This window comes from Salvelinus fontinalis, chromosome 3, assembly GCF_029448725.1.
Source record: "Salvelinus fontinalis isolate EN_2023a chromosome 3, ASM2944872v1, whole genome shotgun sequence".
NCBI lineage: Eukaryota > Metazoa > Chordata > Actinopteri > Salmoniformes > Salmonidae > Salvelinus > Salvelinus fontinalis.
The window spans coordinates 51,862,102-52,006,280 of NC_074667.1; the positions used below are offsets into that span (position 1 = coordinate 51,862,102).

Here is a 144,179-nt window from a genome sequence, read left to right on the forward strand (position 1 = left end):
TATATATGAATGCATATTTTTGTGTGTTGATGTGATGTGTACACCAGCTGATTAAAAAAGATTCCACATGCTCTACATTGACATGGTGCCTCTAGGCTGATGAATCTCTCAGTCCTCCCAATCCTCTGTCAAGCCCACTGAGGCTATCTGTATCCCCACACGTGGCTAACTAACGACACCACCAGTCGTACTGGTCAGCATATGTTCACCTTATGCCTTCATTGTGTCCATGTGGCCACCTACATGGACCAGGGGTGACAGCAGGGTGGCTGCTAGGGCCTGGGGAGTGGGGAGAAGGTCTGGGGAGTCAGCCCAGCCTGGGGAGGGTACAGGCCTGTCGGTATGTCTCCCCTCAGAGAAGGTAAACTGTGAGGGGACATCACAGCCACATGGGCTTCTCATAGCGGTCAGTGGGGGTCCATCTGGGCCGGTCATGGTGTCAGTGTGGTTTGAGTACCCATTGAGTTCAAATGAGTATGAGTCCCTTAGATTCATTGATGTATGTTTAAGGATTTTTGGGGGGTATTTTATTAGGATCCCCATTAGCTGTTGCAAAGGGCGCAGTTACTCTTCCTAGGGTCAACACAGAACATGAAACATGACATAATACAGAACATTAATAGGCAAGAAAGCTAAATGACCAAACTACATGCATTTAAAAATAGCACACATAGCCTACATATCAATACATACACACAAAATATCTAGGTCAAATTGGGGAGAGGTGCTGCTTTATCTGTTTTTTTAAACCAGGTTCTCTGTTCATTTGAGAAATACGAGATGGAAGGGAGTTCCAAGCAATAATGGCTCTATATAATACTGTATGCTTTCTTGAATTTGTTCTGGATTTTGGGACTGTGAAAAGACCCCTGGTGGCATGTCTGGTGGGGTAAGTGTGTGTGTCAGAACTGTGCATATGTTGACTATGCAAACAATTTGGAATTTTCGACACATTATTGTTTCTTATAAAAATAAGAAGTGATGCAGCCAGTCTCTCCACAACTCTTAGCCAAGAGAGATTACCATGCATAATATTCATATTAGCCCTCTGATTACAATGAAGAGCAAAATGTCACTCTGTTCTGGGCCAGCTGCAGCTTAACTAGGTCTTTCTTAGCAGCACTTGGCCACATGGCTGGACAATAATCAAGATAAGACAAAACTAGAACCTGCAGGACTTTGTGGAGTGTGGTGTCAAAAAAGCAGAACATCTCTTTCTCACGGACAGACCTCTCCCAATCTTTACAACCATTGAATCTATATGTTTTTACCATGACAGTTTGCAATCTAAGATAACACCAAGTAATTTAATCTCCTCAACTTGTTCAATTTGCCAATGAAGTAATCATTAAAACAATTTTCAACATCAACTGGTTTTGTGATGAATAAGCCATCTTCTTTGGTTAACGATGGCGTTGAATTTGCCCATAATTTAATTGAAAGTACGCCACAATTCTTCCCCCATCATTCTTTATGTCATTGATCTTGGCTTCATAATACAGTTTATTCTTCTTTTTGTTAAGTTTCGTGACAAAAAATGTCTCAATTTGCAGTAAGTCAGCCAGTCTTATTTGCCACTCCTTTTGCACCATCTCTTTCTACCATACAGTTTTTAATCACTCCATGGAGCCTTAACAGAGAGACTGGGGCGGCAGGTGGTTAGAGTTTAGAGTTTTGGGCCAGTAACCGCAAGGTTGCTAGATCAAATCCCTGAGCTGACAAGGTAAAAATCTGTTGCTCTGCCCCTGAACAAGGCAGTTAACCCACTGTTCCTAGGCTGTCATTGTAAATAAGAATTTGTTCTTAACTGACTTGCCTAGTTAAATAAAGGTAAAGTAATTAACAGTTCTAACAGTCAGTTTCTTAACAGGTGCATGTTTATCAATAATTGGAAGAAGCAATTTCATAAATTCATCAAGAGCTGCGTCTGGATGCTCCTCATTAATCACATCCGACCAACAAATATTAGTTACATCATCCACATAATAGTCACAGCAAAAACCTTTATAGGATCTCTTATACACTATTTTAATCCCAGTTTTTGGAACCTTGGTTATCCTACATATAGCCACTATATTGTGATCACTGCATCCAATTGGTACGGATACAGCTTTAGAACAGAGTTCTACAGTATTAGTAAAAATGTGATCAATACATGTGGATGATCTTGTTCCTGTAGTGTTTGTAAACACCATGGTAGGTTGATTAATAACCTGAACCAGATTACAGGCACTGGTTAGAGTGAAAAGATTCTCAGGACATCGTGCAGACAGGAATAAATCTCTGTCCGGGAAGCATGAGAGCGGAGGGGTGTGTTTCATGATTAACAAGTCATGGTGTAATTCTAGGAACATACAGGAACTCAAGTCATTTTGTTCACCCGACCTAGAATACCTCACAATTAAATGCCAACCATATTATCTCCCAAGAGAATTCTCCTCTGTCATCGCCACAGCTGTTTACATCCCACCTCAAGCTGAGACGACCCTCAAAGAACTTCACTGAACTTTATGAAAACTGAAAACCACATATCCTGAGGCTGGATTTAATGTAGCTGGGGATATTAACAAAGCAAATCTGAGGACTAGGCTGCCAAAGTTTATCAACATCTTGACTGTCCTACGCGCGCTACTAAGACTCTCGTCTATTGCTATTCAAACTTCCGGAACGCTTACAAGGCTATCCCCCGCCCTCCTTTCGGCAAATCTGACCATGACTCCATCTTGCTCCTCCCGTCCTATAGGCAGAAACTCAAACAGAAAGTGTCCGTGCTTCGTACTATTCAACGCTGGTCTGACCAATCGGAATCCACGCTTCAGAATTGTTTTTATCATGTGGACTGGGATAAGTTCAGGGTAGCTTGTGAAAATGTATCTAAACGCATACACGGATACGGTGACTGAGTTCATAAGGAAGTGTATAGGAGATGTAGTACCTACTGTGACTATTAAAACCTACCCTATCCAGAAACTGTGGATAGATGGTAGCATTCACGCAAAAATAAAAGTGCAAACCACCGCATTTAACCATGGCAAGGCGACTGGTAATATGGCAGAATATAAACAGTGTAGTTATTCACTCCCAAAGGCAATCAAACAAGCTAAACATCAGTATAGAGATGAAGTGGAGTCGCAATTCAACGGTGGCAGGCAACGGTGGCAGACATTACAAGCAATCACAGACAACAAAAGTCTTGCTTCCGGACAGGCTAAACACAGTGCCACCGACGCGGCCCGCTACCAAGGACTGTGGGCTTGATGTGAGTAAAACATTGAAACGTGTTTACCCTCGCAAGGCAGCCGCCCCAGACCTAGCCGCATCCTCAGAGCATGCGCAGACCAGCTGGCTGGTGTGTTTCCGAGCATATTCAATCTCTCCCTATCCCAGGCTGCTGTCCCCACATCCTTCAAGATGGCCACCATTGTTACTGTACCCAAGAAGGTAAAGGTAACTGAACTTAATGACTATCGCCCCGTAGCACTCACCTGTCATCATAAAGTGCTTTGAGAGACTAGTCAAGGACCATATCACCTCTACCTTACCTGCCACCCTAGACCCACTTCAATTTGCTTACCGCCCCAATAGATCCACAGACAATGCAATCGCCATCACTCTGCACACTGCCCTATCCCATCTGGACAAGAGGAATGCCTATGTAAGAATGCTGTTTATTGACTATAGCTCAGAATTCAACACTATAGTACCCTCCAAGCTCATCATTAAGCTCGATGCCCTGGGTCTGAACCCTGCCCTGTGCAACTGGGTCCTGGACATCCTGATGGCCCGTCCCCAGGTGAAGGTAGAAAACATCACCTCCACTCCGCTGATCCTCAACACTGGGGCCCCACAAGGGTGCGTGCTCAGCCCCCTCCTGTACTCCCTGTTCACCCACGACTGCGTGGCCAAGCACGCCTCCAACTCAATCATCAAGTTTGCAGACGACACAATAGTAGTAGGCCTGATTAGCAACAATGACGAGACGGCCTACAGGGAGGTGAGGGCTCTGGGGAGTGTGATGCCTGGAAAACAACCTCTCACTCAACATCAACAAAACAATGGAGATGATCGTGGACTTCAGGAAACAGCAGAGGGTGCACCCCCCTATCTACATCGATGGGACCGCAGTGGAGAAGGTGGAAAGCTTCAAGTTCCTTGGCGTACACATCACATCAAACTGGCGTACACATCACATCAAACTGAAATGGACCACCCACACAGACAGTGTGGTGAAGAAAGCACAACAGAGCCTCTTCAACCTCAGGAGGCTAACGAAATTTGGCTTGTCACCTAAAACCCTCACAAATCTTTACAGATGCACAATTGAAAGCATCCTGTCGGGCTGTATCACCGCCTAGTACGGCAACTGCACCGCCCGTAACCGCAAGGCACTCCAGAGGGTGGTGCGGTCTGCCCAACGCATTACCGGGGGCAAACTACCTGCCCTCCAGGACAACTACAGCACCCGATGTCACAGGAAGGTCAAAAAGATCCTCAAGGACATTAACCACTTGATCCACTGCCTGTTCACCCCGCTGTCATCCAGAAGGCAGGGGTCAGTACAGGTGCATCAAAGCTGGGACCAAGAGACTGAAAAACAGCTTCTATCTCAAGGCCATCAGACTGTTAAACAGCCATCACTAGCCCATTAGAGGCTGCTGCCTATAGGCATAGACTAGGAATCACTGGCCACTTTAAGGAATGGAACACTAGTCACTTTAATAATGTTTACATATCTTACATTACTCATCTCATATGTATATACTGTTTTCTATCCTATTCTACTGTATCTTAGTCCGTTCCGCTCTGACATCGCTAGTCCATAAGTATATAGTTTTAATTCATTCCTACTTAGATTTGTGTGTATTGGGTATATGTTGTGTAATTTGTTAGATATTACTTGTTACATATTACTGCACTGTCGGAGCTCGAAGCACAAGCATTTCGCTATCTGCTAAAATGTGATTTGATTTGATCTTGAGCGGACAGCTTGATGAAAACCAGTCAAAATTCAGATCCCCAAGAAAGTAAACCTCTGTTTACATCACATACACCATCAAGCATTTCACACACATTATTTAGATACTGACTGTTGGTGGCCTATAGCAACACCCCAAAAACATAGGCTTTAGATGAGGCAGGTGAACCTGCAGCCACAGTACTTCAATAACACTTGAGATCCTCTCTAAGGAGAGGGATATGGGATATGGCTCTGAATATATATAGCAACACCTTCCCCATAAGCATTCCTGTCTCTTCTATAGATGTTATATACTTGTCTAAACTACTGTATTCTAGGGAATATATGGTTGATATATTACTGAACAATTAATAATCAGACTGGATAAATAACAGTATTTAGGGTTGTTCCACCTAAGCTGTATGTGAAACCACATAACTTAAACTGTTAGAAAAGGAGGTACGGTACTATCTAGAACCAAAAAGGGTTCTTCAGCTGTCCCCATAGGATAACTCTTTTGAAGAACCCTTTTTGGTTCCAGGTAGAACCCTTTCCCCAGAGGGTTCTACCTGGAACCAAAAAGGGTTCTACCTGGAACCAAAAAGGGTTATACCTGGAACCAAAAAGGGTTCTCCTATGGGGACAGTCGAATAACCTTTTTGGAACTCTTTTTTTCTAATTGTGTAGGGGCTGTCTAGTCAAGGCTATGGTATCTGAAAGCATAAATTGCTTCAGTAAACATCTATACAGATAGCATTTAAAATCTAAACTATGCCAATATTACTGGACAAGGGCAGCTGAAAATCCACCACAACGGTGCTTAAGAGCAAGAGAAGCTTTTGGCATGAGCCTGTGGCATTTCACTTTCCTTACACAAGAATGAACAGCTATGATACAATCTCAATCCATCACAATTAGTGGGTGAGTGTGGTTTTGAGAGTCAGACTTGAGGTGATGGAGTTGAAGCCTCTACTCAGGACAAAGTCTCCATCCTGGGGGACCTGAGCATGTCCTGACTGGGTCTCCCTTGGTCCTGGTCCTGGCTCTGCCTGGCTGTGCTGAGTGACAGGGACACACATCGGCTACTTAACACATACTCCACTTCCTGCTAATGCTGGGCACTGCACTGCATCCCTCAGGACCAGCATGTAGGCCAGGGCAGGAGGCCACGCAAAGATAGATAAGGGTTTGTCCTCCTAAGCAGTAACAGTAAAGAGAACATGAATAAAAGTGAAGAAACGTAGTATGAATATGAAGTGGCAAGTATATGCTGTCTCATTGCATTTGGACTCTGTGATCCCTCTCTGTGGACCATACTGTATTCATCTCTATTCTACCCCAGCAGCATTGTTGTGACAGTGGTATCTGATTTACAAACTCAATGCCAGCTAATGAAAAACAAAATTTGAAGACAAAAAAAATGTGTGTGTGTGTGTGGACATCAACCAATAGTTTAATTGCACTGACATTTTCAACCTGGAAAAACATCAGTAGCATAGTCTGCAAAAGCATGAACACCACTATAACCACACAAAAGTATAATTAAATATACTTTTTCAAGTTTTTCAGGCTAGGTGGGAAAACACAACTATGTTCAGTTATCAAACAAAATAACATAATAATATGTTACCCAGTAAAAGGATAGTGACATGTAAAGAGCAGTAGAGAGAGAGAGGGGCTGTATGTGTAATGAGCTTGAAATAACCCAGTTTGTTTCTCTCTCTCACTTTGTGACTGTCCTCCCTTCCTTTTTTCTCCCTCTTTTGGGAGACATGCGTTTTCCAGCTGCACAGCCCCCACAGTGCGAGGCCAGGCCAGGAGCACAGCTGGCCAGACATGGTGGAGCCAGTCGACAGGCGCATGGAGCGCCGCCCGCCCTCTTCCTCCGCAAACATGTCCAGGTGTGGGGCCTCCGAGCTGGGCTTCTGATCTGCACCAAACAGGTTTGTGTGTGGGGGGAGAGAGTGGGGGGAGGAGGGGGGTGTCCGGGTGTGGAGGGAGTGTCCTACTGAAGCTGTGTCAACACTGAGAAAGAGAAAGAGAGAGAGAGAGAGAGAGAGAGAGTGTGTGTGTAAGAGTGTACGAGAAGGTTACCCAGGGGGAGACAGTTGGCAACAACGATTACCACAGCGTTGTAGCTAAATTGTTCACTTCATACCTAGCCTACTTCGAGCCCTGCCAGAGGAGAGAAATACAGATGGGATAAGTGGTTTGCAACGGTTTTGATTTAAAACATATAGGAACACTGGTTATTATATTTTTATGAAAAACAAATGGCCACCTGCAGTACACACACACACATATGCATGAATTTACACAGAAATACACAGCTGCGTATAACTCCCGCCACACAGCCTGCACAAATAAGGTTAGAAAAAAACGATCATAAAATACTGTACACTTGAACGATTTCAAATCAGTTCAGTTTAATGACATTACCTGTGGAGATTTGATTCGCAATTTTATTTCATTACCTCAACTGAAGATGACTTCACCCGGCTCTCATCCAAGTCAAGCATTCCACACACACACACACACACACACACACACACACACACACACACACACACACACACACACACACACACACACACACACACACACACACACACACACACACACACACACACACACACACACACACACACACACACACACACACACACACACACACGCCTTGAACAGATTCATCTCAGGAGAGAGGGAGAGAGAGAGTCCCCCTCCAGCCGTCTCACACGATGAAAGGTTGTTGGGCTGTTTGTTGACAATATTGCTACTAATTAACTGGGCCAGTAAAAGCCCTGAGTGCCTGTATGGCCTCCAGTGTCCCCCCTTGCATGCACACAGACAGAGACAAACAGACACCAACTCATCATCCTGTGGAGTCCCTCAGCGTCAAGTGGTGTATGTGGCCCCCTTGTGGTATAGGCAAGACACTGCAGAAAAACAGGAGGAACCATTTTGTCCCCATTTCTCTTTCTCTCTCAGTATGTTATGAGGCAGATTCATTATGAAGTCAACTTTCACCTGTTCACATGCAAACATGTCCATGTCAGACTGTCACTGACCATGTAATGGGTGCATATATGGCATAGTAGAGCTCCCTCCCACTGTGCATGTTGTCAGCAGGCAGGGTTAAAACCTAGTTAACCTCATAGATGAATGATTCCATAAACCTTCAGCTGTTACTTCTGATGCTACCATGGACCCATGGAGGGACTGGGGCCTGATGTCCAGAGAACTCCCTAACTGTGGCAAAGAAAAACAAAAGCAAGGTGTTTAAACAACCACAGGAGTGTGTGTATATGTGTGTTTGTCTCTGTTTGTATTTGTTGGGAGCAATGCCTGTGGCTTGCTCACCTGTTCACACACAGGGACAAAAGACATTGGGAGGAAACAGACGTCCCTGAGGGAGAACAAGCCTTGTGGTGAACAGCCTCCACTACACTACACCTGTTTGTTTAGAGGACGGCCACACCCTGATCAACTTCAACACAGCCTGCATGTCTACACACTACCTGTTTAAACAGCTGAGTAAGCCTTGACTCTAGAGGCCTCACAATGGCAGAGGATCAGCTGGAAACACATGCTGCTCTTTGGGTGTAAATGTGCATCCATTGCTGCCCTAACCACTACTGTCCAAAAGCAGAGAAGGGGAAAGAAACACATTCTGATGTACGATGAGAAAGTCTGGGTTCAGTGAATGTCTGTGGTGTGCATGGCTTACTATATATGGACTAGAGCTTCAACTAAAACATCTCATCATGTGTTGGAGCTGATGTGGAGATTACACATAAACCAAGAATCTGTAATTCTGTGAATTAATTCTCTGGAGTCGGATTGGATGAGAGTCGAGAGCTGGGCCCAGTTTGGATGTAGTGTGCTATTGAAGGAATGACATGGAACCAGAAAGCGTATATTTAAAATTACTTTCTGTGGTAAGCTAAATGAGGACAACTTCTGTGCCAATTATCACACAAAAGTATATTCTTCTGTACTTTATAGTAATGTGTTGATGATCACATGCACAGCTGTTCACACACACACACACACACACGCGCGCGCGCGCACACACACACACACACACACAAGTATAATTTAACTGCAACCAGAGCCCAGAGGTACTGTACATGGAAAAGGGTGGTAGCATTAGTTGGAACCCTGTGCATCTCAAATACTGTGAGTAGAGGGAAGGTTATTGGCGCCACGTGTTAAGTCAGGCTGGCCGGCCTGTCGCTGGCTTGCACGTTTTGGGGGTCCGGGCGGAGGAGGTTTTGTGGCCGAGGTGCTGCCTCAGCCCTGGCCTGGGTGATTTACAGGCGGAGCGGTGATATTTTCTGGGGATATTCAGAGAGCAGAGCGGGCGTAGCAGGCCAGGCAGAGCCACAAAGCACAGCACGTCTGGAGTCTAGACTCACTGGCTCTCCCTCTCTCATACCCTCTCTCCCTCAGCCACTCGCCTGCCTTCCATGCCTGGGCCACCGTCCTCTCTGTCTTCTGTTTGCATAGCTGCTGGTGTTAACTGAAAATGGAATCCCCCTCACCCCCACACTCACATAGGCACACTCCCCTCTCTCATCTCCAAATTCATATGATGAAGGACAGACTAACTAGGAAAATGACTGTAGTCATAGAGAGCATGTGGAAGACATCATAAATGGATTGTTATTACATTTTTAGTAATTTAGCAGACGCTCTTATCCAGAGCGACTTACAGTAGAGTGCATACATTTTATTACATTTTACATACTGAGACAAGGATATCCCTACCGGCCAAACCCTCCCTAACCCGGACGACACTATGCCAATTGTGCGTCGCCCCACGGACCTCCCGGTCGCGGCCGGCTGCGACAGAGCCTGGGCGCGAACCCAGAGACTCTGGTGGCGCAAAAGCCTGCCCTAGACCACTGCGCCACCCGGGAGACTACTATCCTTACAAAGACACGGAGCATAAGTGTTCAAAGGGACACCTGTCATCTCTCCCTCTCCTGTATATATCTTGTTGTAGGAGTCAGTGCAATAGAATGTTCGCAGGCTGATAAAAGAATGTTGAGACAAGTTGGAATGTTCACATGCTCATACTCAGAGTCACTATTCACGTCATGAACAAGTAGTCCCCTGAACAACGGCCGCTGTGGGGGAGAACAACTGCAGTTTGTCATCTGTGCCCATTCAACTTAGCCTACAGAAAAAGGATCTTGATTTCAGCCAGTTTGCTACAGCAGGAAAACAATCCTTATTATGTGGATTTTTTGGGGGGATTGATACATTTTTTGTTTGGGCAAATCAAGTCTGACATTTCAAAGTGGAAATTACAAACTTTAGAAGCCTTTTTAAACATTGAGTACACCACAAGTTTGTGTTTCCTGCTGTGCAGGACAATTCTCAGCAACAAAAGAGTGATCAACTTAAGATAGTTATATATTCTAAACAAAATACATTTTTGGGGTTCTCATATTCTTACAATGTTGTTTTGAATATTGCTTCAACTGTTGCTAAGATTATATTTGGTTGTGATCTTTGAAAAATGCCTATTTTGGATGCAGCAGTTAGCTAGAATTCTAATGCTCATTGACATAGGCTGTAGCAAAATTTGCCAAAGGGCATTTATTACTGGTTGAAGTTTAAGTGTTTTTCAAGCATAATGCAGTTAATTGGCTACGATGACACAACAAGATGAAAGGTGTGCTCTGTCATTTTTTATTTATTTTTTATTTAACCTTTATTTAACCAGGTTAGCTAGTTGAGAACAAGTTCTCATTTACAACTGCGACCTGGCCAAGATAAAGCAAAGCAGTGCGACACAAACAACAACACAGAGTTACACATGGAATAAACAAGCTTACAGTCAATACACAATAGAAAAAAAAGAAAGTCTATATACAGTGTGTGCAAATGTCGTGAGGAGGTAAGGCAATAAATAGGCCATAGTAGCGAAGTAATTACAATTTAGTAAATTAACACTGGAGTGATAGATGAACAGATGATGATGTGCAAGTAGAAATACTGGTGTGCAAAAGAGCAGAAAAGTAAATTAAAACAATATGAGGATGAGGTAGGTAGATTGGGTGGGCTATTTACAGATGGGCTATGTACAGTTGCAGCGATTGGTAAGCTGCTCAGATAGCTGATGTTTAAAGTTAGTGAGGGAAATATAAGTCTCCAGCTTCAGCGATTTTTGCAATTCGTTCCAGTCATTGCCAGCAGAGAACTGGAAGGAAAGGCGGTCAAAGGAGGTGTTGGCTTTGGGGATGACCAGTGAGATATACCTGCTGGAGCGCGTGCTACGGGTGGGTGTTGTTATCGTGACCAGTGAGCTGAGATAAGTCGGAGCTTTACCTAGCATAGACTTATAGATGACCTCGAGCCAGTGGGTCTGGCGATGAATATGAAGTGAGGGCCAGCCAACGAGAGCATACAGGTCGCAGTGGTGGGTGGTATATGGGGCTTTGGTAACAAAACAGATGGCACTGTGATAGACTGCATCCAGTTTGCTGAGTAGAGTATTGGAAGCTATTTTGTAAATGACATCGCCAAAGTCAAGGATCGGTAGGATAGTCAGTTTTACGAGGGTATGTTAGGCAGCATGAGTGAAGGAGGCTTTGTTGCGAAATAGGAAGCCGATTCTAGATTTAATTTTGGATTGGAGATGTTTAATATGAGTCTGGAAGGAGAGTTAACAGTCTAAACAGACACCTAGGTATTTGTAGTTGTCCACATATTCTAAGTCTTAACCGTCCAGAGTAGTGATGCTAGTCGGGCGGGCGGGTGCGGGTTGCGAACGGTTGAAAAGCATGCATTTGGTTCTACTAGCGTTTAAGAGCAGTTGTATGGCATTAAAGCTCGTTTGGAGGTTAGTTAACACAGTGTCCCATCAAGTTAACACAAAGATTTAGATAAACATAAATCTCTTCTGATCTCTTCAGTCCCTGACCATCTTAAAAAATGACCTTCAACCTTACAGGTTATTTAATGAAATTTGTTACCTAATCATTTTGTAGCCATTAGTTTTGTGGCTGGTTGATAAATGTAATTGAAATTCTGCAATTGGTGATGAGAAAAAATCCAGCCTTTTAACAATTGGACTATTGCTGATGCTGGTCTCAACAACCCTCAGTAGCCACTAACCAATACATATTTTAGTAGGCCCTGTACTTCCCTATTTCTTCCATCATGTAACTAGACACCATTTATAAAAGCTGTAAACCCAAGGCTTTAATACATCAACAGCTATGCAAGTTGATGCCCTCATCATCATGTGGTTTGTTAGAATGTTACAGTTGAAGTCGGAAGTTTACACACATCTTAGCCAAATACATTTAAACTCAGTTTTTCACAATTCCTGACATTTAATCAGAGTAAAAATTCCCTGTCTTAGGTCAGTTAGGATCACCACTTTATTTTAAGAATGTGAAATGTCAGAATAATAGTAAAGATAATTATTTATTTCAGCTTTTATTTCTTTCATCACATTCCCAGTGGGTTAGAAGTTTACATACATTCAATTAGTATTTGGTAGCATTGCCTTTAAATTGTTTAACTTGGGTCAAACGTTTTGGGTAGCCTTCCACAAGCTTCCCACATTAAGTTGGGTGAATTTTGGCCCATTCCTCCTGACAGAGCTGGTGTAACTGAGTCAGGTTTGTAGGCCTCCTTGCTCGCACACGCTTTTTCAGTTCTGCCCACACATTTTTATAGTATTGAGGTCAGGGCTTTGTGATGGCCACTCCAATACCTTGATTTTGTTGTCCTTAAGCCATTTTGTCAAAACTTTGGAATTATGCTTGGGGTCATTGTCCATTTGGAAGACCCATTTGCGACCAAGCTTTACCTTCCTGAATGATCTTGAGATGTTGCTTCAATATATCCACATAATTTTTCTCCCTCATGATGCCATCTATTTTGTGAAGTGCACCAGTCCCTCCTGCAACAAAGCACCCCACAACATGATTCTGCCACCCCCATGCTTCACGGTTGGGATGGTGTTCTTCGGCTTTCACCTCCTTCCTCTTTTTCCTCCAAACATAACAATGGTCATTATGGCCAAAGAGTTCTATTTTTGTTTCATCAGACCAGAGAACATTTCTCCAAAAAGTATGATCTTTGTCCCCATGTGCAGTTGCAAACCATAGTCTGGCTTTTTTATGGTGGTTTTGGAGCAGTGGCTTTTTCCTTGCTGAGCGACCTTTCAGGTTATGTCAATATAGGACTCATTTTACTGTGGATATAGATACAATTTCTAGGAGACAGAACGCGTCTCCTTCCTGAGCGGTATGACGGCTGCGTGGTCCCGTGCTGTTTATACTTGCGTACTATTGTTTGTACAGATGAACGTGGTACCTTCAGGCATTTGGAAATTACTCCCAAGGATGAACCAGACTTGTGGAGGTCTACAATTGTTTTTCTGAGGTCTTGGCAGATTTTTTGGGATTTTCCCATGATGTCAAGTGAAGAGGCACTGAGTTTGAAGGTAGGCCTTGAAATACATCCACAGGTACACCTCCAATTGACTCAAATTACATAATTTTCTGGAATTTTCCAAGCTGTTTAAAGGCACAGTCAACTTAGTGTATGTAAACTTCTGACCCACGGGAATTGTGATACAGTGAATTAAAAGTGAAATAATCTGTCTGTAAATAATTGCTGGAAAAATTACTTGTGTCATGCAGAAAGTAGATGTCCTAACCGACTTGCCAAAACTATAGTTTGTTAACAAGAAATTTGTGGAGTGGAGTGGTTGAAAAACGAGTTTTAATGACTCCAACCTAAGTGTTTGTAAACTTCCGACTTCAACTGTATGTTGGAATGCAGTGTATTAGACAAGATTCAAAACATATATTTTATAGTTAACATTATAGCATAATATTGTATATCATTATAATCACTACAAACCAGTGAAAGATCCCTTCAGGGATTTTATAGATGCATAAAATATAGCGATTAGGGATAAAAATACTGACCAAAACCATATGAATGGTGTTTTTGGAATATGTTTGAAACTATTTTTCTAATATTTTACAAATATCACATATTTTAGCAAAACTGGATTGTGTTATCTGCATAACTGTAATATTTTTTACAATTATCATTAGGCATATTCCACCTGTTGTTGAAAGACTTGCGATGTCAGACCAATTCAATAAAAACCAACAGAGGCTGTTGGCGGATGGACCTTAATGACCAACATCATTAGAAGTTTGCCACAAGTATGGACAAATATGTAACATTTGGCCAGCTGGCCCATGGATTAATGTAACAAATGACCAAGTCATCCAATGCCTGTTTAGTCTAAAGTTGCCATGCTGTATGTGTGTTTCCACAGAAGTTTCTGGTTCTAACTTTATTTCTGGTTCTGTTGTAAACAGCATCCAACCCAGGGTTTCCCCTGGCATAAAAACACAATCACAATAGTGTCCCCCTCTCAAAGGCAGAAAACTAGAAGAGACCTTTGTCAGAGAACCCAGAGAGTTAGGCGTGCTGAGCGGCAACTTGGTTTACTGCAGACAAACAGGGGCCTCCGTTTACCATGTTCCCTGATTTCCTCCCAAGTAATGAACATGGTGTTTTTACGGCCCTGATCGCACTATCGCATTCACACTGTGTCATACACTCTGGGATAAATGGCTGGGTTCAGGTTTCTGGTGTTAAACAGGTCATAAATGGCAGCTACCCAATACCCCAACAAGGCCATAACCTGCATGAGCTGCCTGTCCTCCTCTCTCCAGCTCTCAAATGGAAAAAACCACTGTGGATACTTGGAAACCACAAGGTAATATCCATTAAAAAAGAAAACACAGCCTAGTCACATCTGGATTACACTGTTTATGTTTTCCTTCTCTGGAAGCCATTATCACCTATAGACAAAGTGTGCTTTGCGTGTCTGAATGGCTCTCACTATGAAGTCAATCTCTCACATTTGCACTGCTGAAGCGCTCACACCCATTTGCCACCTGTATCCATTCTGGTTCCCACCCTTGTTTTCTGTGTGATGAAGAGGGAGAGGGAATACTTAGAGGGGGTGATACCAGATACAGGAGAGAGTAAGCACTCCCAGGTGAGTGGGGGCTAGAAGTGACCTTAATTCCTCTGATTACAGGTGCAAACGCCACTGTTGCTGTCACCTGTTGAGGAGGTAGTTTGGGCTGACTATCACACTATATAAAAAAGGCCACAAAGATCGTCTTCCCCTCCTGCATTCTGAAGGTGAGATTTTGAACAGTTCTCACTGACTGATTGTCAAAGCACCAAGCTGACTCCAGCTGACACTAAGAACAGAATATGGAACACTACATTGGCACTCATCACCCAAAGCATATCATTCACATGAGCATCCAGTCATATTGTCATTACAGTATGTGATATAATATTTGCAGAATATTTGGTACAGTAGTTAAAACTATGAAATGCATGTTTCCCCATAAATAGAAAACCACCAAACAAATGAGCCAATACTCTGACAGTAAAACACGCACAGAGGCAGCTGAATAGGATTTCTGTTATTTCCTTTAGAGGCAAAAATAAGTGCTGATTCATAGTGACAATCAGAAACTTATGTTGTGCAATAAAACTTTGGGGAGGTGTGTGTGTGAATATGTGTCAGGGTTTGTATTTACATGTTGCCACAGAACCAAGGCCCTCTGTGTTGGTAATTGGCTTTGCACAATGAATGAGACTTAGCAGTATAGTGCCAACAACAACCTCTCCCTCAACACCAGTAAGACCAAAGAGCTGATCATGGACTATAGGAGAAAGAGGGGAGAGCACGGCCCCATCAACAGGGCTGTTGTGGAGCGAGTCGAGAACTTCCAAGTTCCATGGGGTGCGCATCACTAAGGACCTAACATGGTCCACACACACCCACACAGTTGTGTTGAGGACACGGCAGTGCCTCTTCCCCCTCAGGAGGCTGAAAAGGTTTGTCATGGGCCCTCGGATCCTCAAAAAGATCTACAGCTGCACCATCGAGAGCATCTTGACTGGCTGCATTACTGCTTGGTATAGTACATCCAAAGCGCAAGAGAGGGTGGAGAGGACAGAACAGTACATCACATGGGCTGAGGTCCCTGCCATCCAGGACCTCTATATCAGGCGTTGCAAGAGGAAGGCCCGAAAAATCGTCAAAGAGTCCAGCCCTCCAACCCATAGACTGTTCACTCTGCCCTCGTCTGGCAAACGGTACCGGAGCATCGGCTCTCGGACCAACAGGCTTAAACACAGCTTCTATCCCCAAGCCATAAGACTGCTAAATAGTCAATTAAGGGTACCAAAACTATCTGCACTGACTATCTTGCACTGACCCTACGTACACTCAATAGACTATATATACAAACCATATACACACACACACTCACTCACACACAATACATTGACACTCCCACACAAAATCCACACACATTCACATAATCTACACGCACACACACACACACACACACACAATTTACGAACACTCAACACCCGTTGACTATGACCGGTGTCAGTAAATATCGTCAAAAATAAATCTTATTCTTCCCAGATACAGCAACGAGAGAAAAATCCACACACATTCACATAATCTACACACACACACACACACACACACACACACACACACACACACACACACACACACACACACACACACACACACACACACACACACACACACACACACACACACACACACATGTTTAATAATGCATTTATAGTACATTATTATGGGGAATGGGAATGAGAGGGCTACTTACACCATTTTGGGAAAGGATCACAGCAGTGATTGAATGGGTGTATGAGTCATGAATTGAGGTGTTCAGAGGCTTGACTTCAGTGCAGGACAGGATTTGACTGGGAAGACAAAAACAATAACACAACACACTACATAGTTAGACAAAAGAGCTAAGAATGAGTTAGTACAGCAAGGAGTAAAATCACTGATGTGTAGTCATGTGATTGTGTTTGTGTATGTGGTTGACTCTACATACAGCAACGAGAGAAAATTGCTAAGGGTTCTCACAGTGCCTGGAGAGGAAACATTAAATGTGCCATTGGATGAGAGGGCACATGAGACACGGCTTCAGTTCATGTCAGGAGAGAGTTGACAATGGTAGTGGAGTGGAGTGGTCATCACTTCTTAAATCAGGGAACAGGAGGGAACATAACTGGAAATACAAAATAGCAGATGCATTCGATTACAGCGGCGCCATCATAGGTTTGTACAACAAGTTTGTCCTTGAAGTTAAGCAGACTGAGCATCTCGCTCACTTGAGACATCAAAGTAGCCCAAGAACTGTTCCTGAATAAAGCTCTGATCATCCACATACCTGACGATAACTGACAACGGCAAGCAGACTGATGGCAACCAGAGTTACCGGGCAATTTTTATCCCCTGGGGCCCGGAGTTTTTCCTTATCTGTTAACCTAACCAGGAAAACTCTGGGCCCTATAAGGTCCCTAATCAGGTCACATAGTTTTAAAAAACTGAAACAAACTCCTGGCCCTGGGGGTGGGGGCTGAAAACCCTGTCAAACTGCAGCAAACTTACACTTGTTCACATGAATTATATTGAGACTAGATTAGGAGGGGGATTTCCTCTACCCAGACACAGAGACAACAACTGATACCGAGACCCCTCTTTTACGCTGCTGCTACTCTCTGTTTATAATCTATGTATAGTCACGTTAACTCTACTTACATGTACCTATTACCTCAATTACCTCAACTATTACCTCTTCAGGTTACTGTACCCCTCTTTTGCCACCGGCTCAGACTTTCCAAAAAGCAGGCAAGACCAGCAATAAAGGCGGATCGATGAAAGGCTCCCTGTTAACCAGCTATACTTTTGAAACCAATTGGTATTGAATGCCATAACCTTTTCATCTTTCTTCTGAACATCAATCTCAGGTTCGTTCTCTGATCCTAATCATATGATTGGATGGACAACATGTCAGTTCATACTGAAAAAGCTTTGATTGGTTGGAGGACGTCCTCTGGAAGTGGTCATATGGAAGGGGGGAAGGGGGTGAGGCCTACGAGCCTCCTAGGTTTTGTACTGAAGCCAATAGATCCAGAGGAGGACAGAAGCTAGAAGCTAGTTACTTTAGACCTTCATTGCAAAATAATGTGTTTTAATCAATTATTTGGTGACATATGAATATGTTTAGTATAGTTTATCTGAAAAGCTAAACTTCTTTAGTGTTTTACTATTTTTATTTTTATGAAATGTCATTGAGGAGAAAATGGTTCTCTCCTTCCTCCTCTGAGGAGCCTCCACTGCTCTACACATTGATCTGGTACTGCTACTCACTGTATATAGCTCCATTCTTGTGTATTTCATTTTTTTCCTCTTGTGTTATTATTGTTGGGAATGGTTTGTTAGCAAGCATTTCATTGTAAAGTCTACACCAGTTGTATTCGGCACATGTAACAAATACAATTGAATTTTATTCAATGTGCTGCTTGCTGGCTGGCGGGTTGTGTGTGTTTGGAGCTGACAGGCTGGCAGGACACAGTGTGACACACCAGAGCCACTGGGGCGGCACCACCGTCAACAGAGCACAGAGCAGCTGGACCAGGCCGGGCACCCACAGGGCCTAGGTTAGCCTCTCCCATCAGACCTGCCCACTGAAAGACTAATAGAACCAATGACTTACAAGATAGAAACAGGGGAAAGCAGAGAATCTACTGCATGTTTGAGCACTGGTTGTTGTTGTCCATAAAGCTATGTATGAAAAAATGTAATAGTGTATCTTGAGACGTGTTCCTTATGGACAAAGCCACACAGTGGTATCAGCAAACACCATATTCAATCAAATGAAATCTACCTTCGCAACATAAGAAATAGTAGTGAAAGTCACAGATTTTCTAAAGCACATTCCAATGTTTGGACAGCAGCCATTCCACACAGATCAGAAAACAGTTGCAGAGAACAGGACGGGTATTTCTGAGGGGCTCAGTGGACCATAACAGAGCAACCTAACTCACAGATAATGGGAGTGTTATTCTTTCAGCCAGTTGACTGAAATGTAAAATAGACCCACCAATATGAAAGCATGTCTGTGTATGTCTGTGTATACTGCATCTGTCAAACCAGTCTGTTACATTCAGTGTGTAAAGCATTTTACTACACTCTAACCATAGTTGTAAAATGCTCTAGTCTGGTGTGTTAACCTGGTTTGTAACACACTACATAATGACATAAGTTGGGTTGATATGGCTGGGTTATGGTACCCTTAACAGGCTGCTGCCAGAAAGACATCCCCACACACGTTGTAGTCTACCTTTCTCATCCTGACTGAGAGAGAGAAAGGGATACAGTGTCTCGCCATATACAAGCACATGCACATACACGGAGGCACACACACTTACACGAATACTAATGAACAGGTGCCGTGTCTGTTCATGTTTATAATAACACCAGTGATGTGAGAAAATCTTACAATGACTTGAATTAGTCAGTGTCAGGTAACAAAACCAACAGGATGTGAAGCCTACGATAATAGCAGTAATAACAACACTGGTAATAACAACAATACAGATTGTGAGGTGAAACTCAACTTGTGGTGTGTTGGTTTTGTGCAGCAGAGCATCATGGGAGTTGTATGAGATGATTATGTTCATACAAATGGTTGAACTGATTCCTGTCTCCCGTCTCATCATTATTGAATTTTTATAAAGACGTGGTTATGAAACTCATGAGACATAACACAACTCTAGCCAGCTTTAAGAATGATTATAGCGTCATGTCTGTGAGGGATCGCTCTCTCCATCTTAGAATAAAATGTATTAAAAGAGAGATCAATTTAAATTTTGAAAATGTATGCAAATGGTTGAATTAGAGATGGCTCCTGAAGTGAAAGCCAAACATTAGGGTTAGAAACAGCACCGTGTGGTGTGTCTCCTGTGAAGCTGGAAATAGGTGGTAGTAGGAAGACACTGTGTTCATTAGTAAGGTCATGGGAACCTCACTGGAAGCTCTGCGCCACAAAACAAACAGTGAGCCTTGATGTTTACTCTCAGTGAAGTGTTCCACAGGTTATTATTATGGCGGTGTTCTCTCTGCTTACTGAGCTCCTGATCCAGCTTAGAGGAGATTGATCTCTCTGACATCCAGTAGATGCTCATGCCATGTCTCATTTACACCTATGGAAGAGGGTAGACCACAGGGGTGCACTGTGGACACAACTGGCATTGGAACAAATCCAAATCACATTATAATCTTTTTACCTGGATCTCAATCACCTCCTCAGGAAAATTGTAATCATGTGGAATGTAGGCCTAACAGGTCGACTTGAGGTCTAATATCACAACAGAGAGAGAGAGAGAGAGAGTTAGGTTTACCATTTCATGCATAATATCAAAGTCAACGTTGTCAGCATTGTGGTCAAGAGTTGCTTGTCACAAACTGCAGGGACACAGTCAGGTTTAAGAGATGTGCTCTGAAACTTTGCTTTGAGTTTTGTGATTTGTTTCTTGTTCCTGGAGCAATGTATTGTCACCCCCTTGTGTCTAAAATATGTTACTGCGATTAAAATATATAATTTTTAATATTTTTTTACCTTTATTTTATTTTTTTACCTTTATTTAACTAGGCAAGTCAGTTAAGAACAAATTCTTATTTACAATGACGGCTTACCACAAGGCAAAATACCTCCTGCAGGGGCAGGGGCTGGGATAAAAAAAACATATATATATATATAACATAAATATAGGACAAAACACACATCACAACAAGAGAGACAACACAACACTACATAAAGAGAGACCTAAGACAACAACATAGCAAGGCAGCAATACATCACAAACATTATTGGGCACAGACAACAGCACAAAGGGCAAGAAGGTAGAGAAAACAATACATCACACAAAGCAGCCACAACTGTCTGTAAGAGTGTCCACGATTGAGTCTTTGAATGAAGAGATTGAGATAAAACTGTCCAGTTTGAGTGTTTGTTGCAGCTCGTTCCAGTCGCGAACTGAAAAGACGAGCGACCCAGGGATGTGTGTGCTTTGGGGACCTTTAACAGAATGTGACTGGCAGAACGGGTGTTGTATGTGGAGGATGAGGGCTGCAGTAGAAATCTCAGATAGGGGGGAGTGAGGCCTAAGAGGGTTTTATAAATTAACATCAACCAGTGGGTCTTGCGACGGGTATACAGAGATGACCAGTTTACAGAGGAGTATAGAGTGCAGTGATGTGTCCTATAAGGAGCATTGGTGGCAAATCTGATGGCCGAATGGTAAAGAACATCCATCCGCTCGAGAGCACCCTTACCTGCTGATCTATAAATTATTTATCTGTAATCTAGCATGGGTAGGATAGTCATCTGAATCAGGGTTAGTTTGGCAGAGGGGTGAAAGATGAGCAATTACGATAGAGGAAACCAAGTCTAGATTTAACTTAAGCCTGCAACTTTGATATTTGCTGAGAGAAAGACAGTGTACTGTCTAGCCATGCTCCCAAGTACTTGTATGAGGTGACTACCTCAAGCTCTAAACCCTCAAAGGTAGTAATCACACCTGTGGGGAGATGGGGCATGCTTCTTACCAAAACACATAACCTTTATTTGGAGGTGTTCAGAACAAGGTTAAGGGTAGAGAAAGCTTGTTGGACACTAAGAAGGCTTTGTTGTAGAGCATTTATTACAAAATCCGGGGAGGCAAGTTAGTTAAGAACAAATTCTTAGTGAACAGGGACAATGAGAAATGCTCTTTGATAAGCAACAAATCCTTATCCCTCGTGGCTACAGGATTTCAGATTTTTAAGGAAATATATGTATATATGCCACAAATCAACATACCAGATTCATTTAGAATAGGGAGAACTGTGCAACTTAAAGAGAACAGAGTCTCAACGTCAACAGTGAAGAGGCGTCTCAAGGGATGCTAGCCTTCTAGGCAGAGTTGCTAAGAAAAAGCCATATCTCAGACTGCCCAATAAAAATAAAAGATTAAGATGGGCAAAAGATCACAGACACTGGACAGAGGAACTCTGCCTAGAAGGCCAGCATCCTGGAGTCTCTTCTTCACTGTTGACGTTCAGACTGGTGTTTTGAGGGTACCATTTAATTAAGCTACCAGTTGAGGACTTGTGAGGAGTCTGTTTCTCAAACTAGACACTCTAATGTACTTGTCCTCTTGCTCAGTTGTGCACCGGGGCCTGGTTAGAGCCAGTTTACGCTGTTCTGTGAAGGGAGTAGTACACAGCATTGTACGAGATCTTCAGTTTCTTGGCAATTTCTCGCATGGAATAGCCTTCATTTCTCAGAACAAGAATAGACGGACAAGTTCTTTGTTTCTTTTGAGCCTGTAATCGAACCCACAAATGCTGATGCTCCAGATTCTCAACTAGTCTAAAGATGGCCAGTTTTATTGCTTCTTTAATCAGAACAACAGTTTTCAGCTGTGCTAACATAATTGCAAAATGGTTTTCTAATGATCAATTAGCCTTTTTAAAATGATCAACTTGGATTAGCTAACACAGCATGCCATTGGAACGCAGGAGTGATGGTTGCAGATAATGGGCCTCTGTACACCTATGCTGATATTCCATAAAAAAATCAGTCGTTTCCAGCTACAATAGTCATTTACAACATTAACAATGTCTACACTGTATTTCTGATCAATTTGATGTTATTTTAATGGACACTTTTAAAATGTTCTTTCAAAAACAAGGACATTTCTAAGTGACCCAAACCTTTGAACAGTAGATGACCATAAAACATGTATAGGCTAGAAAAACCACACACACACACACACACGCACACGCACACGCACACGCACACGCACACACACACACACACACACACACACACACACACACACACACACAGCTTACAGTGGTAATGGGGCTTCTCAGTCTCTCTGTGGGGTAGAAATTACTTCATCACAGTTTGCAGCTCAGTTTGCTTGTGAGTACACACACACACACACTGCTGGTCATAACTGCAGCTTACAGTGGTAATGGGGCATCTCAGTCTCTCTGCGGGTCTGCCTATTTCTAAAAAACTTTAAATCAATCAATCAATCAATTTTATTTTATATAGCCCTTCGTACATCAGATAATATCTCGAAGTGCTGTACAGAAACCCAGCCTAAAACCCCAAACAGCTAGAATGCAGGTGTAGAAGCACGGTGGCTAGGAAAAACTCCCTAGAAAGGCCAAAACCTAGGAAGAAACCTAGAGAGGAACCAGGCTATGAGGGGTGGCCAGTCCTCTTCTGGCTGTGCCGGGTGGAGATTATAACAGAACTATGCCAAGATGTTCAAAAATGTTCATAAGTGACAAGCATGGTCAAATAATAATCATGAATAATTTTCAGTTGGCTTTTCATAGCTGATCATTAAGAGTTGAAAAACAACAGGTCTGGGACAGGTGGCGGTTCCATAACCGCAGGCAGAACAGCTGAAACTGGAATAGCAGCAAGGCCAGGCGGACTGGGGACAGCAAGGAGTCACCACGGGCGGCAGTCCCGACGCATGGTCCTAGGGCCCAGGTCCTCCTAAATCAAGGCCCACAGTCTTTTTATGGAATTTATCTAACACTTGCCTCATTTTAGCAGTTTTATTTGGGCCTGACTTACCCAGAGTGTAAGTTCAAGTCTTGAAGTCATTCAACTTCAGTATAAATTCACCTCTCTCAGCAACTTGGTGCATCTATTTTCAATAGTCATAAGCGGCCTCCTCCCCCATGTGTCCTTTCCAATATCTGAAAGAAAATATCCGGTAGGTTTCCACCATACTATTCAACTATTCGGAGTTGTCAGATCAGTGCAAATAAAGAAGGGACTCTGGTAGAGTAATGTATTGAAATGTTCGATGGATGCCTAGAGTCAGCAGAGGCTGGTGGGAGGAGCTATATGAGGCTCGTTGTAATGGCTGGAATAGAATAAATGGAACGGTAGCAAAGACATCAAACACATAGAAACCACATTTGATTCGGTTCCATTCATTATTTTCCAGTCATTACAACGAGGCTGTCCTCCTATAGCTCCTCCCACCAACCTCATAACACATCAGCTTTCTCTGTAGGGGTCTTAGGTGGAAATTAGAATTTTTATTTATTAAGGATCCCCATTAGAGATCCTGGGGTCCAGCAACATTAAGGCAGTTATATACAATATAAAATATTACATGACATTACATTTCATAACACTTTTCACAACACATTAAGTGTGTTCCCTCAGGCCACTACTCTGTGTCTTATCATGTGTATATGTAGGCGTGTGTCTGTGCCTGTGTGTGTCTCTTCACAGTCACAGTCCAGTGCTTGCGTCAGTTACCTGATGTGGAATAGAGGTCCATGTACTGTATTCATGGCTCTGTGTAGTACTGTGTGCCTCCCATAGTCTGTTCTTGACTTGGAGATTGTGAAGAGACCTCTAGTGGCATGTCTTGTGGGATACATGGCTGTCCGAGCTGTCTGCTAATAGTTTAAACAGACACCTCGGTGCATTCATCATGTCAACTCTTCTTACAAAACAAGTAGTGATGAAGTCAATCTCTCCTCCACTTTGAGCCATAAGAGATTTACATGCATATTATTAATGTTAGCTGTCCGTGTACATTAAAGGGCCAGCTGTGCTGCCCTGTTCTGAGCCAGTTGTAATTTTCCAAGGTCCCTCTTTGTGGCACCTGACCACACGACTGAACAGTAGTCCAGGTGCGACAGAACCATGTTGATAGTGTTGTTAAAAAGACAGAGCAGCGCTTTATTATGGACAGACTTTTCCCCATCTTAGCTACTGCTGTATCAACATGCTTTGACCACAACAGTTTACAATCCAGGGTTACTCCAAGCAGTTTAGTTACCTCAACTTGCTCACTTTCCACATTATTTATTACAAGATTTAGTGGAGGTTTCGGGTTTAGTGAATGATTTGTTCCAAATACAACGCTTTTAGATTTTTTTGTTATATTTAGGACTAATTTATTCCTTTCCAGCCATTCTGAAACTAACTGCAGCTCTTTGTTAAGTGTTGCAGGGATTTCACTCGCTGTATTAGCTGGCTTGTATAATGTTGAGTCATCCGAATACATAGACACACTGGCTTTCCTCAAAGCCAGAGGCAAGTCATTAGTAAAGATTGAAAGAATTAAGGGGCCTAGACAGCTGCCCAGGGGAATTCCTGATTCTACCTCAATTATGTTGGAAAGGCTTCCATTAAAGAACAGCCTCTGTGTTCTGTTAGACAGGTAACTATTTTTCCACAATATAGCAAGGGGTGTAAAGCCATAACACATACATTTTTCCAGCAGCAGACTATGATCGATCATGTCAAGTTATCATCCGTTTCTCTCAGCCAATCATCAGTCATTTGTGTAAGTGCCGTGCTTGTTGAATGTCCTTCCCTATAAGCATGCTGAAAGTCTGTTGTCAATTTGTTTACAGTAAAATAGCATTGTATCTGGTCAAACACAATGTTTTCCTAAATTTTAGTAAGGGTTGGTAACAGGCTTAATGGTCAGCTATTTGAGCTAGTAAAGGGGGCTTTACTTTCTAGTAGGCTTAGATTGAAGTTATGACAAATTGGGGTGGCAAAATCGGCCGCTATTATCCTCAGTAATTTTCCATTCTAGGTGTCAGACCCTGGTGGCTTGTCATTGTTGATAGACAACAACAACAAAATTAACCTCTTCCACACTCACTTTATGGATTTCAAAATTACAATGCTTGTCTTTCATAATTTGATCAGTTATACTTGGATGTGTAGTGTTAGCGTTTGTTGCTGGCATGTCATGCCTAAATTTGCTAATCTTGCCAATTAAAAAATAATTAGTGTCACGCCTGCTCCCGCTTTCCCTCTCTGGCACTCGAGGGCGCCAGGCTGCCCTTCATTACGCACACCTGTCACCATTATTACGCGCATCAGAGCTCACTGGACTCACCTGGACTCCTTCACTTTGTTGATTGCCTTCACTATTTCTGTCTGTTCCTCCGTTGGTTCCCTGTGTCAGCATTAATGTCGTTATGTGTTCATGTCCAGATGCTGTCCTGTCCTGTTCCATGTCTGTTGCTGTTAAATGTTCACTCCCTGTCCTTGCTTCTTGTCTACCAGCGTCGATCCTTACAATTAAAGTAATTGGCCATTTCAATGGGTTTTGTGAGGAATTAGCCATCTGATTCAATGAATGATGGAGTTGAGTTTGCCTTTTTGCCCAAAATGTAATTTAAGGTGCTCCAAAGCATTTTACTATCATTCTTTATATAATTGATCTTTGTTTCGTAGTATAGTTTCTTCTTGTTTTTATTCAGTTTAGTCACGTGATTTCTCAATATGCAATATGTTTGTCAATCAGTTGTGCAGCCAGACTTATTTGCCAGTCCTTTTGCCTCAACCATACAATTTTTTAATTCCTCATAAATCCATGGGGATTTAACAGTTTTTATAGTTATTTTCTTAATGGGTGCATGCTTATTAGTAACTGTAATAAGCAATTTCATAAATGTGTCAAGTGCAGCATCTGGTTGCTCCTCATTACACATCACAGACCAGCAAATATTTTTGGGGGCAGCTTGATGAAAGCTAGTCAATATTTAAATCACCCAGAAAATATACCTCTCTGTTGATATCACATACATTTTCAAGCATTTCACACATGCTATCCAGATATTGACTGGTCTACAGCAGCTTCCCACAAGAATGGGCTTTATGTGAGGCAGATTAACCTGTAACCATAATACTTCAACAGTATTTAACATGAGATCCTCTCTAAGCTTTACATGAATTTCTAATCGACCTGGCCCGGGTACCCTGGAAGGATATTGACCTCATCCCGTCAGTTGAGGATGCCTGGTCATTCTTTAAAAGTTACTTCCTCACCATATTAGACAAGCATGCTCCGTTCAAAAAATGCAGAACCAAGAACAGATATAGCCCTTGGTTCACTCCAGACCTGACTGCCCTCGACCAGCACAAAAACATCCTGTGGCGAACTGCAATAGCATCGAAGAGCCCCTGCGATATGCATCTGTTCAGGGAAGTCAGGAACCAATACACGCAGTCAGTCAGGAAAGCAAAGGCCAGCTTTTTCAAGCAGAAATTTGCATCCTGTAGCTCTAACTCCAAAAAGTTCTGGGATACTGTAAAGTCCATGGAAAACAAGAGCACCTCCTCCCAGCTGCCCACTTCACTGAGGCTAGGTAACACGGTCACCACTGATAAGTCCATGATAATCGAAAACTTCAACAAACATTTCTCAATGGCTGGCCATGCCTTCCTCCTGGCGACTCCAACCTTGGCCAACAGCCCCTCCCCCCCGCTGCTACTCGCCCAAGCCTCCCCAGCTTCTCCTTTACCCATATCCAGATAGCAGATGTTCTGAAAGAGCTGGAAAACCTGGACCCATACAAATCAGCTGGGCTTGACAATCTGGACCCCCTATTTCTGAAACTGTCCACCGCCATTGTCGCACCCCCTATCACCAGCCTGTTCAACCTCTCCTTCGTATCATCTGAGATCCCCAAGGATTGGAAAGCTGCTGCGGTCATCCCCCTCTTCAAAGGGGGAGACACCCTGGACCCAAACTGTTACAGACCTATATCCATCCTGCCCTGCCTATCTAAGGTCTTCGAAAGCCAAGTCAACAAACAGATCACTGACCATCTCGAATCCCACCGTACCTTCTCCGCTGTGCAATCCGGTTTCCGAGCCGGTCACGGGTGCACCTCAGCCACGCTCAAGGTACTAAACGATGTCATAACCGCCATCGATAAAAGACATTACTGTGCAGCCGTCTTCATCGACCTGGCCAAGGCTTTCGACTCTGTCAATCACCATATTCTTATCGGCAGACTCAATAGCCTCGGTTTTTCTAATGATTGCCTTGCCTGGTTCACCAACTACTTTGCAGACAGAGTTCAGTGTGTCAAATCGGAGGGCATGTTGTCCGGTCCTCTGGCAGTCTCTATGGGGGTACCACAGGGTTCAATTCTCGGGCCGACTCTTTTCTCTGTATACATCAATGTTGTTGCTCTTGCTGCGGGCGATTCCCTGATCCACCTCTATGCAGACGACACCATTCTGTACACTTCCGACCCTTCCTTGGACACTGTGCTATCTAACCTCCAAACGAGCTTCAATGCCATACAACACTCCTTCCGTGGCCTCCAACTGCTCTTAAACGCTAGTAAAACCAAATGCATGCTTTTCAACCGTTCGCTGCCTGCACCCGCACGCCCGACTAGCATCACCACCCTGGACGGTTCCGACCTAGAATATGTGGACATCTATAAGTACCTAGGTGTCTGGCTAGACTGCAAACTCTCCTTCCAGACTCATATCAAACATCTCCAATCCAAAATCAAATCTAGAGTCGGCTTTCTATTCCGCAACAAAGCCTCCTTCACTCACGCCGCCAAACTTACCCTAGTAAAACTGACTATCCTACCGATCCTCGACTTCGGCGATGTCATCTACAAAATAGCTTCCAATACTCTACTCAGCAAACTGGATGCAGTCTATCACAGTGCCATCCGTTTTGTTACTAAAGCACCTTATACGACCCACCACTGCGACCTGTATGCCCTAGTCGGCTGGCCCTCGCTACATGTTCGTCGTCAGACCCACTGGCTCCAGGTCATCTACAAGGCTATGCTAGGTAAAGTGCCGCCTTATCTCAGTTCACTGGTCACGATGGCTACACCCACCCGTAGCACGCGCTCCAGCAGGTGTATCTCACTGATCATCCCTAAAGCCAAAACCTCATTTGGACGCCTTTCCTTCCAGTTCTCTGCTGCCTGCGACTGGAACGAATTGCAAAAATCTCTGAAGTTGGAGACTTTTATCTCCCTCAACAACTTTAAAAATCTGCTATCCGAGCAGCTAACCGATCGCTGCAGCTGTACATAGTCCATCTGTAAACTACCCACCCAATTTACCTACCTCACTCCCCATACTGCTTTTATTTATTTACTTTTCTGCTCTTTTGCACACCAGTATCTCTTCTTGCACATGATCATCTGATGATTTATCACTCCAGTGTTAATCTACTAAATTGTAATTACTCGATTTATTGCCTACCTCATGCCTTTTGCACACATTGTATATAGATTCTCTTTTTTCTACCATGTTATTGACTTGTTTATTGTTTACTCCATGTGTAACTCTGTGTTGTTGTCTGTTCACACTGCTATGCTTTATCTTGGCCAGGTTGCAGTTGCAAATGAGAACTTGTTCTCAACTAGCCTACCTGGTTAAATAAAGGTGAAATAAATGAAATAAAAAAAAATGAATGTAGTACTGGATATAAACAGCAACATCTCCACCATTGCCATTTCTGTCTTTTCTGTAGATGTTATAACCGTGTAGGGCATCACGATACAGTAAGTCCCTTAGACTTAGGAATGGCAACGTGTGACACACCCTGTGGGGGACAGGGGTATGTACAGTAGAGGAACGAAGGTATCCAAGATTACAATATCCTCTCAAGATTTGTGTAAACAGGTTTTGTCAGAGCAAATTTATTGAAGGCTGAATGGAAAAGCACCTGATTTAAAAAAAAAAAATCACCTTTATTTAACCAGGTAGGCAAATTGAGAACACGTTCTCATTTACAATTGCGACCTGGCCAAGATAAAGCAAAGCAGTTCGGCACATACAACAACACATAGTTACACATGGAGTAAAACAAACATACAGTCAATAATACAGTGAAAAATAAATCTATATACAATATGAGCAAGTGAGGTGAGATAAGGGAGGTGAAGGCAAACAAAATATATATATAAATAAATAAAAATATAAAAAGGCCATGGTGGTGAAGTAAATGCAATATAGCAAGTAAAAAAACACTGGAATGGTTGGTTTGCTGTGGAAGAAGGTGCAAAGTAGAGATAGAAATAATGGGGTGCAAAGGAGCAAAATAAATAAATACAGTAGGTAAAGAGGTAGTTGTTTGGGCTAAATTATAGATGGGCTATGTACAGGTGCAGTAATCTATGAGCTGCTCTGACAGCTGGTGCTTAAAGCTAGTGAGGGAGATAAGTGTTTCCAGTTTCAGAGATTTTTGTAGTTCGTTCCAGTCATTGGCAGCAGAGAACTGGAAGGAGAGGCGGCCAAAGGAAGAATTGGTTTTGGGGGTGACCAGAGAGATATACCTGCTGGAGCGCGTGCTACGGGTGGGCGTTGCTATGGTGACCAGCGAGCTGAGATAAGGGGGGACTTTACCTAGCAGGGTCTTGTAGATGACCTGGAGCCAGTGGGTTTGGTGACGAGTGTGAAGCGAGGGCCAGCCAACGAGAGCGTACAGGTCGCAGTGGTGGGTAGTATATGGGGCTTTGGTGACAAAACGGATGGCACTGTGATAGACTGCATCCAATTTATTGAGTAGGGTTTTGGAGGCTATTTTGTAAATGACATCACCGAAGTCGAGGATTGGTAGGATGGTCAGTTTTACAAGGGTATGTTTGGCAGCATGAGTGAAGGATGCTTTGTTGCGGAATAGGAAGCCGATTCTAGATTTAACTTTGGATTGGAGATGCTTGATGTGAGTCTGGAAGGAGAGTTTACAGTCTAACCAGACACCTAGGTATTTGTAGTTGTCCACATATTCTAAGTCAGAGCCGTCCAAAGTAGTGATGTTGGACAGGCGGGCAGGTGCAGGCAGCGATCGGTTGAAGAGCATGCATTTAGTTTTACTTGTATTTAAGAGCAATTGGAGGCCACGGAAGGAGAGTTGTATGGCATTGAAGCTCGCCTGGAGGGTTGTTAACACAGTGTCAAAAGAAGGGCCAGAAGTATACAGAATAGTGTCGTCTGCGTAGAGGTGGATCAGAGACTCACCAGCAGCAAGAGCGACATCATTGATGTATACAGAGAAGAGAGTCGGTCCAAGAATTGAACCCTGTGGCACCCCCATAGAGACTGCCAGAGGTCCGGACAACAGACCCTCCGATTTGACACACTGAACTCGATCAGAGAAGTAGTTGGTGAACCAGGCGAGGCAATCATTAGAGAAGCCAAGGCTGTCGAGTCTGCCGATGAGGATGTGGTGATTGACAGAGTCAAAAGCCTTGGCCAGGTCAATGAATATGGCTGCACAGTACTGTTTCCTATCGATAGCGGTTAAGATATCGTTTATGACCTTGAGCGTGGCTGAGGTGCACCCATGACCAGCTCTGAAACCAGATTGCATAGCGGAGAAGGTATGGTGGGATTCGAGATGGTCGGTAATCTGTTTGTTGACTTGGCTTTCGAAGACCTTAGAAAGGCAGGGTAGGATAGATATAGGTCTGTAGCTGTTTGGGCCAAGAGTGTCCCCCCCTTTGAAGAGGGGGATAACCGCAGCTGCTTTCCAATCTTTGGGAATCTCAGACGACACAAAAGAGAGGTTGAAAAGGGTGGTAATAGAGGTGGAAACAATTTCAGCAGATAGTTTTAGAAAGAAAGGGTCCAGATTATCTAGCCCGGCTGATTTGTAAGGGTCCAGATTTTGCAGCTCTTTCAGAACATCAGCTGACTGTATTTGGGAGAAAGAGAAATGGGGAAGGCGTGGGCAAGTAGCAGAGGGGAGGCCAGTGCTGTTGACCGGGGTAGGGGTAGCCAGGTGGAAAGCATGGCCAGCCGTAGAAAAATGCTTGTTGAAATTCTCAATTATAGTGGATTTGTCGGTGGTGACAGTGTTTCCTATCTTCAGTGCAGTTGGAAGCTGGGTGGAGGTGTTCTTATTCTCCATGGACTTTACAGTGTCCCAGAACTTTTTTGAGTTTGTGTTGCAGGAAGCAAATTTCTGCTTGAAAAAGCTAGCCTTGGCTTTTCTAACTGGCTGTGTATACTGGTTTCTAGCTTCCCTGAAAAGTTGCATATCACGGGGGCTGTTCGATGCTAATGCAGAACGCCATAGGATGTTTTTCTGTTCGTTAAGGGCAGTCAGGTCAGGAGAGAACCAAGGGCTATATCTGTTCCTGGTTCTAAATTTCTTGAATGGGGCATGCTTATTCAAGATGGTGAGGAAGGCAGTTTTAAAAAATATCCAGGCATCCTCTACTGACGGGATGAGATCAATATCCTTCCAGGATACCTCGGCCAGGTCGATTAGAAAGGCCTGCTCGCTGAAGTGTTTCAGGGAGCGTTTGACAGTGATGAGTGGAGGTCGTTTGATCGCTGACCCATTACGGATACAGGCAATGAGGCAGTGATCGCTGAGATCTTGGTTGAAAACAGCAGAGGTGTATTTGGAGGGCAAATTGGTTAGGATGATGTCTATGAGGGTACCCGTGTTTACGGAATTGGGGTGATACCTGGTAGGTTCATTGATAATTTGTGTGAGATTGAGGGCATCAAGCTTAGATTGTAGGATGGCTGGGGTGTTAAGCATGTTCCAATTTAGGTCGCCTAGCAGCACAAGCTCTGAAGATAGATGGGGGGCAATCAGTTCACATATGGTGTCCAGAGCACAGCTGGGGGCAGAGGGTGGTCTATAGCAGGCGGCAACGGTGAGAGACTTGTTTTTAGAGAGGTGGATTTTTAAAAGTAGAAGTTCAAATTGTTTCGGAACAGACCTGGATAGTAGAACAGAACTCTGCAGGCAATCCTTGCAGTAGATTGCAACACCGCCCCCTTTGGCCGTTCTATCTTGTCTGAAAATCTTGTAGTTAGGGATGAAAATGTCAGAATTTTTGGTGGTCTTCCTAAGCCAGGATTCAGACACGGCTAAAACATCTGGGTTGGCAGAGTGTGCTAAAGCAGTGATCAAAACAAACTTAGGGAGGAGGCTTCTAATGTTAACATGCATGAAACCAAGGCTATTACAGTTACAGAAGTCATCAAAAGAGAGCGCCTGGGGAATAGGAGTGGAGCTAGGTACTGCAGGGCCTGGATTCACCTCTACATCACCAGAGGAACAGAGGAGGAGTAGGATAAGGGTACGGCTAAAAGCTATGAGAATTGGTCGTTTAGAACGTCTAGAACAGAGAGTAAATGGAAGTTTCTGGGGGCGATAAAATAGCTTCAAGGAATAATGTACAGACAAAGGTATGGTAGGATGTGAATACAGTGGAGGTAAACCTAGGTAATGAGTGATGATGAGAGAGATATTGTCTCTAGAAACATCATTGAAACCAGGTGATGTCATCGCATATGTGGGTGGTGGAACTGAGAGGTTGGATATATAGTGAGCAGGGCTAGAGGCTCTACAGTGAAATAAGCCTATAAACACTAACCAGAACAGCAATGGACAAGGCATATTTACATTAAGGAGAGACATGCTTAATCGAGTGATCATAAGGGTCCAGTGAGTAGAGGTTGGTTGGGGTCACGGCGATCCAGACAGCTGGCCGGGTAGCTGGCTATCGGTAGCAAGATAACATAGGATGGAGGTCTGTTTTTTTAATTTTTTTATTATTAATATATTTTTTTTGTCACCTCGTTCGTTTCCGTCGGTAGATTAGTGGGGTTCCGTGTGGTAGAGGGGATCGATCCAATTGTCAAAATAGATATAGTGACCCAAGAAAAAAGAAAAAAATTGTCTGGTATACTTATTTAGATAGCAGCCGATAAGACAGCTAATAATTAGCAGATGGGTATTCAGAAACGTCGCAATGGAAAAGCCTGTTGAAACCACCTCGGACAATTACGTCGGCCGACCAGTCGTGATGGATCGGCGGGGCTCCGTGTCGGCAATAAAGGGTCCAGTCCAATTGGCAAAAGAGGTATTGTAGCCCAAGAATTTGCTGGTAGACCTCTTCGGCTAGCCGGCAGATGGGCCTAGCTCGAGGCTAGCTCAAGGCTAACTGGTGCTTGTTTCGGGACAGAGGTATTAGCCAGTAGTAGCCACTTGGTTGCAGCTAGCTAGCGACGATGATCTGGTGTAATTGTCCAGAGCTTGCGTCAGGAATCCGGTGATGTGGTAGAGAAAAAGCAGTCCTATATGCTCTGGGTTGATATCGCGCCTGCAGACTGGCAGGTATTGGCCCGAGCTGAAGCTGGCTGGTGTCCGAGTTAAGGGTGAAGACCGCAGCAGTGGCTAACTGACTACTAGCTAGTAGCTAGTTATCTGGCTAGCTTCTGATTGGGGTTACGGTTCTAAAGTATAAAAAAATAGCAGATCCGTACCACATTGGGTGAGGCGGGTTGCGGGAATGTATATTCAGTTCCTAGATGGAAAGTGAAATTAAAATATATACGAAATGTATACAAAAAATACGAGGACTATTTACGCGGGACAAGACGGGACAAGACAAACACACGTCCGACTGCTACGCCATCTTGGAAGACTGCTACGCCATCTTAAATGACAATTAGGGGTTCGCTCCCTTTCTCCTTCTAGTTTAAATTCTGATATTGCCATCCCATATCCACTCCCTCAACGACTGCTATCGCCTCATTTTCAAATTAAAATACCGGAGGCTGCAGAGGAGAAACTATGTTTTGAAAAATGAATTCTGAAATGAAATGAAGTGTACGTACCATGCGTGTCATCAGTTGGCTTGGAAACATCGTTATTTAGATCGCTGTGGGAGCAGCCGATCTGATTTGACAGAATCTCATCTGGGTAGTCACCAGTCAGATAGGAAAATTACTCAGCCATATCTGAGTGGAAGGCTGCTGATGAGCAGCATGGTAATTTATTGTGTTGCTGTTCCTCCCATTAGGACAAAGAGACAGCTAATTAAAGTGAGATGTGTACAGTACGTCTCCCTGGCGATAGGAGAGGCCTATTTCTCTGATGGTGTTCTGGGCTCTGTCTGTCTACATCAGCTTTTTTTTGCTTTTGCCTCACCAATCTCTGGATTTTTAATATGAAATGCCGAAGATGATTTTACTCATCACTTAGCTCAGGGGTGATCGTTTTGCACGCTCCTGCCCCCCCGATCTCTGGAGCCTTCCTCACACCCTGCCTAGTACTCGGCCATCTCTGGAGCCTGCCTTACACCTTGTCTAGTACTGGGCCATCTCTGGAGCCTGTCTTACACCTTGTCTAGTACTGGGCCATCTCTGGAGCCTGTCTTACACCTTGTCTAGTACTGGGCCATCTCTGGAGCCTGCCTTACACCCTGTTTAGTACTGGGCCATCTCTGGAGCCTGCCTTACACCCTGTCTAGTCCTGGGCCATCTCTGGAGCCTGCCTTACACCCTGTCTAGTACTGGGCCATCTCTGGAGCCTGTCTTACACCCTGTCTAGTACTGGGCCATCTCTGGAGCCTGCCTCATATGTTGTCTAGTACTGGGCCATCTCTGGAGCCTGCCTCACACCCTGTCTAGTACTGGGACATCTCTGGAGCCTGTCTTGCACCCTACCTAGTACTGGGCCATCTCTGGAGCCTGCCTTACACCCTGTCTAGTACTTGGCCATCTCTGGAGCCTGCCTTACACCCTGCCTAGTACTGGGCCATCTCTGGAGCCTGCCTTACACCCTGCCTAGTACTGGGCCATCTCTGGAGCCTGCCTTACACCCTGCCTAGTACTGGGCCATCTCTGGAGCCTGCCTTACACCCTGTCTAGTACTGGGCCATCTCTGGAGCCTGCCTTACACCCTGCCTAGTACTGGGCCATCTCTGGAGCCTGCCTTACACCCTGCCTAGTACTGGGCCATCTCTGGAGCCTGCCTTACACCATGCCTAGTACTGGGCCATCTCTGAAGCCTGCCTTACACCCTGCCTAGTACTGGGCCATCTCTGGAGCCTGTCTTACACCTTGTCTAGTACTGGGCCATCTCTGGAGCCTGCCTTACACCCTGTCTAGTACTGGGCCATCTCTGGAGCCTGCCTTACACCATGCCTAGTACTGGGCTATCTCTGGAGCCTGCCTTTCACCGTGCCTGGTACTCCTCCTAGCGTGAGGACAGCAAACATGACTGGCTGCTAATCTACATAGCCTTTAAATGCCCAGTGGTTTAAAATTCAGGCCTTTCTCTCCCACTGTGGGGACATTCTGGGCTTCCCTAACCCTGGCCAGACACAACACTGCTATTTCTCTGGAATGGAGGCCACTCCAGAACTCTTCCAGGGCATTCTCTCTTTACCCTGTGTGTGTGTGTGTGTTTGTGTGTGCGTGTGTGTCTGTGTGTGTGAGTGAGTCTGTGCGTGCCTGTGTGCGTGTGTGTTTGTGTGTGTGTCTGTGTGTGTGAGTGAGTCTGTGCGTGCGTGCCTGCGTGCGTGTGTGTTTGTGTACTTAACTGTACAAGGTTTTGGAGCAGGGTTGAGTATAGCCTAAACATGTTTGTGAATGGCTGTATGTACAGGAACTTTCCATTTACAGAACAACTTGACACATTCCGTAATGTACTAGCCTGTTTAAAAACTGATTACATGAGTATTTATATTGAAGAGAATGGGGTTCCTTGTTAGACAAACCTACAGGCACCACCCGCTTAATATGTGTGGCAGATATTACAGAAAATGTGGTATATTATATATGCAAATGGTAAGACGTCAAAGGGGTTTAGTTAATTAGCCAGAGATGTGTGCATGGCTTTCCCCACAGAGGCTTCTTTTACTCTGGAGTGCATGTCTCTGCAGGGGGCCCCACTTTGATCTGTAGATCCCACGGTCTGAAGGAACACTGCTCCTACCAGCAGCACTGACAGACAGATGGGAGTGAGGAGGATACAGGGTACAGGAAGGGTGTGTGTTTGTTCTGATGTATCCTCCTGTACTGATTAATGTGCAGCAGCTTTGTAATGAGAGGATATTGTGTTACGACACTGATTAATAAAATGTGATCCTTCTTCAAGGTAATCTTCCGCTTCTCAGATTTCCAAATCCGACCTCTCACATTGTCATTTTAGGAACTGATGATGATACTGATGTGGACACATGGCCGCCATGCTCCAGACTGCGCTAACACTTCCTCCTGTTGGTATGGAAGTCCAGACATGAGATGGAGGAGGGGACATTGGTGAGGATCTCCCTCTTTCTCTTCTTTTCTGTCTGTCTGTCTATCTCTGTCCCATTGTTTCCTTTCTCCCACATTGAAGATCATGTATATATGGAGAGGTGGGCGCTCATTAATTAATTATTACAGTACTGTGGGGCATAGAGCCAATTGCTTGAAAGAAATGGTTGTTCATAAACTATTTATGGTCATAATGGGAGATTGTGATGTGAGAGGACAAATAAATAAGGTCGAGAATACATTAGACATGTCAAGATGATGAGTGATATTCATCATCACTGACCCTTGGATGTTCGGCTAAATCATTGCCTTGCATTCAGATGGCATCCATGGAAAATGGGTGTACTACCAATATATTGCGTGCCCAACAGCTAAATGTGTCCATTAGCACAAGTCCCCCGTACACACGGGTGAATATGTACCAAATGGTACCCTGGACGCTAGTCCAAGTGGCTGTGTGTTGTGTGTTCAGAATACTGTAGCACTTTCAATAATGGCCACAGGCTGATATAGTGTGATTTATATGCAGGGCCATGAGTCAGACCAGTGGAGTATGGTGATGGGCCAATAGTGGGTTAAAGCCAAATGCCTAAAGATTACTATTGGCTATATGCATACTAGGAGTAGCCTATAAGCTATGTTGAGGGTTCTGCAACTCTGTACTCATCCCCAATGTCATTCAAGCCTCTGTGGCTGAGTCTCCACATTCAGAGCACCTCCATTCACATCCTCTGTGATGGCTCACTCTCTCCCTGAGTAGTCATGGTGATCAAGGGGTGTCTCAATGCTAGGGCGTACTGATGGATAGACACCCGTATTCAGCCATGGGTTTCTCTTTTTGAAGAGGGTGGGAGGAACGGAGGGTTGGGGGAGGACTGGAAGAGGGGCTCAGCTCAGCTTTGAACCAAAAAAACAGAGAGAATAGAAAGAGGAGTGCTTTCAGAGATAGAGAGGGGTCAGTCTCATTTGCACAAAGTCCTCCCGCTTCACAAACACAGCTGACACGGGATATTTTTATCAGTGAGCCGCGCACTGTGCAAAATAACATATTCATTTGTAACTGGGACTGCGAGCCAAGGACAATAGCCCAGCAGGACGCAACATAGATGTCTGTTTGGAGTATTAGAGGAAAGATCATTCTTTCTTATTTATTTGCTGGCCCAACAACCTCACCCAAAGGGGCTAACATGGCTCTCAGCTTGAAGCCCACTGAAGCACAAAATGTAAGGCAAAACAACACGTTTCCCAAGGTTACTGCATCCAGCTAGGGCTCTCTGTGAGTTCAAGGCTGGACTCTTTCCAGCCTATAGCTGCACAGTTTTCTAATGTACTTAGAAACTATGATGTACATAACATATTGTACACTTTTGTAATACAACTAAATCTCTCTATACTGATCCTCTACTCTAGATGAAGAGTTGACCAAATACCACTGAATAAATGTCCACTTATTAATAGTTAATTAGCTTGTTAATAAAACAGCATCATTATCCACAGTGTTAGAGTACATTTAAAAAAAATCTGAATCAGCCGTCATGGTAGATGAGAGAAGAGCACCCATCAGGTCATTAAACCGGCAGGGTTAGACTGACTTTATGACATAACCTTCCACCGTATGTCTGCTACTTATCTAATTCATCTATTGTCAATATAATGTCAGCTGTTTTCAACCCAAACTAATAATTATCTTATAGATCTTCCCAGAAATCTGAGGCAATAGCAGTCTCTAAAATGGATTTTTGTAATAACAAACCAATCTCTCACCTATCAGTCACCATAAAACCTAAACGAGGAACGTAGATGACAAACGGGTAGTAGGATGTCAGAGTGAGGATGAGATTAGGTGGTAATACAGTCAGACGTCAGTGCCACGATGACACAGCTGAAGTGTATGAATAAATCATATCATAAAGTGGTGTCATGGGCTCATGTGTTGGCATGTCATCTCTGCTCAGGAAAAACACTCATCCTAATCCAGCCTCTTTTATGTTCACTGGATCTCTGGAATGTGGTTTATATTAGGAGCTTGATTTGGGTCAGAAATACACTCAGAATTAAGATCATTTTATAACAGTATGTGTTGTTATGAGTCGTGTCAAACTTTACTAAGTCAACCAGACAATAGCTTCAGACTGTTCTTGGGGACAGACAATGTTCAGGAGGATTGTGACAAGACTGACCATTTACCAACAATGTAAAACTCAGTATTTCAAGGTTCTTCTGTGCTGTAAGGAAGGTCATCACATAGAAGTATAATTTAATGTTTTCGAGGCAGCATGGTATTATCTTTGCAGCAAGGGAATATGCTTGCCTGTCAAACTGACAGATAGATTAAATATTGCAGGCGTTGCAATTGAATCGATTGTGAGTGGCTCAAAATTAATTTCCCTCTCTGATTTCCATGAGCAGTATAGAAATGCAGAACTAGATAAGGGAGTTATTGATTGGATGGGTGAGAGGAGAGGAAGAGGGGGGAGTGCGAAAAGGAGGAGAGGGAGAGGAGGGTTTCCATCTGTAATCTGTGGTGCTGCGGATGCATCTAAATAACCTGCAGAAAATAATCAACAGAAGCATTAGTCACCAGGGAGACCAGAAGACAGTGATGGATTCCTCCTCCAGCCCCGTCTCATCTCTTCCTGAGGAGAGATGGGAAGTGACACTGGCACTTATGAGAAATACTTGCTGCTGCATCGAACACATACAAGCAAATGCAGGTTAGTGTTTTTTGTCATGAATCTTTTTCTGGAGGCAGCTCTGCAGAGTGGTCACTAGCTGGCACAGCTATAAAGTAATAAAATCTGATTTTAAACTTAACCTTAACCCTAAACCACACTGCTAACACTAATGACTAACCCGAACCTTAAATGAAGACCAAAAAGCTATTTTCATGATTTGCTGTTTATGTTTTTGTGATTTTTTGGGGGGGACTTTGCAGTTGGTGATTGCTCAGTTCTCCCTCCAGGACAAGACTCATGACAATAAATGTCAACCTGCTATACAAACAGGAAAATGAACGCATTGGCTACATTACAATGGAGATACTGTATTTAGGGATGTGTATGGGAAATTGTGCTCTGTTTTACTCTGACAGTGTGTTTATGCTTATTTGTGGAAGTGTGTGCATGCGTGTGTGTGTGTATGCATTCATGTGTGTATGGTGTGTGGGCATGGTGTTGGGTGGGTGTGCATGCATTTGTACTTGAATGCATATCTCTCTTTTCATGGTGTTGGTGTCTGTTCCTCTAAACGGGCATGGCCATGCCAGCGAGCCTATTAGAGGTGCCAGGCTAATAAATATAGTGTGTATGCCAAACTCTCCCTCTCCCTCTCCCTCTCCCTCTCCCTCTCCCTCTCCCTCTCCTCTCCCGCCCTCCAGCATTAAGATTGATCCCTGGTTCCCTCCCCTTCCTTTCTCTCTCTCCTCTCCCTGGCCCTGCCTTTATGAGTCTGTGAATAGGTAAAGCGCAGAGGCTCCAACAGATGGCTAGATCTGCCCTGATTCACTCACACACACCACAGCCACATGAATGAGAGTCGAGCGAGAGAAAGAGAGAGAAAGAGACAGGGAGAAAATTAGGGTGAAATTGACAAGTAGAAAGAGATATGAAGAAAAGAGTGGGAGAAAAAGAGAAGGGGATAGAGAAAGAGGGGGAGACCGTGAGTACCACGAGGAGAAAGAGAGATAGAGAAACAGAGGGAGTTTCAGTGTGTTGGAGAATAAGAGAGCTAGAGCGTTTCAGGAGTGTGTGTGAGTGAATGTTAAAGAGTGCAAGATAATTATGTGATAGAGAGGGAAAGGGAGACAGAGACGCTGTGAAAAGGGGAGTGAGGAAAAAATGAATTGCAGATTGAGGGACCTTCTCTCCTTCTCCCTCCCTCTTTTATCTATCTCATCTGAAACCACGCCTCCCTCCTTTCACTTGTGTGTGCATCTATAACAGCAGGCTTTCAACGTCGGGCTATGTGGGGGTTAGACTCTCAGACTGCCAGCAGAGCGGATACTAGGGCACAGGACAGGAGTGTGTCCAGGACTGGTCAGAGCAGGTGTGTGTGTGAACTGACGGACGGAGCTTTGTGTGCATCCTACGTGTGTCGCCTCACTCACTCCAACCAGGGACATCGCTACTGAGGAACACAGCTGGGAGGTATAGTAATGTAGCTTTGCTCTACTTTACACTTCACCGCTCTTCTCTATTGGACTCGCCTCCATGAGATTTACTGTCACCACCACGATCATCATCATCATCATCATCATCATCTTCTCTGCTTATTGGAGGAGGACGTAATACTCACATGCAGGTGGCACTGACTCCTTCACAAAGTATCTGACTTTGCATTAGGCTGTTGTGGAATTTGAGCCAGGAGAGATTGACATGCATACTATTATTGTTAGATCTCTGTGTACATTTAATGGGCCAGCCGTGCTGCCCTGTTCTGGGCCAATTGCAATTTTCCCTCTTTGTGGCACCTGACCACACAACTGGACAGTAGTCCAGGTGCAACAGAACTAGGGCCTGTCATGGTCAAAACATATTGATTCAACAGGAGCTAAGATGGGGAGAGGTCTGTTCATAATAAAGCGTTGTTCGGCTTTCTTAGCCACCCTTTGCCTGGATGACAGTTTTGCAAACTCTTGGCATTCTCCCAACCAGCTTCATGAGGTAGTCGCCTGGAATGCATTTCAATTAACAGGTGTACCTTGTTAAAAGTTAATTTGTGGAATTTCTGTCCTTTTTAATGCGTTTGAGTTGTGTTGTGACAAGGTAGGGGTGATATACAGAAGATAGTACTATTTGGTAAAAGACCAAGTCAATATTATGGCAAGAACAACTCAAATAAGAAAAGAGAAACGACAGTCCATCATTACTTTAAGACATGAAGGTCAGTCAATACGGAAAATGTCAAGAACTTTGAAAGTTTCTTCAAGTGCAGTCACAAAAAACATCAAGCACTATGATGAAACTGGCTCTCATGAGGACCACCACAGGAAAGGAAGACCCAGAGTTACCTCTGCTGCAGAGAATAAGTTCATTAGAGTTAGCAGCCTCAAATAAATTCTTCACAGAGTTCAAGTAACAGACACATCTCAACATCAACTGTTCAGAGGAGATTGTGTGAATCAGGCCTTCATGGTCAAATTGCTGCAAAGAAACCATTACTAAAGGACACCAATAAGAAGAAGAAACTTGCTTGGGCCAAGAAACACAAGCAATGGACATTAGACCAGTGGAAATCCGTCCTTTGGTCTGATGAATCCAAATTTGAGATTTTATGTTCCAACCACCGTGTCTTTGTGAGACGCAGAGTAGGTGAACGGATTTATGGTTCCCACCGTGAAGCATGGAGGAGGTGGTGTGATGGTGTGGGAGTGCTTTGCTGGTGACACTGTAGGTGATTTATTTAGAACTCACACTTAACCAGCATGGCTACAGCATTCTGCAGCGATACGCCATCCCACCTGGTTTGCGCTTAGTGGGACTATCATTTGTTTTTCAACAGGACAATGACCCAACACACCTCCAGGCTGCGTAAGGGCTATTTGACCAAGAAGGAGAGTGATGGAGTGCTGGATCAGATGACCTGTTCTACACAATCATCAGACCTCAACCCAATTGAGATGGTTTGTGATGAGTTGGACTGCAGAGTGAAGGATAAGCAGCCAACAAGTGCTCAGTATATGTGGGAACTCTTTCAAGCTGTTTGAGAGAATGCCAAGAGTGTGCAAAGCTGTCATCAAGGCAAAGGGTGGCTACTTTGAAGAATCTCAAATATGAAATATATATTAATTTGATTTAAAAAAAAATTGGTTACAACATGATTCCATATGTGTTTTTTCATAGTTTTGATGTCTTCACTATTATTCTACAATGTAGAAAAAGGTAAAAATAAAGGAAAACTTGAACTTGAATAAGATGTTTCCAAACTTTTGACTGGTACTGTACGTTTTTCCAGCAGCAGATTATTATCGATAATGTCAAAAGCTGCACTTAAGTCTAACAAAACAGCTCTCACAATCTTTGTATTATACATTTCTCAGCCAATCATCAGTCATTTGTGTAAGTGCCTTACACGTTGAATGCTCTTCCCTATAAGCGTGCTGAAAATCTGTTGTTCATTTGTTTACAGTGAAATTGCATTGTATCCGGTCAAACACATTTTTTTATCCAAAAGTTTACTAAGGGTTGGTAACAGGCTTATTGGTTGGCTGTTTGAGCCAGTAACGGGTGCTTTGCTATTCTTGGGTAGCGGAATGACTTTGCTTCCCTCCAGGCCTGAGGACACACACTTTCCTGTACGCTTAGATTGAAGAGATGGCAAATAGGAGTGGCAATATCGTCCGCTATCATCCTCAGTAATTTTCCATCCAAATGTTCAGATTCAGGTAGCTGGTAATTGTTGATAGACAACAATAATTGTTTCACCTCTTCCACACACTCACCACTCACTTTACAGAATTCAAAATGACAATGTTTGTCTTTCATAATTTGGTCAGTTATGCATGGATGTGTTGGTTCAGAATTTGTTGTTGGCATGTCATGCTGTTGGCATGCCTAAGTTTGCTAATCTTGCAAATGAAAACAATTATTAAAGTCGTTTTGTGATGCCATCTGATTCAATGAATGATGGAGCTGTCACGATCGCGCAGCGTGATAATGATACATCTTCTCTTTATAATGAAGACGAAACAAACACTTTTACAAACTAACAAAACAACAAACGACCGTGAAGCTATATAAACAAATAGTGCTGCCACTAAACACTACACAAAGACAATTACCCACAACCTACCTAATGCCTATGGCTGCCTAAATATGGCTCTCAATCAGAGAAAACTAATGGCAGCTGTCTCTAATTGAGAACCAATCCAGGCAACCATAGACATACATAAACACCTACACTGAACACAACCCCATGAAATCTACAAAAAAAAACTATACAATACAAACACCCTATACGAGACAAAAACACACAAACATCCCCCATGTCACACCCTGACCTAAAATAATATAGAAGACAAAGATAACTAAGGCCAGGGTGTGACAGTACCCCCCCCCCCCCCCCCCCCCCCCCCCCCAAAGGTGCGGACTCCGGCCGCAAAACCTGACACAGAAGGGGAGGGTCCGGGTGGGCCTGCTTACGGCGGCGGCTCGGGTGCGGGACGTGGCCCCCACTTCACCATAGTCACTACCCGCTTTGGTGGCGCCTCTGGAGCGGCGAGTCCTGGACTGAATACCATCCTAGAGGGCGCCACTGGACTGATGGGTAGCTCCGGACTGAGGGGCAGCTCCGGACTGAGGGGTAGCTTCGGACTGAGGGGCAGCTCATGACTGGCGGACGGCTCTGGCAGATCCTGGCTGACTGACGGCTCTGGCAGATCCTGGCTGACTGACGGCTCTGGCAGATCCTGGCTGACTGACGGCTCTGGCAGATCCTGGCTGACTGACAGCTCTGGCAGATCCTGGCTGGCGGGCGTCTCTGGCAGATCCTGGCTGGCGGGCGGCTCTGGCAGATCCTGGCTGGCGGGTGGCTCTGGCAGATCCTGGCTGACTGACGGCTCTCGCAGATCCTCACTGGCGGGCGGCTCTGGCTGCTCCTGGCTGGCGGGCGGCTCTGGCTGCCCTGACTGGCGGGCGGCTCTGGCTGCTCCTGACTGGCGGGCGGCTCTAGCGGCTCCTGACTGACGGATGGCTCTAGCGGCTCCTGACTGACAGACGGCTCTGAAGGCTCAGGACAGACGGGCGGCTTTGAAGGCTCAGGACAGACGGGCGGCTTTGACGGCTCAGGACAGACGGGCAGCTCAGACGGTGCTCGGCAGATGGGCAGCACAGGCGGCGCTTGGCAGACGGACAGCTCAGACGGCGTTGGGCAGACGGGCAGTGCAGGCGACACTGGGCAGACAGACAGCGCAGACGGCGCTGGGCAGGCGGCAGACTCTGGCCGGCTGAGGCTCACAGTAGGCCTGGTGCGTGGTGCCGGAACTGGTGGTACCGGGCTAAGGACACGTACCTCACCAGACATCACCGGCAACAACGTCGCCTATTAGCACAAACCCATCGTTTCTGGACTAGCGTCCTGTCTGGTCCAGAAAAAAAGTGCTCTTCACTGACGAGTCGCGGTTTTGTCTCACCAGGGGTGATGGTCAGATTCGCGTTTGTTGTAGGAATGAGGAATTTAAGGAATGAGCGTTACACCGAGGTCTGTACTCTGGAGCGGGATTGATTTGGAGGTGGAGGGTCCGTCATGGTCTGGGGCGGTGTGTCACAGCATCATCGGACTGAGCTTGTTGTCATTGCAGGCAATCTCAACTCTGTGTGTTACAGGGAAGACATCCTCCTCCCTCCTCCCTCCTCCCTTCCTGCAGGCTCATTCTGACATGACCCTCCAGCATGACAATGCCACCAGCCATACTGCTCGTTCTGTGCGTGACTTCCTGCAAGACAGGAATGTCAGTGTTCTGCCATGGCCAGCAAAGAGCCCGGATCACAATTCCACTGATCACGTCTGGGACCTGTTGGATCAGAGGGTGAGGGCTAGGGCCATTCCCCCCCCAGAAATGTCCGGGAACTTTCAGGTGCCTTGGTGGAGAGTGGGGTAACATCTCACAGCAAGAACTGGCAAATCTGGTGCAGTCCATGAGGAGGAGATGACTGCAGTATTTAATGCAGCTTGTGGCCACACCAGATACTGACTGTTACCTTTGATTTTGACCCCCCCTTTGTTCAGGGACATATTATTCCATTTATGTTAGTCACATGTCTGTGGAACTTGTTCAGTTTATGTCTCAGTTGTTGAATCTTGTTATGTTCATACAAATATTTACACATGTTAAGTTAAATAAATGCAGTTGACAGTGAGAGGACGTTTCTTTTTTGCTGAGTTCATATTAGGCCCAGCCTTTGGAACTTTGGTTTTCCTAGATATGGCTACTATATTATGATCACTACATCTGATGGATTTGGATACTGCTTTAGAGCAGATTTCTGCAGCATTAGTAAATATGTGATCAATACATGGTAGGTTGACTGATAACCTGAACCAGGTTGCAGGCCCTAGTTACAGTTTGAAGCTTTTTCTTGAGTGGGCAGCTTGATAAAAGCCAGTCAGTATTTAAGTCATCCAGAAAATACACTTCTCTGTTGATATCACATATATTATCGAGCATTTCACACATATAGCCCAAATATTGACAATTAACATTCTGTTGCAGCTTCCCACAAGAATGTGCTTTAGGTGAGGCAGGTAAAACTGTAGCCATATTACGTCAACAGCGTTTGACATGATATCCACACCAAGCTTTACAGGAATATGACATATATGGCAACACCTCCACCATTGGTATTCCTGTCTCTTCTGAAGATGTTGAAACCATGTATTGCTAGCACTGTATCATCAAAGTTATTAATTATCTAAGTGAGTTTCAGAGATAATGAGTATATATGAATGTTATCAATTACTAGAAAGTTATCGATTTCATGAACCTTGTTTCTTAGACTACATATGTTCATGTGGTCTATTTTTAGAACTTTTCTGGTGTGCTTTATTGCTTTACTAGGAGGCTTATGAGAGGTAGACATGACAGTGCTATTTATGTTTGTGCTAATGTGCATGGTAGGCTTCACACAGTGGATATCCTACGACGGCAAACCGCCTCAGTGCTAACAGCATTACTCAGGTTCATAGGCGCATGATTAATGCATTCCACAGCTGTAGGATTGACAGACGCATTCAGAGGAGTTAGAGGGACAAAAATGAGGTTACTTACATTATGACTGCCAACGCCCCTGGGACAATGTACATTTGCAGCAGCACTACGACAACTCAGCAACACGATGGTAGAGATTATCTGAGCAGGGCTTGGGTCACTGATAAATCATTGTCTCAGCGCAGCCCATTAGGCATGTAGCTTTATAATAAGCATTATTACAGTAAGTCACTGTATATGTTAGTTGTAAGCATTGTTCTGCTCACACTGACTCCACTCATATGTGTTCTTGATGTGGTTTCTGTTCTTTTGGGTTACAGTATTGGTTTGGTCCTCTTTCTGATATTTCACATTCTTTTGGTTTTGCTGTTGGTCTTCGCATTGTCATAATATATGAGAAAATACTGTATTATTTAATCTTGTGTTTATATCAGATGTATACAGTACAACGCCATTGTTAAAGAACATGGAAATATGTTCTTTGTTGAATGTACATGCACAACAATTGTTCTTTCAAAAATAGATTCACTACAGAGTAGAAACAGCTCTCTTGTCATGTCCCAGCAGTAGGCTAGACTAGTTTAGATGTTCACATCAGTGTTTTGTCTGTGTCTTTATGGGTCAAAAGGATCAGGCGGTAGTGAGTGCTCTCTGAGTGCTGAGATAGAGAGTAGAACTGAGGCTGAAATATTAATGCCTGACACTGGTTTGGCTGCCTGGATGGCTAGCTGCTGCTACTGACTGGAGGGATGGAGGGCTGTTTGTTAGAGGTGGCAGAGATCTGTAGTTAAGACATTCATTATTTACTGAGCATTCTGCTGCTGGAGGCTGGAGCTAGCCCCCAGCTCAACTGGCCTCTTTTCTCTAAAAGACGGTGGACTGGAGGAGGCTGCTCCTGTTTAGTCAACCTGTCAGCTAGCCCCTAGGCATTACGCTGGTTCAGGCACACGCACGCACGCACACACACACACACACACATTATACCTTGTATGCTCTTTCTGTCTTTGTCCTCACACACACTCTCAGCTCTAGGCTTAACCTTGAGACCTGTTGAGAGGCTGTCTGCTGTGGCTTAGTGGGAATACATAAAAGGGTTGCATGTGTAGTCTAAATTTAAGAGGGAATGTGCTTACACGTGCTGGGAGAGAGTTTGGTTCGAAGCTATGCAAACATGCATGAGTGTAGAATGTTATGTACTGTAGATACTGCATGTAGAGACTGTAGTATTGACAGTTGTTGACTTGAGTACAGGACACGTCTGGTGTCTCCCAGATAGGGGGAAGACATATTGGCAGGCCATTACACATTAACCACAGAGCCAGCCCACAGGAGTGACAGGAGGCAGATATCAGTGACAGTGACAACACTCAAGGTGACATGTCTGGCCAATTATAGACAGAGCTGGAGGTTGAAAGAGGAGACAAAATTATGCTGAAAGACTGAGATGCAAAGAGCATGATTAACATTGGAGGGTGATTTGGAGGATGGTGACTGTCTCTATTATTTTGAGCAATGAGTGAGGCCTATAACTAGCCCTGTATCTAGTGCTCCTGTTCCTCTATGTGGTCCCTGTTCATCAGTATGTATGAGCTATTGTGTGCTAGGCCCTGTAATGATAAGATATCTGGAGATCACTGTTTTCATCTCAGCCTGCAGCTCTACTCTTTAATGATAGTGGCTGAGAGGGCCTCTTTAATTAGGGTTTTGAAGTGTCACTTTACTGATGAACTGATGTCCCGAGAGAAGACTGTTTCTATACGTGTGTATGTTTGTATATGTGTGTCTGTGTGCTATTTGTGTGGAGGCGTGTGCAATGTGATTCCAATCTGCTATCTATGTGAGCAATGCTGCAGTGTATGTGTCCTGCAGAGAAATGTAATTACAGCCAACTAGTAAGCCCCAGAGTGGAGACTTAAGAGTCCTGCATCACTGGAGATAAATGAACACTGGGCTCTTACACTGGACATACCAAACACCAGTGTTGTCAGTAAGATTCAACCTTCGATTTCAAATAGATCACTGCTTTTGTGTCGTCCTCTGATCAGTTTTGTCTGGCATGGTGTTGAATTACTTTTCAAATAAACTTTGTAGTTTCCCTCATATTTTCAAGAGGAGAAATCTTGAAGTACTCATACCCTTCAGTCTGAGATGCTTTGGTTGAGGTCACAAGCATCCTTATCATTATAACAATTATTATCATGACCATCGTCATCTTACCCTCTGCATCCCTGCCATCCCCTTTTCAACAAAAATTGTTTTCTGCATCCTGACCATCCCCTTTCTGAGGCATTTCCCATGTTCCCCATTAGGACAGCAGCAGCAAACAAACACACCCTCCCTCCCCCCCTTCTTCTCTCCTCCCTCCTGGACAACAATGAGGGACAACAATGGAAGACAGGTCTTAGATAACAGTGGTGCTATGTTGCCCATCGATGCTCTGATTAAATGACTACAGTAGTGGTACAGTGGTGGAATGGGAACAAACATTAAAGGCACCATGGTGAGCAACAGGGAGAAGAGAAGGAAGGCAATCATGTGAGGACAGTGATTGATGTTTCTGACAGAGGCAATGAGTTCCTCATGTTCTCTAATCTTTTGAAATTACTTCAACTTTTCTTTTGCTGCTTGAAGATACTGTAACATACCATGTGAAGGAGTCCTCATCTACAATTTCATGTTTTATGACTGCAGAAAGAGAGGTAAATGATGAATGTGTTCTCGTAATGATTCTGTGGCTCATCATTTAGATAGACAGCTTTAGCTTCAACACTTCTGCATATCTATTTGGAAGCATTCTTGTAGGACTAACAAGATTGCAACCCCTGGCTATGGTTCTCTCTTGATCATTCTGACTCTCTTTTCTTCAGTTTCTGTGTTCATCTTCTCATCATTCAGTTCCATTTCTTCCATTCCCCCCCCCCCTTCTTTCCTCTCTATTTCTTCCAGTGTTGAGAGGGTCCCTGCCCTAGCGCTAGCCAATCCTCTCCTTCCCTGTTCCCTCCTCTCCACTCAATCCCTGGTCCCCAGAGATAGAACAGCCACTGTGGTGCCTAATAAGGTTTATGGAATTACAGATCTCTGGAATTGGATTTTCTCACTCCAGTAAAGCATGGGGATTAGCGGTTTAGTGCTTGGTACATTAGGGCCTCAGTGACCTGTAACTGAACTGCTTTGGTCAAGGTGGGCAGATCAAGGGACAGAAAGATGAATCCACCACCCAGGATTTCTGGAAAACCAGGAGATTTGTTGAAAGTTCCCTGAATTTTGCAACCCTATTTACGCCTCAGCCCTCTTTGATCTGCTTAGTTAACACATAAGATACATAGATACAGTGCATTCGGAAAGTATTTACACATTTTCCACATTTTGTTACATTACAGCCTCACAATTGGCCCAGCGTCGTTAGGGTTTGACCGGGGTAGGCCGGCATTGTAAATAAGAATTTGTTCTTAACTGACTTTCCTAGTTAAATAAAGGTAAAAAACAAACAAAAAACAAAAAACATGTAAACGTAGGACGTAGGACTCAAGGCTGTAATCGCTGTCAAAGGTGCTTCAACAAAGTACTGAGTAAAAGATCTGAATACTTATGTAAATGTGATATTTATTTTGCAAACATTTTTTTTAAACAGTTTTGCTTTGTCATTATGGGTATTGTGTGTAGATTGATGAGAATTATTAATTTTTTAAAATCCATTTTAGAAGAAGGCTGTAACATTGCAAATATTTTGAAAAAGTGAAGGGGTCTGAACTTTTTGAATGCACTGTATATACAAAAACATGTGGACACCCCTTCAAATTAGTGGATTTGGCCATTTCAGCCATACCCGTTGCTGACAGGTGTATAAAGTCGAGCACACAACTATGCAATCTCCATAGACAAACATTGGCAGTAGAATGGCCTCACTGGAGAGCTCAGTGACATTCAAAGAGGCACAATCATAGAATGCCATCTTTCCAACAAGTCATCAAATTTCTGCCCTGCTAGAGCTGCCCCGCTGTCAACTGTAAGTGTTGTTATTGTGAAGTGGAAACGTCTAGGAGCAACAACGGCTCAGCCACGAAGTGGTAGGCCACACAAGCTCACAGAACGGGGCTGAAGTGCTGAAGTGCGTTGCGCGTAAAAAAACGCCTGTCCTCGGTTGCAACTCTCCCTACCGAGTTCCAAACTTCCTCTGGAAGCAATGTCAGCAAGGTCTCCCGACCTGTTCGTCGGGAGCTTCATGAATTGGGTTTTCATGGCCGAGCAGCTGCACACAAGCTTAAGAGTGGTGTAAAGCTCGCCGCCATTGGACTCTGGAGCAGTTGAAACACGTTCTTTTATGGCAGTCCGACGGACTAATCTGGGTTTGGTGGATGCCAGGAGAATGCTACCTGCCCCAATACATAGTGCCAACTGAAAACTTTGGTGGTGGAGGTATAATGGTCTGGGGCTGTTTTTCATGGTTCAGGCTAGGCCCCTTAGTTCCAGTGAAGGGAAATCTTAACGCTACAGTATACAATGACATTCTGGATGATTCTGTGCTTTCAACTTTGTGGAAAAAGTTTGGGGAAGGCTCTTTCCTGTTTCAACATGACAATGCCCCTGTGCACAAAGCGAGGTCCATACAGAAATGGTTTGACGAGATCAGTGTGGAAAAACTTGACTGGCCTGCACAGAGCTCTGGCCTCAACCCCATTGAACACCTTTGGGATGAATTGGAACGCCGACTGTGAGCCAGGCGTAATCTCCCAACATCAGTACCCAACCTCTATAAAGCTCTTGTGGCTGAATGGAAGCAAGTCCGGGCAGCAATGTTCCAACATCTAGTGGAAAGCCTTCCCAGAAGAGTGGAGGTTGTTATCGTATCAAAGGGGGGTCCAGCTCCATATTAATGCCCATGATTTTGGAATGAGATGTTCGATGAGCAGGTGTACACATACTTTTGTGGATATAGTGTACCTCTGCCTTTGAGGCCACAGCATATAGTTCATGAGCCAGACCCACAAATTTGGGCCTTCAGGCTCACTTTGGGTGATGATGTCTCATATTGCAGCCATAGCAGAAAGAGTGAAAAGACAGAGAAAGCTGCCATTGCTGCACTGCTACCACACATGCTTCAACTCTAGGGACAAAGACCTTCAAGAAAATCACTATGAGAAATCGTCTCCCCAAGTGAGCCTGACCATCCCCCCCTGGCTCATGGATTAATAGGGTGGCATATAGAATCTTGAGAGCGTTCTGTCCTTTTGTCCCTCAGATAGACAGACAGACACAGGTGCTCTGCCTGTCCTCCCTTTGATGCCCCAGTGTGGCTGGCAGACCTGGCAGGGACCGAGAGCAGCTGAGGTCGGGTCACGGGCATGCCCTGGCATTGAATGAACTCCATGGGTGCTAAACAGCAGGTGGTATTCTTAGAATATCAAACGCCCCCTAACACACGCACAGGAACTCACATACACTCCCAAAATGCTACCCTTGCTCAGTGGCTCAAAAGCGTAAAGCATTATCTACTTCAGGACAACAGTATTATTTTCCTTAGAACAGAGAATTACATGTTTGTTGAGTCATAATTACTGAGAGCTGTAGGTCAGAGTTCGGAATGGAAAGTTTGGTGCAGTGTTCAGTCTCCATTCTTATGGAGATAGAGGTTGTTTTGGCAGCATGGCTGAGTGGTTTTTAATTTTTAATTTTATTTAACCTTTATTTAACCAGGTAGGCTAGTTGAGATCAAGATCTCATTTACAACAGTGACCTGGCCAAGATAAAGCAAAGCAGTGCAACACAAACAACACAGAGTTACACATGGAATAAACAAGCATACAGTCAATAATACAATAGAAAAGGTCTATGATACAGTGTGTGCAAATGAGGTAGGATAAGGGAGGTAAGGCAATAAATTGGCCATAGTGGCGAAATAAGTACAATATAGCAATTAAACACTGGAGTGATAGAGATTCTGGGGTGCAAAGGAGCAAAATAAACAAAATAAATTACAGTATGGGGATGAGGTAGTTGGATGGGCTATTTACAGATGGGCTATGTACAGGTGCAGTGTCTGTGAGCTGCTCTGACAGCTGGAGCGCGTGCTATGGGTGGGTGCTGCTATAGTGACCAGTGAGCTGAGATAAGGCGGGGCTTTACCTAGCAAAGACATATAGATGACCTGGAGCCAGTGGGTTTGGCGACGAATATGAAGCAAGGGCCAGCCAACAAGCGCATACAGGTCGCAGTGGTGGGTGGTATATGGGGCTTTGGTGACAAAACGGATGGCACTGTGATAGACTGCATCCAATTTGCTGAGTAGAGTGTTGGAGGCTATTTTGTAAATTACATCGGCGAAGTCGAGGATCGGTAGGATAGTCAGTTTTACAAGGGTATGTTTGGCAGCATGAGTGAAGGATGCTTTGTTGAAAATAGGAAGCTGATTCTAGATTTAATTTTGGATTAGAGATGCTTAATGTGAGTCTGGAAGGAGAGTTTACAGTCTAACCAGACACCTGGGTATTTGTAGTTGTCCACATATTCTTGGTCAGAACCGTCCAAAGTAGTGATGCTGGAAGGGCGGGCAGGTGTGGGCAGCGATCGGTTGAAGAGCATGCATTTAGTTTTACTTGCATTTAAGAGCAGTTGGAGGCCACGGAAGGAGTGTTGTATGGTATTGAAGCTCGTCTGGAGGTTAGTTAACACAGTGTCCAAAGAGGGGCCAGAAGTACACAGAATGGTGTCGTCTGCGTAGAGGTGGATCAGAGAATCACCAGCAGCAAGAGTGAGGTCGATGGTCGATGATCGACGAATTGGCCAGGTCGATGAATACAGCTGCACAGTATTGTCTCTTATCGATGGCGGTTATGTGCTACAGGCTTGTTCTACAGGATGCAAATTTCTGTTTGAAAAAGCTAGCCATTGCTTTCATAACCGCCAGTGTTTATTGATTCCTAACTTCCCTGAAAAGTTGCATATAGTCTGTTTGGATGACTGTTCAAAAACGTATTTTCCCAGTCGTAGCTCGTTTTTTCCTGAGTTCTTGAACTCATTGAAGTCATATTTCCCAGTTTCTAGTTTACAGTTTTGAGCGGGGCACAAATAATGCTTCATTATGGCAGTACCCAAGGGGCTTCCATAAAGTTCTACCCTTAGACTTGGCGGTGACATAGTGTCCCCATGAGTGACAGAACACTGAGCCAATCACGGCACAACTAGAGAACATTACCATCCCCTACGCTCCATATTTTCCGCTTGCTGCCCCACCACCACAGGAAACACTGAGCTTGGCTGAAACACCTGCATTTTCGAGCTGCCTTACTCAAGAAAGCAAAAAAGAGACCATGTTTGCAAGCGGCTTATAAACTCAATGATTTTTTTGCAAACAACTGATATGTTTGCAAACAATAACATGCAAAACAGGTGAGGCCAAAAAATATATAATCTACTATTGTTATACCAGAGGTGTAACGTCTTTCGTCGGTAGAAGGAGAGGACCTAAGCGCAGCGTGGTGCGTATCCATAATTTATTAGAATACTTCTCAATATGAACAAAAACAATAAACAGACGAAAAACCAACAAAGCTACAGTCCCGAACTAGTGAACACAGAAAAAACCAGGAACACACGAACAGGAACAATCACCCACAAACCAACAGTGAAAACAGGCTAGCTTAATATGGTTCCCAATCAGAGACAATGCAAAACACCTGCCTCTGATTGAGAACCATATCAGGCCAAATGACAAACCTCAACATAGAAACACATAACATAGACTGCCCACCCCAACTCACGCCCTGACCATACTAACTAAAGACAAAAACAAAGGAAAATAAAGGTCAGAACATGACAAGAGTCGACTGATTTGAATACTGTAGGATTGGGGTTGATTGTGTGGTCTCAGTAAGCGGTGATTGTTGGTTTTAACAACCACACAACCCCTCCAGTGGATTCATCTATCTATCTGTCACTCACCCTGAATAAAGAGAGGATCAGGGGTGGCAGAGGGTGACAGCTGGCAGGATTGATGTCCTGGTTAAGAGTTATAAATCAATGACTGAAACAGCAGAACCCTCTGTGGTTTGGGATTCCCTCAACGCATTGATTTATACCACAAGCTGAGCTGTTATTTTCATGATGCTACCAATACTGATCACATACCTGATACATTCATACATAACACAGTGCTGTTTAAATTGACTCTAGACCTAGGAGAGAGTTGGGTAAGTTGAGATTTTTTTTACAATCAGCATCACTCTGTCAAGGAAACATAGTATTCTTTCTAACAAAAGTATCTACTTATATTTCAGGACGTTGTGTATCCCTGGAAATAATCTGAGTTCATGTAAACATTACAGATTTGAAAATATAGAGTAGCTTGTCCCAAAAAATTGGTCTCTTGGCACAACTTACTACGGAAATGGGGTAAGCTGAGCCGCGGGACAGGGTAAGTTAAGCCACCTACAAATGTCTTTCTGAAATATTACCACTACCTTTTTGAAACTTTATTTCCCAAACACAATTCAACACAATCACTATCACTTTTTTGTATAATTTTAAGCATATTTTAACAAAGGCTTAACACCAAACAAACACTTTGTAATTTTTAAAACACTTTCAACATAAGAACAAGGGTGGCTTAACTTACCCTTTTGGCTCAACTTACCCCACTCTCCCCTACTGGAAGGCCTATCTCTTTGCAACAGATAATGGTGTGGTAACAGATTCATCTATTGTAGTCAATATGAACAGTTGGGCAGCAGTGAGCAAATGTAGCCAAATGTACACAGCTGTATACCTCCCACAGCCTCATTATCATTTGTAAAAACGGCATTAATTTATCACCTGTATTCACCAATGAAGTTAGAGGTAGTTTCGCGAGCCAATGCTAACTAGAGGTAGCGAAACTACCTTTAACGTCCTTCATGCTGGACACAGAGACATAAAAATGGTATCCAAGAGTTAATCTGATTCTGTTGAAGTAGAAAAAGGCCTCATTGTCAAAATCCTGAAGTATCCCTTTAAAGAGGATTGTTTTCTGAATCAACATGTGTTTTATTTTTACACTTCTTGCAGGCGGTTGCGTAAGGTGCTTTTGATAGCTCACCACAAAGGGCCTCTTCTCTCTCAGCTCCCTGAATCTGCCCGTTGTGGGGCCAGTCTTTCCTCATAGTATATTACAATCAGATCCCCTCTCATCTCGGAAGTAGCACTATGTGTGTTTTCCAATGTTATTTTCCAGATCACCACCACTCACCACACTGGCTGGCTCCATCTCCCCTTACCCCTGCTCTCCTCCTGAACATTGATTAAAAGTCAAATATGATAGTGGTTTGTTGTAGGCTGGCTTAACTGATTTTTAACACTAGGTGCACAAAGAATTGGCTGATAGCAGACCATACCAGGCTTTGTCAACATTGGGCCCAGTGCCGCATTCTCAGGAAGGCACACCAGTAAAGCCACTGTGTGTGTGCCAATGTACAGGCCACACATTGAGACATCCTTCAGTGTACCAGCCTGCCAGCCTGTCAGTCGAGCATTATAGGGACAGACAGATAGACTACAAGCAGCTCATCCCTTCTCTTTGTGTCTGTATCTCTGAGCTCCCATCAGCTGGGTGGGAAGCATGAACCAGAAGGGTCTGTGGGAGGGGGCTTGCAGGTGGTTGATTTGAATATGTGTTTGGGGGTAGGGTGTGTAGGCACTAGGCAGCTTCTTACCTTCTTACTGTATCTATGTACTCTATCTGTTGCATAACCATTCATCTTACATACACATTTCTTGAGGGACGCTGCTGAAAGTGTCTAATATCCGGATTCTCACAAGGCTTTTCTCCAATCCACAACTCTCCTGATCAAATCAAGCTTATCCTCTTTGGGCTGCAGGGGCAGTATTGAGTAGCCTGGATAAAAGGTGCCCATTTTCAAACGGCCTCGTACTCAATTCTTGCTCGTACAATATGCATATTATTATTACTATTGAATATAAAACACTCTCTAGTTTCTAAAACCGTTTGAATTATATCTGTGAGTAAAACAGAACTCCTTTTGCAGCAAACTTCCTGACAGGAAGTGGAAAATCTGAAATCGATGCTCTCTTCTAGGGGCTGCCTATTAAAGTCCTTGATATTTATTCGTTTAGACGCACTTCATACGTCTTCCACTAGATGTCCACAAGGAGTGAGAGAAGAAATGGAGTGTGTAACTTGATCTGGGCTTGTATAAATGCTCTTTGTATGACGTGTCACCAGTTTCCTGTTTTCTGGAGAGCGTGTCAAGGGACCTGGATTGGCCTTCTGATAAGCTGTCGTTATGGACGACTAATATCTCCGGCTTTGATTTTATTTGATACATGTGACAATATCATCGTAAAGTATGTTTTTTCAATATAGTTTAATCAGATTATTGAAATTTATTCTGGAGTTTTGCCATGTTCCGTTCTCTTCCGTTTCTTGACATGGAGAGATTCGCGCCACTTGGCAAGTGTGCTTGCTAAATCGAGAGGGAAAAAGGCCGTTCTAAATCCAAACAACGATTGTTCCCGACAAAGGACCCCTTATACAACATTCTGATGAAAGATCAGCAAAAGTAGGACCCATTTTATGATGCTATTTCATATATCTGTCGAACATGTTGTGCTAGTCGTTTGCGCCCAGCTTTTGGGTACTCTCTCGCTATACCTAAGCTGGAATGTTGTAATGAAGTTATTTTTAGAATTCTAACACGGCGATTGCATTAAGAACTAGTGTATCTATCACTTCCTATACAACATGTATTTTTTAGTTATGTTTATGAATAGCTATTTGGTCAGAATATGTGTGTCAGAAAAATATCCGGACGTTGTGGGAAAAAGATGCTACGTTAGCACAATGTATAACCACTGATTTCAGCTCTAAATATGCACATTTTCGAACAAAACATAAGTGTATAACCTGATGTTATAGGACTGTCATCTGATGAAGCTTATCAGGGTTAGTCAAAAATGATATATCTTTTGCTGGTTTGTTACGATCGCTAACTTTTGCTACTGGGAAATGGCTTGTGTTTCTGGCTATTGTGGTAAGCTAATATAACGCTATATTGTGTTTTCGCTGTAAAACACTTAAGAAATCGGAAATATTGGCTGGAATCACAAGATGCCTGTCTTTCATTTGCTGTACACTATGTATTTTTCAGAAATGTTTTATGAGTATTTAGGTATTTGACGTTGGTGTCTGTAATTATTCTGGCTGCTTTCGATGCAATTTCTGATTGTAGCTGCAATGTAAACTATGATATATACCTGAAATATGCACATTTTTCGAACAAAACATAGATTTATTGAATAACATGTTATAAGACTGTCATCTGATGAAGTTGTTTGTTGGTTAGTTTGGTTGGTTCTTGGTTAGTTAGGTTGGCTTTGTGCATGCTACCTGTGCTGTGAAAAATGTCTGTCCTTTTTTGTATTTGGTGGTGAGCTAACATAAATATACGTGCTGTTTTCGCTGTAAAACATTTTAAAAATCAGACATGTTGGCTGGATTCACAAGATGTGTACCTTTCATTTCCTGTATTGGACTTGTTAATGTGTGAAAGTGAAATATTTCTAAAAAATATATTTTGAATTTCGCGCCCTGCACTTGAAGTGGCTGTTGTCATATTGTGGCCGGCCTCGGGCTTGCAGCCAGAAGAAGTTATTTTATATAGCCCTTCGTACATCAGCTAATATCTCGAAGTGCTGTACAGAAACCCAGCCTAAAACCCCAAACAGCAAGCAATGCAGGTGTAGAAGCACGGCGGCTAGGAAAAACTCCCTAGAAAGGCCAAAACCTAGGAAGAAACCTATAGAGGAACCAGGCTATGAGGGGTGGCCAGTCCTCTTCTGGCTGTGCCGGGTGGAGATTATAACAGAACATGGCCAAGATGTTCAAATGTTCATAAATGTTCACAAATAATAATCAGGAGTAAATGTCAGTTGGCTTTTCATAGCCGATCATTAAGAGTATCTCTACCGTCTCTAGAGAGTTGAAAACAGCAGGTCTGGGACAGGTAGCACGTCCGGTGGACGGGTCAGGGTTCCATAGCCGCAGGCAGAACAGTTGAAACTGGAACAGCAGCAAGGCCAGGTGGACTGGGGACAGCAAGGAGTCATCATGCCCGGTAGTCCTGACGCATGGTCCTAGGGCTCAGGTCCTCCGAGAGAGAGAAGGAGAGAATTAGAGAGAGCATACTTAAATTCACACAGGACACCGGATAAGACAGGAGAAGTACTCCAGATATAACCAACTGACCCTAGCCCCCCGACACAATAACTACTGCAGCATAGATACTGGAGGCTGAGACAGGAGGGGTCAGGAGACACTGTGGCCCCATCCGATGATACCCCCGGACAGGGCCAAACAGGAAGGATATAACCCCACCCACTTTGCCAAACCACAGCCTCCACACCACTAGAAGGATATCTTCAACTTACCATCCTGAGACAAGGCCGAGTATAGCCCACAAAGATCTCCACCACAGCACAAACCAAGGGGGAGGAACCCAGACAGGAAGATCACGTCAGTAACTCAACCCACTCAAGTGACGCACCCCTCCTAGGGACGGCATGAAAGAGCACCAGTAAGCCAGTGACTCAGCCCCTGTAATAGGGTTAGAGGCAGAGAATCCCAGTGGAGAGAGGGGAACCGGACAGGCAGAGACAGCAAGGGCGGTTTGTCGCTCCAGAGCCTTTCCGTTCACCTTCACACTCCTGGGCCAGACTACACTCAATCATATGACCTACTGAAGAGATAAGGCTTCAGTAAAGACTTAAAGGTTGAGACCGAGTCTGCGTCTCTCACATGGGTAGGCAGACCAGTCCATAAAAATGGAGATCTATAGGAGAAAGCCCTGCCTCCAGCTGTTTGCTTAGAAATTCTAGGGACAATCAGGAGGCCTGCGTCTTGTGACCGTAGCGTACGTGTAGGTATGTACGGCAGGACCAACTCGGAAAGATAGGTAGGAGCAAGCCCATGTAACGCTTTATAGGTTTACAGTAAAACTTTGAAATCAACCCTTGCCTTAACAGGAAGCCAGTGTAGGGAAGCTAGCACTGGAGTAATATGATCAAATTTCTTGGTTCTAGTCAGGATTCTAGCAGCCGTATTTAGCACTAACTGAAGTTTATTTAGTGCTTTATCCGGGTAGCCGGAAAGTAGAGCATTGCAGTAGTCTAACCTAGAAGTAACAAAAGCATGGATTAATTTTTCTGTATCATTTTTGGACAGAAAATGTCTGATTTTTGCAATGTTACGTAGATGGAAAAAAGCTGTCCTTGAAACAGTCTTGATATGTTCGTTAAAAGAGAGATCAGGGTCCAGAGTAACGCCGAGGTCCTTCACAGTTTTATTTGAGACGACTTTACAACCATCAAGATTAATTGTCAGATTTAACAGAATATCTCATTGTTTCTGGGACCTAGAACAAGCATCTCTGTTTTGTCCGAGTTTAAAAGTAGAAAGTTTTCAGCCATCCACTTCCTTATGTCTGAAACACAGGCTTCTAGCGAGGGCAATTGTGGGGCTTCACCATGTTTCATTGAAATGTACAGCTGTGTGTCATCCGCATAGCAGTGAAAGTTAACATTATGTTTTCGAATGACATACCCAAGAGGTAAAATATATAGTGAAAACAATAGTGGTCCTAAAACGGAACCTTGAGGAACACCGAAATGTACAGTTGATTTGTCAGAGGACAAACCATTCACAGAGACAAACTGATATCTTTCCGACAGATAAGATCTAAACCAGGCCAGAACTTGTCCGTGTAGACCAATTTGGGTTTCCAGTCTCTCCAAAAGAATGTGGTGATCGATGGTATCAAAGGCAGCACTAAGGTCTAGTAGCACGAGGACAGATGCAGAGCCTCGGTCTGACACCATTAAAAGGTCATTTACCACCTTCACAAGTGCAGTCTCAGTGCTATAATGGGGTCTAAAACCAGACTGAAGCATTTCGTATACATTGTTTGTCTTCAGGAAGGCAGTGAGTTGCTGCGCAACAGCTTTTTCTAAAAATTTTGAGAGGAATGGAAGATTCGATATAGGCCGATAGTTTTTTATATTTTCTGGGTCAAGGTTTGGCTTTTTCAAGAGAGGCTTTATTTCTGCCACTTTTAGTGAGTTTGGTACACATCCGGTGGATAGAGAGACGTTTATTATGTTCAACATACGAGGGCCAAGCACATGAAGCAGCTCTTTCAGTAGTTTAGTTGAAATAGGATCCAGTATGCAGCTTGAAGGTTTAGAGGCCATGATTATTTTCATCATTGTGTCAAGAGATATAGTACTAAAACACTTAAGTGTCTCTCTTGATCCTAGGTCCTGGCAGAGTTGTGCAGACTCAGGACAGCTAAGCTTTGGAGGAACACGCAGATTTAAAGAGGAGTCCGTAATTTGCTTTCTAATGATCATGATCTTTTCCTCAAAGAAGTTCATGAATTTATTGCTGCGGAAGTGAAAGCCATCCTCACTTGGGGAATGCTGCTTTTTAGTTAGCTTTGCAACAGTATCAAAAAGAAATTTTGGATTGTTCTTATTTTCCTCAATTAAGTTAGAAAAGTAGGATGATCGAGCAGCAGTGAGGGCTCTTCGATACTGCACGGTACTGTCTTTCCAAGCTAGTCGGAAGACTTCCAGTTTGGTGTGGCGCCATTTCCGTTCCAATTTTTGGAAGCTTGCTTCAGAGCTCGGGTATTTTCTGTATACCAGGGAGATAGTTTCTTATGACAAATGTTTTTCGTTTTTAGGGGTGCAACTGCATCTATGGTATTGCGCAATGTTAAATTGAGTTCCTCAGTTAGTTGGTTAACTGATTTTTGTCCTCTGACGTCCTTGGGTAGGCAGAAGGAGTCTGGAAGGGCATCAAGAAATCTTTGTGTTGTCTGAGAATTTATAGCACGACTTTTGATGCTCCTTGGTTGGGGTCTGAGCAGATTATCTGTTGCGATTGCAAACGTAATAAAATGGTGGTCCGATAGTCCAGGATTATGAGGAAAAACTTTAAGATCCACAACATTTGTTCCATGGGACAAAACTAGGTCCAGAGTATGACTGTGGCAGTGAGTAGGTCCAGAGACATGTTGGACAAAACCCACTGAGTCGATGATGGCTCCAAAAGCCTTTTGAAGTGGGTCTGTGGACTTTTCCATATGAATATTAAAATCACCAAAAATTTGAATATTATCTGCTATGACTACAAGGTCCGATACGACTTCAGGGAACTCAGTGAGGAACGCTGTATATGGCCCAGGAGGCCTGTAAACAGTAGCTATAAAAAGTGATTGAGTAGGCTGCATAGATTTCATGACTAGAAGCTCAAAAGACGAAAACGTCATTTTTTTTTTTTGTAAATTGAAATTTGCTATCGTAAATGTTAGCAACACCTCCGCCTTTGCGGGATGCACGGTGGATATGGTCACTAGTGTAACCAGGAGGTGAGGCCTCATTTAACACAGTAAATTCATCAGGCTTAAGCCATGTTTCAGTCAGGCCAATCACATCAAGATTATGATCAGTGATTAGTTCATTGACTATAATTGCCTTTGAAGTGAGGGATCTAACATTAAGTAGCCCTATTTTGAGATGTGAGGTATCACGATCTCTTTCAATAATGGCAGGAATGGAGGAGGTCTTTATCCTAGTAAGATTGCTAAGGCGAACACCGCCATGTTTAGTTTTGCCCTGCCTAGGTCGAGGCACAGACACAGATAATTGCTTTAATAGGGTTTATTTGAATCATGAAGTGGCAACAAATAAACCTTTGCTGCTGCGCTCTCTAGTAGCTTTAGTTTATGAGTTTTCCTTTTAAACTAAAAGATTATACATTCTCTCTTTGCAGTAATATAGAGGTCATTAATTGAATAGTAAAACATAAAGCGTCCATATCTCTTCCTATGGAAAGGCAGTAGATGTCTGTGTCTGTGCCTACGGACACTATGGATTTATGACCTATTTTATGGTGGCTTGAATTGGTTCCTCCACTGCCCATTTGGTTTTAGTGCTTTTTTTCTCCACATGTTGGAGTCACACACTGCATGGCATGCTGTTCATTACCAGAGGACATCCATCTGTGAAGTTCTTATTAAAAAAAAAATATTATTTATGTAATAATAAAAACAATACAAAACATACAGTGCCTTCAGAAAGTATTCACACCCCTTGACCTTTTCCACGTTTTGACAGCCTGCATTTAAAATGGCATGAATTGCAATTTGTTTTGTCACTGGCCTAAACACAAAACCCCATAATGTCAAAGTGGAATTATTTACAAATTAATTAAAAATGAAAAGCTGAAATGTCTTGAGTCAATAAGCATTCAACCACTTTGTTATGGCAAGCCTAAATAAGTAAAAATGTGTCACTTGTCACATAATTTGTTGCATGGACTCCGTGTGCATTAATAGTGTTTAATATGCTTTTTGAATGACTACCTCATCTCTGTACCCCACACATACAATTATCTGTAAGGTCCCTCAGTCGAGCAGGGAATTTCAAACAGATTTAACGACAAAGACCAAGGAGATTTTCCAGAGGTTTTCCAATGCCTCGCAAAGAAGGGTCACTACAAAGATACAGGCGTCCTTCTGAACTCAGTTGCCGGAGAGGATGGAAACCGCTCAGATATTTCACCATAAGGCCAATGGTGACTTTAAAACAGTTACAGAGTTTAATGGCTGTGATTGGAGAAAACTGAGGATGGATCAACAACCTTGTAGTTACTCCACAATACTAACCTACAGTAATTGGCAGAGTGAAAAGAAGGAAGCCTGTACAAAATAAAAAATATTCCAAAATGTGCATCCTGTTTGCAAGAAGGCACTAAAGTAATACTGAAAAAGAAATTGTCAAAGCAAATAACTTTTTGTCCTGAATTATGTTTGGGGCAAATCCAGTACAACACATTACTGTGTACCACTCTCCACCTTTTCAAGCATAGTGGTGACTGCATCAAGTTATAGGTATGCTTGTAATCGTTAAGGATTGGGGAGTTTTTAAATATAAAAAAAATTATGGAATGAAGCTAAGCACCTGGTTTAGTCTGCTTTCCACCAGACACTGGAAGATTAATTCCCTTTCAGCAGGACAATAACCTAAAACACAATTTACACTGGTGTTGCTTACCAAGAAGACAGGGAATGTTCCTGAGTGGCGAGTTACAGTTTTTACTTTAACCTTTTACTGAAGCAGATAAATCAGGGTCACTGTCTTGTTTTGCACGCTTTGTACAAAATAATAAAATGCAGTACTACAGGATATTTCTTAACGTAGCTCTTTATTAGCTAGCTATAACTTGCATGTTCACAGCCGCGAAATGGTGGGTCACACAAGCTAATAGAATGGGACTGCTAAGTGATGAAGCGCATACCGCTTAACAATCATCTGTCCTCGGTTGCAACACTCATTACCGAGTTCCAAACTGCCTCTGGAAGCAATGTCAGAACAATAACTGTTCATCGGGAGCTTCATGAAATGGGTTTCCATGGCCAAGCAGCCACACACAAGTCTAAGATCACCATGCGCAATGCCAAGCGTCGGCTGGAGTGGTGTAAAGCTCGCTGCCATTGGACTCTGGAGCAGTGGAAACACGTTCTCTGGAGTGATGAATCATGCTTCACCATCTGGCAGTCCGACGGACAAATCTGGGTTTGGCGGATGCCAGGAGAACGTTACCTGGCTAGGCCCCTTAGTTCCAGTGAAGGAAATCTTAACGCTACAGCATACAATGGCATTCTAGACAATTCTTTGCTTCCAACTTTGTGGCAACAGTTTGAGGTAGGCCTTTTTCTGTTTAAGCATGACAATGACCCGTGCACTTAGCAAGGTCCATACAGAAATGGTTTGTCGAGATCGGTGTGGAAGAACTTGACTGGCCTGCACAGAGACCTGACCTTAACCCTATCGAACACCTTTGGGAGGAATGGGAACACCGACTACAAATCACCCAACATCAGTGCCCGACCTCACTAATGCTCTTGTGGCGGAATGGAAGCATGTCCACATACTTTTGGTCATGTATCAGGTCTGGTAATACTTTGGCCATTCTGTTGTTTATGAGCTTTGTTATTGTTTAATTGTTACAATTTATTAAACTTATGGGTCTGCAATCAGCTGGGGACTCTCCAGATTTCCCTGGTTTTACTACAACTGAAATAACTGTTTGATACATAAAACTAAGAAGCACTGAATTGAGTGACATAATGTGTTGTCATTTGTGTAAATAGGGGCGCTACTTTGTACCAAAATATTAAATAGAATTCTATGGGAAAATCGTCCATTCCTGGTGCTTTTCTTCGCACAAATGTTTTAATAGTGTCTAATATTTATTTTTGGGTGATCTCTGTTTTTAGTGATTCTTCTTTTGTCTGCTGATAATTGCTTCATGAATCTAATTGACCTTTTTCTTAATGTGATACACAGTAAAAGGTGATAGGCCTCTATAATTCCACATGCTTGAATAGCTGGGTGTATATCCTGCACTGTGCCTGTTTAATCACCCATCTGAGGAGAGGGAATTGAGGAAATGGAGAGGGCTCATCTGACCCTCCCTCATAAAGGGAGGGTCAGAGAGATGGCCATTGGTCTGGTGATAACATTATTAGGGGGATGGGGCTGCTCTCTACTGTTTGATACTGTGTTAATTAACAGACAAGGTTGGTGATCTTCATCAATGCTCGTTTAATTCCTTTTTAGTGGAATGAAGAGTGTGTTAAAATAAATGATACGAGGGGAATATATTTCTAAAAGAATAAGACTTTATTGGAATCATTCTGTATGTATTAATTTATGGCACTATGTAACTGCATCCATTACTACAGAGGATTATTGTCAGTTAGCACACAGAAGTCTGTTCTTCCAGATCAGAAGAATATAAGATTAATATTTGCATTGTGTCATACATTCTTTTTGTGACAGGTAATCATGTCTGTGTGTATCGTACCAGAACTGTGGACTAGCTGGATGGGCATGCTGCACCTCCTCTCTCTCTCTCTCTCTCTCTCTCTCTCTCTCTCTCTCTCTCTCTCTCTCTCTCTCTCTCTCTCTCTCGCTCTCGCTCTCGCTCTCGCTCTCGCTCTCGCTCTCGCTCTCGCTCTCGCTCTCGCTCTCGCTCTCGCTCTCGCTCTCGCTCTCGCTCTCGCTCTCTCTCTCTCTCTCTCTCTCGGGGTGGCAAGTGAATGTAGCAGGGTCAGGAGCATTGCCGCAGGGTCCTAACAGCTGTGTGTGGTTGTGCCTAATTACAAATGCTGGGGTCCCACCACAGGACTCACCTTGACATTGGGGTAGGGATGGTGGTAGTGGCGGGGTTATGGGGTGTGGGTGGGGTTGGTGGTGATGAGACAACATGAGAGGGGTGAAAGGTCACTCTGATTCATAGGATTCAGAACAAATGTCTTTCTGGATCATTCTCTGGTCTCCCTTTCTCAAGTTGTCTTCCTTTATCAGCTTCTTGATTTTCTCTTTGTCGTGTTGACTGGTGGTTGATACATGTGCGTGTGTGTGACTGGTGTGTGCGTGTGTGTGACTTGGCTCCCCAATATAGATTTACAAGCCAAGCTCTGCAGGGAGAAACAAATGATAGCAATCAGAATGATCCAGAGGAGGTCAACTGATGCATGATCAATCTGAGCCTTCATTAAAAGCCAACTAGGCATCTGCAACCCTATACGATATCAATACTGCAGCGCCACAGAGAGATGTCTGGGCTGTTAGTGAGGGAGGCTGCTGGCAGCCTGACTGACTGTCGTTACACTGTGGCCAATCAGCCAGAAGATCAGTTAGACAGTTACACTTACCATCGTGCCAAAACACAGGTAATTTCAGACTGATGGGGTGCTGCTGTTAAAAGGGAGGGAGTGGAGATGGACCTGTACCATTAGCAAGGGGGATAGTGTTTGTTCACTATGGGATCATATAGTATGAGTGAAGACAAAGGGTTGTGTTGAGTTTGTGTTGTTTCACACTGTGTTCCCGCTGTCTAATTGTATATTATGGATTACTAAGCTTCGATTACTAATGTATGACGTAGTCTAATAGCCAAACGGAGCATTACTGTAACGATTGTCTATGTCGTCCTCCTCATCCGACGAGGAGAGGCGAGAAGGATCGGACCAATATGCAGAGTGGTTCGTACTCATGATGATTTATTAAAACCGAAACTGAACACTGAAATACAAAACAATAAACGAAGTGCAGAAAACCGAAACAGTACCGTGTGGTGAAAACACTAACACGGAAGACAAACCCCCACAAAACACACGTGAAACCCCGGCTGCCTAAGTATGATTCTCAATCAGGGACAACGATTGACAGCTGCCTCTGATTGAGAATCATACCAGGCCGAACACAAAACCCCAACATAGAAAAACACACATAGACAACCCACCCAACTCACGCCCTGACCAACTAAATAAATACAAAACAAGGGAAAACAGGTCAGGAACGTGACAATTACAAAAAACTCAGAGAAACATAGTTATTGAACCATTCTTTTCATGGCTCCCTGCTGGGACTAAGGTGACATTGAACGGGGCATTGAATGAGGCATTGAAGGGAGCATTGAAGGGGGTGTTGAAGGGAGCATTGAAGGGGGTGTTGAAGGAAGCATTGAAAGGAACATTGAAGGGAGCATTGAGGTCCCGCTCTTATTCCCCTCGTTATGTTTCCATCTCTCATCCAGTCTTAACCCCCTGTGTGGTTCTGAAAGAGTTTAGGGTAGCCAGATAATCTATCGACAAAGGCTAAGAAGGAGGGAGAAATGGGAGAATTAGGATGGAGAAAGGGAGTGATGAAGCAAATAAGTGGTATTTACCTTTCCATTCCCCAAGGGCAAGCTTAACAGCAGATAAGACCGTCCCCACTGTGCCCATGTTCCCATTACCAGGCCCTGTATGAGACAGGCAGGCAGCGCCGGGCTGAGCACTGTGACAGGAGATAATCTTTGTCTCTGTGAGAGCTGCAAGTGGCCCCCTGGGAAGAACATGGGACCCCCAAAGGACTCACCAGAAGTTGGAAGCTAAAAAAAGAATCCAGTCTCTTTGAGAATTCTGCCTAAACGTGTGCTGTTCTCTACTGTAGCCTATTGATTTATCTGTAGCCATAATTTATTCTCCAGCAGCCAGTGGCTGTTTACTGAAAGGCGAAACCAATATTGTCTATAATCATCATTAAGTCAAGGCCATTAGGAGTGGCCTCTCCCTGCACTAATTTGATGACAGAAGAGAAATGGGCAGTAATTCATAGAAAACAAATTACAATATTACAAATTGTGAAAATATATAATTTTCACAATTTCACAGTATTATTCCAACCTCATTGTGTGAAAATACATATAAAACATAGGAAGATCATGTTTTTGACTGCACTGTGCCTTTAAGAAGTGCGGTCCCATTACCATCACTTCTGAGGTTCTACCAGTGTGTAATAAACACGAGGGAATCAGATGGCTGGTTTCAAGCGCAGAGCGCAGTAGGTGTTTCATGAAATGGACCATAGGAGGAGGCAGGGTCCAGGCAGAAGGTCATACACTTCTGTCAACAGTACAGGCAGGGAATAGGCAAAAGGCTTCGTCAGTGAATGAGGCGGGCAGGCAAAAACAATCATACACGGGAAAAAACAGAGCCCCGAAAAAGTGTGTCCCAAAACAAACAATATCTCACAGTGATGGGGTGCAAGGAACTGAACTAAATAGTGTGGGATGATGACATGCAGGTGATTAGAATTCCGGTGATTGGGATCTGGAGAGTTAAATGGAAAGTGGGCTGTATTCCGGGGATCTAAGAGTTGGACGCGGCCGTTACACAGTGAGGTTTAGGTTCTATAACTAAATGGGATCTATCAGGTTCTCTGTAAGGTGGTTACTGATAGCCAAATGTCTAATCCGTTTAGTTTACATGTGACACATTGTAAGGGGGTTTCCTTCTGGTCAATAAGTGCCAATAAGATGGCCCAATCTTTCAGCAGGTTGTCATGTCAACCTGCTCAGTCACTTGTGTCAGCCTTCAGCTTGAATAAACCCATCCAGACTGAAACAGATAAGTGAAACCCTCTTCGGCACAATCAAGGCTCTGTTTGTGTTTTCTCTAGCACCTCCATGTTCTTTTTGGGTTCTCTTGGAGTGTACCGCAGGGAGTGCGGAGGGGGGCTAAGTGGCCGACCCCACCGGGTCACCTCACACAGTCCTGGCCTCTGTTGGGAAGTCCCCAAACCGCAGCGCTCACAGACTACCACACTCACCCGCATCCCGCCCTGTTGCCGATGGATATGAAGAGAAGGACTCCACTGGTGACTGAGTTCCCTGCTTCTCTTATTCAAAAGAATACCTCTGCAACAATTTCCAATATTGTTTTTTGCGATATAACTGAATTACACAAAAACAAGCAAATGAGATGCATGCAGTCTAATGCATGCAGTTTATTGAGGTTAGGGACAAGGCAGAGGTAAGACAGCAATGTCCCTTTACAGTTGTATTGGAGTCGAGACAGAGGAAAAACTGCTTGAGCAGTTGAGATTTTCTCATGTTCACTTCAGTGAGTGTGGCTAGTTTCCTAGAGATCTCAGAGATAATGAGATGTTTCTCTATGCCTTTGTACTGTGGATCACACTCCAGCAGAGTGCTGTTTGAAGTCTGTTATGCTGTGTCTTGTCTGTATTGTACGTTTCTAGTCCACAGGGAGCCTGTCTGAGCTCTTTGTTATCATGACTGGGCCTTTTGTCTGTAGCGAGACCATCACATATCCTCCTCCCCATTTATCCAACAACCCAATCATCAGGCATCTCATCTCTCTCCCTGTCTCATCGAAGGAATTTAAAAGATGATGTGTGATATGGATGTAGGGAGAGGGGAATGGTGTGTGTGTTTGTGTGGTACAATTTTCCTGTAACAGCCAGAACACATCACCAATTCCCTGTCCTCTTGAAAAAGAAAGAAAAACAGACCCGTAGCAGGAATAATGATGTGTTAGGTGCTAAATGTATACACATTCATATCTCACTGTCTGTGGATCTCACTCTACCAGACTGATATGGAGGGCTGTGGAAGAGTGTCCCTGTGGTGCATTCAGAGACAACTTGCATGAGGAAACACTGCCTGATGATTCTACTGAGACACACACACACACACACACACACACACACACACACACACACACACACACACACACACACACACACACACACACACACACACACACACACACACACACACACATGGACTGTCCATCACAAACTATTTCATCAGCCATAAATCACTCGTCTGTTTTTCCTCAGACCTGGTAGAGACTATTACTGCAACTGTGCCATTGTGTCTCTGTATTAAAATGGGAAATTGTTTCCGATTCTGATTGTCAAGTTTTATAACAAATTCGTGGAGCGCATCACAACCTGAGAAAATCTAAATTAAATATTTGCTGTGATGGTTATATTATTAGTACTCCTGCAGTAAAATCACTCCAATAAAAGGATGTGTGTTTTGGTACTTGTCAGGGTTATGTGCTTTTTCTTGAAAACTGAGGGGTCTCTGCATTGATTTATTAAGCAAGGATTGTTCTGTCATTGTAATCCTTGGGCGGGCCGCCTAAGCATTTAAAAAATATATACTTTTTTTGTTTAAATACATTTTCGGGATGGGAAAACGCTTTAAGTGTAAACTTAAATGAATAAAACCAGATATAAAGTATGTAGAAAAAATTATGGACCTATATATTTTTTTAATAATATAATCATTGAGAACTAACAATCACCAAAATAAAAGCTAGACATTCAGGGAGAATTGAAAATTCCAAACAACAATGAATTCAGCAGTATTCATTTTGTTATTATGTTTGAGCAAAAAAACACAGCATTAGACACAACCGACCGCACTCATTGCCACGCCCTCTGCCACGTCTCTTTTGATCAAGAAAAAACCTTGGTAAGAAGTCAATGTTTTAGCGGTCATCAAATTATTGTTCACCAGCATATCGATTGTGCTACCAGGGCTGGTAAAACCCTGGATCATTGTTATTCTAACTTCCGCGACGCATATAAGGCCCTCCCCCGCCCTCCTTTCGGAAAAGCTGACCACGACTCCATTTTGTTGCTTCCAGTCTACAAACAGAAACTAAAACAAGAAGCTCCCGCGCTCAGGTCTGTTCAACCTGATTCCACGCTTCAAGACTGCTTCGATCACGTGGATTGGGATATGTTCCGCATTGCATCCAACAACAACATTGACGAATATGCTGATTCGGTGAGCGAGTTCATTAGAAAGACCAGCTGGCTGGTGTGTTTACGGACATATTTCAATCCTTATCCCAGTCTGCTGTTCCCACATGCTTCAAGAGGGCCACCATTGTTCCTGTTCCCAAGAAAGCTAAGGTAACTGAGCTAAACGACTACCGCCCCGTAGCACTCACTTCCGTCATCATGAAGTGCTTTGAGAGACTAGTCAAGGACCATATCACCTCCACCCTACCTGACACCCTAGACCCACTCCAATTTGCTTACCGACCCAATAGGTCCACAGATGACGCAATCGCAACCACACTGCACACTGCCCTAACCCATCTGGACAAGAGGAATACCTATGTGAGAATGCTGTTCATCGACTACAGCTCAGCATTTAACACCATAGTACCCTCCAAACTCGTCATCAAGCTCGAGACCCTGGGTCTCGACCCCGTCCTGTGCAACTAGGTACTGGACTTCCTGACGGGCCGCCCCCAGGTGGTGAGGGTAGGTAACAACATCTCCACCCCGCTGATCCTCAACACTAGGGCCCCACAAGGGTGCGTTCTGAGCCCTCTCCTGTACTCCCTGTTCACCCACGACTGTGTGGCCATGCATGCCTCCAACTCAATCATCAAGTTTGCGGACGACACTACAGTGGTAGGCTTGATTACCAACAACGACGAGACGGCCTACAGGGAGAAGGTGAGGGCCCTCAGAGTGTGGTGTCAGGAAAATAACCTCACACTCAACATCAACAAAACAAAGGAGATGATTGTGGACTTCAGGAAACAGCAGAGGGAGCACCCCCTATCCACACCTCGACGGGACAGTAGTGGAGAGGGTAGTAAGTTTTAAGTTCCTCGGCGTACACATCACGGACAAACTGAATTGGTCCACCCACACGGACAGTGTTGTGAAGAAGGCGCAGCAGCGCCTCTTTAACCTCAGGAGGCTGAAGAAATTTGGCTTGTCACCAAAAGCACTCACAAACTTCTACAGATGCACAATCGAGAGCATCCTGTCGGGCTGTATCACCGCCTGGTACGGCAACTGCTCCGCCCGCAACCGTAAGGCTCTCCAGAGGGTAGTGAGGTCTGCACTACGCATCACCGGGGGCAAACTACCTGCCCTCCAGGACACCTACACCACCCGATGTCACAGGAAGGCCATAAAGATCATCAAGGACAACAACCACCCGAGCCACTGCCTGTTCACCCCGCTATCATCCAGAAGGCGAGGTCAGTACAGGTGCATGAAAGCAGGGACCGAGAGACTGAAAAACAGCTTCTATCTCAAGGCCATCAGACTGTTAAACAGCCACCACTAACATTTAGTGGCTGCTGCCAACATACTGACTCAACTCCAGCCACTTTAATAATGGGAATTTATCAAAATTGATGTAAAAATGTATCACTAGCCACTTTAAACAATATCACTTAATATAATGTTTACATACCCTACATTGCTCATCTCATATGTATATGTATATACTGTACTCTATATCATCTACTGCATCTTGCCATCTTTATGTAATACATGTATCACTAGCCACTTTAAACTATGCCACTTTATGTTTATATACCCTACATTACTCATCTCATATGTATATACTGTACTCTATACCATCTACTGCATCTTGCCTATGCCGTTCTGTACCATCACTCATTCATATATCTTTATGTACATATTCTTTATCCCTTTACACTAGTGTGTATAAGGTAGTATTTGTGGAATTGTTAGATTACTCGTTGGTTATTACTGCATTGTCGGAACTAGAAGCACAAGCATTTCGCTACACTCGCATTAACATCTGTTAACCATGTGTATGTGACAAATACAATTTGATTTGATTTGACTGATATGTCAATGATTTACAGGTCATTGGCATTATAATCCATTTGCAGCTGCCTCACCAGCATGTTTTTGTATTGCAGCTTTCTCTCTTCTGTGTCAGCACCTGACTATTATGAACAATATGATGTCTGGATACCATGTCATGTACTATGTGTTAATGCATGGATGATGTCTGGATACCATGTCATGTACTATGTGTTACAGTTTTTTACAATCGCTAGGATCCATTTCTCAATAAGGTCACTTTTTCAAAACTCTTCACACAGTGAGCACAAGTCTATGTGGGCTAAACTATGGATAATTTTTCATTGCTTTGGCACAAAATGCATTCAATGACTACATCTTTAAAATTTCATGAATTATTTTCTCACGTAGACACAACCACCACCAAAACTCTATGTACCTACAGGCCAATTTGCACATATTTACATATTATTTTCAAACTGTTAAACTTAAGTTCAAAACCTAACATAACACAAAATTGAATAAGACAGCAATTTGCTACATTTCTTCAGTAATACCGTAATTAAATATATTCCAAATCTAAAAAATGAAATACTATCATAACAATTAGACCAACCACAGCTGATTCCCGTTGTAGCTGAACACTTACCCAGGTGTTAGTCTTTCAATTTCATTACCATCTATACAAAAGAGGACATTTTAGGAATAATGCTGTACTGTAATGTAAACATGGACCCAGACAGAGATAGAGAAGTGGCTAACAGAGGAAGAAGAGTGGCTGGGAGAGGGAGAGGAGTACGTATGCGTGGTGGAAGAAGACTGAGAGGAAGATCAAGAGCTGTAGTCTCAGATGAAATTAGGGCTACTATAATTGATCATGTAATAAATCATGATCTATCAATGAGATAGGCTGGTCTGAGAGTGCAGCCAAATCTGCAACAGTGGCATCTATTGTGAGAAATTTCCGGCAAAACTGCAAGGGCATCTGACTGAACTGCACATTACAGAAGTAAATTGAGCAAAGCCTCCAAACCCACTTGTGTGTAATTGTTTTTGTATTTCTGCTTAGGACCCAACGGTTACCTCCCACAGGCGGGAGAGGTAGAATTTTCACTGCTATGCAGGAAACTGCAATCATTGACATGGTCATCAGAAACAATGACATAAAACTCACAGAGATTCGGGACAGAGTGTTGGCAGACAACATTAAATTTGGAAGGACTGTGATTGGGAAAAGAGCCACAGTGGATGTCCCGGGCCAGAAGGGTGCCAACATCACAATGTGTGCTGCAATATCCTCTGATGGATTGCTGTTACACAAACCATACAACACCGAGCGTCTCATTTCATTCCTGGATGACCTATATGGAAGGGTTGTGCCAGGTGAGGAATGGGTTGCAGTCAGGTGAAATCGGCCAACGTTTGCAATTGTATGGGACAATGTGGAATTTCACCACTCCCGTGCAGTCACAGAGTGGTTTGCAGGACATCCCAGGATGGTGTCACTTTTCCTCCCACCTTACTCTCCTCTCCTCAACCCCATAGAATAATTATTTTCCTCATGGAGGTGGAAGGTTTATGACCACCATCCACATGATCAATAGTCCCTCCTGGATGCAATGAATGCTGGATGCCTGGACATATCTGCAGAAGATTGCCAGGGATGGACCAGGCAAGTCAAAATATTCTTTCCTATGTGTATTGCACAAGATGACATAAGATGTGATGTGGTGGAGAACCTGTGGCCAAATGCAGAAGACATGGTTGACGAGCATTGCTACAGTATCTGTATCGGGAGATGGTGTATATGTAACGGATGTGAAATGGCTAGCTAGTTAGCGGTGGTGCGCGCTAATAGCGTTTCAATCGGTTACGTCACTCGCTTTGAGACCTTGAAGTAGTGGTTCCCCTTGCTCTGCAAGCGCCGCGGCTTTTGTGGAGCGATGGGTAATGATGCTTCGTGTGTGTCAGTTGTTGATGTGTGCAGAGGGTCCCTGGTTCGCACCCAGGTCGGGGCGAGGGGACGCCATAAAGTTAAACTGTGACATTGATGCTGTTGACCCGGATCACTGGTTGCTGCGGAAAAGGATTAGGTCGAGAGGGGGGTCAGTGTAACGGATGTGAAATGGCTAGCTAGTTAGCGGTGGTGCGCGCTAATGCGTTTCAATCGGTTACGTCACTCGCTTTGAGACCTTGAAGTAGTGGTTCCCCTTGCTCTGCAAGAGCCGCGGCTTTTGTGGAGCGATGGGTAATGATGCTTCGTGGGTGACTGTTGTTGATGTGTGCAGAGGGTCCCTGCTTCGCGCCCGGGGCGAGGGGACGGACTAAAGTTATACTGTTACATATATACAAATTCTTGTATTTTGGAATCAGTCAAAGCCAAAAAATGACATAAAACATATTGAAGCATATTGCATCATCTGATTCATTCCTGTAACATATACTGCAGTGAATGCTAAACTGTAGAGAGGTGTCATTCTTGTTTTGTAAAGACATTTTACAAAAGAAAACATTGTGTAATGCTACCTGTTGTTAGTGGTTTTTAGGTCATTGTTTCATGAGTGACAACGTGTGCTTGTTGGGTGACAACCTTTGCTAGGGTTATGGAAGAATGAGTTGATTTGAGACATATATTAAGTGTTTTGGTAGTTTTAGTGCATTTTGGATGTGAAATTAACTGCTGTGCCATGTTGAAAGTTGGTTTGGAGAACTGTGTGAAAAGTGACCTAAGTATTGAGAAATGGGTCCTAGCGATTGAAAAAAAACTGCAAAGCATGGATGTGTGAGTGGAGAATAGATTATGAATAGCAATCGCTACAACTATATAGTATTATTGTGAAAACAGGGATTCCAGTTCTATACAGTATTCACCATCCCAATCTCTACCCCTCCCCCAACACATACCAATCATCCTCCAAACATACTCTCTCCCCTCTAACATAGAGGCATGTCATTGCAGAATTTGCATCTGAATACCAACCCTAAATTCAAGGGTCCTTGGAGAGCTGGCACATTCTGTCCAATGGGAACAAAGTCACACATTCTCAAAGCCTTGTCAGTCTCAAATATAACCAAAGGAATCTAGTTGATAGTGTTGCCAACCGGCTGCATTAATTTATTTAAAAAATATATATATTTCACCTTTATTTAACCAGGTAGGCTAGTTGAGAGCAAGTTCTCATTTACAACTGCAACCTGGCCAAGATAAAGCAAAGCAGTGCGACACAAACAATAACAGAGAGTTACACATGGAATAAACAAACATACAGTGAATAATACAATAGAAAAGTCCATGATACAGTGTGTGCAAATGAGGTAGGATAAGGGAGGTAAGGCAATAAATAGGCCATAGTGGCGAAATAATTACAATATAGCAATTAAACACTGGAGTGATAGATGTGCAGAAGATGAATGTGCAAGTAGAGATACTGGGGTGCAGAGGAGCAAAATAAATAAACAAAATAAATAACAGTATGGGGATGAGGTAGTTGGATGGGCTGGAATATGTGTTTCACGTTCTTACTGTAGGTGTTTCATTCGTTTGTATGATGTGGATGAGTATAGAAATTGAGTGTCACGAATGTGAAATGGATAGTGAATTGTTCTATTTAATTTGACTCTATTCTATCTGAAATCCTTGCAAATGAGAATCCAGTCATTTTGTAAAAAAATACCTGGAACATAAGCTCTCATGCTTTGTTCTATCCAGACAAAGCTCTCTCTCTCTCTCTCTCTTTTCCCCTCTCGCTTTCTCTCTTTCCCTCTCTCTCTCTCTTCCCCACTTCCCCTCTCTCTCTCTCTCTCTCTCTCTCAATTCAATTCAATTCTCTCTCTCTCAATTTAGTTAAATTCAAAAGGATTTATTGGCATGGGAAACATCTGTTTACATTGCCAAAGAACGTGAAATAGATAATAAACAGAAGTAAAATAAATAATCAAAATAACAGTAAACATTACAAACATTACAAAAGTTTCAGAGGAATAGAGACATTTAGAATGTCATATTATGGCTATGTACAGTGTTATAACAATGCACTGTTCTGGCCGGAGGGGGAGAGACTCGTCGAACAGACAGAACATCAGAACCTGGAGAAGATTATCTCTCTTTCTTTCCCTTTCTCTCTCACACTTTTGCTCTCTTTCCCTCTCTCTCTGTCTTTCACGCTCTCTCCCTCTCCCTTTCCCAGTTGGAACGTTGGTTGAGCCAGACTCGGTCTGGTTTATGCTTCTGGGCTCTTCCATATTTCATTGGCATTATGAGTCAGGGAGCTGATTAAAATATGAGAAATGTACGGATGGAATCATTCATCCTTCTTTAATATGTAATACCAGTTTGCTTCTCTGCATTTTCTCATATTCTCTATTTTTCGGCCACTCTTCCTGGGGCATTGCTTGCATGCATGAGATGGTGCTCATTGAACAACCAAACATATTTTATTCATGAGAAAACTGCATTAACTCCACTGCTAAATATTTCTATTATATTATATATTATATATATTATATTTCTATTATATTATATATTCTATATATTATATTTCTATTATATTATATATTATATATAATATTATATTTCTATTATATTATATATTATATAGATTATATTTCTATTATATTATATATTATATATGTTATATTTCTATTAGATTATATATTATATATATATTATATTTCTATTAGATTATATATTATATATATTATATTTCTATTATATTTCTATTATGTATTGATGGTTTTGTTCTACTTGCTAACATGTGTCTGTCTCTCTCTCCTCTGAGGAAAGCATTTGGCCCCTACACTAACCTCTGTTTTACCACAACAGCCTATAGTGTGGCACAGCTCTGTTGTCATGACTTGTATAATTAATTTGTATCCATGAAAGATACAGCCATCATTAACATTTAATCCAATGGTGGAGTAGAGCGTTCAACATTCAAATTTCCAATGGTCACTTTACATGAGGAGGATTTCAGTGTGTAACAGATTCCTGTGCAGCACTTTTAACCAAGATACAGACCGCATTGATATAATTTTGGATAATAGCTATTGATCGTCAATCAGGTTTACAAAAATGTGCTGTGTTCGCTCTCTTTCCCTCTTTGTCTCTCTCTCACTCTCTCTCTTTCTCTCTCTCCTTTCTCTTTCTCTCTCACTCTCTCTCTCTCTCTCTTACTCTCTTTCTCTCGCTCACTCTCTCTCTCACTGTTTCTTCTTCAGTTTTTAATGAGCTACTCAGATTAACATTTACTCATGTTGTGGTTTGTGCTTCTGTCTAAATAGCACATTTCTGCCATGATTCTGTCTCATTCAGCAGTATCAGCACTGTGGTAGTGTAACGCCATGACCGTAGAGAGCTTTTTATGTCTCTATTTTGGTTTGGTCAGGGTGTGATTTGGGTGGGCATTCTATGTTCATTTTCTATGTTTTGTATTTCTTTGTGTTTGGCCGGGTGTGGTTCTCAATCAGAGGCAGCTGTCTATCGTTGTCTCTTATTGAGAACCATACTTAGGTAGCTTTTCCCCACCGATGCTTTGTGGGTAGTTATTTTCTGTTTTGTGTTTCTGCACCTGATAGGACTGTTTCGGTTTTTGTTCATTCTCTTTGTTATTTTTGTTATTAGTGTTCAGTTGTAATAAAAAGCATGAACACTTACCACGCTGCGCTTTGGTCCGATCCTTCTCATTCCGACCACGAACGTTACAGATAGGGCCTTTCATTTAGTGTAAAGAGCTGATCTGAGCAATATTCTGCCTTCAACATTCTGCCTTTTGTATCAGCATGGTTTAGGTTTAAATCATCAGTATTTACACAAAAGCACTGTCTGAATATTCCTATGTATGCATTATGAAAAACCTACAATTACTCAACTCAATGCATTTACGCTAAAGGGAATGTGTATGTTGACACGCATTCAGTAGAAAAACATACTGTATGGCTCTTGTTTATTTAGGAGTTGTTATTTCTGCTGGTTTTTGTGTAGCAGTGCTAACTGTTTTGAGTAATTGCCCATATACAGTACCAGTCCAAAGTTTGGACACACCTACTCATTAAAGGGTTTTTCTTTATTTTTTACTATTTTCTAAATGGCAGAATACTTGTGAAGACATCAAAACTACTTTGCACACTCATTCTCTCAACTAGCTTCATGAGGTAGTTACCTGGAATGCATTTCAATTAACAGGTGTGCCTTGTGAAAAGTTCATTTGTGGAATTTCTTCCCTTCTTAATGTGTTTGAGCCAATCAGTTCTGTTGTGACAAGGTAGGGGTGGTATACAGTGGCTCCCGCGTGGCGCAGCGGTCTAAGGCACTGCATCTCAGTGTTTGAGGCGTCACTACAGACATCCTGGTTTGAATCCAGGCTGTATCACAACCGGCCGTAGTTGGGAGTCCCATAGGGTGGCGCACAATTGGCCCATTATCATCTGGGTTTGGCCGGTGAAGGCTGTCATTGTAAATAAGAATTTATTCTTAACTGACTTGCCTAGTTAAATACAGAAGATAGCCCTATTTGGTAAAAGACCAAGTCAATATTATGGGAAGAATAGCTCACATAAGTCAAGAGAAACAACAGTCCATCATTACTTTAAGACATGAAGGTCAGCCAATGAGGAAAATGTCAAGAACTTTGAAAGTTTCTTCAAGTGCAGTCGCAAAAACCATCAAGCGCTATGATGAAACTGGCTCTCATGAGGACCACCACAGGAAAGGAAGACCCAGAGTTACCTCTGCTGCAGAGGATAAGTTCATTAGAGTTAGGAGCCTCAGAAATTGCAGCCCAAATAAATGCTTCACAGAGTTCAAGTAACAGACACATCTCAACATCAACTGTTCAGAAGAGACTATGTAAATCAGGCCTTCATGGTCAAATTGCTGCAAAGAAAGAACTACTAAAGGACACCAATAAGAAGATACTTGGCCTCCCGGGTGGCGCAGTGGTCTAAGGCCTACAATTGCTATTTAGACAGAGACTCTGGGTTCGAGCCCAGGCTCTATCGCAGTCCGCCGCAACCGGGATGTCCATGGGGCGACGCACAATTGGCCTAGTGCCATCCGGGTTAGGGAGGGTTTGGCCGGTAGGGATATCCTTGTCTCATCGTGCACTAGCACGATGTGGCGGGCTGGGAGCAGTGCACGCTGACTAGGTCGCTTGGTGTACGGTGTTTCCTCCGACGCATTGGGGCTAGCTTCCGGGTTGGATGCACACTGTGTTAAGAAGCAGTGCGGCTTGGTTGGGTTGTGTTTCGGAGGACGCATGGCTCTCGACCTTCATCTCTCCCGAGCCCGTACGGGAGTTGTAGCGATGAGACAAGACAGTAACTACTAACAATTGGATACCACGAAAAAGGGGGTAAAAAAGAAGAGACTTGCTTGGGTCAAGAAATCTGTCCTTCAGTCTGATGAGTCTGATATTGAAATGTTTGGTTCCAACCACCGTGTCTTTGTGAGACGCAGAGTAGATAAACGGATTATCTCCGCATGTGTGGCTCCCACCATGAAGCATAGAGGTGTGGGTGCTTTTCTGTTGACACTGTCAGTGATTTATTTTGAAATCAAGGCTCACTTAACCAGCATGGCTACCACAGCATTCTGCAGCGATACGCCATCCAATCTGGTTTGCGCTTAGTGGGACTATCATTTGTTTTTCAACAGGACAATTACCCAAAACACACCTACAGGCTATGTAATGGCTATTTGACTAAGAAGCTATTTGACTAAGAGTGATGGAGTGCTGTATCAGATGACCTGGCCTCCACAGTCACCCAACCTCAACCCAATTAAGATGGTTTGGGATGAGTTGGACCACAGAGTGAAGGAAAAGAAGCCAACAAGTGCTCAGCATATGTGGAAATTCCTTCAAGACTGTTGGAAAACCATTCCAGGTGAAGCTGGTTGAGCGAATGCCAAGAGTCTGCAAAGCTGTCATCATGGCAAAGGGTGGCTACTTTGAAGAATCTCAAATATCTCAAAAACACATTTTTTTTGGTTACTACTGTCACGTTCTGACCATAGTTCTTTTGTGTTTTCTTTGTTTTAGTGTTGGTCAGGACGTGAGCTGGGTGGGAATTCTATGTTGTGTGTCTAGTTTGTCCATTTCTATGTATGGCCTGATATGGTTCTCAATCAGAGGCAGGTGTTAGTCATTGTCTCTGATTGGGAACCATATTTAGGTAGCTTGTTTTGTGTTGGGGTTTGTGGGTGGTTGTCTTCTGTCTTTGTGTTCATTGCACCAGATAGGACTGTTTTCGGTTTTGCCACATTTGTTATTTTGTATTGTGTTCATGTTTAGTTGTTTATTATTAAAACATGGACACTAACTATGCTGCCTCTTGGTCCGATCCCTGCTACACCTCTTCAGACGAAGAGGAGGACGGCTGCCGTTACAGAACCACCCACCAAAAAAGGACTAAGCAGCGTGGTAAGGGTCAGCAGCAGCAGCGGCCTAGTACACAGGACTCCTGGACATGGGAGGAAATTCTGGACGGTAACGGACCCTGGGCTAAAGCTGGAGAATATCGCCGCTCTCATGAAGAGCTGGAGGCAGCTAAAGCCGAGAGGCGGTGGTATGAGGAGGCAGCACAGAAGCGTGGCTGGAAGCCAGAGAGGCAGCCCCAAAAATTTCTTGGGGGGGGGGCTAAATGGGAGTTTGGCGAAGTCAGGTAGGAGACCTGCGCCATCTTCCCGGGCTTACCGTGGAAAGCGAGAGTACGGGCAGACACCGTGTTATGCGGAAGATCGCACGGTGTCTCCTGTACGTGTGCATAGCCCGGTGCGGTACATCCCAGCTCCTTGTATCGGCCGGGCTAGAGTGGGCATCGAGCCAGGTGCCATGAAGCCGGCTCAACGCATCTGGTCTCCAGTGCGTCTCTTCGGGCCGGTGTACATGGCACCAGCTTTACGCATGGTGTCCCCGGTTCGCCAGCACAGCCCAGTGCGGGTTATTCCACCTCCCCGCACTGGCCTGGCTACGGGGAGCATTCAACCAGGTAAGGTTGGGCAGGCTCGGTGCTCAAGAGCTCCAGTACGCCTTCACGGTCCGGTATATCCGGTGCCACCTCCTCCCCCCAGCCCAGTACCACCAGTGCCAACACCACGCACCAGGCTTCCTGTGCATCTTCCGAGCCCTGTTCCTCCTCCACGCACTCGCCCTAAGGTGCGTGTCTCCAGCCCGGTACCACCAGTTCCGGCACCACGCACCAGGCCTACTGTGCGCCTCAGCAGGTCAGAGTCTGCCGTCTGCCCAGCGCCGCCTGCGCTGCCCGTCTGCCCAGCGCCGCCTGCGCTGCCCATCTGCCCAGCGCCGTCTGAGCTGCCCGTCTGCCCAGCGCCATCTGAGCTACCCGTCTGCCCAGCGCCATCTGAGCTGCCCGTCTGCCCAGCGCCATCTGAGCTGCCCGTCTGCCCAGCGCCATCTGAGCTGCCCGTCTGCCCAGCGCCATCTGAGCTGCCCGTCTGCCCAGCGCCATCTGAGCCGCCCGTCTGTCCTGAGCCGCCAGAGCCGCCCGCCAGTCAGGAGCCGCCAGAGCCGCCCGCCAGTCAGGAGCCGCCAGAGCCGCCCGCCAGTCAGGAGCCGCCAGAGCCGCCCGCCAGTCAGGAGCCGCCAGAGCCGCCCGCCAGTCAGGAGCCGCCAGAGCCGCCCGCCAGTCATGAGCTGCCAGTCCTGAGCTACCTCTCAGTCCTGAGCTACCTCTCAGTCCTGAGCTACCCCTCAGTCATGAGCTACACCTCAGTCATGAGCTACCCCTCAGTCATGAGCTACCCCTCAGTCATGAGCTACCCCTCAGTCATGAGCTACCCCTCAGTCATGAGCTACCCCTCAGTCATGAGCTACCCCTCAGTCATGAGCTACCCCTCAGTCATGAGCTACCCCTCAGTCATGAGCTACCCCTCAGTCATGAGCTACCCCTCAGTCATGAGCTAGCCCTCAGTCCGGAGCTGCCCCTCAGTCCGGAGCTGTCCCTCAGCCCGGAGGAGTTTCCTCAGTCATGAGGCGCCCCTCAGTCCAGAGGCGCTCCTCAGTCCAGTGGGGCACTTTGTTAGGGTTCCTAGGCCAAGGTCGGCGGCGAGGGTCACCACTCAAAGGACGCAAAGGAGGTGGACAAAGACAACGGTGGAGTGGGGTCCACGTCCAGCGCCAGAGCCGCCACCGCGGACAGATGTCCACCCAGACCCTCCCCTATAGGTGTAGGTTGTGCGGTCGGAGTCCGCTCCTTGGGGGGGGGGGGGGGGGGGGGGTTTACTGTCACGTTCTGACCATAGTTCTTTTGTGTTTTCTTTGTTTTAGTGTTGGTCAGGACGTGAACTGGGTGGGCATTCTATGTTGTGTGTCTAGTTTGTCCATTTCTATGTATGGCCTGATGTGGTTCTCAATCAGAGGCAGGTGTTAGTCATTGTCTCTTTGTCTCTTCAGACGAAGAGGAGGAAGGCTGCCGTTACAACTACATGATTCCATATGTGTTATTTCATAGTTTAGATGATATCCCTATTATTATACAATGTAAAAAAAACTAAATAAAGAAAAACCCTTGAGTAGGTGTGTCCAAAATGTTACTGGTACTGTATGTTAGATTTTTGTTTACATGTATTTTTTGAGCTACACCATGTGTTAGAAAGAGAAAAGAGAGAGAGGGAGATGGAGGAAAAGCGCAAACAAAAAAGTTTGTGAATTTGAATGCTCATGAATGTGTCCATGTAACTGATAAAATGCAATAAATCCAATCTGACTTCCTATCAGGGAAACACTGAGGTCTCAGGAGAATAACACTGGACAGTTTTCACTGTTTTTCCTCATCTATATGATCACATTTACATGTTATCTATCGTTGTATCAAGGCAGCGTGTAATATTTTGCTGGACATTTCTTGCAAACCGTGCGACTATAGAGTTTGCATCCCTGACTTGAGAACCCAGTGTTGCTTGGATCATCTTTTTAACATACTGAAGAGGAGAAAAAATGGTTAGACCATTAATGCTGCTGCTGCAGTATTTCATACATCACAAACACTCACAACGGAAAGGAGTGAACCATCTATTCCTTTATATATTGACAAAGTCCTGGCTGGCAGCAGTGTTGGCCAGGCATTTCTGGTGTTTGGCGACAGAGCTGTTCAATGACGTTTTTGTATAGTGTTCCTTGTTGTTTTAGTTTTCACTGCATGCCAGCGATGCGAGGAAAAGAGAGGGATGGAGAGGGGTACAGGAGGGGTAAAAAGAGGAAGAGAGAAGCAGAGGAGAATGTAAAACAGCAGAGCCCCCCAGGTCAGAACCTCATCCATTCTCCAGAGAGAGAACAAAGCCCTGAGAGAGAGAGAGGCAGAAGGAGAGGAGCAGGAATTAAAGCAAAGACAACACAGCTGTGTGTGTGTGTGTGTGTGTGTGTGTGTGTGTGTGTGTGTGTGTGTGTGTGTGTGTGTGTGTGTGTGTGTGTGTGTGTGTGTGTGTGTGTGTGTGTGTGTAGTTGTGCATGAGTGCGAATTATGTGTGTGGGTCCATACTTGCATGCTAAGAGGGTGGGGTGAATGCGCATAATATGTGTGTGTGAGAGCTTGAGTGTTAGTATGGAGAGGGGATAAGTGTGTTATGGAATCAGGAGGTACACCAACTGAAGGACCTGCTTGGATACTGGTACATTTTGGCACAGAGGTCTGTTCTCTATGAGGATATCCCTGGGCATCAACATTATGAGGTAGAGGGGTGGCAGAAACAGGTAGCCACCCCTCCTCTGGAATAGTAACATAACCAACTGACTTAGTTAGTTTTGTATTTTCTTGAGATTGATGGAAGTGGTGAAATAGTGTTATTAATAGCCCACATTCTAAGCCTTTGATTTGAATTGTAAGTTATTTAGTTTTAATGTGAAGTGTGTGTCCCCGTGATGCATGCATGTGTGTGTCTGTGTGCGACTATTCATGTGTGTTAGTGAGTGCATGCATGCGTGTGTGTGATTTATTGTCCCCCTATTCAATAGCATCCCAGTGAGGTTGATATTGTTGAGTGTTGCCACGCAGCAGAGGGAGGCTGGGGTTGTGTGTTTTGTGTTCATACAGGTTCCATGCTGGGGGGCATGCTCTCCCTGTAGACCCACACAACACTGAGCAAACACATGCTATTATAATAGACGGAAACCTGTCAACGCGCTCAGTCAGTTGGTTAATTGTTTTTGTGAGGAGGCCTTGTGATGCTCTTTTACATTTGACCAGTGAGCCTGGACTCAGAGACAGTGTTATGATGTTGCAGCAATGTCATAGTAAATGCTAATATTCAAAGCTGTGAGAAGAAACACCACAACACCTTTCTATTCCGCAAGGTCTTTGCTTTAAACTGTGGATTGAAAACAAGGTCATGTCAGTCTGTTAGGAACAATCTCAGCAAGAACATTTCACTTCTATTTCATGTATTTGTGAACATACAGTGCCTTCAGAAAGTATTTAGATCCCTTGACTTATTTCACATTTTGTTGTGTTACAGCCTGAATTCAACAAATTCACCCGTCTGCACACAATACCACATAGGGAAAACATGTTTGCATCCTATTTCCTTTGACCATCCTTGAGATGTCACTATATGATTGGAGTCCACCTGGGGCCAATTCAATTGTTTGGACATGATTTAGAAAGAAACACACCTGTCTATATAAGGTCCCACAGCTGACTGTGCATGTCAGAGCAGAAACTATACCATGAAGTCCAAGGAACTCTCTGAGATATAATTGTGATTAGGCATATTATCTGGGGAAGGGTAGAAAACAATTTCTGGCATTGAAAGTTTCTAAGAGCACAGTGGTCTCCATCATTGGGAAATTGAAAAAATATGGAACCACCTCAGACTCTGCCTAGAGCTGTCCGTCCGACCAAACTGAACAACCGGGCAAGAAGGGCCTTGGTCAGGGAGGTGAATAACCCACTGACCACTCTGACAGAACTACAGAGTTCCTTGGCTGAGATGGGAGAACCTGCCAGAAGGACAACAGTCTCTATAACACCTCACCAATCTGGAATTTATGGGAGAGTGGCCAGAAGGAAGCCACTCCTGGGAAAAAGGCACATGGCAGTGTAACAGTACTGCTTTCGTCCCTCTCCTCTCCCCAACCTGGGGGTCAATGTAAATTGGCCGGTGACGATTTTTATGAATTGTTCAGCACTCTAATGGTTTGGGGGAAGAAGCTGTTAAGGAGCCTTTTGGTCCTAGACTTGGCGCTCCGGTACCGCTTGCTGTGCGGGAGCAGAGAAAACAGTCTATAACTTGGCGACTGTAGTCGCTGACAATTTTATGGGCTTTCCTCTGATACTGCCTATTATATAGGTCCTGGAAGGCAGGAAGCTTGGCCCCAGTGATATACTGGGCCGTTCGCACTACCCTCTGTAGCGCCTTACGGTCAGATGCAGAGCAGTTGCCATACCAGGCGGTGATGCAACTGGTCATGATGCTCTCGATGGTGCAGCTGTAGAACCTTTTGAGGATCTGGGGGCCCATGCAAAATCTTTTCAGTCTCCTGAGGGGAAAAAGGTTTTGTCGTGCCATCTTCACAACTGTCTTGGTATGTTTGTACCATGATAGTTCGTTGGTGATGTAGACACCAAAGAACTTGACACTCTCGACCTGCTCCACTACAGCCCCGTCGATGTTAATGGGGGCCTGTCCGGCCCGCATATTCATGTAGTCCACGATCAGCTCCTTTGTCTTGCTCACATTGAGGGAGAGGTTGTTGTCCTGGCACCACACTGCCAGGTCTTTGACCTCCTCCATATAGGCCGTCTCATCGTTGTCGGTGATAAGGCCTACCCCTGTTTTGTCATCAGCAAACTTAATGATGGTGTTGGAGTTGTGTTTGGCCATGCAGTCGTGGGTGAACATGGAATACAGGAGGGGACTAAGTACACACACCTGAGGGGCCCCAGTGTTAAGGATCAGCGTGGCAGAAGTGTTGTTGCCTACTCTTACCACCTGGGGGCGGCCCGTCAAAGTCCAGGATCCAGTTGCAGAGGGAGGTGTTTAATCCCAGAGTCCTTAGCTTAGTGATGAGCTTCGTGGGCACTATGGTGTTGAAAGCTGAGCTGTAGTCGATGAACAGCATTCTCACATAGGTGTTCCTTTTGTCCAGGTGAGAAAGGGCGGTGTGGAGTGCGATTGAGATTGTGTCATCTGTGGATCTGTGGCCTTTCTGTGGTCTTTCAAAGCACGTCATGGCTACCGACATGAGTGCCATGGGGCGGTCATCACTTAGGCAGGTTACCTTCGCTTCCTTGGGCACAGGGACTATGGTTGTCTGCTTGAAACATGTAGGTATTACAGACTCGGTCAGGGAGAGGTTGAAAATGTCAGTGAAGACACTTGACAGTTGGTCCGCGCATTCTTTGAGTACACGTCCTGGTAATCCGTCTGGCCCCGCGGCTTTGTGAATGTTGGCCTGTTTAAATGTTTTGTTCACATCGGCTACCGAGAACGTTACCACACAGTCATCCAGAACAGCTGGTGCTCTAATGCATGCTTCAGTGTTGCTTGCCTTGAAGCGAGCATAAAATGCATTTTACTCGTCTGGTAGGCTTGCGGCACTGGGCAGATCGCGTCTGTGTTTCCCTTTGTAGTCCGTAATAGTTTTCAAGCCCTGCCATATCTGACGAGCGTCAGAGCCGGTGTAGTAGGATTCAATCTTAATCCTGTATTGAGACTTTGCTTGTTTGATGGTTCGTCTGAAGGCATAGCGGGATTTTTTACAAGAGTCCGGATTAGTCTCCCACTCCTTGAAAGCGGCAGCTCTAGCCTTTAGCTCGATGAGGATGTTGCCTGTAATCCATGGCTTCTGGTTGGGATATGTACGTACAGTCACTGTGGGGACAATGTCATCGATTCACTTATTGATGAAGCCGATAACTGAGGTGGTGTATTCCTCAATGCCATTGGAATATGTTCCGGGATTCATCCAGTCTGTGCTAGCAAAACAGTCCTGTAGTGTAGCATCCATCTCATCTGACCACTTCTATAATGAGCGAGTCACTGGTACTTCCTGCTTTAGTTTTTGCTTGTAAGCAGGAATCAGGAAGACAGAACTATGGTCAGATTTGCCAAATGGAGGGTGGGGGAGAGCTTTGTATGCATCTCTGTGTGTGGAGTAAAGGTGGTCTAGGATTTTTTTCCCCCCCTGGTTGCACATGTGACATGCTGGTAATAATGTTGTAAAACTGATTTAAGTTTGCCTGCATTAAAGTCCACGGCCACTAGGAGCGCCGCTTCTGGGTGAGCATTTTCTTGTTTGCTTATGGACTTATAGAGTTGGTTGAGAGCAGTCTTAGTGCCAGCTTCGCTTTGTGGTGGTAAATAGATGGCTACGAATAATACAGATGAGAACTCTCTGGTTAGATAGTGTTGTCGACAGCTTATCATAAGGTACTCTACCTCAGGCGAGCAATACCTCAAGACTTCTTTAATACTAGACATCGCGCACCAGCTGTTATTGACAAAAAGACACACACCCCCACCCCTCGTCTTACCAGAGGAAGCGTCTCTGTTCTGCCGGTGCATGGAAAATCACGCCAGCTCTATTGTCCGTTTCTTCATTCAGCCACGTCTCGGTGAAACATAAGATGTTACAGTTTTATTGTCCCGTTGGTAGGATAATCTTAATAGTAGGTCATCAATTTTATTTTCTAACGATTGCACGTTAAGAATGGGAATGTAAGGCATTGAGAGTTTACTCGCTCGCCTCTTTATTCTCAGAAGGATCCCTTATCTGCGTCCCTTTTTCCGGTGTATTTTCTTCATGCAAATGCGTGGATCTGGGTCTGTTCCAGTGAAAGCAAGATATCCTTCTCGTCGGACTCGTTAAAGGAAAAAGTTTATTTCTGTCCGCGGTGAGTAATCACTTTTCTGATGTCCAGAAGTTATTTTCGATCATAATGTTGCTGCTACCGTCTCTTATGTACACAATAAGTAAAAAAAAAATAAGTTACACAAAATGCAAAAAAAATTCAAAATTGCACCATTGGTTGGGAGAATGTAAAACGTCAGTCATGTTCTTCGGCGCCATCTTTTACTTGTCCTGAAGCCACTCCTACGTTGTCTTGGCTGTGTGTTCAGGGTCGTTGTCCTGTTGGAAAGTGAACCTTCGCTCCAGTCTGAGGTCTTGAGCGCTTTGGAGCAGGTTTTCATCGATTATCTTTATACTTTGCTTCCTTCATCTTTGACTCGATCCTGATTAGTCTCCCAGTCCCTGCCGCTGAAAAACATCCCCACAGCATTTCTGTCACCACTTTGTTTCCCCGTAGGGATGGTGCCAGGTTTCCTCCAGACGTGACACTTGACATTATGGCCAAAGAGTTCAATCTTGGTTTCATCAGACCAGAGAATCTTGTTTCTCATGGTCTGAGAGTCCTTTTGGCAAACTGGAAGCGGGCCGTCGTGTGCCTTTTACTGAGGAGTGGCTTCCGTCTGGCCACTCTATCATAATGGCTTGATTAGTGGAGTGCTGCAGAGATGGTTGTACTTCTAAAATGTTCTCCCAGCTCCACAGAGGAACTCTGGAGCTCTGGCAGAGTGACCAGCGGGTTCTTGGTCACCTCCCTGACCTCCCTCAATTGCTCAGTTTTGCCGGGTGGCCAGCTCTAGGAAGAGTCTTGGTGGTTCCAAATTTCTTCTGTTTAAGAATGATGGAGGCCACTGTGTTCTTGGGGACCTTCAATGTTGCAGAAATGTTTTGGTACCCTTCCCCAGATCTGTGCCTTGACACAATCCTGTCTTTGAATTCTACAGACAATTCCTTTGACCACGTGGCTTGTTTTTTTCTGTGACATGTCAACTGTGGGACCTTATATTGACAAGTGTGTGCCTTTCCAAATCATGTCCAGTCAAATTTACCACAGGAGGACTCCAATCAAGTTTTAGAAACATCTCAAGGATGACCACTGAAAACAGGATGCACCTGAGCTCAACTTCGAGTCTCCTAGCAAAAGGTCTGAATACTTACGTAAATAAGGTATTTCAGTTTTTACTTTGTAATACATTTGCAAACATTTCTAAAAACATGTTTTTGCTTTGTCATTGTGGGTTATTGTGTGTGTAGATTGATGAGAAAAAAATAGATATTTAATACATTTTAGAATAAGGCTGTAACGTACTCTTTTTTGAAAAAGTCAAGGGGTCTTGAATACTTCCCAAATGCACTGTATCTCTCCACAAAACCCTCAGCCCTTACAGAGTAAGGGAAACAACTAGTTCAAGGTTTCAGAGTGATTGATGCCACCGATTGAAATGTCACTAGCGCGCGCACCTCTAACAAGCTAGCCATTTCCCACCAGTTACAACAGCACGCCTGGAGTTTTCAAAAAGGTACGTAAAAGACTCTGAGAGCAGAAGGCAAAATATTCTTTGGCAAAAGATTCTTTGATTCTTTTTTCTTTTTGGCCTGAATGCAAAGCGCTATGTCTGGAGAAAGCCAGACAAAGCTCTTCACCCATCTAACACTATCCCTACCGTGAAGCATGGAGGTGACAACATCATGCTATGGGGATGCTTTATAACGGCAGGGACTGGTAGACTGGTAAGGATAGAGGGAACAACGAATGGAGCCAAATACAGGCAATCTTTGATGAGAACCTGTTTCAGAGAGAGAACGATCTTGGGGCGAAGATTTGCGTTCCAACAGAACAATGACCCCAAGCACACAGAAATAGCAACATTGGAATGGCTTCAGAACAAGAATGTGAAAGTCATTGAGTGGCTCAGCTTAGAGCCCAGACTTGATTCTCATAGAAAGTCTCTGGAAAAACTTGAAGATTGCTGTTCACCGCCTCTCCCCATCTAACTTAATAGAGCTTGAGAAAATCTTCAAAGAAGAATGGGAGAAAATCCCAAAATCCAGATGTGCAAAGCTGAACTACAGACATATCTAGTACGACTCAAAGCTGTAGTCACAGTCAAAGGTGCTTCTACAAAGTATTGAGTCAGGGGTGTGAATACTTATGTAAATGAGATATTTCTGTATTTCATTTTCAAAACATTTGCAAACATGTTTTCATTTTGTCATAATGGGGTATTTATTGTGTGTAGATAGGTGAGAGAGAAAAAATCTAATCCATTTTGAATTCAGGCTGTAACAACAAAATGTGGAATAAGTAAGGGGGTATGAATACTTTCTGAAAGCACTGTATATGTAATTAACAGTTTCCATGACAAACTCTGTGGGGGTTTCATTTGTAATAAGTCAGAGGTGTACTTATGTTATCAAGTCAATATGAAACAAGTATAAATGTAGCAAATGAAGCATGAAGCTATCATTTAGAGGAAATTGTACTAAATTGAAATTGTACTAAATTAATAAATCAGATTATTAGAAAATACACCACCAAGTCTACGTTGTCTGGAATCAATCTCATGAGCACTTTGTTATTTGGAGAGGCTCTCACACACTTTTTTATTTTTTTATTATTTTCAATGACGGCCTTGTTCAGGGGCAGAACGACAGATTTTTTACCTTGTCAGCTCGGGGATTCGATCTTGCAACCTTTCGGTTTCTAGTCCAACGCTCTAACCACTAGGCTACCTGCCGCCAAATAATCTCTGTCTCCTCATCCAGTCTTTAAACTCTCTCTTCTCCTTAACCTCTGCCCCGCTCCATTCCCCCTGCTTTGTCTGGTTGGTGAGGGAGCGTTGTCCCTGGGCCCCTGGCTCAGGCCCAGGCCCATTAGCCCCAGACTGGCAGCTATGTGTTTATCAGCAGAGATTATTACACTGTGGCAATGACACCGCTCTAATGAAGTAATGCCTCTGCTTTTGTGTGTGAGAGAGAGAGTGTCTCTGTGAGAGATACAGTTGAGAGATGAAGAGAGAGGGAGGGAGAGAAAGAGTGAGAGACCGAGATACTCCTGATGACAATACATCACAGAGTTTCTCACTTGTCAATATTCCATGTTTTGTAATTGTCATAGCATAGCTACCAGATTGTAGCAGTTTGAATGTTACGTAATGTTTCGTTCTGGTCTCATCTCTGTGTCTGTCAGGTGGAGTGAGGGAGCTGCGACAGCAGCAGAGTGCCCCGTGCTACAGTGAAAAGGAGGTGAAGAACACAGGGTAGAGCCATGGCAGGATGGGGCCTCCTTCTCCTCCTCCTCCTGTGGGTGGTCTCCCTGGCCCAGGGCTCGTCCTTGCTCTCTGGTCAGCGCCACAGGACCCGTCTGCAGAGGGACCGTCAAGCACGCAACAACGTCCGACCCAACATAATCATCATCCTCACCGATGACCAGGACATCGAACTGGGTAAGACACAGCAGGGTGTGTGTGTGTGCGCGCGTGCATGCATTCTCCATTTGCCCATTCAAAGTCAAGCACCCCATGACCAACTCCATTATTGCCATGGAGTGAGTGGCCTATGGCATCCATTGTCTGAGTGCCAAATCCTGGCCATCTCCCTACCCGTTTAAGCCTTTAAACTGCATATTAGTCTGGAGTGTCAGTATAATGGCCTCGCTGACACCCCTTGTCCCACTCTGATTGGTGAGAAAACCTTCATTGAAAACCAGGAATTTATGGTTAAGCATCTGTTTCACAAAATAATCGGCATCAGCCTGAAATGCCTTTAGTACACATGAATTCAAATGGGCGACACATCACAGAAAATATTTACTCTTATAAAGTTGCTGCTTCCACTAGTGGAGCCTCTAAGTCCAAAGGCTTCGTTATTTTGATTAAAAGGAATTTAACTTTAGTTATTGAAAAGACTAGCAAGGACATTTCAGGCCACTTAGCACATCTATATATGGCAAGAAAGTAGCATTTGTGTCTATCTATAAACCCACTGTTTTTGAGGACAGCTTTTTCCCTGGGCTTACCAAAGAATTGTTAGCACTTTCAGAGTATGAATTGGTTTTAGGGGCAGTGTGGCAGACCAGGGGGTTTGGTCAAGACGTTTTACACAGATCAGACACGGACAGAATATGATTAGCTCGGGTTCAAGGGTGTTTATTAAATAATAAATCAAAAGAAAAGGATAGGTCTCCCCCATGAGAGCCTCTCCGGGATACCGTCTTCTGGGCTCTGGGTCTGCTGTATCCTGTCGGGCACACAAACGCAACTCCCTCGTCTTAGCTCGGGCACCGTCTCCAACTACACGGAAGTTACCTTACTTCCCCCTGTCCACCCTGTGTGCTGCCCTTCTGGCAGCTTTATGGGGCTTGTACAGCTGGTCAGCAATCACCCCTTGATTACTCACCAACTCCCCAATCACCCACAATTAGTCCTGGGCGTAGAGCCCGTCGAGACCTGGCACGTCCAGCAGATGAAGCCATCGCTTTGTGATGTACAGTGGGGCAAAAAAGTATTTAGTCAGCCACCAATTGTGCAAGTTCTCCCACTTAAAAAGATGAGAGAGGCCTGTAATTTTCATCATAGGTACACTTCAACTATGACAGACAAAATGAGAAAAAAAATCCAGAAAATCACATTGTAGAGAATTTATTTGAATTTTTATGAATTTATTTGCAAATGATGGTGGAAAATAAGTATTTGGTCACCTACAAACAAGCAAGATTTCTGGCTCTCACAGACCTGTAACTTCTTCTTTAAGAGGCTCCTCTGTCCTCCACTCGTTACCTGTATTAATGGCACCTGTTTGAACTTGTTATCAGTATAAAAGACACCTGTCCACAACCTCAAACAGTCACACTCCAAACTCCACTATGGCCAAGACCAAAGAGCTGTCAAAGGACACCAGAAACAAAATTGTAGACCTGCACAGGCCTCTCTCATCTTTTTAAGTGGGAGAACTTGCACAATTGGTGGCTGACAAAATACTTTTTTGCCCCACTGTATGTATTCATTTGGAGCTGGTCTGATTAATTAATTGATTACATTTATTGAGCATGGAAGCCAGTGGCTTTAAAATAAAAATCATATTTATTTTTACAGAATATTTTGTTTTTACAGAGATAAAGGTTTGCTTCATGTGGCCATATTGTTAGCAGTATGAGAATAGTTTTTCTCATGTCTATAAAGAAGAAGTGAAGTGCGACTGGCAGACATAATGTAAAGGAGCATCTTGCTTACATCTAATTAGGCTAATTGATGTAGAAATATTTGATTGCTGAAAAAGAAAGAGTCATTACAACAAGAAGGAGCTCAATAAAACGCAAAATTCAAAGCTGTGACAAATGTGTTTTAGAAAAATTGAAAAACAAATACAGTTGAGTGATTGATTGATTAAAACAAATGTCTCTTCATTTACACTCTTACTTTCACCTTACTATACCTTCTATTATTACTTTCATCATGGAAAAACAAGTGCAAACTTTGCACCTGGTGCGTAAATCAGGCGCCAAGTAAGCTGCGGAATTCTTTTTTTAAAGTCTGTTCTGTGCACTGCATACAATACATCACACAAATGCCTGTGCTGCATAATACACATAATCCTACACCATTTTACTCATTCACTTGTGTGGAAGAAGAGCAGTGAAAGTATCCAATGCACAATATAACATTCCAGGTTATTGGTACTGTCATGACAGGAACAACGTTTTTGGCATTTATAGTGAAAAAATGTAGTTTTTTTATATATTAAAATTTATATATTATATATTATATATTTATATATTAAAATTTATATATTTTACACACAGTTATTGCATTTTGCACACAGTCAACTGATTTGATAGACAAATAATTGGAATACAAAAAGTAAATATAACTGCGAGCAGCAATGAATGGGGTTCACAGGATGATGGAAAGGACACAACACCAGTTGCATAACAAAGCAAGCACTCTATCATGTAGGAACTCATTGTCTTACGTCAGATCGCGACGCTCATCCCTCAACCGATCTGTCTTGTAGGACATGGAACACATCTAAAACAAAAATAGATTTTGCTCATCCGCCTAACGCTAGTTCCTAATTCTGAAAATCACTCCGCTCTCGGTAGCTATAGATGCACCTGATATTATGGCAATCCAAACCATGCTCCAGCTAGCAGCAAAGTGCATGCTTGTTTCAGTGGTCATATGTGACTCCACCTGGATTCGGTCTTATGTAGCAAAATTTGAAATTGTGTTTTTTACATAGGAGACTCAGAGCTACAAAAGGGTATATCATACACTCCATATGAGGAACAATGTGGAAGTAATTCTGCTTTGAAAGTTGATCAACTTGTAAACTTGCTTTTGAGAAAATGGCCTTTGAATATTTTGGTATCTAGTGAAGAGCTCCTCGTTGTCTACACCCATTCAGGATTGTTCACACCCTCTTAGACAGTAAATCATGCAGCGCCTTGTGTCACAAACGCAGATTTTAGAGAAACAACAAATGTTGGTACATATAAGTATCTTATATCGGCTGAAAGCTTAAATTCTTCTTAATATAACTGCACTGTCCAATTTACAGTAGCTATTACTGTGAAAAAATGCCATGCTATTGTTTGAGGAGAGCTCCTAACAACAAAACACTTTTTTTCACCGCGATAGGTTTGATCAATTCACCTCTGAAGGTGAAATGTGTACTTGCATTCTGAAATATTGCTCTGATTTATCATCCAAAGGGTCCCAGAGATAACATGAAGTGTCGTTTTGTTAGATAAAATCCTTTTTCCTATCTTAAAAAGGTCCATATAGCATGCATGATGAATTTTATATTTCCACTCGTTCAATTTGCAAAGAAGAGAATCTGTGAAAATCTAACCCAAAACATTGTTTCAACCAGTCAAATCAAGTTCGTACATATTCCTCAGAGATCCTAAAACGTAACCAGACTTCACTATATCATTAGGGGTGTAGTATATCCTATAGGACACCAAATGTGGTCATAGCACGCCGATGACACGGGCGGTCTTCACTTGAACAACTCTAACTTTATGAAATAAGCGCCAATTGGGGTCAAACAAAGCTAGCTAGATAGCCAATGAGCTGGGCTTTACGGGAGTATCTGGAAACCCTGTATCTGTTGTAAAATTTAGCTACTAACCTTGTGCGACAGCATGCCTTTTCCTTTTGGACAAAAATTATAATAATATTCAGAGTTATGAAGTTATGAAAACTGGTTGTTTTGCAAATGTTGAACTTATAATATGGCTACTAATACTGGAAAAGCTAAATCAAAGTCCAAGTATACAAATCTGACGATATTCTTGCAGAAAAATGTAATATGAATGCAAATGTCTCCTTCATGATTTGCCCAAATATACCTGGGTGACTTCACACTGGCCCGGATGCCATTCCATCTGAACTGTTACTACATTTTTGGGGCATTAATCTCTGTACTGCCAAAGAAAGGGAAAGATCACACAGATTGTCGTCTGATATCTTTAAATTATTCAGACAAAATGTTGTTCAAAAGTGTTGGCGTTATGGATGGCAAAGTATTTGTGTTAGGATAAGTTCATTCACATAGAGCAGTCAGGTTTTATGAAAGGCTGAAGCTGACAATGTCCATCAATGAATGCGTATAATACATGAAACACAACTGGACACACCTTGTGCTGTGCTGTCTCTAGATGCCGAGAAGACTTTTGACAGGCTTGAATGGTAGTACTTGTGGGCTGTCTTGGAGAAATCTGGTTTGGGAAAGAATTTTACCGATATGGTTTGTGTGTTAACCCTGTTGCTATGGTGTCTAGTGATGTCATACACTCAGGTCCATTCCCTATTTTTTGGAGATGTAGACAAGGGGACGGCCTCTCCACAACGTTACTCAGAGCCTTTAGCACAACATCTAAGGCAGAATGTAATTGCTTTTCCTATACTGATTACATCTTCCTCTCATATCATATCACTACATGCAGATGATATTTTCCTATATATGACAGATATTCAGAATTCAATCTCATCTTTATTATCCGTATTTGAAGAATTCAAAAGATAAAATGGACAAAATCAGCATTAATGTTGCTTAAAACCTCTAACGCCTCACAAACCCGGATCCGGGAGCACCCCCATCAAAAAAGCTGACTAGCATAGCCTAGCCTAAAGCCACAGGGATATCATATAATAAAATGTTCATGAAATCACAAGTCCAAGATACCAAATGAAAGATACAGATCTTGTGAATTAAGCCATCATTTCTGATTTTTACAATGTTTTACAGGGAAGACAAAATATGTAAATCTATTAGCTAACCACGTTAGCAAAAGACACCACTCTCATACTCCACCATTTTCTTACTGCATCAGTAGCTATCACAAATTCGACCAAATAAAGATATAAATAGCCACTAACCAAGAAACAACCTCATCAGATGACAGTCTGATAACATATTTATTGTATAGCATAGGTTTTGTTAGAAAAATGTGCATATTTCAGGTCTAAATCATAGTTTACAATTGCAGCCCCCATCACAACTCTCACTAAAATGACTAGAATAACTACAGAGACCATCGTGTATTAGCTAATTACTCATCATAAAACATTTCTTAAAAATACACAGCGTGCAGCAGATGAAAGACACAGATCTTGTGAATCAAGACAATATTTCAGATTTTCTAAGTGTTTTACAACGAAAACACAATATATCGTTATATTAGCTTACCACAATAGCAAACCAGACAACAGCATTGATTCCAGCTAAACATAGCGATAACGTATTCACCACCAAAATAAAATTATTTTCCACTAACCTTCTCAGAATTCTTCAGATGACAGTCCTGTAACATCATATTACACAATCCATATAGGTTTTGTTCGAAAATTTGCATATTTAGCAGCACAAACCGTGGTTATACAATGTGATCAGTAGCAACAGGGCATGCATTCTGGCCGGCGCCATCTTGGAAAGGCACCTAGTCTAATCAATAAATAATCGTAAACTTGACTAAAAAATACAGGTTGGACATCAAATGAAAGATGCATTAGTTATTAATGCAACCGCTGAGTTAGATTTTTAAAATTAACGTTACTAGACATACAGTGTGCGTTACAGCCAGACTAGTGCCGCAATAATGGCGGACAAATACGTTTACATTTTTCCACATAAATACGGAATAACATCATAAATAGCTCTTACTTTTGGACGAGCTTCCATCAGAATCTTGGCGAAGTGGTCCTTTGTCCAAAATAATTGTTGCTTGGTTGTAAAACGTCGTGTTCAACTTCGGAAGTAGCAGCTAACATTAGCTATGAGGCCACAGCATGCCCAAATCTTCAAACTCAATACTAAGGAAATTCGGAAAATAGCAATATACTCGCATAAACTGATATAACTCGGTTTAAAATAACTTCGTTATGATGTTTCTAACACCTATAACGAATTAAATTACAGACGGATATATCTAAGGTTGATAACTGAGCGTTTCAAAATGCCATCCTGAGGTCTTGCTTTGCGTAATGGCGAGCGTTGAAAAGAGAGGTCTCCTCGCTCCTTGGCCTTTTATAAACTCTGAGTACTACGTAGAAAGTCCATTCCACTTCTCATTGGTTACTGACATCCAGGGGAAGGCGGGTGCAGTTCATGTCGACCCATAGGATACATACAGAGCTTTAAACTGATCTGAGAGCAGAGCCTAGTTTTCAGACCTTCGCAGTTCCTGTCATGGATTTCGCTGCAGAAAGAGTTCTGTTTCACCCACAGACATAATTCAAACGGTTTTAGAAACTAGAGAGTGTTTTCTATCCAATAGTAAGAATAAATGCATATTGTACGAGCAAGAATTGAGTACGAGGCCGTTTAAATTGGGTACGATTTTGTGCTATGACGAAATGGCACCCCCTAGTGGCAAGAAGTTATTAATGAAGCAGCCAAGAAAGTTTCCCTTCCCTCAACAATTCCTATAAAAACACAGTTCACTTATTTGGTTATTAGTATACAAACATCTATGCATGGTCTGGTGAAGTATAATTATGAGAACATTTACTAGGATGTTGAATGAGATTTAACCGTTTGGGAGAAGTTGCCTGCTTCTTTACAAACTACGGTCACTTCCATAAAGATGAATGTGTTGCCATGTATTAGATTCCTGAGCATAACGATCCCACTCCCTCCACCAGTGGGCTATTGGGGAATGATTGATAAATGCATACATAAATACCTTTGGAATGGCAAACATCCAAAGATTAGGCTGGAGGTGTTAAAACGACAGAAGTGTTATGGTGGACTTGCATTACCAAATTGTTTTATTTACCACCAGTATTTCCAGTTACGCCCACTTAGATCATGGTTTGATCAGTCTCTTGGAGAACTATTGAGGAAGAACGTGTTTCAGCTATTAGATTGCAGGATGTGTTATTTTCTGGTATATCTAATAAGAAATGCATGTTGTATTTTGGTCCTATTATTTCTAATACAATATAGAATTTTAGGAAGGTTGAGAAGTGTGTAGGTGGTAACTGGAAATGGCATCTCCATACACATAACAAGGCTAATACTTCCGGTAATAAACATGTTGAGTCGAGAGCCTGGTCTGCAAAAGGCGTCAATAATCTAGGGGCTATATTCAATTCAAACGGTCTCCTTAGTTTTCAGGAACTCCGTCTTTGTTTTGATTTGCCAGGGTCGTCATTCTTTCTAAACTCAGCAAAAAAGAAACATCCCTTTTTCAGGACCCTGTCTTTCAAAGATAATTCGTAAAAATCCAAATAACTTCACAGATCTTCACTGTAAAGGGTTTGAACACTGTTTCCCAGGCTTGTTCAATGAACCATAAACAATTAATGAACATGCACCTGCGGAACGGTCGTTAAGACACTAACAGCTTAGACGGTAGGCAACTAAGGTCACAGTTATGAAAATTTAGGACACTAAAGAGGCCTTTCAACTGACTCTGAAAAACACCAAAAGAAAGATGCTCAGGGTCCCTGCTCATCTGTGTGAACGTGCCTTAGGCATGCTGCAAGGAGGCATGAAGACTGCAGATGTGGCCAGGGCAATAAATTGCCATTTCCGTACTGTGAGATGCCTAAGACAGCGCTACAGGGAAACAGGACAGACAGCTGCCCAGGATCGGTACATCCGTACATCACACGGATATACAGGTACAGGATGGCAACAACAACTGCCCGGGTTATACCAGGATTGCACAATCCCTCCGTCAGTGTTCAGATTGTCCGCAATAGGCTGAGAGAGGCTGGACTGAGGGCTTGTAGGCCTGTTGTAAGGCAGGTCCTCACCAAACATCACCGGCAACAGTGTCGCCTATGGGTACAAACCCACCGTCGCTGGACCAGACAGGCCTGGCAAAAATTGCTCTTCACTGACGAGTCGCAGTTTTGTCTAACCATGGGTGATGGTTGGATTCGCATTTATCGTCGAAGGAATGAGCGTTACACCGAGGCCTGTACTCTGGAGCGGGATCGATTTGGAGGTGGAGGGTCCGTCATGGTCTGGGGCGGTGTGTCACAGCATCATCGGACTGAGCTTGTTGTCATTGCAGGCAATCTCAACGCTGTGCGTTACAGGGAAGACCTCCTCCCTCATGTGGTACCCTTCCTGCAGGCTCATCCTAACATGACCCTCCAGCATGACAATGCCACCAGCCATACTGCTCATTCTGTGTGTGATTTCCTGCAAGACAGGAATATTGTGTTCTGCCATGGCCAGCAAAGAGCCCGGATCTCAATCCCATTGAGCAAGTCTGGGACCTGTTGGATCGGAGGGTGAGGGCTTGTGCCATTCCCCCCAGAAATGTCTGTGAACTTGTAGGTGCCTTGGTGGAAGAGTGGGGTAACATCTCACAACAAGAACTGGCAAATCCGGTGCAGTCCATGAGGAGGAGATGCACTGCAGTACTTAATTAATGCAGCTGGTGGTCACACCAGATACTGAATGTTACTTTTGCTTTTGACCCCCCCCCCCCCCCCCCTTTGTTCAGGGACATATTATTCCAATTCTGTTAGTCACATGTCTGTGGAACTTGTTCAGTTTATGTCTCAGTTGTTCATATCTCAGACTGCGGTCAGCGCTTCGTACCTATGGGGTTCTATATCTCAGACTACAGTCAGTGCTTCATACCTATGGGGTTCTATATCTGACTACAGTCAGTGCTTCGTGCCTATGGGGTTCTATATCTCAGACTACAGTCATTGCTTCATACCTATGGGATTCTATATCTCAGACTACAGTCAGTGCTTCGTCCCTATGCGATTCTATATCTTAGACTGCAGTCAGCGCTTCATGCCTATGGGGTTCTATATCTCAGACTACAGTCATTGCTTCATACCTATGGGATTCTATATCTTAGACTGCAGTCAGCGCTTCATGCCTATGGGGTTCTATATCTCAGACTACAGTCATTGCTTCATACCTATGGGATTCTATATCTTAGACTGCAGTCAGTGCTTCATACCTATGGGGTTCTATATCTCAGACTACAGTCATTGCTTCATACCTATGGGGTTCTATATCTCAGACTACAGTCAGTGCTTCATACCTATGGGATTCTATATCTTAGACTGCGGTCTGCGCTTCGTGAATATGGGGTCCCACGGGGTACAACTTTGGGAAGCCACCTGGTGATAGAGTGGATTTTTACATTCCCATCCAGAGGTTCTGTCTGCTATTTACTCTCATCTTCAACTATTAAAGCAGAAAGATCTATCAATGGTTAAAGCATGGGTAAATTATTTGGCTGTCGATGATGAGGCTATTGACTGGGAGAATGTCTGGGAGAATATATTTAATCAAAGAACTCATCAAAGAACCCAAACCATAAATTCTCATTTTAAACTTTGTCATAGATCATACTGGACACCACTTGTAAGATTTCATGCAAAACAGGCTTAAAGCCCATACTGTGACATATGTAATCTCAATACACTTGGCACATACAAACATATGATATGGGATTGTCCTGAGGTTTATGAGTTTTGGAGGAAAGTGTTGTCTATTCTCTCTGACATGGTTGATAAAACTGTACCCCTTGAACCAATTCTGCTGTTGCTTAACGATGATACAGGTATGCAGCTTAATGAGAACCAGCAAAAGTTTTGGCTGTCTGGGTTGACTGCTGTGAAAAAACTTGTTCAGCGCTGGTTGCCACCACATTACCTTCATATAAGGAAATGGCAAGCATACTTTCATAACGTAATTATGTTGGAATTTATCCACTGCCCGTATAAATAAAGACAGTCCTTGCACTTTGGAACATGGAAAGTAGCTGTCTCAGAAATCTCTAAACTGTTGGATATGATGTAGGTGTGTGGTGTAAAATGCTTACTTGATAGTGTTTTATTTGCAAATTTCTTTGCTGTGTATATTCTAGTGTAGGGCGTGTTTAAAAAAAAAATTATGAATTATTATTCAGATTTTTATATAAATGTTTTATATATTATGGGTTGTCCAAGGTTGAGGATAGGGTGGGGCTGCCAGAGGAATAGGTGGTGTGGGATGTTCAACAAAAAAAGGGGGAAAGTGTAATATTGTATTTTATTTTTATGATTGTATTGCCCTCATGACCTAAAAAAAAACATGTTCACTCTCTCTCTCTCTCCCTCTCTCGCATCCCTCACCCCATCCATATTTTTGCCTCTCTTCCCCTCAATCTCCTCTTCCCCCTCTCTTTCTCCTCCAGGCTCAATGCAGGCCATGAATAAGACACGGCGTATCATGGAACAGGGAGGCACCCATTTCTCTAATGCCTTCTCCACCACTCCCATGTGCTGCCCGTCACGCTCCTCTATTCTGACAGGGAAGTACGTTCACAACCACCACACCTTCACCAACAACGAGAACTGTTCCTCACCCTCCTGGCAGGCCCACCATGAGCCTCACACCTTCGCTGTGCACCTTAACAACTCAGGGTACAGGACGGGTGAGTGTGAGCTGTGCACACACACACACACACACACACACACACACACACACACACACACACACACACACACACACACACACACACACACACACTTTATTGCAAAGAGAATCACTTTGTACTTATCACCCCCCCTCCCCCAATGTCCTAGCGTTATTTGGGAAGTACCTGAATGAGTACAACGGCTCCTATGTGCCCCCTGGCTGGAGGGAGTGGGTAGCACTGGTGAAGAACTCTCGCTTCTACAACTACACCCTGTGCAGGAACAGCGTGCGGGAGAAGCATGGCAGCCAATATCCAAAGGTTTCATCCTGTTTCAGTTTCCAGTCACACATTGGAGTAACCTACTGAGATCATAATTTAATCATCAAATTTCATGATTATAATACTGTTATAAGACAGTATAGAAAACAGATTATTCTGAATCTAAATATTGTTATAAGGAAGCTGTTATGACAAGCTCTATTTCTCTATTCACATTCATCTTTCCCCTTCTGGGAGGAAGTAACATTACAGTGCAGATCCTCATGGTCAGGTGATTCTTGCTTCCACAGGACTATCTCACAGACATCATCACCAATGACAGCATCAACTACTTCCGCTTGTCCAAGAGGATGTACCCCCACCGACCAGTGATGATGGTCCTGAGCCACGCTGCCCCACATGGGCCAGAAGACTCAGCACCACAGTACAGCACTGCCTTCCCCAACGCCTCACAGCACATGTAAGAGTATATTGTACACACACACACACACACACACACACACACACACACACACACACACACACACACACACACACACACACACACACACACACACACACACACACACACACACATTTGACAGAAGATGCAGTGTGGTAGTGCACTAAGTGGAGATTTGCCTCAGTAACGATGCTTACAAATTGCATCATTTAGACTGGCATTGGTAAAGAGGTTCATGATAGATAGGAATCCATAGATTATGATAACATACTATGGGTCCCGGCCTTTTTCTGCTTGGCACAGTATCCCCGAAGATAAGCGCTTGGCCCTGAATGTTTCTCTTATGCTCTGGAGCTAATGTCACGTCTTCCATTGGCCCTGGGAGAGACATACAGTACCAGTCAAAAGTTTGGACACGCCTACTCATTCAAGGATTTTTCTTTATTTGTACTATTTTCTACATTGTAGAATAATAGTGAAGACATCAAAACTATGAAATAACATATATGGAATCATGCAGTAACAAATAAAGTGTAAAAAAAATTGAAATATATTTTATATTTTACATTCTTCAAGGTAATGGCCATTTGCCTTGATGACAGCTTTGTGTACTCTTGGCATTCTCTCAACCAGCTTCATGAGTAATGCTTTAACAAGGAGTTCCCATATATGCTGAGCACTTGTTGGCTGCTTTTCCTTCACTCTGCGATCCAACTCATCCCAAACCATCACACTTTGGTTGAGGTCAGGTGACTGTGGGGGCCAGGTCATCTGATGCAGCGCTCCATCACTCTCCTTCTTAGTCAAATAACCCTTTCACAGCCTGGAGGTGTGTTGGGTCATTGTCCTGTTGAAAAACAAATGATAGTCCCACTAGGTGCAAACCAAATGGCATGGTGTATTGCTGAAAAATGCGGTGGTAGCCATGCTGGTTAAGTGTGCTTTGAATTCTAAAAATCACTGACAGTGTCACCAGCTAAGCACCCTCACACCACCCTCACACCGTGGTTCACTCTGGGAACCACACATGCAGAGATCATCCGTTCACCTCCTCTGCGTCTCACAAAGACACGGTGGTCGGAACCATACATTTCAAAATCGGACTCATCAGACAGAAGGACAGATTTCCACCGGTCTAATGTCCATTGCTCGTGTTTCTTGGCCCAAGTAAGTCTCTTCTTCTTATTGGTGTCCTTTAGTAGTGATTTCTTTGCAGCAATTCGACCATGAAGGACTGATTCACACAGTCTCCTCTGAACAGTTGATGTTGAGATGTGTCTGTTGCTTGAACTCTTGTGAAGCATTTATTTGGGCTGCAATTTCTGAGGCTGGTAACTCTAATGAACTTATCCTCTGCAGCAGAGGTAACTCTGGGTCTTCCTTTCCTGTGGTGGTCCTCATGAGAGCTAGTTTCATCATAGCGCTTGATGGTTTTTGCAACTGCACTTGAAGAAACTTTCAAAGTTCTTGAAATTTTCCAAATTGACTGACTTTCATGTCTTAAAGTAATGATGGATTGTCGTTTCTCTTAACTTATTTGAGCTGTTCTTGCCATAATATTGACTTGGTCTTTTAAAAAATAGGGCTATCTTCTGTATACCACCCCTACCTTGTCACAACACAACTGATTAGCTCAAATGCAATAAGAAGGAAAGAAATTCCACAAATTAACTTTTAAGAAGGCACACCTGTTAATTGAAATGCATTCCAGGTGAATACCTCATGAAGCTGGTTGAGAGAATGCCAAGAGTGTGCAAAGCTGTCATCGAGGCAAAGGGTGGCTACTTTGAAGAATCTCATCTCAAATATATCTTGATTTAACACTTTTTTTGTTACTACATGAGTCCATATGTGTTACTTCATTGTTTTGATTTCTTCACTATTATTCTGCAATGTAGAAAATAGTACAAATAAAGAAACCCTTGAATGAGTAGGTGTGTCCAAACTTTGACTGATACTGTAAATGGAGGCGGTAATGCGCCTGTGTCTTTGGTTGAATGTTCTCTCCTGTAAGAGTGAATTACATAAGCATCATTAAAGTACTGAACAAAGACTTTACACAGTGAATTCGTTCAGCCCAGGCTGTTTTCATGTCAACTTTTAATTGCTTTTTCTCATGAATTTACACACATTCCCACGATGTGAGCTTGTAGATGATCTCACTTTCCCTTCAATATGGAGGGAGAGAAAATGGCTCCCCTCTTACTCCAGCCCTCCTGAAAAATCTTTTCCTCATCCACATTGCAGACACTTATCTTCAAATCACATTTTATTGGTCACACACGTGTTTAGCAGATGTTATTGCATCTGTAGCGAAAAATTTCACAACATATACCCAATACACACAAATCTAAGTAAAGAAATGTAATTAAGAATATATGGATGAGCATAGACTAAGATACAGTATATAAATATGAGATGAGTAATGCAAAATATGTAAACATTAAAGTGACTAGTGTTCCATTTATTTATTTATTAAAGTGACCAGTGATTTCAAGTCTATGTATATAGGCAGCAGCCTCTAATGTACATTAACAGTCTGATGGCCTTGAGATAGAGAGACTGAAAAGCATATTCTATCTCAGCTTTGATGCACCTGTACTGACCTCGCCTTCTGGATGATAGCGGGGTGAACAGGCAGTTGCTCGGGTGGTTGTTGTCCTTGATGATCTTTTTGACCTTCCTGTGACATCGGGTGCTGTAGGTGTCCTGGAAGGCAAGTAGTTTGCCCCCGGTGATGCATTGGGCAGACCGCACCACCCCCTGAAGAGCCCTGCGGTTCCGGGCAGTGCAGTTGCCGTACCCTCTTGTTGTCAGGGCCTTGTGCTCCAAGGCCAAAAACGATTAACCTTTTACAAGTCAAATCGATATGCTGTAAATGTTAAATATGCCCTGCCTCCAAAACTTCATTAGATATTTAGCAGTTTGTTTATTTTGTAATCATTAAAGTTCCATCTGTCCCTGAGTAAATATTGATTAAACTGTCCTCTCCGTGTTAGTTGAAATTGATCAGTACAAGCAGCTGGCTGGTTGCCTTTTCTGTGGTTTATATGCCTCCAATTCAGCATTACGCAATAAGTTCTGAGATCACTTTCAAATGTGTGGTTGGAGCCATTTGCAAGCACTGGAAAAGGCTATTGTTGTACATGCTAATCATAAAACAATATGAAACAAGTCATAGCTTGGTATAATGCAGTACAATGCAATGCAATAGAATGTGATCCAACAATGATTAATTCACCCCAGAATGTAAAATGTAGAAAGCCATGCAAAATAAACACTTTTCCTTGAATAATATTATGCACTGTTAAAATGTTCTCAACCATAATACTATTCGGTGTTAATTCAAAAGATACGTTACCTCTCTTTATAAACTGGGTGGTTCGAGTCCTGAGTGCTGACAGCCGTGGTATATCAGAACGTATACCACGGGTATGACAAAATATTTATTTTTACTGGTCTAGTTACATTGGTAACCAGTTTATAATAGCAATAAGGCACCTCAGGGGTTTGTGGTATATGGCCAATATACCAAGGCTAGGGGCTGTATTCAGGCACACCACGTTGCGTTGTGCATAAGAACAGACCTTAACTGTGGTATTCTGGCCATATACCACGCCCCCTCGTGCCTTATTGCTTGAATATAAAATGTGAGCTCTAAAATGTTCGCATAATGTCTGTCTTTAAAGCTGAAATCCATAAAGTGGGAAATAGCACCACAGTTCGGCAGGTAGGTTAGCGGTTATGAGCGATGGGCCAGTAACAAAGGTTGCTGGTTCATATCCCCTTGATTAAGACAGCCCCTTGCACCTCTCTGATTCAGAGGCGTTGGGTTAAATGCGGAAGACACATTTCAGTTGAATGCATTCAGTTGTGTAACTGACTAGGTATTCCCAGTGCTTGCCTTTGTTTTTGTTTTGTTGATGAAACAGAGGAGAGGAGTGTCCAGCAGCGTGGTAAGGAAGTTGCTGTAAATATTCTGGTGTTCTATCACGAGTGCAATGATGTCTGTGGGAAATAAAGTGTTTGAAGTAACTTCTTTGTTGTTGTAATATCTCAACCAGACGTGGCAGTTTCACCAACTAAAGATTTCAGCTTTAAGCTCCTCTGTGATTTCTGGAGGCATAATGGTGATAATCTCACAGAAGTAAACACTCTTCTGTCTAAGGTGCTTGGTAACGAAAGTAAGTGCCATAACAGGAAAAGCAAAGACTCGTCAATGAAGATAAAATGTGTTGGTAACTAAGTATGTGCAGGCACAGTTTTCACCAGAAATTATTTCCCCCCTTTACTGGCTCTTTCTTCACACTCGTTTCTCCATCCGTCCCTTTCTTAGAACCCCAAGCTATAACTACGCTCCTAACCCAGACAAGCATTGGATCCTGCGCTACACAGGCCCCATGAAACCTGTCCACATGCAGTTCACCAACATGCTGCAGCGCCGGAGGATGCAGACCCTGCTGTCTGTGGACGACAGTGTGGACAAGGTGGGTCAGACAGAAAGAGAGACAGACAGTGTGGATAAGGTGGGTCAGACAGACAGACAGTGTGGATAAGGTGGGTCAGACAGACAGTGTGGACAAGGAGGAACAGACTGGCTAAATCTATCCGACTACGTGTCTTACTGTGTCGTCGTCCTCAGGTGTACAACATGCTGGTGGAGACAGGTGAGTTGGACAACACCTACATTATCTACACATCAGACCACGGCTACCATATTGGTCAGTTCGGCCTGGTCAAAGGCAAGTCCATGCCATATGAGTTTGACATCCGGGTGCCCTTCTTCATACGAGGCCCCAACGTGGAGGCAGGAGCCATGTGAGTGCAACTTTGAAGACTTCTACAGTACCTTTTTATGAAATATGTTTTCAATGGAAACGGTTAGCTTTGGCTCTTATCTCGCTATTACTGCTACTGGATCTCTTTTGCAGCACTCATCTCTCTCCTCCACCTGTTCTTCTGTCCTTCTGCAGTAACCTTCATGTGGTGCTGAACATTGACCTGGCTCCCACACTGTTGGACATGGCCGGAGTGGACGTTCCCTCTGACATGGACGGCAAATCCATCCTCAAACTCCTGGACACAGACAAACCTGTCAACAGGTAGAGAAGGTCACACCTTTATTTGCATGTTTTGGACTCAACACAATGGATGCTTCAGGATCACTTGACCTTTCTTGCTCTTGTTGCAGGTTCCAGGTGAACAAGAAGGGGAAGATGTGGAGGGACTCCTTCCTGGTAGAGAGAGGGTCAGTATGTTTCATTCATAATCTAGTCATGAATCAAGAGCAATTAAAGGGATAGTTCACCAACATTTCAGAATTACTTCATAATTGTCCACAGTCAAGTGATCAACGTTTGATGTACAGTATGTTTGGCCAATGTTCTATTTCTCTCATCTGGTTCTATCCTGTTTACACAGGAAGCTGCTCCACAAGAGGTCTGATGGGAAGGACGTGGCCCAGGAGGAGAACTTCCTGCCAAAGTACCAGCGGGTCAAAGACCTGTGTCAGAGAGCAGAGTACCAGAGCTCCTGTGAACAGCCAGGACAGGTAGAAGTTCCATACAATACCCACATACACAGGCACACACACACACACACACACACACACACACACACACACACACACACACACACACACACACACACACACACACACTTATACGTTAGCAGAAATGTAGCTAAATCTCTTGCCATCCCCCCTTCTCCTCTCTCGGCATGTGAAGAAGTGGCAGTGTGTGGAGGACCCTTCTGGTAAGCTGAGTCTGTATAAGTGTAAGGGCATGGCAAGTCTCTATGCCTCACGTATGCAGGCTCTGATGGCCAACAGCGGGTCCCAGCAGTGGGTTGGACGTGTCTCCGATGCTGGAGACAGCTGTGACTGTGGCCTCCTAGGCCCCAAACGTACACCCCTGAAGAGGAAGAGACTGCTCACCAAGAAGAGTGAGTAGTCTTTTCAGTGGCTTATGTATTTACCATACCAATGCCTTCTAAATTGTGCTTGCAAATAATAGTAGGACAAGTCTTTGCTGCCACCCAGTGACAGATTAGAAAAATTAACACTAATAATTACAACGAAACAGGATACAATTTAAGTTTCAAGTGTCCGTCATTTGAAAACAGTGAAAAATGCTATGTACTTTAGCACCCTCTCTTGGGTCATTAACATTGCATTACCTTTGTAATAATAACATTGTAACTAATAACTCTTCTAACCTCATCAGAGGTAAAGTCCGGTAAGAGTCTGACTAAGAACCGTTGGGCCCGGTCCGTTCCATTTGAGCTGGATGGAGACATGTATGCTGTGGACCTGGTTGAGGGTTACAGGCCCGTGGGCCTCAGGAACACCAGCTGGCCTGGGGAGAGGAGGAGAGGAGCGGGCCTGCTAGAGGACAACGATGAGGAGTTCAGTGGCATGGGAGTCACAGCCAGACCCCCAACCAACAAGAGCCTTACACCAACTGCCGCTCTTAAAGTCACCTACAGGTGTGTGTGTGTGTATATGTGTGTGTGTGTGTGTGTGTATATATATATATGTGTGTGTGTTGAGTTTTAGTATTAGTGGGTGTTGAGTAGTAGTAATATAATTATTCTTTATGTACAGTAGCCCTACAGTAATTCAAAGACAGGGTGCTGTAAGACAGGGTGCTGTAAGACAGGGTGCTGTAAGACAGGGTGCTGAAAGACAGGGTGCTGAAAGACAGGGTGTTGAAAGACAGGGTGCTGAAAGACAGGGTGCTGAAAGACAGGGTGCTGAAAGAGAGGGTGCTGAAAGAGAGGGTGCTGAAAGAGAGGGTGCTGAAAGAGAGGGTGCTGAAAGAGAGGGTGTTGAAAGAGAGGGTGCTGTAAGACAGGGTGCTGTAAGACAGGGTGCTGTAAGACAGGGTGCTGTAAGACAGGGTGCTGAAAGACAGGGTGCTGAAAGAGAGGGTGCTGAAAGAGAGGGTGCTGAAAGAGAGGGTGCTGAAAGAGAGGGTGTTGAAAGAGAGGGTGTTGTAAGAGAGGGTGCTGAAAGAGAGGGTGCTGAAAGAGAGGGTGCTAAAAGACAGGGTGCTAAAAGACAGGGTGCTAAAAGACAGGGTGCTATAAGAGACAGGGTGCTATAAGAGACAGGGTGCTGAAAGACAGGGTGCTGAAAGACAGGGTGCTGAAAGAGAGGGTGCTGAAAGAGAGGGTGCTGAAAGAGAGGGTGCTGTAAGAGAGGGTGCTGTAAGAGAGGGTGCTGTAAGAGAGGGTGCTGTAAGAGAGGGTGCTGAAAGACAGGGTGCTGAAAGACAGGGTGCTGAAAGACAGGGTGCTGTAAGAGAGGGTGCTGTAAGAGAGGGTGCTGAAAGAGAGGGTGCTGAAAGAGAGGGTGCTGAAAGAGAGGGTGCTGAAAGAGAGGGTGCTGAAAGAGAGGGTGCTGTAAGAGAGGGTGCTGTAAGGAAGTGCTAACTGTGATAAATGCAGTTGTCAGGTGAAGGTGCGGATAGCTGGTGTGTGTTTACCCCACAGGTGCTCCATCCTGATGAATGACACAGTCAGGTGTGATGGAGGACTCTACAAATCCCTCCAGGCCTGGAAAGACCATAAGCTCCACATCGAGCACGAGGTACTGCTCTAGTTGATCCCCTATCTGGCCTATTCTGGAGACTTTCCTGTCATTGCGGGGATTCACTATTGTGTATGTGTGTGTGTAGATTGAAACCTTGCAGACGAAAATAAAGAATCTGCGTGAGGTCAAGGGTCACCTGAAGAACGTTCGGCCTGAAGAGTGCCAGTGTAACACCCCCAGTTACCTGTCCAAAAACAAAGGGACGTTCAGACTCAATGCAGGTCGCATTTACTCACTCAGGTAATTCATGTGAGAGAGTGGTGTGTGCATGTGTTTGTATGTGTGAGAGAGAGAAAGAGTGCGAGAGAGAGAGAAACCTCCCCACAAACCAATATCTGTCCTCTCGTGATGTGTCCTCAGCAAAATGCCCTCTAAGCAGAAGAAGCAGTGGCTGATGAAGGAGCAGAAACGCAGGAAGAAGCTCCGTAAACTGCTCAAGAGGCTCCGTAACAACGACACCTGCAGCATGCCTGGTCTCACCTGCTTCACCCACGACAACCAGCACTGGCAGACAGCCCCCTTCTGGACAAGTATGGAATGACAGAATACAGACTAAATCAAATGCAGAACAGTAAACAGTGTTGTAAAAGTGGGATTCATGATTTTTTACCACTCTGCTACCACAAAATGATATATTGAATGATTACTTGTAAAGCTCAAAAAAATAAGATAAAGTAGATACTGTATAGGTGAGTTAAAATTGGCCATGCATCTTGTTTGAATAGCCCCCTCTGTCTCTTCCCCTCCCCTGCCAGTGGGTCCATTCTGTGCTTGTACCAGCGCAAACAACAACACCTACTGGTGCCTGAGGACCATCAATGACACACACAACTTCATATTCTGCGAGTTCGCTACGGGCTTCATAGAGTACTTTGATCTGAACAATGACCCATACCAGGTATCTTTCTCTCCCTATCTCTTTTAAATCACACAAATGAGATATAGCCTATTGTGATTATTTTTACAGTGTTTGGGAACATACCCTGTCCTCTATTACTTTGTGTGTCTATAGTTGATAAATGGGGTTAGCACCTTGGACCGCACTGCCCTCAACCAGATGCACCAGCAGCTTATGGAACTGAGGAGCTGCAAAGGCCACAAGCAATGCAACCCAGAGACAGGTGAGTAAGAGACACACACACACACACACACACACACACACACACACACACACACACACACACACACACACACACACACACACACACACACACACACACACACACACAACTCAGTTAACTATGTTCTATAAAAACATTCTCTATTTCAGGTAGTAAAGACATAAACTCCTTCAGTGAATACAGGTACCCTAATTTTTCTGGCTTAATGTCTTTTTGTCCTTTGTTGTCTTATTATTCCCGTTTTTTCAAGGATGAATACGACTAACAATAAATCACTAAAGTTAAAGATATACTGTAGGTTATACATTTTTCTACATTGGGTAGATAATAGAATGGAACACTTATTTTGAAAACCTTTTTACCACAAGATGAATTCTAAAATGCAAGTATGCTAGCAGCTTCTGTTCCTCATTTTGCAATGTCTTCACTCTTTGTTTGTGTATGTGTGTGTTTCCCCCGCATGTGGACTGTATGTGTCCGCGCTGTGCATGCTTCAGGCCAGTTCAGCGTCGAAAGAAGCCAAAAGTGAAGAAGCCCTCCTCCAAATCGCTGTGAGTTTGTCACAACCCATCTGTTTCTCTCAGTTCAGCCAACCTCCCCCTCTTCATCCAGATTACCTTGCTTTGTCAGATGGCCTGGTAGCATGCTCTTCTCAGCCCTCTCGGTCCAGGCTTTTCATGTAACTAATACTTACCTGCATTTAAGTGCCATGCCCTCAAGGATAAGATATTCACTTTTCAAAGTCAGTGGTATTGTGCTGATGAGGTATCTTTTCTGGTCATTTCTTGTCAGTGTCACCTTCTTGTGTTTTCCTATTAGAGTTGCTAGAAAAAGACCCATTGGCACTACTGTTATAAGCAATTGATTGATGAGAAACTCTGATCTATCTCCATCTCGGTGTTTATACAGAGGGCAGATTTGGGAAGGATGGGTTGGTTAGCAACCTGTGTCGCACAATCCACCACATCGCAGTGTGCCAACAGAGGACGACCAGAACTACTGGAGAACCTGAGGACCTTGTACAGACTTCATGGGAATGTAACCTGAAATACCATTATTGTAGGAGTTTATGGAAGAGGATGCTGATCCAACATTAGCTACCACTGATACTCAGATCATCACCCAGAAGAGAAAATACTGACAGCCAAGAAAATGAAAACTATATCCTCTCCCGTCTTCTTTCTCTGTCTCACACACACACACATTCACATCGGCACACACTCACACAGGAATGTTCTTACCTCTCCTATCTCCCCAGATCTCAGGACCACCAACCTGAGTTGGCGACTCATCAGCTGAGCGTGGATACACTCTGAACCTTTTCTTTGACTTTCAACAACCGCGCTTAGTGAACAGTGAATGTGAGGTGTGTTTAATATTAGTTTCTTGTAAACGCCTTAACATTGGGTGCCGAGATTAGCTTAATGTCAACTCTGCTGCTACAACCTGATGTGTATCATCCCTTATGGCCTTGTGCCATTAGTATATGGTATATGATGTCAGGCAATTACATCAAGTCAAGCTTTGCACACTCACAGCATGAAAAGTACTGTCAACAAAACGTCAGTATGCCTGGAAACTCTCCTCAAGGCCCACAACTCAAGACTCCTCACCTCCTTTTGTTGGTGCTACGGCTACAGAATGAGTCCCCCAGGACATGTACTCCATTCTTTTGTATTGTAACTAATATTAACGTTGATCAAATTTCATGCAAGGATTATTTACAGCCCCCAAGAATGAGGCAGGTGTGAGGATGACAACACACCAGACTGTATGGGGATGAAGCTGGTTAGGATATGACACATTACATCACCACCTAACTTATCCCCCCTAGTTCACTTCAAATTCAGGATGGGACTTCTCTAACCAATACCCCACCCTCCTAGACAATGGTACAAACAATTGGTATAAACATCTTCACACCAGCAGAATGCTTACATTTCATTAGTGGATGTAATTTTACTCCTTTGTATTGCTAATGCCACCAGCTAGGTCTGGTCAGGTTAGTTTGTTCAGCTTGCTATACATGGTGCTATGATAACATTGCGAAAATAAAGACTTGCTGTACAGTATGTATTTGAATGTATGTTGTGCAGTTAATTTTTTATAATACTGAAAAGGAGGCAGACTTCTCTTGTGTTCGATTTGAGTTGACAAATATGACCTTTTAGATAAGAACGTAGCCTGATGAATTGTCCTAGTTCTGTATTTGTCCATTTGTTCTCTGCACATCTTTCTGAATTTCTTTTCTGCTCTGTCAAAACCCACTTTTAGTTTGAAAAAAACAACGTATTTATAAGGAAAAAGCACTTAGAAAATATTCACTGTGAAAAGAATTCCCTGTAAAATGACTCTGCTCGTCTGCTGTACACGAGTAAACAACACAACAATGTAATGCAGCTTGACATGCATATTCATTATATTGCCTTTTTTTGCTTTCTTTGTTTCTTAGCAGTGACACTCCCATAGCAGAGAGTTGTAATAGTGAGTAACTGTGAATAAAGTGTTGATTGCCCTCATGCCTCTTTACTACTTTAACCCTGCTATGTATTTGTCAACTCTCTGTTGTTGACACAAAGCTATAGAGTACCGCAGTATGAGGTAAAACCTAGTGGTCAAACAGGGAAATGGTTCCAATCGTTTTTCCACCATTCATTTTTCCCATGGGGACTTTAGCCTGATGTGGGTTAGCCTGGGTTAGCCTGGTTTGACGTTTTTATAACCGTGTAAATCGCTCTTGGACAATGTGACGTTTATCAATATATTTGCCTTTATTTACCGCTCCCCCCCAAAAAACTAAAACAAAATGCTAATGTGGCTATCATAAAAAACTACAAATGCCATGATGATCTGGACGAGACTGACAAATTGAGGCAAAGGTAAGAATATCTGGATTAACTATCTAATATTAGCTAAATGTAGTAATGAATCAATTGGCAATGTTTCTTTAAATGAACAATTCTGTGAACTGTCTTGTGCAAGTTTTAAATTGACACAATACCTGTTAGCAAAGTTAGATATCTAGTCAGCTAGATATGACGGGCAGGAGTTTGCAGGGATTTGTAGTTTTGCATGATGTCTAGTTTGAATCTGAGAGTAAATAGAGACGAATAGACTGACAATTCACCTTGTCCGAGAGAGATGTACATGGTTATCAAACCGTCATGACAGGGTAAGCCTCCATGAAACACAGCCCATAGTGTTTCTAAAATCCCCTATGGAAAAACTGAATGGTGGAAAAACTTTTGAATAATTTCCCTGTTTGACCGCTAGGATTTATGGGTATTATGACACCTCCAATGTGGGGCTCTATAGGCTTACATAGTGGGCTCAGGATGAGTAATGAGTCAAAGTTCTGTGCCATGAAACTCCACCAGCAGGTGTCTCTGTTTGCTTTCTTGTTGCTGACCCAGTTGTCTTCAACCAGTTCACTTTTCTGACTGATAAAAATCTAATTAAAGGTTAATCATATTTGATGCCGAACTATGTAGAACCAACAGCTTTTCCTATTATTATAATGTGAAGTCCTTAGGTAGGCCTACATTTTATATTCCTGAAGTCCCATGTTGAGGGCCAGATGTCTTTTTGACTCAAGATCTCAAAATGTCAATACTAAAAAGTAGTACCTTACAGTGAAGAACTGACACGCGAGTAATAAATATAAAGCATCAACATTGGACTATGATTATTCACCAATAATAGCCTCATAATTGTGTCGCATGTCCCGTCAGAGGAATGGCCATAGCAGGAAGAACGAGAATTACTGGGATGCGGAGTTGGGGGATGACCCCATTATCGTGACTCACGTGCAGAGGCGGAGACTCCATATCAGAATTACTACTGGACAACTGTCTCGTGTTCATACCGTCCAACAAGGTGGGAAAATTAACACGAATAAATAAACAAGTTACATTATAAATTCAAGACCTAGGCAACGCAATGCTTACAATGTGAAAACAATGTCTGGGATAAGGTAAGATACATTCTAAGGGAATTTAAGCCTACCGGACAAGATTTAGAACACAAATAACTTTCACTCAACCCTCACCGCAGGATGTGTTAGGCGGGCTATTTTGATTTTCGAAGACAGACTAAGTGAAGTGTAAAATGTTTTCATTGAGTTTAAAGTTTGTGTAACAATGTTACTTTAGGCTAGAATACAATATTTGGTTACCAATAATCCAATATCCCTGTGAAGATGAGGAATGGTGGAGGAAAGTGATATTGCAACGCTATGGGCAGAGCTTTTATTATAGTGTAGTAGGCTGTCTGCTGTCCTGTTTACAGGTTAATACTGAATGTTATTCATGTCAGAGATGGTTGGATAATCATTTAGAATAGTGACCAATAAGTTTCCCCCATGTCTAGCCGAGGAAGGCTCAACTGCTTTCTCTTATATCGAGGCAGTATAAGAGAACACCTCAATATATGAGAACAGAGTTAAGCGTTCCTTATCTACCCCATGTTATCTTCTTTCGTTGTCATATAGAGACAATTAGCAGCCACATCTAATCTTGTTAAAAACGAATATTTTATAGCACTATAATCACCTAACATCAAAGCATGATTGAACTTGTTCTCTATAAGGGCAGTATTTTCCATAGCTGCTGAATCCCTTTGGGGAATATCTAGTTTGCCTGTGTTTAATTGAATTGCCAGTTTCCTGTTTAATTCTTGAACTGATTTGCAAATTGGCTTTAGTGGCTCTTTGCTGTGGTTAACAGACCATGGCAGTAGACAAATGTCCCTATCCCATTTGTTGCACTGCTGTTTCACTGATGAAGGTTAGGATGGCTGGTGCAGTGTAGTTTATTCACACATTAATATTCTCCAACATATCTCTCTATGCCTTAAGACAGATGTGCAGCTGCTCATAAAAACCTTTTAGTCCATCTTCTGCTTTCAATTTGTTTCTTGAAACAGATGGTTCAATGGAAATAAGTCTAAGCCACAAGCTCAAAAACAGTCTTATGCAAATGTTCTCGATTTTTACTTCCCAAAAACCTAATTATTAATGGACATAAATTAAATTGCATTTATGTATTTGAATGTGTTATTGGTGTCAATGGTTTAAAGCAAGCATTTATGTGTTCATGTCTTGAGCTACCCCCTGCAGTGTCAACAGCCTTGCCGTCTGTTTTGAGTGGTTCAGGGGGAAATTCTAGAACAGGGGTACTCAAGTACTACACTGACAAAAATATAAACTCAACATGTAACAATTTCAAAGATGTTACTGAGTTACAGTTCATGTAAGGAAATCAGTCAATTGAAATAAGTTAATTAGGCCTTAATCTATGGATTTCACGACTGTTAATACAGACATACATCTGTTTGTCACAGATACCTTAAACAAAAAGGTAGGGGCATGGATCAGAAAACCAGTCAGTATCTGGTGTGACCACTATTTGCTTAATGCAGTGTGGCACATCTCCTTCGCATAGAGTTGATCAGGCTGTTGATTGTGGAATGTTGACCCAGTCCTCTTCAATGGCTGTGCAAAGTTGCTGGATATTGGCGGGAACTGGAACACGCTGTCGATCCAGAGCATCCCAAACATTCTCAATGGATGACATGTCTGGTGAGTATGCAGGCCATGAAAGAACTGTGACATTTTCAGCTTCCAGGAATTGTCTACAGATCCTTGTGACATGGGGCCGTGCATTATTATGCTGAAACATGAGGTGATGGCGACGGATAAATGGCACAACAATGGGCCTCAGGATCTCGTCACAGTATCTCTGTGCATCCAAATTGCCTCTCGATAAAATGCAAGTGTGTTCATTGTCCATAGCTTATGCCTGCCCATACTATAACCCCACCGTGGGGTACTCGTGTGGGTGAGCAAACTACTCACCCACACGACGCCATACACACTGTGCCATCTGGTATAGTTGAAAGCGGGATTAATCCGTGAAGAGCACACTTCACTTCTCCAGCATGCCAGTGGCCATCGAAAGTGAGCAATTAGTTACAACACCTGCAGTCAGGTCAAGACCCTGGTGAGGACGATGAGCACGCAGATGAGCTTCCTTGAGATGGTTTCTGACAGTTTGTGCAGAAATTCTTCGGTTGTGCAAAACCACAATTTCATCAGCTGTCCGGATGGCTGGTCTCAGACGATCCCTCAGGTGAAGAAGCTGGATTTGGAGGTCCTAGGCTGGCGTGGTTACAGGTGGTCTGCGGTTTTGAGGCCGGTTGGACATACTGGCAAATTATCTAAAATAATATTGGAGGTGGTTTATGGTAGAGAAATTAACATTCAATTCTCTGGCAACAGCTCTGGTGGACATTCCTACAGTCAGCATGCCAATTGCACGCTCCCTCAACTTGGGACATCTGTGGCATTGTGTTGTGTGACAAAACTGCACATTTTAGAGTGGCCATTTCTTTTCCCCAGCACAAGGTGCACCTGTGTAATGATCATGCTGTTTAATCAGCTACTTGATATGCCACACCTGTCAGGTGGATGGATTATCTTGGTAAAGGACAAATGCAGACAACAGGGTTGTAAATGATGTTGTGACATTTGAGAGAAATAAGCATTTTGTGCCAATGGAACATTTCTGGGACCATTTGTTTCAGCTCATGAAACATGGGACCAACAATTCACAGTTAAAAAAAACAAAAAAAAACAGTATATTTCTGAAGATCCAGTCACACAAATATTTCCTAGGTGGCAAAGGTCTGGATTTCCTGCAATTATACACATTTGTCTTATGTGTGTTTTATATGATACCAGGGGTCGAAGCCGGGACACACAGTTTGTATTGACCTTGCTCTGGGTCTGGATCTGGACCGGGTTCCGTCATTTGAGTATGGGGGTTCTAGAATGTTTTGATTACTTTCATTCCCATCACTGGTGGTGGAACCATCAGACATATGAGTCACTCCAAGGTCCTCAGAAGCAAGCAGTCTGCAGAAGATACCATTTATATGGCCTGGAGGCATCCGCATGCTTTCCAGCCGAAACAGTTCGGAAGAGTTTGTGCATATATTATGACAACATTTTGTTACGTTTTGGACTTCGGTAAGGGTTTTTTCGGGTTGTTCGGCACACCATTTTTTTTCTTGAGGGAAGCACCAAAAGTCTTAGTTAGATGTAAAATTGCGTGACTGCCAAGGGCTAAAATAGAACTCATTCCTATTTCTGACGCAGATCGCGCTGCAAGTCCTGCCTCTCCCATCTCCTCATTGGTTTATAGAAGCAGGTACCCACGTGCCATCTCCTCATTGGTTATACCCACGTGGGTGATTGAAAGACTAACTGTTTTGCCAGTAGTCGTGGTAATACAATGAAAGTTTAGATGCGATCACCATATAAGTTAAACGATGAAAAAGCCTGTAAGGAGGAGAGATGACTAGAAACAATTCGGTTTGCCGTTTTATGTGTGGATTAATTGTCGGAGTAGAGGTCCTTGTGCATTTCAGGTAAAATAACAACTCAAATCAAATTGTATTTGTCACATACACATGGTTAACAGATGTTAATGCGAGTGTAGCGAAATGCTTGTGCTTCTAGTTCCGACAATGCAGTAATAACCAACGAGTAATCTAACCTAACAATTTCACAACTACTACCTTATACACACAAGTGTAAAGGGATAAAGAATATACATAAATGTACATAAAGGTATATGAATGAGTGATGGTACAGAACGGCATAGGCAAGATGCAGTAGACGGTATCGAGTACAGTATATACATATGAGATGAGTAATGTAGGGTATGTAAACATAAAAGTGCATAGTTTAAAGTGGCTAGTGATACATGTATTACATAAAGATGGCAAGATGCAGTAGATGATATAGAGTACAGTATATACATATACATTATATTAAGCGGCATTGTTTAAAGTGGCTAGTGATACATTTTTTTATCAATTTCCATTATTAAAGTGAGCTGGAGTTGAGTCAGTATGTTGGCAGCAGCCACTCGATGTTAGTGGTGGCTGTTTAACAGTCTGATGGCCTTGAGATAGAAGCTGTTTTTCAGTCTCTCGGTCCCTGCTTTGATGCACCTGTACTGACCTCGCCTTCTGGATGATGGCGGGGTGAACAGGCAGTGGCTCGGGTGGTTGTTGTCCTTGATGATCTTTATGGCCTTCCTGTGACATCGGGTGGTGTAGGTGTCCTGGAGAGCAGGTAGTTTGACCCCAATGATGCGTTCTGCAGACCTCACTACCCTCTGGAGAGCCTTACGGTTGTGGGCGGAGCAGTTGCCGTACCAGGCGGTGATACAGCCCGACAGGATGCTCTCGATTGTGCATCTGTAGAAGTTTGTGAGTGATTTTGGTGACAAGCCGAATTTCTTCAGCCTCCTGAGGTTGAAGAGGCGCTGCTGCGCCTTCTTCACAACACTGTCCGTGTGGGTGGACCAATTCAGTTTGTCCGTGATGTGTACGCCGAGGAACTTAAAACTTACTACCCTCTCCACTACTGTCCCGTCGAGGTGTGGATAGGGGGGTGCTCCCTCTGCTGTTTCCTGAAGTCCACAATCATCTCCTTTGTTTTGTTGATGTTGAGTGTGAGGTTATTTTCCTGACACCACACTCCGAGGGCTCTCACCTCCTCCCTGTAGGCCGTCTCGTCGTTGTTGGTAATCAAGCCTACCACTGTAGTGTCGTCCGCAAACTTGATGATTGAGTTAGAGGCGTGCATGGCCACACAGTCGTGGGTGAACAGGGAGTACAGGAGAGGGCTCAGAACACACCCTTGTGGGGCCCCAGTGTTGAGGATCAGCGGGGTGGAGATGTTGTTACCTACCCTCACCACCTGAGGGCGGCCCGTCAGGAAGTCCAGTACCCAGTTGCACAGGGCGGGTTCGAGACCCAGGGTCTCGAGCTTGATGACGAGTTTGGAGGGTACTATGGTGTTAAATGCTGAGCTGTAGTCGATGAACAGCATTCTCACATAGGTATACCTCTTGTCCAGTTGGGTTAGGGCAGTGTGGTTGCGATTGCGGCGTCTGTGTACCTATTGGGGCGGTAAGCAAATTGGAGTGGGTCTAGGGTGTCAGGTAGGGTAGAGGTGATATGGTCCTTGACTCGTCTCTCAAAGCACTTCATGATGACGGAAGTGAGTGCTACGGGGTGGTAGTCGTTTAGCTCAGTTACATTACCTTTCTTGGGAACAGGAACAATGGTGGCCCTCTTGAAGCATGTGGGAACAGCAGACTGGGATAAGGATTGATTGAATATGTCCGTAAACACACCAGCCAGCTGGTCTGCGCATGCTCTGAGGACGCGGCTGGGGATGCCGTCTGGGCATGCAGCCTTGCGAGGGTTAACACGTTTACATGTTTTACTCACGTCGGCTGCAGTGAAGGAGAGTCCGCAGGTTTTGTAGCGGGCCGTGTCAGTGGCACTCTATTGTCCTCATTGTGTTGTATTGTCCTGTATTGTCCTCTGTCTGGGAGCAAGACATCCTGGTCCGTGACGGGGCTAGTTTTCTTTTTGTAATCCGTGATTGACTGTAGACCCTGCCACATACCTCTTGTGTCTGAGCCATTGAATTGCAACTCTACTTTGTCTCTATACTGACGCTTAGCTTGTTTGATTGCCTTGCGGAGGGAATAGCTACACTGTTTGTATTCGGTCATGTTTCTGGTCACCTTGCCCTGGTTAAAAGCAGTGGTTCGCACTTTCAGTTTTGTGCGAATGCTGCCATCAATCCACGGTTTCTGGTTTGGGAATGTTTTAATAGTTGTTGTGGGTACGACATCGCCGATGCCCTTTCTAATGAACTCGCTCACCGAATCAGCGTATTCGTTAATGTTGTTGTTGGACGCAATGCGGAACATATCCCAATCCACGTGATCAAAGCAGTCTTGAAGCGTGGAATTGGATTGGTCGGACCAGCGTTGAACAGACCTGAGCGCGGGAGCTTCTTGTTTTAGTTTCTGTCTGTAGGCTGGAAGCAACAAAATGGAGTCGTGGGCAGCTTTTCCGAAAGCTGTTTATATCCCAGGACAAATTAGCTAGCAACAGCAAGCTAGCTAAATAGGGCAAATGAACGTTAGCTAGCAAGTGCAAGCTAACTAGCTAAATTGCCATACATGTTTAATGCTTTTTGACCTGTCCCCAAATGAATGTCATTGGTTCAGAGTTTGTTTTGATATTTTAACCTGCGTGTCGTAATCGCGTTTGGTGTGGGGGGGGCAAAATTAATTTATGCACGATAGCGCACGCGCGCAACCGGTTTGGGTTCCGTGTAAGATCTCCTCGGCAAAACGGTCAAAATTTAATGACGGATTTGTGGCTTTTTTGTCTTTATTTAAGCGAAGATCTTTTTAAGGGAGTATGTGAGCACACTCGTTTGGTTCGCTTAGCCGACACACACTCAAGTCTCAATTCATCACACTGTTCTGTGTTGCCGATTGCTCGTTTTCTGTAGCGATGGGTCAAAACTTTAGTGAAAGACTACATTCTTTCATCCTAGCACTCATTCACCCCACTATGATTCTCTTACGCTTTTACCAAGGTGATGGAGCTCTGTTTTGTCCATCCAAATTTGTGTGGCCCAACAGTCCAATAGCTTCAGATGAGGTTCATGATTTAGAGAGGCAAAACCCTCACGCTCAGGTTTTTAGGTAGTACAGTTTGAGTAACTGATTGAGTTGTCAATGGTAGGTGCTAAAACACTAGTTGTTTCCTGTCGTTACACTCAGGTGTTGGAGGATGTCTTCATGTTTGATCGGAACAGCCCATTCCATTCCTCCCAGCCCTCTTTAATTGTGTTGTGACTAGAAATACAGTATGTTAATCCGATTCTACACCCTGAACCCCTAGAGAGGACATTATGCTTGCTGCCCCCCTGGTCCCTTGAGTTCCAGTGCAAATGTTAACAGCTTAACTAGCCTGTGTGTTAGTCTGATCCAGGACCTACAGTTGAAGTCGGAAGTTTACGTGCACTTATGTTGGGGTCATTAAAACTCGTTTTTCAACCACTCCGCAAATGTATTTTTAATTAACAAACTATAGTTTTGGCAAGTCGGTTAGGACATCTACTTTGTGCACGACACAAGTAATTTTCTCAACCATTGTTTACAGACAGATTATTTCACTTATAATTCACTGTATCACAATTCCAGTGGGTCAGAAGTTTACATACACTAAGTTGACTGTGCCTTTAAACAGCTTGGAAAATTCCAGAAAATGATGTGATGACTTTAGAAGCTTCTGATAGGCTAATTGACATAATTTGAGTCAAACTCAGTGCCTCTTTGCTTGACATCATGGGAAAATCTAACAAAATCAGACAAGACCTCAGAAAAACAATTGTAGACCTCCACAAGTCTGGTTCATCCTTGGGAGCGATTTCCAAACGCCTGAAGGTACCACGACCATCTGTACAAACAATAGTACGCAAGTATAAACACCATGGGACCACGCAGCCGTCATACCGCTCAGGAAGGAGACGCGTTCTGTCTCCTGGAGATGAACGTACTTTGGTGCGAAACGTGCAAATCAATCCCAGAACAACAGCAAAGGACATTGTGAAGATGCTGGAGGAAACAGGTACAAAGGTATCTATATCCACAGTAAAATTAGTCCTATATCGACATAACTTGAAAGGCCGCTCAGCAAGGAAGAAGCCACTGCTCCAAAACCACCATAAAAAAGCCAGACTACGGTTTGCAACTGCACATGGGGACAAAGATCGTACTTTTTGGAGAAATGTCCTCTGGTCTGATGAAACAAAAATAGAACTCTTTGGCCATAATGACCATCGTTATGTTTGGAGGAAAAAGGGGGACGCTTGCAAGCCGAAGAACACCATCCCAACCGTGAAGCACGGGGGTGGCAGCATCATGTTGTGGGGGTGCTTTGCTGCAGGAGGGACTGGTGCACTTCACAAAAGAGATGGCATCATGAGGGAGGAAAATTATGTGGATATATTGAAGCAACTTCTCAAGACATCAGTCAGGAAGTTAAAGCTTGGTCGCAAATGGGTCTTCCAAATGGACAATGACCCTAAGCATACTTCTAAAGTTGTGGCAAAATGTCTTAAGGACAACAAAGTCAAGGTATTGGAGTGGCCATCACAAAGCCCTGACCTCAATCCTATAGAAAATGTCTGGGCAGAACTGAAAAAGCATGTGCGAGCAAGGAGGCCTACAAACTGGACTCAGTTACACCAGCTCTGTCAGGAGGAATGGGCCAAAATTCACTCAACTTATTGTGGGAAGCTTGTGGAAGGCTACCCGAAATGTTTGACCCAAGTTAAACAATTTAAAGGCAATGCTACCAAATACTAATTGAGTGTATGGAAACTTCTGACCCACTGGGAATGAGATGAAATAAATAATTCTCTCTACTATTATTCTGACATCTCATATTCTTAAAATAAAGTGGTGATCCTAACTGACAGGTACAGGGAATTTTTACTATGATTAAATGTCAGGAATTGTGAAAAACTGAGTTTAAATGTATTTGGCTAAGGTGTATGTAAACTTCCTACTTCAACTGTATCTGCCGTCAGCAGCCCATGTCCTCATGGGGGATCACCCAGACAGATGCCTCTTTCCTGTGTGGCTCACTGGCCACCACCTCTGACTCACCCCGTAACTCGGCCCTGGTTTAGACACTGGGGTCGCTTGTCAGGTCAGCAGGGGATGGGGGGTAGAGGCTGAGGCACAACTCAAAATGCGGAAACATACAGAGACTGTCTCAACTATATAGTTAAACAGCCGCACAACTGATGGAAAGGGTATTGCTGGACAAGCCTCCAAGCAGATGGCTAAGGGTAACTCCTTATGGCCTTTTTTAACCATTTCACTCTTGGCAGAAACCCCTCTCGGACCTAAATGTTGGTTTATGTCTTCATTTGTTACATTTCACCTCCGATGAGCTGACGAGAGAAAGAAATAACTAACATAAATGAACCGATTAATCTCCATATTTTAATCCGTTACATCCGAATCGGTAAATTTTTCTCCATATTTGTTTGGACAAGTGACCCCATTGTTCCTGTTATTGACAGCTGGCGTACCAGACAGGCAGGGAGTCTATCCTGTATTTGGTAAACACACTGTCCTCTGTCCCTTAGTCCCACATGCTCCTTCTCGTCCAGAGGCCCTCTGATCTGATAAAGTGTTCATTTGTTAAGGCTGGAGAGGAGGATTGGACGAGAACTGCCCCCTATGACAGAGGATTTATTGTGGTTTGACAATGCTGCTGCCTTATGTCTCAGAAAAACAGTCACTGGGCCTGTCCTGCTGCTGCATCATGTCTTAGACAGACCGACAGACAGTCACTGGGCCTGTCCTGCTGAGCTGTGAGGGGCCGGAAGTGCCCAGCATTACTGCTTAATACTGCTACATTAGTGGGAGGAAGAGCGGGATAGTGGGCAAAGACCAAGACAAAGCCTCCATACAGCCAGCATAGAGCACTGTTTTTTTCTTAGTTATTTTGTAGGCGGGGCTCAAAGAAGGTTTCTGAAGCCGGGCTGCCAACATTAAAATGTTCCATCTAAACCAATAGGAGGGCTCTGTGTGTGAGACAAGATTATACAGAACAAGTTTGTTGCAGTGAGACCCTTGTATGGATTGGGAAAGTGTGTCAAACAAAAACCAAGGATTGCAAAGTTAAACAAACCATACAACTCTATGCACAACGACTACTTTAACAATTTCCAATGAACATTTTACAGAAACACATTTACTTGAAGAACAGTACAGATGCAAAGTTTGGTAACAGAATGACGGCACAAACCGCACAAATCGTCATTCTGTTACCAAACGTTGATTCTGATTCTGCACTGTTCATCAAATTAATGTGTTTTTCAGTGGACATTGTTAAAAGTAGTCAATGTGCATAAAGCTGCATGGTTTGTTTAACTTTGCAATCATTGGTTATTGTTTGACATCCATTTTAAAGTGAAGAATCTGAGTCTCCGCATCATTCTTTTTCTGTGGAATTCCCTAATGTAAAACTTTGGAAATGACATTGAAAGCCAATCTATTTTCAAGGGCCACCTCTTAAATACCATCTTAATCCCAGGGCAGGAGAAGTGGAAAGTGGAAACTGTTCCTGGTTTTGGATTATCGCAGCTGTTGGAGGTCACCCCACATCTCCTAAACATGCCCCAAGCTCCACCCACTGGACTCCTGTGCAGGGCTCCGATTGGCTGGCGGCCATTGTGGGAATGGTAAAAGAGAGTTTTAGTTGAATGAAGTCTGATTGCTGATCTGACAACAGAGCCCATTGTCCCTGGCCATCAGGCATTAGCAGAGGGTGCACTGCACACGCATTGTGATGCATATGATTGTGACTCATCACAGGATAGGCTTGCCAGCTCTGCTTTTTATTCTTTCACAGAGACCCTCTGGATTTATGTAACACTAGAAACTTCTCACAAAGACAAACAATTTATGATATTCCCGAACTGTAGGTTTTTTGTTATGACTTAAGTCCTTAGTAAATTAGTTTGTTTTGGTGCAGAGTAGGACTGACTCTATTTAGTAGACTGGTCGATTGTTTGGTCGATAGGCTGTTGGTCGACCACGATTTCTTTAGTGTAGCAGTAGCAAATAAAAAAAACATGACACCTGTCTAATTCATGTCTGTCTTAGTAGACTGATCCATTGTGTAGGCCATTGGGACGGCACAGTCCATCAGTCTAAGACGTGCTACTGAAATTGTATATGGTTATATCATGTAAGAACAATGATGCAACACAAATAAAATGTGTATTATTTTATAACAAATTAGCTTTCTCCCGCATTGGATAATGGACGCTGTCTGCATTTCTGAAACACATCAGTGCGCTCTTGAATTAGCGCCTTTTCCTAGGCCATGTTGCTGTGTGCATAATAGCAAAGTTAACCAGCATATTGGTGTTGAGAACAATGTGGCGGAGGCAGCAGAGGAGTTAGGAGACAGGAAAACAGTCCTTGCCTTAATTGTCTAAGAAAAGTGAGAAGAGAGGAAACAACAACATAATTAAGTGTATAATCAGTAGCCTAACTGTTAAATGTGCCTGGCTTTATAAATCATCCATATATATCTACAAAAATAAGACAGATCCTGCTTCTGTTGCCTGTTTGAGTGTTTTGTTTAATAGCCTACTGATTCCGTGAGCACCAAGCCTCACGCAAAAATTTCAGAAATGTGACTGTTTTTAATCTTTGCTATGCTGTAATAATGGCTTTACAATTTTATTATTTATAATTTATTAAGTGTCAGACATTTTTTCCCTAAAAATAACCCTCCCTTTTCCTTGATCTCCTTATTGTTATTATAACTATTATTATTATGATCATCATTATAATAATAAGTAATGTCATTATCATTCGTAGGCTTATTATACCAGCCTTGTATAACCATCATTGAGCTGTAGGCCTAAGAGAGCATCCTATTTAGTCTTAATACCGTAACTTACTGAGGCCTATATTTCAATACTTATATAGGCTACTGTATCAATAATTTATTCGTTCTTGTCATCACACACCATACGAGTCATTCATGATGTGAAATGCAATCAAGCATTTTAGTTTTAAAATAAAGCGACAATTGAATAATAAGTCTAAACAATAAATAGGCCGAAACAGTTCCATTTCGGAAATTGCATACATGGATGAATGCGACTGCAGCAGGGAAGAGAGGGAGACAATTGGTGCTAGTCACTCAGTCACTCGCTGTCTTTAAAATAAAAAAACTGAGCCAGGTGGCACAATCAAATCATTTGCGGTCGGACTCCCTCTAGTCATTTTTGTCTTAATTATTTCATAAACAGTTTGCTTAAAGCATCAGACAAGCTCAGTGCATATAGTTGATTTGATTAAAACACATAGGATGTGTTTATATATGGAAAAATGCACGTTTGAAAATTTCAACCAATCGAATGGTCGAAAGAACAGACAACACTTGGTCGACCAATATTTTTTTTCTTCACTTCTGAGAGAACTGACAGCCATTGTATAGACGGCAAAAGACAAGTTGTGGAATGTCCACTTTGGGCTGGACCATTGAGTTGGAACAGACAGACCCCAGCTCCAATTATGACACACCTTATGGCTTCCAGACAGACAAACTAGACAGTCAGATTTGGAGGTGTGCAGTATCACTCACACATGATACTACAGGGATTAAGGTCACTTAGTAGAAAACAGGTGTTATATTCCCTCTCCAAGGAATGTGTGCATTTTATTCTGGGGCTACTCAGTCATCATGGTCCTTGTGGAGGTGACCCTGCAGAGTGGCAGAATGTACAGGCTCCTGGCCTCTCGCTGCTAGCCAGGCTTTATGTGGCACCAGGGCTGAAGGCCTTGCTGGGGCTTAAAGTGCTTTACCTTTCTTCCCCTCCTCGGCATCCTGTCCTCCCTCCCCTTCCTCACTCCATGCCTGTCTCTTGTATCTGATCTGATCTCTTAACACAAGGCCAGCTTTATTATGCCTGACATATCCTCCATGAAAAATGACCACAGCAACTGCTGTTGAGCCCTTTCAGGGAGGGGAAGGCGTTGACAATTAGTTGGAACAGTGATCAGCAGTTGTCCTGTCAGGCTGATGTAGGCTACTTCAGGTAGGGGGAACAAAGAAAGACATCAGAACCTTCTTTCAAAAACTATTCAAGCACACCAACTGTATACCACCACAACAACAGCCCATCCATCCATAGCACAGAGACATTAGCCCAAATGCCTCCTAGTTACTTACTATGACTGTGATATGTGGTTGTTCCACCTAGCTATCTTAAGATGAATGCACTAGCTGTAAGTCGCTCTGGATAAGAGCATCTGCTAAATGACTAAAATGTAAAAGGATTTCACCACTCCATCAATGTCACAAACACACAAGCTCCTTTCCCAGTCCCACATGGGGAAACCCTATGGCCCAAGGCTAGGGACAGATCCCATACCTACTTCATTCACCCCCTCACACTACCACAATTACTTATAACACATTTTAAAGAGGACAGTATGCAGCCTTCAGGGTCTGACTTTAAGCCCATTGCTCTTTGGTCTACAGAAAAAGGTAGCCAAGCATCATGTTTTAATCCTGCCAATTATTGTTTTGCCCTGCCAATTGTTGCGTAGCCATCTATAATTGATTGGGGATTCAGTGGTGCTCTCAGGTGTTAAACATGCAATACACACGTGCGCTCCAATTGTGCCGTGGGTTTATGTAACCCCTGCCACTTGTGGAATGGTTGGAATTCGAGGTGACAAACAATCGAAGCAAAGAATGTGTGTGACAGGTGCAAAGCTGTTCCTTGTCATCTGAAACAGGTGCACTCTCCCCTCTCCCTGCAATTGTTCTCTCAAGCCTGGATGTGGGTTCCTGCCTGTATCTGTCCAGTATGGTGGCCCAAATACTCTGTATCCTATTCCTAACTCAGAAACAGAGTTGAGCTAGGTGTTAGCACATTCATCAAACATCACTCTAAATGTAATTCATAACCAGTAGTCTACATGTGACTAACATACGTACATTATATACATAATCTTTGTTTACTTAAGCTGTTAGCTCCCTTGCATTCAATGCAGAGAAATTGATATGGTGTGTGTTCTGGGGGCCCCCTCTATCACACAGTGTACACTACAGGGGTCATGGTACAGTCTGAATTACACACTGTTAATGGAGCTACTGCAGAGCACACTCAGTCCATGTCTTTACAATGCATTACAATGTTTTACAATATTTGGATAAGCACGTTACCTGGCAGCTATGTTGTATACACTTTGAACTTAATACATAATCAAACAGAAAGCGGCCTTTACTAGATTATTACTCCTATTATATTGAGCTACATGCCACTGCCAGCATGGCTGGGCTGGATGGCTTAATATAACAGTGAGGTCTTTATATTGTCTGATTCTAGCCTCGGACACTTTTCCCCTGGATCCCTGCAACCTCTTTTGTAAGGTGAGCAGAGATGATTTTAACTCAGAATTTCTGAGATTGTTATTTTTAAATAGCAGGTGTGTAAATACGCTCAGGAGGACTTATAAAGTTTGGCACTTGTGGCTGTTGCTGGCAGATGGTAAGCGAGGTTAGCTAATTGAAAGGCAGCCCCTGTTTGAAACATCAGCCTGGGCAGCTCCTCAAGAGACCGGGTACAGAGTCTCTCTCAGTATAGCCTGTTGTTCGGCGAGGTTAGAGGTTGGTTTACAAGGGCGGTAAACTTTTTAAAGGATATTTTTGATGTAAATGGCATGTTATAGAATATTCCAGACACCTTTTTTGTGATTTCACATTTTTGAGAAACTTACCCCAAACAGGAAATCACTTCCTCATCCTCGTTGTGTAACATGGGAACCCTGAAAAAAACATGAGCAAAGGCTCCAAATTCACCCAATTACATAATTTTAGAAATGGTAAAGCTCTGAGTATAGGGTTACAGGTCTTTAGATGTTGTACACATAAAATTGTGTCATTCTGAAACTGTATCCACAATGCTATATTCTGTTGTCCTTTAAATGGCTGTTTTAAGTTGGTCACTGGTGGCTGTCCTCTTTCCAATTAATTTAGAAACACACAAATGCATTTATGCCTAGGGCTGTGACGGTCATGGAATTTTGGATGATGGTAATTGGCCTGCCAAATGATGGCGGTCACAGTAATAACCATTCGATTAGCAAAACAATAAATAATGTACATTTTCTCCTCGGCTCCTGACTGCACGTGCTGCCATAGAATGAATAGAACGGGAATCCCCATCAAATCAGTGAAGGCATAATGGGTGGACTGGCGGCCATTGCGAGTATACCCATAGGAGCAAAGCAGTAAAATATGTGCTGTGATTTGTTGACTCAACTGACATTACGAAAAATGCGTTCCATACGCCGAGTCGGTATTCATGTCATAAAAAGGAATTCCCCTCGACCACGCCCACAAATTGGGGAAAACAAACATTCTTTCCAATTGACCCTCATTGTAAAAGAGACAACTTTGTCTTCGATTTTTTTGCAATATGACATTTTCAATGTACAATAACAAAAATCCTGACCTACGGTTCACAATGCTCCCACGTAGGGAAATAGAACCTGCCAGAGAGCCTTGTTGCTTCAGGCTATTCAGTGTGAAAGAGTGGTAAATTGTGGGGACCCGGTGTCCAAATTAGAGGTCGACCGATTAATCGGAATGGCCGATTAATTATGGCCGATTTCAAGTTTTCATAACAATCGGAAATCGGTATTTTTGTACACCGATTTGGCTGATTTTTATTTTATTATTATTATAATTTTTTTTACACCTTTATTTAACTAGGCAAGTCAGTTAAGAACACATTCTTGTTTTCAATGACGGCCTAGGAACAGTGGGTTAACTGCCTTGTTCAGGGGCAGAACGACAGATTTTTACCTTGTCAGCTTGGGGATTCAATCTTGCAACCTTACGGTTAACTAGTCCAACGCTCTAACCACCTGCCTTACATTGCACTCCACGAGGAGCCTGCCTGTTACGCGAATGCAGTAAGAAGCCAAGTTAAGTTGCTAGCTAGAATTAAACTTATCTTATAAAAAAACAATCAATCAATCAATCATAATCACTAGTTAACTACACATGGTTGATGATATTACTAGTTTATCTAGCGTGTCCTGCGTTGCATATAATCGATGCGGTGCGCATTCGCGAAAAAGGACTGTCGCTGCTCCAACGTGTACCTAACCATAAATATCAATGCCTTTCTTAAAATCAATACACAAGTATATATTTTTAAACTTGCATATTTACTTAATATTAACATGAATTTATTTTGACTAGGGAAATTGTGTCACTTCTCTTGCAACAGAGTCAGGGTATATGCGGGAGTTTGGGCCACCTGGCTCATTGCGAACTGTGTGAAGACTATTTCTTCCTAACAAAGACAGCCAACTTCGCCAAACGGGGGATGATTTGACAAAAGCGCATTTGTGAAAAAAGCACAATCGTTGCACGACTGTACCTAACCATAAACATCAATGCCTTTCTTAAAATCAATACACAGAAGTATATATTTTTAAACCTGCATATTTAGCTAAAAGAAATCCAGGTTAGCAGGCAATATTAACCAGGTGAAATTGTGTCACTTCTCTTGCGTTCATTGCACGCAGAGTCAGGGTATATACAACAGTTTGGGCCGCCTGGCTCGTTGCGAACTAATTTGCCAGAATTTTACGTAATTATGACATAACATTGAAGGTTGTGCAATGTAACAGGAATATTTAGACTTATGGATGCCACCGGTTAGATAAAATACGGAACGGTTCCGTATTTCACTGAAAGAATAAACGTTTTGTTTTCGAAATGATAGTTTCCGGATTCGACCATATTAATGACCAAAGGCTCGTATTTCTGTGTGTTATTATGTTGTAATTAAGTCTATGATTTGATATTTGATAGAGCAGTCTGACTGAGCGATGGTAGGCAGCAGCAGGCTCGTACGCATTCATTCAAACAGCACTTTCGTGCATTTTGCCAGCAGCTCTTCGCAATGCTTCAAGCATTGAGCTGTTTATGACTTCAAGCCTATCAACTCCCCGAGATTAGGCTGGTGTAACCGATGTGAAATGGCTAGCTAGTTAGCGGGGTGCGCGCTAATAGCGTTTAAATCGGTGACGTCACTCGCTCTGAGACTTGGAGTAGTTGTTCCCCTTGCTCTGCAAGGGCTGCGGCTTTTGTGGAGCGATGTGTAACGATGCTTCGAGGTTGGCTGTTGTCGATGTGTTCCTGGTTCAAGCCGAGGTAGGGGCGAGGAGAGGGATGGAAGCTATACTGTTACACTGGTAATACTAAAGTGCCTATAAGAACATCCAATAGTCAAAGGTATATGAAATACAAATGGTATAGAGAGAAATAGTCCTATAATTCCTATAATAACTACAACCTAAAACTTGTTACATGGGAATATTGAAGACTCATGTTAAAAGGAACCACCAGCTTTCATATGTTCTGAGCAAGGAACTCACACGTTAGCTTTTTTACATGGCACATATTGCACTTTTACTTTCTTCTCCAACACTTTGTTTTTGCATTATTTAAACCAAATTGAACATGTTTCATTATTTATTTGAGGCTAAATTGATTTGATTGATGTATTATATTATGTTAAAATAAGTGTTCATTCAGTATTGTAATTGTCATTATTACAAATAAATACATGTATTTATTTTTTTCCGGCCGATTAATCGGTATCGGCTTTTTTTGGTCCTCCAATAATCGGTATCTGTATCGGCGTTAAAATCATAATCAAGGGCCTCCCGGGTGACGCAGTGGTCTAGGGCACTGCATCGCAGTGCTAACTGCGCCACCAGAGTCTCTGGGTTCGCGCCCAGGCTCTGTCGCAGCCGGCCGCGACCGGGAGGTCCGTGGGGCGACGCACAATTGGGCTAGCGTCGTCCGGGTTAGGGAGGGTTTGGCCGGTAGGGATATCCTTGTCTCATCGCGCTCCAGCGACTCCTGTGGCGGGCCGGGCGCAGTGCGCGCTAACCAAGGGGGCCAGGTGCACGGTGTTTCCTCCGACACATTGGTGCGGCTGGCTTCCGGGTTGGAGGCGCGCTGTGTTAAAGAAGCAGTGCGGCTTGGTTGGGTTGTGCTTCGGAGGACGCATGGCTTTCGACCTTCGTCTCTCCCGAGCCCGTACGGGAGTTGTAGCGATGAGACAAGATAGTAATTACTAGCGATTGGATACCACGATAATTGGGGAGAAAAAGGGGATAACATTTAAAAAAAAATATATATATATATATATATAAAAAAACAAATCATAAATCGGTTGACCTCTAGTACACCAAACGTAGCTATGTGTGTGGAAAACATTTCATCACAGATAAGACATTTTAACTTTAGTATAGTCTGTATGTAACCCCACTCACTACTTGTAGTTTTATAGTCTGTTTGTGTTGTTGGTCTTGGCTAGCTTAAATGGGAACTGCCTTTTAGAACCAACTTCTCTGGTTATAAATGTGGCATCGATATGAGTCAGAAAAATTAATTCTAGTGACAAAGTTGACTACAAAGTGAAAATAAGATAATTTTGGACATATAGTCAGTCTTGTCCAAAAGGAGATTTGGAAGTGAGTGCATCACAATGGGTATTGATGGGTCGGGTATGGATTACTTATATGCCCACTTTTGTCAATGATGTCCAATTGCCCAGAGAAAGCAAGGTGTGGTCCGCCCCAACTGCCACGTGTTGTGGACATGTTGTCAAGTCTGCACAGCATGCACATTTGCTTGACATAGGAGTGAAAATGGGCATCCATAAAGTTGGTGCAAACTTCTCATGCATTTAACAATATTTCTCGAGATGGCAAGGAATGGATTACATACAACAAATGTACGACATGATGGCTGTGACTGGTGTGTGGGGAGTATGATACTTTGATATTGTGATGTAACTTGCTAAATACATAGTGTGTAATGTCAGAGAGCAAGATTTGCATAGCTAACGTTGCACCTGACGATAATGTTTGATAAGATTTAACCACAGGAGGTTGGTGACACCTTAATTGGGGAGGAGTGGTAATGGCTGGAGCGGAATCAGTGGAATGGTAGCAAATACATCAAACATATGGTTTCCATGTGTTTGATGCCATTCCATTAACTCCGTTCCAGCCATTATTCTCCCCTCAGCAGCCTCCACTGGTTGTAATGTTAGCCAGCATGCTATCAATAATGTTTCAACTAGATCTGGCTAACTAAGATCCCTGATAGCTAGCCAATTCATTTAAACTCGGACGAAGATATTAATAACTAACCCGGATTTGCAAGTTAGGTGGCTAGCTACATTTATGACACCAGGAATGCTGTTTGGGTTAGCACTTGCTCTTAAACTCAGGGCGGCATTCTGCCTTACTGCTAGCACTAAGCTAGCTAGCATTCGGTGGCTATGTCTGCTAGTGCTAAAACAACATGCCTGTTCTGATAAAAGTCTATTGTGTATTTTCTAGGGAAAAAATAAATGGATGGTACTTGTCTAGCCGGAGTTAGGGCTGTTGCGGTGACCGTATTACCCCCAGACCGGCGGTCACAAGTCATGAAGGCAGTCAAATTCCACATGACCATTTAGTCACGGTAATTAGGCTTCTCCAAGCTCTGATGTTGTTGATGGTCATTAGTAGCCTACCAAACTTGCTAACTGCCTGGTACTCAGCACTCTATTGTCCCTCTAATCACTCTGGCATCAATGCAAATGTAATCAAAAATCTAATCGAACACTTCATGAGAGCTCATGTTGCGCAACATTTCTATAGGCGATGGAATTGCGCTAGAAAACAGAGTGATGGCCTCTTAAAAAGAGGAGGATCCCATCAGCTTTCTGAAGGCTAGGCCTAATATATTTATTTCTCAACTTTCCTAATATTAAGCACATTGCTTCCCTTTACAACAGGAGTATTGCCTAACTTGTTTTTGCTTAGTCATTATTGTGTGTAGATTGAAACAGTCAAGGGGTCTGAATACATTCCGAATGCACTGTACGTAAAAAAAGGTATTTCTGTTTTTATTATTTTTTATAAATTTGCAAACATAAAAAAATAAAATGTTTTTACTTTGTCATTATGGTGTATGGTGTGTAGATTGATGAGTACATTTTTTATATTTAGTCATTTTAGAATAAGGCTGTAACGTAACACAATGTGGAATAAGGGAAGGGGTCAGAATACATTCCGAATGCGCTTTATATATACAGTACCAGTCAAAAGTTTGGACACACCTACTCATTCAAGGGTTTTTCTTTATTTTTACTATTTTCTACATTGTAGAATAATAGTGAAGACATCAAAACTATTAAATAACACATATGGAATCATGTAGTAACCCAAAAAAGTGTTAAACAAATTTAGACTCTTTTAGAGTTTAGACTCTTCAAAGTAGCCCCCCTTTGCCTTGTGACAGCTTTGCACACTTTTGGCATTCTCTCAACTAGCTTCACCTGGAATGCTCTTCCAACAGTTCCCACATATGCTGAGCACTTGTTGGCTGCTTTTCCTTCACTCTGCAGTCCAACTCATACCAAACCATCTCGATTGGGTTGGGTGATTGTGGAGGCCAGGTCATCTGATGTAGCACTCCATCACTCTTCTTCTTGGTCAAATAGCCCATACACAGCCTGGAGGTGTGTTGGGTCATTGTCCTGTTGAAAAACAAATGATAGTTCCACTAAGTGCAAACCAGATGGGATGGCGTATTGCTGCTGAATGCTGTGGTAGCCATGCTGGTTAGGTGTGCCTTGAATTCTAAAAAAATCACTGACAGTGTCACCAGCAAAGCACCGCCACAACCATTACACCTCCTCCATGCTTCACGGTGGGAACCACACATGCGGAGATCATCCGTTGACCTACTCTGCGTCTCACAAAGACACAGTGGTCAGAAAATCAGAAATTTGGACATATCAGACCTAAGGACAGATTTCCACCGGTCTAATGTCCATTGCTTGTGTTTCTTGGCCCAAGCAAGTCTCTTCTTATTGGCGTCCTTTAGTAGTGGTTTCTTTGCAGCAATTTGACCATGAAGGCCTGATTTCACACAGTCTCCTCTGAACAGTTGATGTTGAGATGCCTGTTACTTGAACTCTGTGAAGCATTTGGGCTGCAATTTCTGAGGCTAGTAACTCTAATGAACTTATCCTCTGCAACAAAGTTAACTCTGGGTCTTCCTTTCCTGTGGTGGTCCTCATGAGAGCTAGTTTCATCATAGCGCTTGATGGTTTTTGTGACTGCACTTGAAGAAACTTTCAAAGTTCTTGAAATGTTCCGTATTGACTGACCTTCCTGTCTTAAAGTAATGATGGACTGTTGTTTCTCATTTCTTTTTGAGCTGTTCTTGACATTATATGGACTTGGTCTTTTACCACATAAGGCTATCTTCTGTATACCAACCCTACCTTGTCACAACACAACTGATAGGCTCAAACGCATTAAGAAGGAAAGAAATTCCACCAATGAACTTTTAACAAGGCACACCTGTTAATTGAAATGCATTCTAGGTGACTACCTCATGAAGCTGGTTGAGAGAATGTCAAGAGTGTGCAAATCTGTCAAGGTAAGGGTGGGTACTTTGAAGAATCTCAAATATAAAATATATTTTTCTTTGTTTCACACTTTTTTGGTTACCACATGATTCCATGTGTGTCATTTCATAGCTTTGACGTCTTCACTATTATTCTACAATGTAGAAAATAGTGAAAATAAAGAATTGAATGAATGAGTAGATGTGTCTAAACTTTTGACTGGTACTGTATGTACACTGTATTTATATATACTGTATATTTATTCTCTGGACTCCGACATTGTTCATCCTAATGTTTCTTAATTCCATTCTTTAACTTTTTAGATTTGTGTGTATTGTTAGATATTAATGCACTGTTGGAGCTAGGAACATAAGCATTTCACTACATCCGCAATAACTGTATGTGTATGCAACCAATACGATTTGAATTGATTATCACAGTACCTCCAAGTGCCACTCAGACCTTCTGGGAGAAAAGTATCTGGCATTGAATTTGGTAGGAGTAGGCGGCGGCTAAGGATCCCATCTCCTGCCTCCAGACATTTCACCACCTATATTACAAGGGTTGGATTTGCACTTAACAATTTCATGTCAGCTCAAGGCATGTAAAAAATTCAATATAATGATTAGCCTCATATACATTGTCTACTGGTATCGTTTTTAAATTGAGAACATATAGCTGAACAATATGTAAACAATGTGTGAGTAAAGCTATTCTCTGATTCAGATGCACAATGTCAAGGGGTGCATTGCAAATGCCCATAAGGCTAAATGCCATCATACTGTAGGCCAGTGATTCCCAACTACAGTCCTCGAGTACCCTCAACAATACGGTTTATTGTAGCCTCGGACAAATACACCTGATACAGCTTGTCAACTAATCATCAGGCCCTCAGAGTTGAGTCAGGTATGTTTGTCCAGGGCCACAACAAAAATGTGTGCTGTTGGGGGTACTGGAGTTGGGAACCACTGCTGTAAGCCTATGGCTGCATTGGTGTTGCATGCCATTATCAGCTGCAAAATGGGTTTACATGGCTGATATCCTGAAAAGAGTGTGACAATCTGATAAAGAATTTTGTGATCAATTTACATAAATTTAAATTATCCTAATCGGTCTGCAACCCAGAGTTATAGCCGGGTCGGTTCAACCATAGTTTAATTGTTTCTAGGTGTTTTCTTAAGCATACACACATTTCTCTCTCTCCCAGTCTAACCTAGTTGGACTTATGTTTAATACTTTTAATTACTCCTTATCCATGCTACATAACCTCTAATCCCTAATGGTTTAGTTTCCGGGTAGAATTATTTAATCATTTATATTAAACCTTATAAACTCTTATCACAATCAAATAAAACAATTTGGAGAGCTTATGACTGAACAGAAAGGTCATGTTCATATGAGAATACAACACAGAAACAGACGAATTAGAGACAGATTTCCTTTCCCTCTATATTTCAGGATTGTGATCTGTGATTAATCAACATCGACACTAGTTAATCTTGAATACTAGTTAAGCTAACAATTTTGAAACAAGTTTATACACTTAACTTCAAAGAATAAGGACTTTCATATAATAGTAGAATGTACAAGTAAGCTAACTCATACCTTATGTAAAGGTTAGACATTTTAGTAACAAGTAAGCTATTATTACTCAAGCATAATTCCAGGTGTACAAAATAAAGTCAACACCAGAAGTGACCAACCTCGCTCCACTGATCCCTGATCTACGGGGGGAGCAGACTTATTTTCCAGTCCAGCAATAGCACACTTGATTATTAACTAATTAGGTTTGATACATTGAATCAGGTGTCTCAGTGCTGCGCTCAAACAGAAGCCTGCACTCCCAGCAGGGTTGGTCTGATGTTGTTTATAATAGGTTTATGCATTGTGTGTGACTTTAAAACTTTTTTTTCACAAGACGTCCTAACATGGGTACACATACACAATATATACAGAAGTATGTGGCCACCCCTTCAAATTAGTGGATTCGGCTGTTTCAGCCACACCCGTCGCTGACAGGTGTATAAAATGGAGCACAGCCAAGCAATCTCCATAGACAAACATTGGCAGTAGAATGGCCTTACTGAAGAGCTCAGTGACTTTCAACGTGGGACTGTCATAGGATGCCACCTTTCCAACAAGTCAGATTGTCACATTTCTGCCCTGCTAGAGCTGCCCCTGTCTAATGTAAGTGCCGTTATGGTGAAGTGGAAACCATCTAGGAGCAACAACGACTTAGCCGCGAACTGGTAGGCCACACAAGTTCACAGAACGGGACAGCCGAGTGCTGAAGTGTGTAGTGCGTAAAAATCGTCTCCTCTGTTGCAACACTCACTACCGAGTTCCAAACTGTCTCTGGAAGCAACGTCAGCACAAGAAATGTTCATCGGGAGCTGCATGAATTAGGTTTCCATGGCCGAGCAGCCTTATACAAGCCTAAGAACACCATGCACAATGCCAAAAGTCGGCTAGAGTGGTATAAAGCTCGCTGCCATTGGACTCTGGAGCAGTGGAAATGCTCTCACTGGAGTGATGAATCACGCTTCACCATCTGGCAGTTTGACGGACGAATCTGTGTTTAGCAGATGCCAGGAGAAAAATACCTCCCCTAATGCATAGAGCCAACTGTAACGTTTGGTTGTAGGAGGAATAATGGTCTGGGGCTGTTTTTCATGATTAGGGCTAGGCCTCTAAACGCTACAGTTTACAATGACATTTTAGACGATTCTTTGATTTCAACTTTGTGGCAGCAGTTTGGGGAAGGACCTTTCCTGTTTCAGCATGACAATGCCCCCTGCACAAAGCGAGATCCATACAGAAATGGTTTGTCGATCGGTGTGGAAGAAATTGACTGGCCTGCAAAGAGCCCTGACCTCAATCCCATCAAACACCTTGGGATGAATTGGAACACTCACAGTGAGCCGGGCCTAATCGCCCAACATCAGTGCCCGACCTCACTAATGCTCTTGTGGCTGAATGCAATCAAGTCCCAGCAGCAATGTTCCAACATCTAGCAGAAATCCTTCCCACAAGAGTGGAGGCTTTTATAGCAGCAAAGGGGGGACCAACTCTATATTAATGCTTGTGATTTTGGAATAAGATGTTCGATGAGCAGGTGTCCACATACCTTTGGTCATGTAGTGAACCTAGCTACAAATGCATTTAGAGTTACGTCGATAAATACATCAAGATTGCTAGCTAACTAGCAAATATAAAGTTTTTAAGCTGGTGATATTTAATTCACTTAGCTAGCTATACAGTATGTAAAGTTAACTAACTAGCGGACATTACGTTAGCAGCTCATTTGAGTTAGCCTGCACACTAAGTTTCTGTATCAAGCTAGCTAATAATACATCGGCAATTGGAGACTGAATAATAATACATCGACATTCCAACAGACTGAATTTGGTCTTCCAACATGGGGCCTGGTACTTTTGCTAGGTGATTTGTGACGCAACTGCAAGCCCTCTGAGTTTATCAGTCAAATTGACAGGGTTAGAGGTTTCAAGCCTGTTCTAGTCATTCTATTTCCATGTGTGCTGCTGCTACATTGTGGAGAGTGTTGCCGAGGCTACAACACCTTGCTTGTTTCAGCAAGGATCAACAACGTTTCATAGGTTGTTAAAGAGTCCATGTTACCGAGTGGCGCAGCGGTTTAAGGCACTGCATCTCAGTGCTAGAGGTTTCACTACAGACCCTGGTTTGATTCCAGGCTGTATCACAACCGGCCGTGATTGGGAGTCCCATAGAGTGGCGTATAATTGTCCCAGCGTCGTCCGGGTTAAGGTTTGGCCGGGGTAGGCCGTCATTGTAAAATAAGAATTTGTTCTTAACTGGCTTGCCTACTTAAATAAATTAAATTAAATTACACCAGAAACGGGCTCAACCACACAAATGCCCAGCCATTCCATCTTCAGTCAGTTGTTCATTCCACAAAAACATGAATAGTAATAATAAGTACAGTGGGGAGAACAAGTATTTGATACACTGCCGATTTTGCAGGTTTTCCTACTTACAAAGCATGTAGAGGTCTGTAATTTTTATCATAGGTACACTTCAACTGTGAGAGACGGAATCTAAAATCCAGAAAATCACATTGTATGATTTTTAAGTAATTAATTTGCATTTTATTGCATGACATAAGTATTTGATACATCAGAAAAGCAGAACTTAATATTTGGTACAGAAACCTTTGTTTGCAATTACAGAGATCATACGTTTCCTGTAGTTCTTGACCAGGTTTGCACACACTGCAGCAGGGATTTTGGCCCACTCCTCCATACAGACCTTCTCCAGATCCTTCAGGTTTCGGGGCTGTCGCTGGGCAATACGGACTTTCAGCTCCCTCCAAAGATTTTCTATTGGGTTCAGGTCTGGAGTCTGGCTAGGTCACTCCAGGACCTTGCGATGCTTCTTACGGAGCCACTCCTTAGTTGCCCTGGCTGTGTGTTTCGGGTCGTTGTCATGCTGGAAGACCCAGCCACGACCCATCTTCAATGCTCTTACTGAGGGAAGGAGGTTGTTGGCCAAGATCTCGCGATACATGGCCCCATCCATCCTCCCCTCAATACGGTGCAGTCGTCCTGTCCCCTTTGCAGAAAAGCATCCCCAAAGAATGATGTTTCCACCTCCATGCTTCACGGTTGGGATGGTGTTCTTGGGGTTGTACTCATCCTTCTTCTTCCTCCAAACACGGCGAGTGGAATTTAGACCAAAAAGCTCTATTTTTGTCTCATCAGACCATATGACCTTCTCCCATTCCTCCTCTGGATCATCCAGATGGTCATTGGCAAACTTCCGACGGGCCTGGACATGCGCTGGCTTGAGCAGGGGGACCTTGCGTGCGCTGCAGAATTTTAATCCATGACGGCGTAGTGTGTTACTAATGGTTTTCTTTGAGACTGTGGTCCCAGCTCTCTTCAGGTCATTGACCAGGTCCTGCCATGTAGTTCTGGGCTGATCTCTCACCTTCCTCATGATCATTGATGCCCCACGAGGTGAGATCTTGCATGGAGCCCCAGACCGAGGGTGATTGACTGTCATCTTGAACTTCTTCCATTTTCTAATAATTGCGCCAACAGTTTTTGCCTTCTCACCAAGCTTGCCTATTGTCCTGTAGCCCATCCCAGCCTTGTGCAGGTCTACAATTTTATCCCTGATGTCCTTACACAGCTCTCTGGTCTTGGCCATTGTGGAGAGGTTGGAGTCTGTTTGATTGAGTGTGTGGACAGGTGTCTTTTAAACAGGTAACAAGTTCAAACAGGTGCAGTTAATACACGTAATGAGTGGAGGACAGGATGGCTTCTTAAAGAAGAACTAACAGGTCTGTGAGAGACAGAATTCTTACTGGTTGGTAGGTGATCAAATACTTATGTCATGTAATAAAATGCAAATTAATTACTTAAAAATCATACAATGTGATTTTCTGGATTTTTGTTTTAGATTCCGTCTCTCACAGTTGAAGTGTACCTATGATAAAAAATTACAGACCTCTACATGCTTTGTAAGTAGGAAAACCTGCAAAATCAGCAGTGTATCAAATACTTGTTCTCCCCACTGTATATATTTTTTTTTTACGGTTATGACGGTTATTTAATTTTCATAACTGTCTTCATCCATAACCGTCTTTTACACGCTTGTACGATAATTGGGCCAGCCCTAGTTATGCCCCATTGGTTTCGATTTCTGTTGACTTGATGCAGCACTATCAGTGAATCAGACATGCCACACTAGTATTGGAACGATAAGTTCCACTTCAGCCGTTAGCAGACTTATTTGCCTTTTATGTCAACTTGTACAGAACCCATTGTGTATAGGCTCCTGTCTGCTCAGTTCACTGTGGCTGAGGTACTTGGAAGAAAACTGTTTCTCCGAATCAATTTAAGCTGGACTGGAATTTGAGTTCGATTGACAGCCAAAACTAAACAATGACAGTGTGTTGTCCTATTTTTAGACAATGAAATGTCAACTCCTATGTTTTGCACTGCTGGGAAAATGTCCATTAACACTTTGGGTTGTTTTAAAACAATGTAGGAGATACCATGAGCAGAATGCAGCTGTTCTGCCTTCTGGGAAAACGCCATTTAACATATCCAAGTTATTTTGGAACCAAACTGTCAATTGTGGGTGATAGATAAAGTTATTATTCAGAATGAGACCTCTGACACAGAGTCGGCGTGTGCGTGTGTATGTTGGTCTTTTGGTTTCGATGCAGCGCTCTGCTCTGCCACTTGTTCTCTGTTTGGAGAGGTGTTTTTCTACTTGACTTATTTTTAGTCATCCTAGAGAATAACCATGTGGTACAGACGTCTCCTTGACCCAGATGGGGGACAAAGGGCCAGTGTACCTTCCATGAAGAAGAGGGAATGTGTTATCAGATATAGAGAATATTAATATTAGAGATATAGAGAATATTAAGAGCAGAACACCAGCGTGGACCAATAGGCAGCAAACAATTCATAAAAATAAAGGAAATATGTGCAGCATATGTTATTTATATATTTTTTATATTTAAATATATATAAATAAATGAATTGGTGTTGGCTGCATTAAGAGAAATGTGTATATATGGTGGCTGCAGTAAGAAAGTGTATATATACTTTTCTTACTGCAGCCACCAACCACTGGAGGATTCAGGAGCCCACTCTCAATGCTAATCGTCAGATGGGGGAGGATTATTTATTTTATTTATTTAACCTTTATTTAACTAGGCAAGTCAATTAAGAACAAATTATTTTTTACAATGACGGCCTAGGAACAGTGGGTGAACTGCCTTGTTCATGGGCAGAAAGACAGATTGTTACCTTGTCAGCTCTGGGATTCGATCTAGCAACCTTTTGGTTACTGGCTCTAACCACCTGCCGCCCCAAACGTATATTCCCTGACCGGGAATCGAACCCTGGGCCGTGGCGGTGAGAACGCCGAATACTCAAAACTAGACCACCAGGGAAGGCTAAATAAAAAATGTATATTAATCAATGAATTAATCATTTTTAAAATAATAAACTGCATAATAAATAAATGTGGCTGCTCAATTGTGTGAGTCAGGGCCTAAACACATAGGGGTCCCAAGAGGCAAAAATAAAATACAAAAATATATAACGTTTCAAAATAATATTATAATATCCAACCACAGGAGCCCAGAGAGCATCAGTAGTAACATTTATTTTTGTACTTTTATCCCGTTTTCTCCCCAAATTCATGATATCCAATTGGTAGTTTGTCTTGTCCCATCGCTGCAACTCCCCTACGGACTCGGGAGAGGGGAAGGTCGAGAGCCATGCGTCCTCCGAAAAACGACCCTGCCAAGCCGCACTGCTTCTTGACACTGCTCACTTAACCCGGAAGCCAGCCGCACCAATGTGTCGGAGGAAACGTCCAGCTGGCGACCAGCGTCAGCTTACAGGCGCCCGGGCCCACCACAAGGAGTCGCTAGAGCGCAATGGGACAAGGAAATCCCGGCAGGCCAAACCCTCCCCTAACCTGGACGATGCTGGGCCAATTGTGGGTGGGGTGTGTGGAATAGGACTATTGACTACTCATTAGTATTGTGGTGAGGAAACAAAACATGAAGCGGATTTAACTTATTTAGGAAAACAGCCCTAATGTTGGAAACAATCATCATTATGCTGTCATCCAGAGACACATTT

At 43.3% G+C, this 144,179-nt stretch overlaps 2 protein-coding genes across 4 annotated transcripts in view; both read left to right on the top strand.

Moving 5' to 3' along the window:
- Positions 1–39,302: 39,302 nt before the first annotated feature.
- On the top strand, positions 39,303–114,111 carry LOC129851082 (extracellular sulfatase Sulf-2-like). 3 transcript variants are annotated; one of them, XM_055917294.1, is made up of 21 exons: positions 39,303–39,476; positions 40,704–40,907; positions 91,460–91,715; positions 101,936–102,175; positions 102,327–102,478; positions 102,730–102,899; positions 107,218–107,368; positions 107,524–107,699; positions 107,855–107,983; positions 108,073–108,129; positions 108,303–108,432; positions 108,608–108,824; positions 109,106–109,367; positions 110,376–110,472; positions 110,561–110,715; positions 110,836–111,005; positions 111,231–111,373; positions 111,488–111,596; positions 111,746–111,779; positions 112,094–112,147; positions 112,506–114,111. In XM_055917294.1, the coding sequence occupies exons 3-21, from the start codon at positions 91,538–91,540 to the stop codon at positions 112,534–112,536; spliced, it is 2,655 nt and encodes an 884-aa protein (XP_055773269.1). In that variant the 5' UTR covers positions 39,303–39,476; positions 40,704–40,907; positions 91,460–91,537; the 3' UTR covers positions 112,537–114,111. The 3 variants fall into 3 exon arrangements, with proteins under 3 accessions (XP_055773269.1, XP_055773270.1, XP_055773268.1); XM_055917295.1 differs by lacking the exon at positions 40,704–40,907; XM_055917293.1 differs by lacking the exon at positions 39,303–39,476 and having other exon boundaries at positions 40,246–40,907.
- A 1,189-nt stretch (positions 114,112–115,300) lies between these two features.
- The window catches only part of LOC129851083 (rho GTPase-activating protein 39-like), a 55,371-nt gene continuing 26,492 nt past the window's right edge, over positions 115,301–144,179 (top strand). The window contains 2 exon segments of the mRNA XM_055917296.1: positions 115,301–115,426; positions 115,429–115,472. Coding sequence (XP_055773271.1) covers positions 115,316–115,426; positions 115,429–115,472 — 155 coding nt within the window. The 5' untranslated portion in view covers positions 115,301–115,315.

Coding starts and splice junctions, on each gene's coding strand:
- LOC129851082 (XM_055917294.1), top strand. CDS start 91,538: ATGGCAGGATGGGGCCTCCTTCTCCTCCTCCTCCTGTGGGTGGTCTCC. Junction 91,716..101,935: donor TGACCAGGACATCGAACTGG/GTAAGACACAGC, acceptor TTTCTCCTCCAG/GCTCAATGCAGGCCATGAAT. Junction 102,176..102,326: donor CAACTCAGGGTACAGGACGG/GTGAGTGTGAGC, acceptor CCAATGTCCTAG/CGTTATTTGGGAAGTACCTG.